The sequence below is a fragment of the Triplophysa dalaica genome, chromosome 7, assembly GCF_015846415.1.
Source record: "Triplophysa dalaica isolate WHDGS20190420 chromosome 7, ASM1584641v1, whole genome shotgun sequence".
Lineage (NCBI taxonomy): Eukaryota > Metazoa > Chordata > Actinopteri > Cypriniformes > Nemacheilidae > Triplophysa > Triplophysa dalaica.
The window spans coordinates 19538533-19682711 of NC_079548.1; the positions used below are offsets into that span (position 1 = coordinate 19538533).

General features: G+C 38.8%; 1 protein-coding gene across 2 annotated transcripts; it reads left to right on the forward strand.

The window, feature by feature from the left end:
* The first annotated feature begins 22598 nt into the window (after positions 1 to 22598).
* On the forward strand, positions 22599 to 91860 carry olfm2a (olfactomedin 2a). 2 transcript variants are annotated; one of them, XM_056752042.1, is made up of 6 exons: positions 22599 to 23046; positions 74511 to 74660; positions 81457 to 81612; positions 82993 to 83212; positions 84697 to 84803; positions 90896 to 91860. In XM_056752042.1, exons 1-6 carry the CDS (start codon positions 22990 to 22992, stop codon positions 91568 to 91570), a joined length of 1365 nt encoding a protein of 454 aa, XP_056608020.1. In that variant the 5' UTR covers positions 22599 to 22989; the 3' UTR covers positions 91571 to 91860. The 2 variants fall into 2 exon arrangements, with proteins under 2 accessions (XP_056608020.1, XP_056608019.1); XM_056752041.1 differs by lacking the exon at positions 22599 to 23046 and adding an exon at positions 58782 to 59210.
* Positions 91861 to 144179: the final 52319 nt, after the last annotated feature.

The following is a 144179-nucleotide window of genomic DNA, read 5'->3' on the forward strand; positions in this document are numbered from 1 at the left end:
GCGTAAATCTGATGAGAGATGTTTGAGATCATATCGAAACAGTTCTTGGCCACCATTGACTACTAGGATAAAGACAATGGCCGTCAAAAGAGCTCCAGAAGTCTTTGCTGTCCTATATTCTTCAAAATATCTTCTTTTGTATTCAACAGAACAACGAAATTTACAAGGGAATGTTTCCTACTGGGGAATTGTTTGGTTACAAGCATTTGTCCAAATATCTTTCTCTGTATTCAACAAAACAAAGACATTAATACAGAATTGGGGCGAGTAAATGGTGACAGAATTTTCATTATTGGGTGAACATTCAGTGTAAAGAGATCCCATGTGTCATTTTTCTTTTGTATAGATTTATACAATTTAAACCCCTGATTAAACATGGTAACGCTTGATAGAGATGTGTTGGAAGGCCTGAGAATTGTAATTTTGTTAAAGATTAATGACAGTTACTTAATGCAACTAAAATAAAAACTAAATGTATAAAGAAATCATCTAGTGAACACGAAGTTGAAAATAAAATAAACATTCAAACATTAGACATTCAAAGCTATCATAACCCCGGTTTCTCTCTTTCAGCCTGACGTTGATTCTAATCTGCCTAAACTTTTCATTATAGCACACAGTGAGAAATGAACGAATTAAACAGATATTCAGATTAAAGCGAGAGAGAGAGAGAGAGAGAGAGTGGAGTGTTAGAAGCATCATCTGTGGTCTAAGAAAGCCCACAGAACTTGAACGTCATCTCCCAGAACTACAGGCTCCTGTGTCACCATCAATAATAGAAGACATGATATGTTTCTTCCACACATTTGTGTAAAGGCCTATAAAGATTTCTGACACTGAGGAGCAATGCCTATTTATATTCACAGCTACTGTTGCTGCTGTGGAGGGTCTCAACCCATCTGTCCGAATGCCATTAACATGCTATCGCACAAGCTATTTCCATACTTGAAACAAGAGAGAGAACACAAACACATGTGTTTCCTTTCGGCTGCTACACTATCATCTTTATCCTGTGTTCTTTGGAGAAGAGAAATGATTTCTCTGACTTAGTGCCATCTGAAGTGATTATCAATAAAGCAAACATTGACCGAGTAGAACAGAGGAAGTAAGGTATAGATGGAATTAGCTCGAGGACATCGACGCTAGCAGTGACAGTGTCAGATTATTATCTCTGAGATGAGAAGACCCGAGCGCTTGTCTGTCTATCTGAGTTCTAACGGCGCGCCGTCTGTGTGTCATTTTCACTTACTGTGGTCTTCACGAAGTCTGCACTTTCCTCTCTGAAGGACAACATCGCCTACACGATATAGGAGATTATATCATCACTCCAATTACAAAAAGACATGTTAAGAAGTTTATTTTATATTTATATAAAGACGGTTTCATCCAGACTGTTACAGTACCACCGGGGTTAATATGAAATAAAGTTTATATATTTTGTGACCATTTTTGTGTAATACACTACCGTTTAAACGTTTTTAGACACTTTAATGAAATGTTAATCATTGTATTAAAAAGGTTTTTTATGCTCAAATGTCTGAAATTAATTTTATAGACAAAAAATATAATTGTGCAAATATGCACTTTTTTCATCATAAACTAATACGTTTTTTTTGTATAAAAATGACTTTGAAATGGATGATTTGGACAAAAAAATTAAAAAAAAGCAGTCAGTATAAGCACAGAATAGATGGGAACTCTTTGGGAAAATGGCAAGAGAATATTTCTGCAAATTGTAGGCAAGATGTAACTACATTCTAGATGTTAATATAGTTTTTTTATTTTGTTTCAATGGAAACATACTCTTCATAGTTCCCTTTGTGCTTTTTTACAGTTTTGATGAGCTGACTATAAGTCAGCAATTAAGTGTCCAAAATCGTTTGACCGGAAGTGTATGTGCAGCACTGGTGTGGTGCTATGAGGATGTGGGAGAACAAGACCAACTGTTATAAATTCTCAATGTGACTTTGTGTAACAGTCACACTATGTGCTTGTGAAAATGAATAACTACATTTTTATCAAAATATTATGAAAATATTTGGTTTGAGCAGATCCTGTCACAGGTGCTGTGCGTGGAAAGAAATAGCTGTCAAACGTGCTGTATTCCAGGCATTTTCACAGGATCACAGTGGCACTCTCTTCTGCTCGCCCCTCTCATTTAAAATGAATTGTGTAGTGTGTAACTTTTTCCCAGCAGCTCCACATGATTTACTTTTCCGCCACCCTCGCTTCAGCTGCTGCCTGTCTGCGCCATAAAAATATAAACATTTTACTCTTGGAAAAAAGGCTCTGTCTGCCAGAAGATAAAAAATAAAGGTGGAGGATCAGATCACAAAAAAAGTCTCCGTCTGCCTGAAAATGAAAAATAAAGGTGGAGGATCAGATCGCTAAAAATCTCACCAATGCACAGTATTCATTAACTAATATACAGCTGCTGCTGTGTACACTTAGAGGGATAATTCATCCCAAAATAAAACGCTCATCAGTTGTTCCCCCTCGTGCTGTTCAAAACCTGTATATGACTCTTTCTTCTGTGAAGAAACACAAAAGAAGATATTTTGAGAAATGTCCTAGGGGTCAATGGGAACCAGTGTTGTTTGGTTGCCATCGTTCTTCAAAATATGCAATCGTAAATAAGTGGGGTGTCGTATGAGCCAATTTCAGCTTCCTACACTGTTTGAAGAAGATCTCATCCTATGGTTTTAGTAACTATTTTGGTGGAAACTATGGTTTCCATGATACTGTATTATATGTATTCTTCATCCCCTTTGTAATAAAAAGACAAACTGACAGCTTTAAAATATTTAGCGATTGTGAATATATCAATAATGGAGGCTTTATCCAGGACCGTGGACAGCACACTTAGTGTCTGAAAATTTGCTGCTCAAAAAAAAATGGCTTCCGACAACCCTGACTTTTGCCTACGTATATTTAATCAGAAGTCAAATATACGTCACAGATACATCGAAAAGCCATTTTATCATGCGTTCAAAAACGTTTCTTTCACCTCACGGTAGCTACCTCCCAATTTACCTCCATCTCACATCAAACCCAATAATTTAGCCCAGAACGAATGCCTACACGGACGGATCTCTATCAGAAAGAATCAGACACGGTAGCTTTTCAAGAGAACATCGACACTCCCCATAAATCATTAAATGCCAAGAAAGAGCAAGAGCGAGAGAAAGAGAGAGGCTTTGTGGTTTGAGCTTGTCTTTGTGAAGCTGGTCTACCTCTGATCTTCAGGGGAGAATTTAAACCACCCACACTCCTCCCTTTGATTTTCATTTACATGCAGTAAGTCATTTAATCAGAGAGATCTGCTGCGTACGGCTCTGCAGACAGAATGTGCTGTGACACAGGACGCAAATTAACTAAAAGCTGTGTTTTCTGTCGTGACCAGAAAAGACTCGGAGCTCAACAACATGTTGATGTCGGGTCTACTGATCACAGTAATTGTGATGTCAACAGCAAAGGTCCAACATGTATAACTACGCCTCACTAAGAAATACAATTAAGCCGCTACTACACAAAGTTGCCCTGAGGCTAAACTCATTATTTGATATATTGGAATTTTATCAGAGAACTGAAATCTTCTTTAAGTTTTAGGTTTATACCGTGAAAGAAAAAATCATGTTTCCCAAAAGTAATTACTTCAATTGGAGATTTAAATAGTTTCTTTATGAGTTTCAGGCCAACATTTGTCAGTGAAGGAGATATCTAAGCTGGTGTATAACTGACTAGTGGAACAGATAGTGGCCATTAACTGCTGGAGTCTGGCTAGAGAGTATATAATAGAAGAGCAAGCAGTAATGTAATTTATGGGATGATTTTCTTTAAGGCCTTTAGAGGCACTGGCTTAAATGACTACAGTAATGCATCATTATTACCAGGCAGCGGTGAGCAGTGGATTGATTCCAAAATCTAATTTTACCCAACGTTGGGAAAATAATGAACACTGAAAAATCTACTTTTATTTAGTTCAGTTAGTGTAAAAATAACGGGGACGGATGATGTTACTGACTGGTCTTGCTGAACAGATCAAAAGAGACGGATAAGTTAGTTTTGGTGAAACATGCTCAACCGAAGGATTGAGAGGTCCACTGTATGATAAAATGTGCATTTAATTTTGAATTGATTTGTATTTTTTTATATATCAATTAAACATACATCTGATAAAAGTGGTGATTAATTACCACATTTATTTTGGGTAACAACTACATCATTTAACATTTCAGTACAAAGTATGGTTACCATGGTAACTGTTTGTGAGCAAAGATTGTATTCTAAAGAGATCTGGATAATTATTTTAAATATGTTTTTCACTTTCATATCATCATACACGTGGGCACACTGAACCTTTCTACCATATGATTCCTTCCAGGTAACAAATTACATATTTTTATAATAAGAGATGCGCCGACATCATTAGCCGATTATTCAGAGTAACATATGCATTGTAAAAAACCTGTAATTATACGTAATTTTCCATGTTTTTTTATAAATATGGGCAAAGACGTAAATTATAGAGAAAAGCTGCACATTTACAACAAAATAAATAACACATTTAAATAAAAAAGCATAACAAAACGATGAATATAGTATATTAATTAGTAATAGATTAAAATAGTAATTTTGCCCCACCTGCCAGAAATTTTCAATCATTCTACAGGATTTTTTGTTTAGTTCAATTTTGAAAATATAATCAGTTAAAATGGGGAAAAGTGTGTAATTTCAGAGGATTTTTTTCCATTTCTGGCGCCCCAACTGCCAAATTCCATTATATCCGGGATATTTTTTAAGTGTGCCGATACCAATACAGATTATGAAGATTAAATTAATATTTCTTTCAATTAAATCTTTCTGAATGTTATTCATTCATATAATGACTATTAGTATTAAACATCAAACTGGTGAATTTTTTTAACACTTCCTATATTCACAGCACAAATCCATTACATTTTCCTGTCTTCTTTTGACTGACAGGATATAATCAACCCTGATCATTGGCTGTTTATAAACTAACAGTCGATGGCAGAGTGTGAAAAATTCCTTTTATCGACCGATAACAATTAATGGCCGAAATATCAATGCTTCTCTATTTATAATACTAACACTGTGTACATTACATATACTAGATACAACACAGTATTCTAAGTACTAACTTATTTTCATTCATCATTATTGAACAATCGAATCCATAAAAAATATGCATTTTTATCACTGGCGCAAGGAATGCCCAAATGGATTTGTGTCTAACATTATAGTCTGAAAGCAACCATAACACCTGATGGCACCTTTTGCACATTTTGTAAAAAAGTTCAAATCCAGTTAATCAGAATCCATGCTAACAGATGTGCACAATACATAATTGTTCTGAGTATAACTGTGACCTAAATCACTGCTGAGAAAGCATGACAGACCACATTGTCTTTATTCTTCTATGCATAGCTCTTTATTCTGTCTTTAAAGCATGTCTCTGTGTCTCCACGAGGTGCATTGATTTTGAAGCAACTTATTTAAATCTTGACAGAGTGTCAAAAGCTGCCAGGCAAACACTGTTCAATTCATTCAACAATGCTGCAGCAAATTACACTGCACTGTTACCATACAGATTCATATAAAACCAAAGGGTATTTGGAATAACATGGGAATAAAGCAAAAAAAATAAAACTACAGACTGTGTTCCTTTAATAGGCTACTGGTTTCATTTGATGATTCAAGTCGAACAATTAATTGCCGTTATGCTTTTAAGTAGAACACTGTGTGCATACTAACCCAATTAGAGGTGTTTGTGACTTTAAATAAAGCAGCTCTCTATGTTTTATTTAATATGGCTGCACATCAGTCACACTAACACACACGCATACACACTTGTTGTCCTGTGGGGTCGAGACTCAGACGCATATGGCCCCTCATGGACATCAGAAAAATTGCTTTACTGGAGTCTCCAGAGCTTGTGTGATTCTGAAGATGAAAGCGCAGGGCTGCTAAGAGCTATGTTAGATGCAACACTGGGTTTTATCAGTGTCAGCGCTAGCGTGTCGGGCGTCTGAAACATTGTGTTGTTTATTAGAGGGTGATTAAAATTCTGACCCAATTATTCATTATACAGAAGAGTACTAAAGGAACGCATCATACACAAGAAAAAGACGTTTAAACTGTCCTGTACCATTGAGATGAAGAACCAACAGTGTGAAGAAAAGTGTTCGAAGGTGTGGATGACGAAATGATGATATAACATGATGATATAACATGCTTTCCTGTGGCTCAGTGGTTAGAGCATGGCACTAGAGATGCCAGGGTCATGGGTTCGATCCCAGGGGAGTGCCCAGATACAAATGTATACAAAAATCTAATGATGTATAATACAAATGTATAATACAATGCAATGTAAGTCTCTCGTCTGCCAAATGCATAAATGTAAATGTAAACATAGCAACTGTATTTGAGTGTGTATACTACAAGGACTGGGTTGTGTGTTATGTCTCTTTAAAAAAATAAAATTATTAGAAAAAAATATGTCCAGTATGTGCCAGTTAGCATCGGTGTGTCAGAAAAACAGTTGTTAAGACAAGGATTTGTTGTAAGCAAGCCTAAGATAAAGCTAGTTGTAACAACAAGGATTTGAAGTTTTGCAAAATTTATGAACATTTGTATTTTTAAAAAGCACTAAAACATCTTCAGTGATTAAACGCTGCATGTCGCACAAGTCACAACTCGCATGAAACAAATTAGCTGATGCCAATGTAGTTATAAGCTGCAATTATGTTTAATAATTGCATAAAAAATACATTTTCATTACTTTTTATTACAGTGTCATAATTTATTTTACCCTGTATATAATAGATGATTCTTCTTTCGAATCATACAATGTTATGAACTAATTGGCTTCCTAACTCTACTCTAGTCTACTCTATGGTGGGTGTTCTGGCACAATATGGCATTGGTGGTGACTGATGTAAAAGCGCTTTGAGTACCCAGAAAAGTGCTATATAAATGTAATGAATTATTAGTATTATGATCATTAATTGACCAAAAATGAGGTAACTTTAAAAGCAGCACAATTTTGCTGCCTACAGTCTTCACACACGTAAAGTGACAGTTCACCCAAAAATTTAATTTTGTCATCACTTACTCATCCTCAAGTTATTCCAAGTCTGTATAAATGTCTTTGTTTTGATAAACACATAGAAATAAATTTGGAATAATGCTTGTAACCGAACAGTTCTGAACTGAACTCTTCACTGTAGTGGAGTAGGCGGGGCGAGACCGTGGTTCGAGACCGGTGAGTAATTGTGGCCAAGAACTGTTTGTTACAAGCATTCTTCCAAATATCTTTCTCCGAGTTCATCAGAACGAAGAAAACACCTACTTAGTGTGAGTAAATGAAGACAGGATTTTCATATTTGGGTGAACTGTGAAAGGATTAAAGACTGCTCAATAGGTTGGAGAATCGAGTCTACTTCTATAAAAACCTTTGCCCATTTGGATAATGTTGAATTTTCAATCCCCCAGGTGCAAAACAGGGTCCTGTGAAGACTATTTAAATGTGAGACAGTAACGGGGTACTTTCTACTATAGTGTGTGTGTGTGTGTTGCTTGAGTGCACCAGTAATAAGAGCCAAGAGGTTTCATGCGGTACAGCTCTGAGTGAGAGGTATGACAGCCAGGTCTCATGAATAGTGATGCTAGACAGCTGCTCATTAACTAGAAGCCTGTCAGCCGACAGACTGGAACTGCCAACACGCATACACACGTACGGTCACAAACAACACACACACATCTGTTCATCTCGCTAACCTGTGACATCCTCAGAGATGGATCCAGGCTGGCTTTGACTCTGAACTGACCCAGGACTGAGATCGGCAATGGTTACGTTCCAAGCAATCTGCACCTTTCCAACCTCGTAGCATTAATGCTCAGTCTGGAGATAAATTCTTGACAAATCCGTATTCGTTTTTTTACGCCCAAGCCCACACCTTAGACCACAGTCAACCTCTGCTCCTAGAGGGCCACCGTCGGGATTTTATCTCTCAAACATTAAATTGAGCAATTGAGATGTGAGAATCTGACATTGAAATTGAAAATCACCGGCAGGTGTGTTGGAGTAGAAATGAAACTAAGCTATTCCGACCATTACAGCAACGCACAGCTACTCGGGCATGTAGAAGTAACCATTAAGTCCTTGCATAAACGGTGCTGACAGAAACCTCCCATTGTTGGTTTATCGACGGAGACATCCAGAGTATAACTACAGCTCAGTTTGATTCTTAATAAAGCACGGAGCTCATTGGAAACAGCACAGGATGAGCCGCCAGCATTCATAGTGCTAGAAATTTGTGTACTTCAGTAGTCTGCATTGTGAGATTCTTTTAACAAAGGGATTGACTTCATTTAAAGCATCTGTTTTTTCATCAGAAAGAAATTGCTTGTCTGATCATCAAAAAACGCGTCTGGTTGAGGGATTTATTTGCTAAATGTGAAATAAAATCAAAAGGGAAGAGGCAGAGCAAAGACGCATAAGAAAAAGCATAAGATTGAATTTTGAGAAGTCGTCACTGAAAGGCCATGTATGTTATTAAGTGGCATCTAGTGGTGAGGTTGCAAATTGCAACCAACGGCTCACTTCTACCTCTCCCCTTCAAAGCACTAAAGTGGCTGACACAGGATTAAGATGTCATCACGTTATTTCACTTCTTTGCTTCTTTTCTTTCGTGTATGCAGGGTCGGCGCCAAGGGGAGTCACTTGCAGTTCCTGCCCTCCCCACAGGGTTGTTGTGCCCCCCACATGACACAGTTTTAAATTCATGGAATAGCTACTGAAAATAATGAATACAAACATTTAAAGAATTTAAAAACAAAGGGGAAATGAAAATGGTAGCCTAGCCTAAGAGTTTACTTGGTCAAAAAAGATGAATCTAGTCTGGTTGTTGTGATGATGGGTCATTACCAGTGGCGGCTGCTGATCTTTTAAAGAGGGGAAGCTCATTTTCGGCCTAAATCATAAAAATTGTCCATTTATTTATATGTAAATTCTGCCCTACGTTCCTTTTCAAGAAAATGCTCTGTAACCCTGTCGTACCAACTAGGCGTCTTTTCCAGTGACTTGACCAGTCTCCTCTCAATGGCCAGCAGAGCTAGGCTGCTTAAACGGCCTTGGCCCATTGTGTTACGGGTGTAGGACTTGAGCCGCTTTAAACAGGAGAAGCTCTTGTTTAAGCTCTTGTTGTCTTTCGACTACACATGCAAAATCCGCGATGGGACTGAGTTGGAAATGGAGACACAGAGTGTGATACGCGTTATAATCTGAAGACCACGCCCACGCCCACACAACCGTCTCTTTGCATTGCGAGAAGCTGCCGCCTCCTTGTCATTTATGATTTATAACAAAAAAAAAAAATGTCTAAAAGCTGATATGTGACAATGTATATAGCAAACAAGCTAAAAAAAAAACAAGAAATACGTTTTTATAAGCTGTCGACCCCAAAAAATGAGCGTTTTAGGACATAAAAGTGGATTAAAAAGAGATGACAGCTGCTCCAATCATCACGCAGACGCTCGGAGTCCGGGCCAGCCCACTCCTCCATTCATCCCAGAGACGCTGAGCGTCCGTGGGCGGGACATAATCACAGCATTATCCAATGACCGTCTTGTTTCTAAGCACTGAAAAAAACTGTTTAAAGCAGCCCCATTGAAGTCAATGGACGCTGGGCTTCAACAGAGTAATGCACTGTACGCTACGGGAATGAATGAGAAGGAAATCGAGTCAGCCGACCTAAGTAGCTGATTCTGAACGAAATGGTTTTCGTTCGAGATGAACGTGTTTAACACATTTTTAGTCAATAAAATGTTAACATAATAGTACATATATTTGACCATTCATTTTTTTGACAATAATAGGGGAAGCTGAGCTTCCCTTGCAGTCTTAAAGAGATCGCGTCTGGTCATTACGCAGCGTAGTAATGTTTCTATACGTGTGGAGGGAAGCCACTAGCAATTTGCAAAGTTACAGAAGCTCGATGCTTCACAAATGGAAGGATCAGTTAGTTCATCATTGGAAAAGGAAAATTTACAACCAAATGGAAGGACACAGTTTTAAGGAGGTTTATTGTTTGCATGCTGCGCCTTCAGCTTTTTTAAAAGGAACGTGTGTTTCATTAACTTTAAGCAAGCCTTGGTGCGAGGGAGCATTACAGTATATCACAGCATAAGTTATATTGTCAACCTGTTGTTTTTGTTGTGACTGTGTGTGGTAATATTGTTTCATTTGTGTTATTCATGTTCACTTGTACGGAAAATAGCATCCTGCACAAGTTGTAAGTGTGCCCTTGCACAGATTTTTTTGTGTTAATGATACTTATTGTGTGCCCTCCAACTGGGAGCAACTTGCCCTCCTGTTTGTCGTGGTCTGGCGCCGACTCCGAGTGTAATTAGATAGAAATAACTCATTCTAAGAAAATAAAAACATAACGCTTAATTATGTAAGGTCTTTATACACTACATAAATATAATATAAATGTATATTATATTGCATTTCACCTTGTGCTACTTGAAACATTTAAGGTTGCTTAACTAACCACCTGCTGAAAATGCGTCTTTATTTATTCAATTTTCTTCACAAGCACACTTGCTTTTCATATGAATTGTTTTTTTATAAATAGATTTAAAAACTAACGTTGGCATTTCGTGCCCAGCACAATAAATGTTGCACTTTTTCTACCAATAGAATGCAGGCAGTGAACTGTGTTATTCATCAAACAAAGGAAAAGAGCATCATTACTGTCTTATGTCAAACTCGCTTGAATTCGAGCGCTTTTAGTATTTTTCCTGGTAAAGCGATTCATTACAGATGCTGCATACTGTATGCTTCCTCCGAAACAAAGCACTCACACCTGCATGTAAGATGAGGATATGCTCCTTCAATACCTTTCAGCACAAATGTAGGGTGTGTATTTCACCTGATTTACATTAATAAATCACACACTGAACGCAAAAAAACAACTATTAGCAGTCACTATTTATTCCCAGTAAAGTAAGTCCATTGTATGGAATTGATCAAGAAAAATATGCATAATTTCTTCAATTATAACACTTTCAATGCATAAAAACTTCTCTCTTCCTTAACCCTTTATTGGTGTCCATTTTGCACTAATTTATGTTTCATTCTCTCTCTCTCTCACACACAAACACGGATGCTCAAAGAATGGTTTCTCAGATTGATTGAGTCACGGACAGGAAAGAGAGGCGAATGGTCCCTTTGACCGGACCCTTGCTGTCAAATGAGATATGAATGTCAGCAGAATAATTGAGGAAGGTGTTTTATATGTAGAAGACAGAGAGGAATGAAGTGGAATTGAATCTCGGAGAAAATGAGAAGGGGAGCGAATCTCAGGGGACAGGCTCACAAAAGCTCTGCCATGTTTGAAGAAAATACAGGATAATTAGAGTGGTCAGTACCTTCCTCAGACTGGAACACTTCTCACACTCTCATCCTCAAACACAAACACACACATGCAATTACACAGTTGAAGATTCAACACACACACACACACACACCATGACAAACATAAATCAACTGGCTTTTGAAGCTCCCATGAGCGCTTACTGAGACAGTCCACTGTGAATACATATTACTTTGAGGAGCAGCCAGAAGGTCTCGCACCAAAAAAAGAAATCACTTCAGAGCCTTCACATCTCGTTTTGACTTTCTCTTCAAGAGTGCCAATTTTAGCCAATTTTGCTAAAACAGGAGAGCTCACGCACACCTCTCCCCTCCCCTAGTTCAGCTGTTGTGAGAGCTAAAATAGTCTCGTATAGTTCTTCCATCAAAATTGGAGGATGCTGTCGAGAGGAAAGAGAGAGACCAGCACCTGCACTCTCTCTAGTACGAGAGAAAACGTTCTCTCTTCAGATCGCCTATTGATCCCAACACCGGTCCCCATCGGCCTGTCCACATGACAGCAGCTAGTCTCCATGACAACAACAGCATTTCAGATGCATATTCTTGAGGGGTTTTATTTGTGAGAATAATACCCCACCTTTTTAGCATATGCCCACTCTGGAGGATTACAATATCTTGCACAAATAAGCCCAAATTTATGGAGATTTATGGACGTGTTCTTCTCAGAATAATTATTTATCCATCTATTACGCAGCATCTGATCAGTCGACTGTGAAAATGTACGGCTTACTTTGAAAAATAAAGGTTCTTTGCAGGACCCAAACCGGATTTTTTGGAGTTGCTGATGTGGCTATATGGATATCTAAAGCTCTCGATGTTACATTATATTTTCATCAGAACAGCGCACTGGAAGAGAAGTGAAGCTCTCTTGCCAGGGTGATTCAAGGAGATTGTAATATTGTAGATTAGAAATAAATTTTGTGCTTGGAGTGTGGAAGGTCTTTTATTGATTTTGGTTCACTTAAAGGTGGACAATGCAGAATTTTAAACCGCAAACTCTTCTTAAAATCGACTAGAATTGTGTGATGGTGTTTGTGTCTACAGAAGCTTCACAAGCATCACAATATAAAACTATTCTGAAACCTTTCTTTTTTTCAGGAGAGTTGACCTTTACTGAACAGAGGGACAGTGCGAGTGGAAATAAATCCTGCGGTCTTCCATCATTACCCCTCCCAAACTCTCTTGGCCTAAATCCCTCTCTATCGATTATCCTGGGAGAGTTCAGGTAAGAGAAAATAAATAAGAAGTCAGTGGCCATGAACGTTCCTCTCACTCACAATCACATGAGCAGCAAAAGAATCATTTTCCTCCTCTAACAGCCTCCTGCTGCTCTGAGCATTAACAACACAAAACTTAACCTTGAAGAAGCTCCCATCACCACAGACAGATGTTGCACGGCAAGCTCTCGGCTGGATTAGCCGTTCCTTCAACCCCACACGCCGTTCAGCAGTCAGACCTTGAGCGCGGGGTTGATCAGCAGTCGCAGGACCACACGCCAAACCAGACGCAGGGTAAGTAACGTCTGATAGCTCGCCGCGCTGCGAGCAGTGAACCGACGCGCTCGCTTCTTCCATCTTTCTCTGGCTGATTTTTCAAACCCATATCTGTATCAGAAACAGCAAACTGAAAAGGCAAATTGCTTTGTCACACCCAGACATGCTTGAGTACACTGAATAATTGCACTGCAGCTCTGGAAAGAGCTGTTTTCCTTTTATCTAATGAAGCCCTTAAGGGACAGGGAGGGAGGCGTGTTTGTGAACAAGAATATAGTGGTGTCTGAGGCCATCGCTGAGGCTTCTGGGTCCCCTGAATATGTATAGCTTCATCCCTTATCAGCTCAATGTAAGTCAGGGACAGTTCTTCAGATTTTGTTCTTCAACGTATGCAAGCAACTTAAGTTTGACTAAATGTATTTTAATTAACAAGCTTTAAAAAAACAAACCTAATATTTCTTAAATGTAAGCTTCATTGGTGACATTGCAGTGTTTTAATTTTAATTTGACTAACAAGTTTTTGTGCTTTTGATGGATGGTCGACGACAACTTTTATTGAATTTTCACACTTCATTCTAAAAATGCTGGATTATGTCAAACAAGTGTTGGGTCAACAATGGGCAAACCCAACAATTGGTTTAAATAACCCAGAAAATATTCATCTATAATCCAACGGCTACACTCAAAAATGTAACAGTACTGCAGAGGTGCCTGCAGACTGACACATCACACAGGTAAGCTTCAGACTGTTTTTAATCATATATTTGTAATTCAATTATTTATTGTAATTGTTAATTTATTAACAATTCTTAATTATAATGATCAATTATTAATAGTATTTTATGGTAAGATCATTTATGCAAATCTAATTTAACAATTATTTAGGATATTAATTAGTTAAAATGTTAAGCGTGTACATTTAAACATAATGTATCAGATGAAGTTGTATACATCATTTTTTTTACTGGTTCAGAATATTTTCATGCACAGTTTCGTAATGTTTCCTAAGCACAATGTGGTACAACATGTATTCAGGTTTATTTCTTAATATTTCAGAGTTGTGAGTTTGTGTTGGGAGTGAAGGTTTTCTTCAGCTAAGAAGTCTGATGTGTGTGGTGTTTCAAAAAGGTTATTTATTCAATTATTTTGAAGTTGATACCCTTCCTACAACAACGTTATAGTAATTAACTGTTTGGAAATGGAAGTTGTGTGTGTTCTTATAGCACATGTACTTGGCTCTGTTTCAGGCGAATCCAGAGATAATGAAATAGTCTCCAATGAAACAGTTTTTTCACAGGAGTGGCAGTTCATGTAGGATCCCAATAGTTCCCGGAAGTTACTAGTAAAGCATGGAGCTGTGGCTGAACAGACCAACTGAGCTAAACTTATAACTAAAGACGTAAGCCATTTAATGAATAAAAGAATGTGAGAAATAAAGCATTTAAAGGTAAAACATAACTTCCTGGAACTTTCTGAAAGCTCCATGAATCAGGTGACGGGTGAAAATTTTGAACTTGCGTTGGTGCAACTCTCTCTCTCAATGGCTCTGGGCAAATGCACAGCTAGGGCCAGTTGCTTTAACTGCTTAGACTAGTCTAACAAGTTAGTCATCTGATTTTTTCTTTAAGACTGGTCAACACTTCTTTAAGTCAGAACCAATAAAAGGTAGATTGGTCAAATTAAAGTCTAAAATGTAAGATTTATGAGTCAGTTTATTTTTGTCTCTATGTCTCATCGTCAGGCTCCTGAAAACACCTGACTGATATACACAGCTCTGGTTTGGCCTAATACTTAATGATGATGAACACAGCTATAGCCAGCCAATGGTGGGAATCTGTGATCATTGCCTGCAGGATTGAGCCCCATGATACAACACACTGCTAGATCCTACTTCTATTTTGTTTTCTAGAAATAAATAAATATATTGACACAATTATATTTTTGTCCACACAAGTTATTTCAAACATTAAAACACCTTCAGATTAAAAGATTCTTAAAAGCAACATTTTTGTCAAGTGATCCCAAACTTTTGACGGGCAGTGTAAGTGTGAATAAATAAGAAATAAAACCATGAATATTTCATTGTTAGAAATATTAGAGGAGTGGTAAAAGCTGTCTCTACCTAATTTAGTCATTATCAAATAATTTACCCCAAAATCCCTACAGTACACTCCAAAAAATGATGGATTATTTTGAAACCCACCACTGGGTTAAAAAGGGACAAACCCAACTGTTGGGTTATAAATGAACATATGCTAAGTTAAACCCAAGATGCTAGGTTTGTTAACCCATCGTTGGGTCATATAAAAAAATTAATTAATTTATCCCAGTGGTTGGATTTGTCCCTTTATGAGCCAATGATGATCTGAAAATAACCCAGCATTGTATAAAATGAGTGGAATTTTTATTTAAAGGTAAACCCTTCTTTTAAATAGCCAGTTTCTGCTAATATATTGTAGGCGTGTCCAAAATCATGTGCCTTTGAACAGAGCGATTGGAGTATGACAACAAAGTATCGCAAGAGGGTTTCAAACCAAAAAATGTCATAAGTCGACTCGTCTGTGTAGGTCAGCATGAAGCTAAGCACACCTACTGAAAAAACTCTTACTGTTTGAAAAAACTAATTTCTTAAAGAAAATAATTTGGCCTACATAAAAAAATATTTTTCCCTCAGATAAAATACAATTTGTGTAATATTTTTTGTGACATACTTGATTATTATACACTTAAGAATTTCCCTTGAAATTACAGTATTACTGGCAGCAGTTTGACCGTAATTGACTATAGATTTACATTTATGTAATTTACTGGTAAAAATTTGATCAAAGATAAACATCATTAAACATTAACAAGTTTTTTTCCTTACAGAAAAAAACTATAAAATAATGCAAAGCATTTTGGGAACAAAATTAGAAAAAAATTAAAAAAAAAATTTATAGTTTTTTTTCGGTAAGGATAAAGACTTGTTAATGTTTAATATTCATTTATCTGGGAACAAAATGTTAACAGTAAATTAGATAAATATACAGTACGTTACTGGAAACTAGCTGCATAACTACAGCAAAAATGTTTACAGTGTAGTATTGCTTTACTGGCATTGGCGTAAGCCCTACCTCGACCTGTGGACCCCTAGAATCATTCTCACCGATCATCCCATGAATTGTATTCTAGATGTCTGTGTATACAGAACTTTTTGGAGGATGAGAGAGCTACACACTCATTATGCTCGTCTCCGCAGCGTTGTATTGTAATAAGTAGATTGCACGGATCTACATTTGGCCTGGTCTGCATCCAGGTGCAGGTGGAGAAAAACATCAGTTCAATAAAGCCAGAGGGAATAAAAGACAGCAGTGGTCCTCAGACAGCAGGCCATAAGAAATGCTGACGCTTCACTCCACACACGGATACCTGCAGGGGTGCTGAGAGAAAAAAGGACGAGCAAGAGAGAGAGAGAGATGGGGCCAAAGCCAAGAATTCTATCAGACCTCTGTGGCTTCTTGGCCTGAGGTTACTGTCAGGTGACTGTATTCACACTTAAATACAGAGAGGACTGATTAAAAGAGAAAAATAGAATTGAGAGTGACAGTCAGAGGAATTGGATGTCTGGAAAAAAAGGTGAGGGTGAGACACATAAGAAATAGCAAGGAAGAGAGTATTTACACTTGGTCACTATGTGTTTTTTACTGATCAGACAGCTGCTGTATATCTAATCATGAGTAGACAAAGTGTAAATGCTTTACAAGACACATCCGAGACTGATCACACAAACAGCAGCAGGTGATGGATTGAGACGCATATGAGACACGACAGAGCCAAGAGCCAGGCACACAAATGTACACCTGACAAGTACATTAGCATGTGGAAGTCTGGGAGCCCTGCAATCCACAGGTGAGAAAACATGCACTCATGGTTGACACTCAAACGCCCAACACTTTTTGTGGTTAAAAGTAAATAAATAATTACTGTACATAAACTTAGTGTTGAAATCTGTCTCTTTCCCTAACCACAATTCACAGCTGTGGGCTTTTAATAAAAATATATAATTTTCAGTCATTTTTAAGATGGCAATAGAGAAGCTAAGTTTACAGTTTACAATGAACTCCTAAAACTCTTGGGTCCAAGATTGCATCATCACATCTATAAATTGTGCACAAAACTAGAAAACTTTGAAGCTTAGAATCTCAGCTTTCTTCCCAGTCCCATTAATTTAGCATTTATGTTACTTAAAAAACATAATGAATTCGTCTTCCCAAAACCAACCCCTCCCTCCTGTGAATACCACTGAATAATATTCAATTTCATAGACCGATAGATTCATACATCAAACAAAAGCGGTTTCTCTCTAGAATATGACTGTATATTTCACAGATTAACACTTAAGAGTAAAATTAAATAAAATAATTGTTAAACTGTTCAAAAAAATCTGAAATTACAATGTGTAGGTAAAATTAGTGTTTTTGTTTGATTCTGTGAACTACCAACAATATTTCTCCCAAATTTCAAATAAAAACAATTTCAATTTGCATTTATTGCAGAAAATGGAAAACTGGAGGAAGAGGTCAAAATATAATAAAAAGATGCTCTGTTCTTTTTCAGACCTCAAATACGGCAAAGAAAACAAGTATATATTAACTTCTAAGCAATACAACAGTCATAATTGAATGTGTATTTAGGAAAAGTTCAAAAGTATTTTTTTATGTGAAAACCTTGATTTTATCACAGTTTTCGCGTGTCTTGTGACTGTCATGTTGTCAGTCTTTCACATTGCTGTTGGATGACTTTATGTCTCCTGAGGTTTGATATTGTTGAAATTCAACAGACACTGGACTGGAAATGACACAACGGAGCACAATTTTCACAATACATGGTAATGCTTTGTATCATGTGTCACGATACACATAACACCTCTATTAAACTGCATTAAATGACAGTGTAAATATGCTCAGGGAGAAAGCGGAAAGTGACTGTGAAGGACTGTATGACATATCATTTGTTGCTCCCTAACTCTTTGTAAGTCGCTTTGGATAAAAGCGTCTGATACATGACTATATGTAAATGTAAATGTAAGGAAACCCGCCATCAGAATGGAGTGCTGTCATGTACGCCAGTAGGGGAATTGCATCATGACTGTATAATAACTTCTCCCATTATCTCGGGTAAGCGGAACGCAGGAATTGTGGGAAGTGCGGCTTGGTTCTGGGCTGATTCTAGGCAAGTTTGCGGATCGCGCCGTCGGGTTTGAAGCCATTGTTTTGCCGCAGAACTGTAATTAAACCTTCAGTGACAGTTTGGTGTATTTAACTTCATAATGAGGCAGAGCGTGTGCGGAGTTCAGTGCTCTGCGACTAAGCTCCTGTAATCGCTACTATCTGCCTAATTATGTAAAACCGTTCTTTTATATCCCCCAGCCCCTTTTCTCTCTGCGTCTCCTTGTACACGCAGACACAGACGCAGTGGGAACAGCCACGGAAAACACAAATCGTTCGAAATGACCTCTAAGGTCATGAGCTTCGGTAAAGCTGAACGGAAAGCAGGAAATTTCTGTCTGTCATTTTCTGTCTGCCTTCCAACACATTCCTGCAATATCATAATCTGTAGTGTGTGCCGAGGCCTCTACCCTTGGATTACAAATGGTGTTGCCATACCAACCCTAATAGCCCTTTACGGAATCAATTGTAATATTTGCATGAACAATTCTCTCCCTCTAATAAAAAACCAAAGAAAAGCATGTCATTTCACAGCACGATGCCCTTTACGAGCGTACACCTCCAAATGGGTAGCAATGTTACAGCACATTTGATAAATGAGAAGTCGGTCACCGTGAGAAAAGCCATCAGAAGTTCAGCAGTCTTAAGGTGACTTCGTATTTAGATTGTGGGCCGACTGCAACAAAAAAAGACCTTCAGCCGATTTTGTCATCGGAGACTGTTGTTGGAAACACAGAAAGCTTGTTTTGAAATGATAATTTATGGAAAAACATGAGATGTCTTCTGTTTCAATGGAGCAGAAAAACAAGAGAGAAGGAATCGTCGACAGCAAATAACTGCAGGTTTCGGTTGGCAGCGAAAACAGAAAGTTATGCGTTTTTCTTGTATGCCATTATCCTTCGTTTTGCATCCAATTAAATATGAATACAGACTATCGGGCAGAAGCCAATATTCCATCTCTGCGTTGAATAAGTGTGTGCTTGTCAACTTTGGAAATGTCATGTCTGCGTTTTAGATTGAAGTGCTGCGATTTTACTGATGGATGTGATTAAAAGAGTCTCGTGGAGGCCACGGTATGAATGACTTTTCTTTAACAATCAATCAGCCAGCAGAAGCGGTTCACGGGCAGCTGAATTCAGGTCTGAACACACAACAAGCCTTATCTAAGTGAAGATATGCGTTGTTTGCCAATCTAAGTTCATGGACTTATACAAACAACGCATCAGTGCACCGCATCACAACACTTCACTCTGTAAACTCGCTTCGCCCTTGCCCCGGTTGCCATGGTTATGGGCAGGTACTAAATGTGCAACTACCCAAGGGAGGGTGTGAAATGTTTGATTCTGTCTGCCGCTGGCCAACGAGCAATCTGCTTCTCACACCTTCCCCTACTGGGACGGTAATGGACATTGCTATGGCAACAAGCCACTCCTTACCTCCTGGCCCATAGGAGGGCAGAATGATGTGTCCAGAGCTGGGATTACTATTGCCCGAGTAAGTATCTCAATCAGTCAGTACTGTAGCTCACAGATGAGAGGAATGACCAATCTTCTCAATGTCTGCGAGAATGGGACATTGAGACGGAAATAATCATGAACTGTGCTGGACCGATGCTGCTCTCCTTTCAAAGTCTGATGTCGGGAATTACTATTTGATAACTTGAGCTTCTCACCATGCACTGTAGCGTTCTGTTTTCTGATACTTGGGAAACTATATTTAAGGAAATGAAATTGCAGCGCAAGCATTTCCTTAACAGATTCATCAAGCAGGTTTAATTAATGTAATGTAAAAACGCAACTGTGTACATCTCCCTGGTGGCACCATCCACCTGCATCTCTGTGCTGTTAGATTACTTGCTGTAACTTTACATCACACTTTCCAAGCCGGAAGTCCGAATTTAAAAGTGCTGTGTTATCTTTTGCAGGATCTATTGACAGATATGCAATACAGAACTAATTGTTCGGCGGTGTACAAAGAGCTTACATAATCAAGCAATATTTTTTTATTTTCTTAGAATCAGCTATTTCTATCTACATACACAGCGGGTCCCCTTGCATGGAATTCGCCATGTTGTTTCTACAGTGGCCCTAAAAGGACAAACTGCTCTACAGAGTAGGTTTCGTAAATACAGGGTCTCATTCAGCAAATAAGCAAAAACGTGATGACATCTTAGTTCTGTGTCACCCTCTGTATTGAAATTTTGACATTTCAAGTTCAATTGAATAACTTTACCTTTGCTGAAAGACAGGTTTTGAAGGGCTTATGCAAACTTGCGTAAAAGAAGAAATGTGATGTTTAAGCTGCTCTCAGGCAGGACACACATGAGGGGAACACAACAGCTTAGACATTTGAGACTCCAATGGTTCCCATCTACCGTATCGGGACAGTCCACAAAATCAATGCACAGTCTTCGAAGTAAACAGGCATTGATCTGTTCCTGTTTCCACTGTTCAGCTCCCCCTTCCAAAAACTACTTTACCTTCTATAGGAGAACAACAAACACTTTACTGCATTTGAATGATTTCAAGAAGAATTTACATTTGAAGGCCCAAAAATTATAGAATTAAAATGATAACAACGATGTAATATTCGAATTGTATGTGCAAGCACCACACACAGACACTAAACCCTTAGACCCTCTGTCCTGCAACAATTGGCCACCTTTAAGAAGACAGGAAAAGTACAAACACTTCAGCTCCATGTTCTTTTAAGTGTGCAGCCAAGTGTGCAATGAAAGAACAAGAGCAAGAGAGAGAGAGAGAGAGAGAGAGAGACTAAATTTGTGATTAAGTTCAATGCCTGAGTAAAGACAAAACTTTTCTGACTCTTTCTCTCTGTATGTGTGTGTGAACTGTTGCGTTCCCATGCATATTTAAGAATGCAGATAGATTTAGCGAATTCATTTATATTATGCGATATGCACCAATGAAAGTTGCAATTGAAAAACAAGAAATTAGGTCCAAAAATAAAGCTTCAATGTAACATGGACATTTTCTCCCAGTGTAACAACATGCCCTTATCTTTTAAACAGTCTGAATACTTATTTTTTCATTGCAGTTTAATCTCTGCGGTACAATTACACACCCATACACAGATGTCCTATTAGAACAAGAAATAATATTAAAAAATCTAAAATCAAACCTATAACATCCTTCAACCATAAGAACAATCAAAACGTAGGCCTGCTAGGTCAAACAAGGACATATTTCATAATATTTCTTTCATAAATTACAGTACAGCACTGAGAGGTGCATGTGCAGGAGGTTGATTCAGTGGTATTTGTTTATTAATGCACATTTTTATTGCTTGCAGTCAACAAAAAAATCCACCCTGTCAAAACTCAGGAAGACCAGAGACTTACCACACACTCCACAAACTGTTTCTGTTTCTCCTCCTCCCTGCCGTATACCTCTCAGCAGTTTTTATTCTCATCTATTTATATATGATTCTGCAAAATGATCCAACTGAAGCTTTGTTGCAAGGACTGCTTACTCACAAACATACAAACACTGGCCCAACTGTGTGAGTTTGTTTGGCCAACAATTTTGTGTTAAAACACCAATTATTTTTGTAATTATGATGAAAGATGAAAAATGACTGTCAAAGCTTAGTAAAAAAAGTTCACCCAAATATAATCTTTCTATAATAACTGATTCATTCTTGCGTCGTTGTGTTTTTGAAGCAACCTTTTTCGGCTGTTTTTCAAACAATAATAGTTTGTAGCGAGCCTGTCTGTTGTGCACCAAAAACTCTATAAAAGTAGTCAGTTTTTATTGCAAGTCTTCTGAGAGCTTTGACTGAAACCCACTTATCCGCAAGAAACTTCCCCTCCACCAAAACCAAGGTTTTGATGTCAAAATCCAATTGATTCCTACAACTGTCCCACCAGTTAGAATACTTGAAGCAGTATTTCAGAGCAGCAGGAACAATTGTCTTTGACAAAACTCTCTAAATTCAGTCTGTTCCTCACACAAAGCTATCCAATGGCCTCAGAAGTCTTAGAACATCATATGGGCTCTTGGTTAATAAATGTCGGAATTTCTGAACTGTTCCAAACATTGACGTTATTCGTTGTAAAACGTCATTTGATCTTGATAAACTGCTGTATATGTTGTTAAATATTATAGGGACACCAGCAACTCTCAGAACTGTCAGCAATGCACTTTCACCTCCAAAGATCCTTTAATATTCTGCTGAAAATCTAGTCCAATCATCAAGCTGCCTGTATCATAATGTCACATCTTTCCGGGTACACGCGCGTCTTTTATCCCCGTCTCAAAAATCTATTGTTTGTGAAACAGACCAGGCTGTCAATACAAAGCCTCTGTTTCTTCACCCTTCTCTCTCTCTCTCTCTCTCTCTCACTCTCTCTCTCTCTCTCTCTCACACACACACACTCCAGGCTGCGTCTTGAGTGGGGCAGTTCTTTGGAACCCACTCCCAGCACGTCAATGTGCGCAGCTCCCAGCGCTAAAGCAGCGCGAGCGCATTTAGTCACTCTGCAACTCGGGCTCTAGTCAGTGGACCCCAGAAGACCCCGCTGAGAGGGGAACCGCGCCGGAGCTGACCTCTTGGTGGCGGTCACACGCGAGAAACAGGAGACTGATCACCAAACACGAGGCACAGTGGGTAATCTGCCTCCGTGAGCGGAATAAAGCTCGGCGCGTGCCGCTCGGTGATGTGGATCGTCGCGCGCGCTCGACAGAACGTTGACGGAATCCTGCGCGGACCGTGAGCGAGAACAGGCGAGCACACGCCGGGGGTTTCACAACGAAAGTGTCCGGTGAGAGGGAAGTGCCATCAAAACGCTGTCATCTCGAGAGGAATGCATCTCTTCAGTGCCATGTTTCTTCTACTGATGTTATCTGCTCTGCCCTGCAAGGTAAGATGCCCGCCTGACACGCGAAATACAGCGGTGTTCATTAAAACTTGTGCTGTAAATACACGCGGTGTTGCCGCTGGCATACACGGAGGCGAATTGTCTGTAGCTTTCCCGCTTTCTTTGATTTGCAGTTTCTAAACAAGTGCTGTGCAGTCTAATGAGCCCATTGGAGGTTAATGGCTGAATCGTTGTTGGTTTGACTAATTCTCAAATAAGCGTCTCAGCATGCAGGGGAGGCTTTCTGTGGAAACCGTGGCTCGCACTGCGAACTCGATTTTCTGGGGTAACCGCTCGAGGACAGAAAAGTTGGAAGATAAATGACAAATCCTCAGCAGTGGAATTACGCTTCTCCACATTGCACAACAAGACTCGATACACAGTTCGTGTTGTTTGAGATGCATTCATATAAGAGCTATTTTTTGAGAAATAAGTTGCGACTGTTTTTGTGAATTGAAGTAAAAACACATTGACTAACCCAGAAACGCTGTAATAATGCGTTGTACATCAAATCTATCATAGGCTTGATCGCACTGTACACCAGAGGTTATTTTCGTTCAGTTGCTTACGTGGACATGTTAGCTTCTGACAATCAACTGTTGACGATGAATATGTAAAAACGGGTGAAAGGCGCGTGTACTTAAGAGCAGAAATGAATGGTCCATTCAGGACCTTGGACAGCGCTTGGCCAATCAGAAACTGTCTTTGCGGCAGCCCTGAAGTTGCACAGACATTTACTACATTTCTTTTATATGCCACGTCATTATACAGGTTTTTTTTGTCATATAACTAATCAGTTGGGCAATTCCAGCGTTATGGATGAGGCATTTTCTGTCAAAACTTAAAATATACATTCTCAGAGAATGTATTTATAACCAATAAATTGAATCATCTTGAATCATATTTTACTAAACCCTCGCTGATAGAGTCCAGACATCAGAAAAGTATCAGTCCATGCACAATATTTCGGTTTTAAAAGAGGGAAAAAGTTATACGTTAAGGACACAAGCTTTTGTAGGATTTTGTCAATTAAAATGTACAAACTTGAAGCAATAATACCCAACAAATGGACCATCGATGTCTCTTTATAGGACATCTTTTTTTTCATAATTTTAATCTTCTTGTGCCCATTTATGGATGTGACAATTCACTTTCCTGATGATGGAAAACGATGCTTAAAAAATAAATCCTTTAAGAACTTCACATGGGTATTTAAACCACCAAAATTTGGCATCTGACCAATCAATATTGTGAAAACCTTTGGTAAAAACTTGTTTTTTCTATCTTAACGTTGACATTTTCATGGAATTGCCAGTTTCCAATTAGCTTTGTCATGCTATAAAGAACATGGTATTAAATAAGTTCATCTCACCCTTAGTAAAGTTTTACCTTAGCAGTACTTGTCGTACTTTTCACCAAATATCGAAAAGTATGGTTATCTTGGTAATTATTTGTCAATATATTCTTAATTCACATAAACAAATTGAAGGAGCGTTTAGCCTCATGCTATAGAGTATAACTACCACATTGTTTTAATAACATATTATTATGTGAAGAATCAATTTAAATAAATCCAACAGAGATTTAGATTCCCACAACGTGGCATAATTGGAGAGCGGTGACGATGCATATGTATAGCAACCTCTGTGCTCTATTTAACAGTACTGTGTATTAAACAGACTGCACCTGATTTTAATATAAGAGGAAATAATGTGTCACTTTGTGTGTGTTTGCAAATTTGGCTGCTGATCCAACATACATTAGGATATGAGAACGCTAGGCGTTGGACTAGTGTGAATGGAGGTATTACAGTCTCTTCACCACAAAATGCCCATAATTGGCCCTAGGGGACCATTTGTCGTAAGTGTTTGTGTTAAATATTAAATAGTGAAGAGAAAAAAATGGCACCGCGCATCTCCCTGATGTAGGAATGTAGACATTAAAAATGGATGAATTCTTTTGGTGTGTCTCCATCCCGATAGGAATCCTCCACATGAGATGCAAAAGAACATCCACTAGCACACACTCTCAAACACACAAACTTATCAGCCACACTCACAGTCCTACATACATACACACTGGCTTTGAGCAAGACAACATGAAATATGCAACATACTTTAATGAGACTGATATTAGTTCGCTCACGACGTGGGTTTGTTAAGTACCCACAATGGCTTGGGGTCATGACAGGCAGTGATACAGACTGGTGCCTTTTGGACCTTGGCAATAACCTTTGTGTTGGGGTTACCCCACTACTACATTTGGCATGCTTAAGTAGCTCTCACTGAGATGTGTGTAAGTCCGTGCAGTTGTGTACAGTATATATGCATTTAGATTTTTGGAGTTTCTTAAATGCAGTCAAGCTAATCCAGTTCTATTTAGGTTTTAAAACTAGATAAAAACTTGGTTTTAATTATGCTCTGGGAAAATGTGAAGATTAAAGCAGAAGGCAGATTAGCAACAATAACAGTTTAACAAATTAAAAGCTCATTTTGTTCTCTCTGCGGTGACTCAACAACCATTAAAAAGATACCGCACACAAGCTTTTATTGCTACATTGGATATTATAACTGACATGTTTGGTGTTCTTTAACTCGGTGTAAAGCAGTATATTATTATTTATAGCACAGTGTGGGAAACATGTTCTGTCTGCACAACCGAAGCATCGACTGATGTTTTAAACCAGTTTTTGTTAGGTATTATTAGACATCTATTAGTGAATATTATTACTGCTGGCTCAAAGTGACGATCTAGTGCTTTTAGGATTAGTGCTGGGTGTTAGCATATGGATCCTGTCCTTCTTCAAAATACAACCCCAAACCTTGTTTGTACAAGCAACATATTGCGCTCTATAGTAATGTTTCATATTTCCATTATCCTCTACTTGGCGTTTTGTGTCATCATAATGACTTTTTACATCCACTACAGATTAAAATGCGGGTTCATTTAAATTTACTGTGTGAACCATTTTTCCAATATTTATCTGACATAATTTGGTTTTACATTGATGTGTTTGGCCAATGTTTTGGATAAGCAAGGTACAGTATATCTGCTGCATTGTCAAAAAGTGATAAATCAGCATTATTTTGGCCAATATTGACATTTATAATACAATGAATATGTTTATTTAATATGATTTCTTAATGACTTATTGAGTTAAATAAATAACTAGTTTTTTATACTGTATTTAACGGAATAAGGAAAGAAAACATATATATTATTTCATATTTCATCTGTTTTTAAAAATCATGATTTTATTGCAGATTATTGTGTCAGAAAGCTGTACTTTATGAGTTATTATTACTTAATTAAAACAACCCGACTTCCGTGTGATTTATATTGCAATGCACAGTAAAAAAATATTTATTTGTTTGTTTGTTTTTTAATTGCCAAAACAGAAATTTAAACTTGATTATGTTTAATTGCACGGCCTAAACTTGAAGGCTAGTATATGTGTTCCCTGGGATCAACCCGTGGGTTTTTGTGCTTGGCTTATAACCTGCTGTTGGTAGAGGCTCTAGGTCATATTTAAGGGAAGTGACAAACGACCTATACTGTCATATATGGGTTAAAGGAAATCAGTACAGAAGGAACTACGCTTCATATAGAGACTCTACACAAAATTTTGTAACAAAGTGACAGAAATTGGCATGCATTCTGAATATGTGCTACAGTATAATTGGACATTAAAAATGATGACAGTATTAAGTGTCAATACTACAGCCACACGATGACAGCCATTAGCTACAAATCATCTTGCAATAAACGTCATCAAGCGTAATTAGGCAGTGTGTTCGAGGCAAACATGTGAGCTCAGATATCCAGCTCAAGGGGACCACTGGATGTGTCTGATCATTGCTTGCTTTAATACCATCACAACACTGTCAAGAGTGAGATGAACATCTCTTTTCAGTTGGAAGACGGTGTGCTTTCATTTGAAACCATCCATCAATTAAATAATGTTTTCTTTATTTCAAAAAAGCGCTACTAGACTGTAGTAGAGGCTCGGTGGCCGGCCCCTTCAGATCTTCAGATGTGAAACTACATCACTTGATTGTGAAGTTAGCATGTGGAATGAAGGGGTTGTCTGTTTACCGAGTATTTAGCCCCGTCATACCAAACCCTCTGTGGGGGGCGGGCGCTAATTGGTTGTGACAGCGAGACAAACCCTTATAAAGTCGATCAAATTCTGTTTGAGGTCTCTGTTTTTTCCTCGTCTCATAAATACACCAGAGCCGCGCATCAAAGGCGAACGATTGCGATTGTTTAATAAGAACGCCTAAACGTGGAAGCCTTTGAGAAATAGAAGTGCCTCATGCGGCGGAGGGACCTGAAGTAATGCGCTTTAGTATTTCAGACCTGCCGCTCGCAAGAAAGTCTCTGTTGTACTTTGAAATTCACTTAAATGCAGTCATTTAATAATCAGCTCAATGGAAACTGGCTGCCGCAGTCCCAAGATTATATTAAGAGCGAAATATGAGATAAAAGGAATAATTTCAGTTAAGCTGCAGTCAGACGCAATTTCTTCTCTTCCTGTAATAGAGATTAGTCATACAGGGTCAAGCGAAGCTTCCATTGATTATATAAATAGGTGTCATTCACGTTTTTTTCTTTTAAAGCTGCCAGAACCCATTGGGCTGGTGAAACGGTGTCCATCCAATCAGGAGAATAAGACGGATTTGGTCAGGACACGATGGAAAGCAGCTGCCCTGAAAGCACCGCTACTACCGTTCCACGCCCATCCTGAAGAAAGCTTTACAATTAAAGCACATTATTCGTTCAGTCCAAGTAAATCCGTCTTGGCCACCAGCTAAAAGCGCTATTATAGACCCATTTGACCAGAAGTGCGATAATGTGCGAGGACCTATTAGGGCTCCTGTTTCTACAGTTAGCTTGGCAATGAAAATGGCCTCATAGTGGATTCTGGCCGTTGAGAGACTAATAAATATCATGAGCGGCGACGTGCTTTTGGACGGCGGTCGAAGTGAGGCAGCGACGCGTGCGCGGCTGAGATCAAGGGCACAGGGAGGCAGGTCGGACAGGATGTGCTCTGCCAGCCATCGGTCCAACTTCCAAATGGGGAATTAGACAAATGAAAAAGCTCAGGACCAGTGGCATAAATCTCACGGAGGACTGCGTATCAGCGGCCGCAGTAGACCCGTTGCTGTCGAGCAGTCCTCGCTAATGCACCGTGACCTTCTCTTCAGCCTGTGCACGTGTTTATTTATGCATGCGAGCGAGCGTCACAGACGTGCAACAAGGACTCTGGCGGGTGGACATGGAAAACAGCGTCAGTTTTTTGTAAAGCAGGCATGCGTGTTGGCGTCCGCTCTTAATGATGCTATAGTTCACGTCATAATCTCGGAGGCTGCGCGTGAGGCGTGCTAACAAGCAATGAGAAATGAATGAGCCTCTTCCCTTTGCCCACCTTCAAGTGTTCCTATTAACATTCAATTGTGCTGCATTACAATCAGGGAGCGTGCACAGACGCATGGCCAGATGAGGAGATTGAAAAGCTCAGCCTACGCTGAGAGAGGTGGCTGATTGAGACCCGCTGATGAGACCGTATTGTGTGGGGCACGGCGGAGGGGTCGAGCGTGGGCAGAATGCACATACGTGCGCATCTACATGTTTGTGCGTCTGGACTTAACAGCCAAGGTGTGAGCAGGGAAGCTACCGTTTGTGTTGTCTGTGAGAAAGATAAACAAGAAAAGTGTGAGATTGGAATCGTCTTGGTTGTCGCCCTCTCATGACACCTTTTCGATTGCCTGCTGCTTTTAATATTTTATCCATGTAAGAGGATTCTGAGGAGTATGCACACAAAAATGCAGTCCACATTGGAGCGCATTCAGTCAGAAATTGGGCTATAGTTTGTAGAAATCCATTCATTAAAGTGATAGTTCACCCACAAATTCTGTCATCATTTATTCGCCCTCCGATTGTTCCAAACCTGTAAACATGTATTTGTTCTGCTAAGCACAAGGAAAGATTGAGATAAAATAGAATAAGAGTCACCAAACATATCTCATCCCCCATTGACTCACATTATTTATTTTCCCTAATAAGGCAGTTAATGGGGGATGAGATCTGTTTGGTTACTGACATTCTTTCAAGTATCTTTCTTTGTGTTCAATCCATCTGATAAATATTTTTAATAAATATCAGAATTTCCTGCATTGTATAGACCGCTTCATCGGACGCGCACGTGCCTGACCCCAGTTAACTTCTGGTTTGTGTTTGGCTAATGTCTAATAATATAACTATTTATATATTTTCTAATTTATGTAACTATTAATTTGTATGGTTATTTATCTGTAAAATAATTGTATAATGTAAACGATTTGTTGAATTTTGTTGCAAGCTCATTTACTTAAACAATTTGTTGAATGGGTCTTGTTTTTGGTCGCAATAAAACAAACCGTATTGTACATTGACATCTAGCTGTTGAGCTTGGTATCACAGTCTCAATTCAAAATATTGGAAAGACAAGTTTAGCCAACTAAAGCTTGTGGCATACTTAGTTTTTTAAGGTGAACGCACAGCCTTGAAAAGTATACTGCTTTTGACTCATACTTACACACACTGGTTTTGACGCATGCGCGTCACGACATGTTACAATATCTCTCCGGCACTACAGGGGTCAGGTTTTCTTAAACTATCTTGAATCGATGCTCCCAGAAAACCGTTGCCACATGGTGGTTACTGCAAGAAATGGAATGCGCATACGCTACGCTTTGTACGCGAGGTAACAATATTCCTGAGGTGCGTGTACTGTTGAAACGACGAATTGTGTCAAATTATTTTGTATCCATCCGTGCTAATGACTATCTGTGAACGAACTTCTCTCCTTCCCGACTTGTTTGGTGTGCAACGTGTTCGCATGTACTCTCTTCCCGATGAGCTCCATGTGTGTGCGCGAGGCTTCAGCCTCTCGTATTTAAATGTCACTTGCATTTAAAATCAAAGAAGCGTTCGTAATACAGCAACACATTGTGGAGAAAGGGCAAACAGCATATAGCCGCTCTTTAATGTAGACGCACAGTATTGTGATTTTGTCCGATGATGTTGCATTTATAAATCAGGATTTTAGCAGCAGTTAAAGTGACTGCTGGTGACATCCTGTTGTAAAATACAGTGTAATGTGACATATAAGAGAGTAGAAGAAAAACAGATATCAAGTGCTAACACTAACACAACGTGATGACGTCACAAATATGCTAATTAGTGTGTGACGTCACCAGCGCCACAAGTCTGTCAAAATCCTATGGGAAACACTGGACGACCATTTCATCAACATTCATAAACAAAAACAATATTCTTAATGGAAATTAATTGTTAATTTTATCAGTAACCTTTGTTATAAATAATATGTTTTTTTATTTATATATATATATATCGTCGCTGTCTTTCTGAAACCTCGGATGACCAAATTCGCAGTTTTTCAGGAAATGGAAAAAACGCTTGAAAAAATGATTTAAAACCGTGTTGACGAGCACTTTTCAGTTCTTTTTATTGGCTAGATATTTGCAAAACCCAGTGACAGACATAAAGGGTGACTGATAATAATGATTTATGACAAAAAAATTAAATCACCAAAAAATATGGAGATACAAGGTTTTTAAGGGCAGCAGAGATACTGTTTTTTAATGGAATTTCTTCCTTGATTTATGGTACTCATTTATTGTAGATCTGCCTTGTAAAAGTGAAAAAGGCACTCAGGCTAAAAAAAGTAAAAAAATGACAAACCACACAAAACACTTCTGAGTCAAATGCTTAGACATCACTGCTGGATGTCTTTCCACTATGGTTGTAGCAATAATCCAGCGTGTACAGAGAATTTGGTTGAAATGGTGGAAATGGCCCTCTGGGCAGTGGTGGGTCAGATATGTCCCAAGGACTGTACAAGAAAAACCTTCTTTATTCTTTAGGGCTTTGCTGATGTTTTTATCTAAAAGCGTGTTTGTCCTGGCATGACACTGCTGCGCTGCACAGGGGATCAGTAGCCTACACCGACCACACCAGGTGTTCTGCCCGAGCTCCTATGAGCCTCTAGGTGCCGTAGTGATTTCAGAGTGGTAGTTGTGCGTGTTCCACTGTCTCATGGCTTAATGGAACACCAGGCCACATATCCTTAAAGGCCATGACAGCTAGAGTGAAAGGTCTGTTTGCATGTCTTCTCCACTCATCCGAAGTGTGCGGGCTGTTACATCAGAAGAGCACAACTCAATCTAATCCAACACATCAGTCACGTTCCTCCAACAGCCAAATAAAAAAGCCACAGAGACCGCGTCGTATTTTCGCTCCATGAGGAAAAAACTCAGCACGGTCGGGTTGACATTATTAAATTACGTTTAGTACAGCTGGTACATGAAATTCTGCTTTTGGTTCTGCTGAATCTGTCCTGTCGCCCAAGCGGCACATTAACAGAGCGTCCTGTTCGAGCGCTGTCTCATGTCTTTCTCTCTCTGGTCTCTCTCTTTGTGTTGGGTTGTGGCTCAGTCTGATTGGTGGCGTGAATATCAGCTCTGCGCTGAAGGCTGCCTGGCTCCCTCAGCTCCGGGATGTGACTCTAAATGAAAGTGACATTTCCCTGACAGCAACGAGAGCAGCCCGTAAGAGGCATGTCCTCCTCTGCTCTGGCCTACAAATACTGTACAACCACACACACCACCTCAGCAGCAGATCTGACCTAATAAACACATGCGTTGGAACGGCTAACGAGACCACGCGTGTCGTGAATGACCACAACAGCCGGGAGCAGGGTCACCTGGGGCCAACCAGAACTCACGATGCGTACGACTGGCGGGAGTCAACAACGTGAGGGCGGGTCTAACCGCTGGTGGGACTGGGTGGCCGCCTTGTCTTTCTCTGAAACTGGTGTGTTGTAGTAACTACATCCTATACGGTTTCCTGCGCGACCTTGCTTTCCACCAGCGAATGAATCTTTTATGAGCTCTGCTATGTAGGTATTCGGTGTAGAAGATTGGAATATAAATATGGCAGTTGCGCAGAGCCTAGAGCCTTTGCCTGTAATTTTAAACTTGTTATGCGTGAACGCCGGGAACTGGGTTGGTACAGTACGTATCGCCTGGCTACACATGCATGTATATGCATGGCCTAACATATGCATACATCATTTGCTTTACGAAAAACCACGACGGCTTATCATTGCGGAAGGAATGCAAGATCTGCTTCACGGCGGTATCCACGCAACAGTCTCTTCTTAAAATAAAGCGATCTGCTTATCAATTTGGTAACAGAACAATGCACGCTCCAATTTGCTCTCAAAACTCTTAGCAACTAGGCATGGCCGTGCTAAATATATTGACAGCGTGTTTTAAAGCTACAGTCTCTTTGGTGTCTCATCTGTGTCACTCTGCATTATGTTATGTACTCCAAATAAATGTGACCATCTGTTCAAAATGAATTAAGCTGTGATTCTCCTCGATGTATAGAGCCAATTGATGTCATATGAAACACGCTGTGAAGGTTCTCAAATGAAGAGTAAATTATGAGCGCATCTTTATGAGTTTCACGGCTTTACAAGCTTTGACAAACACAGTTTTGTTGTGTATTTTCTATTGAAACAGGAAGCATGGAAGGAGAAGGGACTTGTTATCATTATAAGACACTTCAGGCTTTGTTTGTCAGTCCAGGTTGCTATTTTCTCTTGTGAGATCTGGCAACCCTGGATTTGCCCTTTTTAAAATAGCCTAAAGCCTTTTGTTTGCTACGGTGCCATAAATCCAAGATTTGTCAAGTTTGTTTGTCTTAAGCTTATAGACAAGAATTAAATGACACAGAGTTTCTGGTCTTCAATGGAGATCTCCGGTATGTTTCATTTAAGTAACTTGGCCTCCGATGTTTAGGAAAAACTAACAAAACAGTTATTATAAAACGGTCAGTTCTGGTTATAAATACCCCGATTTAAAGCGGCTGACCGCATTACATAGCCTAAATATAATTATATTTACTTTATTGTATTAAACCTTGCTACGCATATGGAATAACCGTTTTAGAAAAGCAATAAGCCCAGCGAAGCAGTGGTTACAGTGCTTTTTTTAACAGCTAAGACCGTGTTCACACTTGACTTCTTTTTTGACAAGAAAAAGTTGACAAAGATGCTTTTTTAGTAAAAAAACAGCTTCCCCATTTGGTTACAAAAAGCAGCCGAACCTTGACTTCGGAGGCAGCATCTGTGCACAAAGGCAGCCCAGAAAAACAGATTGATAGCGTTTCGGAAGTCTATTTGAATAAAAAAAAAAGGGCGTCTTTGCAATAACCAATCACATATTTATAAACAACAATACTAATTTCTCGCAAGAAATGCTATCAGAAGTTGTTGGAAGTGAAAATTTAACTTTTATTTATACAAAACTATGCTCCAACGGCCCTTCGGAAACAACATGTTTACCTGTGAAAAAGGAGCTTGATGTTAGAGGTGCTCCGATTGATCGGTCGCCGATCATAATCGGCCGATAATCACTTTGGGAAGTATGATCGGCGGTCTCTAAAAGGCCGATCCAGAAAAGCCGATCAGATGACGCAAATTGACGAGACATTTATTTTACGTGATATGAAAATGGCTTCACAGGTCTGGCAATTCTAAAAGGTGTGTGAAATAGACAATGCATTATCAATCTGATGCGTGTGCACTATGTGAATTCCACGATGCGAGAAGCACCCAAAACATTTTTACACCAACAACCTCTTTAGACGTTTGATGGTTAGTCACGTAAAGGAGTGCGAGTAGTTTTCAAAGTTAGCCTCACTCAGAGTGAGCGGGCAGTTCAGCAGCTCGAGCGCAACTCAGATGCAGAGATCGCGTCAACCGAAGATTCATTTGTTCTACCAGTGATAGAAAAATCTGAAGTCAATCGTCATTTTGACGGACTACAATAAAGGCGATTTGTAAATCCCCTTTTTATCATTTCGTGTCATTAGAACGTGATCGTGAAGAACGTGATTCTGAGCGGAAGGAGGTAGACTATCGCGAAGGGACGTGTGTTTCTATTCATGATCTTACTCTCAAATGTCTATTCAGTTTTGCTAAACGCGCATGTGGTCAACAGAGACTCGAGATGCATATTTGCATCCATCACTCCTCGCATACACACAGGCGTGCTGTGGTGCCGTCTTTACAGAGTTTTTACTTCATAAAATAGAGTTCTTTTTGTATCAATAATAGCTTTCAGTGAGTGGAAAAATTTCTCTGCGTTTTCTCTGTTCAGTGAAGCAGCACATATATGTGAAGCCGGACGTAAGAAGTCTTATTGGTACATTTTTGGAAAATAAGATTTTTACATAATTTATACATAAAGCTGAATAATTAAGCTTTCTATTGATGTATAAGTTGTCATGATATGATCATATCTGGCGGAGATATACCCGTTTACAACTCTGGAATCTGAGGGTGCAAAATATTGAGAAAATTGCCTTTGAAGTTGTTAATAAAAGGCCCTGTTAATGGCCATCCACTCACAAAAAGTAAAGTTTTGATATATTTAGTATATTGAATTTACAAAATATCTTAATGGAACATGAGAAAATTCGATCATTTTGACCCACACAATGTATTTTCGACTATAACTAAAATATTCCCGTGCTCCTAAAGACTGGTTTCGTGATCCAGGGTCACATATGACCAAACCACAGCTTTCTTGTGAGTACAAAACACCTTTTACAGGCACCTGTCATTGTTATTGTATGGACATAAGAACAAAAACATTTGCTTGTAATTAGATTATTATGTTATGTCCGACAACAGAAACATTTAAAATAAATGAAAAGTCTAAGTCTAGCGCAACCTCTCCTCAGCTGTCAGTAATGGAGACATTTTTTAAAGCATCAACCCTACTGCAAGGACAGTAAGAAGCATAAAGAAATATCAGATTATCAGATAAAATAATGTAATAAATTTGCTTTGATCATGGCCACTTTATATTGTGGAAGACAAAGGGTTTCTGGGACTCATGTCACATGCTGCTATGTTTTATGAAAATATGTGGTAACACTTTCCTTGAAGCATGTATGTTTAATTTATTGTAAAAGTAGTTTTCAAGCAGTGTAATGCACATTTTAATGCATTGTAATGTCTAATAGATAATTGTTATTACAGTTAATACATTATAACACTAAGCAATTCATTGTAACACGACACATTTTAAATTGGTTATAATTCTTTACAACTACATATAATGAATTACAACACACATTATGAATATTAATAATGCATTTTACCCTTTAATAACTCTTTATAATGCATTATACATAAATGCTTCAAGGAAAGTGTTACCAAATATGTAACTTACTAATATTCATTAGTTAATTCATGACACTTTCTCTTTTGGTACTCAGAAAGCTTCAAATAGTTCCTATAATCGGTGATCGGTATCGGTATCGGCCAATACAGCTTTCAGTGATCGAGGATCGGTGATCGGCTAAAAAAACCCTGATCGGAGCACCCCTACTTGATGTGGTTGTTTTCTTCAGAAAAGTTGAACTTTTCAACCTCAAAAGACGCTCTGAGCTGCAGAAAAAGACACCGGTACTGCTGCTTAAAAAAGCGCTTTTTTGAAAACACGATTTACTCCATAGGATTATAATGTAAAACAGATGCTAAAGACACAAAAAAGAAGTCAAGTCTGAACACAGCTTTATGGGGTTTTAGGCACGACGCCCTTAGCTGTTATAAAATGCACTGTAAACCACTGCTTCTTGGGGCTTGTTGCTTTATTACCATAGAAGTATTAAACTTCAAAAATACCATGGATATTAGGGTCCAGAAATCTGGTTTTGGAAGTTCATAATGTAATTTCAGTTTGAAAGATATTGTCATCTTGACCAATGCATGCACAAATATTTGACGCTCTTTAGATCTCATCTGACACCTCAGAACAGATCCCTGTGTGTTTATCCCTAGTGTCTTAAAAATCCATGAAGAAATACTCAACCAAACATCTCTCTAAACTTTATTTAATCTAAGTGCAGACTTTAAGAAGCAATTGAGACATTAAAGACATCTTTAGAGGCTTAGACTTCCAACCCCCTTCTCTCTTTGTACCCAATGCTTTCACTCGCTTTTGATTTCCATCTCTTTTTAGTCCAACCCCCCTCCCTGCATCTTTTTTTTAAAGGATATTTTCCTTTCCTACACCCTCAGGTGTGACAATGCAGCATCACCTGCAAAAAGATAACTGTCAAAAAAACAGCAATACAGAGAGAGAGAGCGATAGAGAGAGATTCAAATAGAGCCGAGGTAAAACGAGATATGCAAACAGGGAGGGAGAGATAGAGAGAGAAGACCCTTTCATCGACATGTTTGTTCTGCCGTAAGACAGACAGCTAAAGAGATACGCTGGCCACTCTGGGTGCCGGAGCTGTCTCGGATGCTTAGACACGTCTCTCTTTCTCTGTCGCTCTGTGGCAGTGCTTAAAAGAGGTTCAGAAGTGGAAGGAGCCACACAACAGTAGCTACACCTGAACCAAGACCTGTATTGGGGGAATAAAAACAAAGAGTTTCACTGACAGAGCTCATTTGATATTCTCAAAGAGTACAAGTCACTCCTGTCTGCACACGGCAGCACAACCTGCTCGCTCTGATAGCCTCTCCTGGGACTGACATGAGGCACATGGGATCTACATGTATGTTTCGAGATCTGCTGATGCCAGCACACATGAGCGACACGTCAGATGAACACGCTTAACCACAAGTAATTTTAAGACCTCATAGGGCTTTTTGCACAGTGTTAAAAAGTACAAAAGGCCAGTTACCTTGTGTCAAAGGAATAGTCTACACAAAAATATTAATTGTGTCCTCACTTTCTGTTGTTGTTATATAGAAAAAGCATTTGGTTGCATTTTAGTGGCTCGAACATTGTAATTTAAAGGGATAGTTCACGCAAATATGAACATTTAACACCATTTACTCACCGTCATGTAAATTCATGCCTGTATGACTTTCTTCCGCAGAACACAGAAGATTGAAGAATGTTGGTAACAGAGCAACAGCTTTACCCATTCACTTGCATTGGTTTTGTGTCCAAACAGTAGAAGTGAATGGGTACCGCTGTTGCTTAATATTTCTCCACATATATCCCTTTGTGTTGTGCAGAGAAGAGAAAGTCATGCAGGTCTTGAAATGACAAGAGTGTGAGAAGATGTTGAGAGAATATCATACAATTGTATTCTAACATTCTTGTCTAATCGGTTAATGGTTATAGGGATGCAACAACGACAATCAATATAAAAATGATGATTGTTTGAGTCTAAAAAGACATTTTTTAATAAAATGAGTTTCTTTCTGCGGCCTCGAAAGAGCCTAGTGATGTCTGGCTTCACTTTGATAAACGTGACAAAAAGTGCAAGATGTGCTGTGCCAAGCTGGCATACAAATCTACAACAAGTTTGATTCGTTGTCCTTTAACATAGAAACCATTAAGAACAAGAACTTTGTCGCGTCTCATCGCGCCTCTGCTCTGCAAGCCCCACGTGAGCGTGAAGCTCAACATCCATATGAAATGCTCGCTTAATATTGGAACATAAAATTTAAGGTGAGACCACTACTATCTGACGAGCATAAGAGACTTACCGTCAGACATTGACAGACAAAAATGCAACAAGGTATATAGTGCTTCACCTCACGCTGATATTTTGATTAAATATTTACACTATTTTCAAAAACACTGAAGCTGGATTTTTTATTTAATAGTGTTGATTTAAATATTTACTCAATCTTGACATTGTTTTATCAATTTGATCAGTTTTATCAAATGATTATCGATTACCAAATGTTGGTGGCCGGTCAGCAAACAATGTACAATGAGCATCCCTAGTGTCTTTTTAGAAATGCTTTTTGAACTGTGGTACATGACTTGTAAAACGATGTTTTGAATGAATCCGCAAGCTGTTTAACATCAGACAACAAATCATAAACTGCCTCAGTGCTTGCCTCATTAAATATTTTTGAGCTACAGGCGCCCAAACTTTCACGCTGCGTTTAGTTTCAGTGTCGATTCAAACTGAGATAGCAAACGTGTAACCAGTGATGAAGAGAGTATACATTTTTGTGTTTACAATGATGTGTTCAGAAGACTCAAAGCTACAGTTTCCTAGAAAAAAAAACAGATGAATCATCATTTACAAACAGGTAGTCACACAAGTGTGTGGTTAATAAAATGATTTGTAAAAACAGAACAAAACAAAAAAAAAGAAACTAAGACAAAAACTCAAGGCCAATAACTTTGAAAGATTTCATCACAAAAAAGTATTGTACACTCTACCTTATGCCTTGTAAACTTTCTCCTTGTGTGTCATTACTTCTGGAAGATACGCAAAACAGTAAATCAGATTAGATTTTGCCAGACTGTGAAAGTACTGTTTTGTGACCATTGGGTGGTTGTGATGCCTGAGATTATGGTTTTGCCGGGCTTTGCCATAAACTAAAGGCTGCTGGCTATTTGACTAAAAACGCGGGACACACTCCTTAATCTGCCTTGTTACAAATTCTTTCCTCAAAGCAATAAATCACCAAAAAATGAAAACTCTTTCATCATTTACTCTCTCTCTTGTCATTCCAAACATGTATAACTTTCTTTCTTCTGCAGAACACAAAGTAGGTATTTTGAAGAACATTGGTAACCAAACAACTTCTGTTCCACAGAAGAAAGAGTCGGGTACCGATTTTTAATGACATGAAGGTACATAAATGATGGCAGAATTTTTAATTTGGAGTGAACTTTCCCTTTTAAAGCCAATACGTCAACATAGGACAAAAATGTGCTCGTAAAACCAATAAATATGTGTGAACTGTTGCCAGAGAGCCATCTCTCCATTAAAGCAATGAGTCAGTTTTGTTACTCATGCTGGGAAATATATGCTATTTTAGGCATGCTGGGAAATAAATGTTGTTTTATGGCAAAAATATTCAGATATTTACATATATGTTGAGGCAGGCAGAGGAGAGTGCACCATGACACAAGAATGATACATGTGCATTTCACAAGCATTCTAAAATGAAATGCATCAAAATTCAAGATCAGATCAATGCTAAACTCATTGATAGTTGGTTTGCCACTGTGTGGGCCCTTGTATAAATGACCCATTTGTATTTGTGATAGGTTTTACTGTCTTTTCTTGCGATAGCAGACAGTAATGAATGATGAATGTCCAGGCCGCTCGTTCACTCTCATTTCTTCTACAGTAATCGTCCTCTCCCTCACGTTTGCATCGTTTGGTTTCTTTGCACAAACTCTCTTCAGAATGCAAAACACTGTTTCGCCTAAAATATCATGGCTCAAACTGTTTGTGCATAGAACCAAATGCAGCTCTCCAGGTACAGATCATGACTTGACAGACTTGTTTTTGTAAAGTTGTCTCTTACAGTTTATGGTACATTTTGAAAAGGCACATTTTGGAAATAAATGAACAACTATTTAATAACTACCGTTCTTATTTCTGGGTACAAACGGAGTCATATACTAAGTTATAAATCGTGGAGAAAAAATATTTATGAACGAAATGATTTCTTTAAATCACATCACTAGCCGGGTTTCCATCCAGAGTTGCAATTTTAGCTTATGCGCAAAACTGAAATATTGCATAAAACATTTTCGAATAAGCACCGTTTCCATCCAACTAGTCAACCGTCACTTCCTAGTAAACTACCACTAAATATCAGTAAGAAAAGTAAGAGAAGACACTAAATATATTGACTTTCATATAGAATAATCCTTGTGCAAGCATACGATAACGAAACACAATAAATGCGCTGCTTTTGTGGATGCCTGCTGTTCGGGTTGTTCACAGTCTTGACAGTTCTGAGAGAGGCAATTACAGAAATACTTGACAACTTTGCACAGGCATTTAAGAATGACTGTAACAACATTTCTGATGCTGTGTAACAAGATCAGTACTCTGGTTAGTAAGGTTACGCCGTCTCATAGTGCAATTACGTGACTTTTTGGAGGAATTCATTCAGCAAATGCGTTTCCTTTTTCGCAAAAATGAAAAACCACATCAAGCGAGCGTAAAACTTTTTTGCGAATTAAGGGATTTTAATTCGAAATTTGCCATTTCCATCACTAGTTTCTGATGCAATACTTCCAAATGCGAGTAAAACCAGAGTGCTGGGAACCCGCTTATTGAAGACAATACTGTACCTCTGTATCTCAATTACATTTTAACTTGTGTTCATCAGTGCATATAATATTGTTTTTATTTGCATTTATTTTCTAAAATGAAAAACCTCAGAAACAGGTCAAAATAACAGAACAGATGTGTTGTATTTTTCAGACATCAAATACTGCAAAGAAAACAAGCTTATATTTATTTTTAAGCAATTCCAACAGTAATATTTGTGCTTGTATTTAGAAAAAGTGTAAAATATTTTTATGTGATAATCTTGATTCTCTACGTGTCTTGTCATGCTGTCAGTCTTTCACATTGCTGCTGGATTACTTTTTCATTCCTGAGGTTTGATTTTGTTGAAAATAACCGGACGCTGGACTGGAAAAGACTCATAAACATCTAGAAATGCTGATCGAATGAAAATTTGGAAGTCTCACTTAATTTTTCCCGAGGCTATAACTTAAGTTGACTTAATTCTCATCCTTAAAGCAATAAAGGAACGTCATCCTTAAGAAATCATCATACAATCTGTCAAGTGTCGTTTAGTCACACATTTGACTTTTGATGTAAAGTTTACTTCACACAGCAGCTCATTCTGAACACGAACCACCCACATACACAGAACACCAACATGTGACTAACACGTAAAGGCCATCACGGTTCTCCTGTTTCTACTTATTCACCTCATCTTAACGTTTTGTGTTGTATCTCTCTGTTTTACACATGAGCATTGAGCGTTGAGAGAAAATCGTTTAATTTCAGAGATGGGTAGTGGAGCTGTCAGTGAACGGACTGAAGATCTGAATCCATAATCCTTCCGAAGGGATGGACGAAAAAATACTCGGGAATGAGAGGAAGCGAAAGCGAGAAAATGAGAAAGAATGTGCCTTTGGGGTGATTATCTTAGCCACCCTAATGAAGAAAGGAAGAATAATTAGACCCCTATCGCTCCGTTACTTTGATTTCCCCTCCTGAATAGCACTGACACGCCTTACAGATGGAGTTTAATTAGAATGATATTGTTAAATCAATACATGCAGCACAATGCCTCAACAATAAAACGAAAATGTGTCTTCTTACTGTATAAAACACTGTACCTCAGGGGAGAGTAAACAAGAGGAAGAGAGAGAGAGAGAAATCGAGAGATGCTCCGATTTGATGGATGAGGAATTTCTGATGCATGTGACATTTCTCTACGTCACACACAGATTGCCACATCTCGAGTGATTCGACTTCAGATATAATCTAAAGGTGTGAAAATAACAGTGGAGGAGAGCCTGTACTGACACGCAGAGACAAAAGAGGAAATTCGATTTAAAGAAAAACAATATCCACCCCGATATGCCTTTAAGATAGATGATAATGCACGGTCGATGGTTGCAAACAGCACACAAAGCCACAGCGTGCATGACGCCGGAGACCATCCTCACATGCTGCCATCTTAATTCTGAGCTTGTTGCGAGCAAGGACAGATATGTCAGCACTCGGGCGGAGCGGGGAGGGGAGGTGAATTTGTCTGCCGCAGGAGGAGGGCCCCCCGGCCACTGAGACGGCCTCAGAATTCTCCTCTTCATCTCCACACCTCTTTCACAATCTGCGCCGTGCAGCCGTGAGAGAAGAGAATGGAGAAGTGGAGTATGACAGAAACAGAGACGGAGAGCTCCTCGCAGACGGGGAGGAGCCCCTCGCGGGTGACACGCAAGTTTTTCTCGTTAGGTTCGCCGGGGATCGATGGCAGCAGCTGGGCTGATACCTTTGTTTGTCTTCCAGCTTTCTAGAAAGCTTTATTAAAAATGAGTGACAGAACGGAGACTCTACCTAGCTTCATTTCTTTAGTATAACTGTCATTCTCTGCTATTTGGAAGACTAACAGTAAGATTGAGATGTTTGTATCACATGGAGATGTTTGTATTGCTTTCATCCTCATGAAGTGCCAGTTTCACAATTAAAGTGTTGGCACCAAAGGCCCTTTTCAGACAGATATACTTATTAAAGAAAATGATGGTAAGCTCACCCTCATGTCATTCTTTACATTTGTATTTACATTTAGCAGATGCTTTTATCCAAAGCATCTTACAAATGAGGGTAACAATGGAAGCAACTGGAACAAAATAAGGACAAAAAAAGTGCAATGAAAAGGAAACTGGTCTGGTCTCATATAGCCTACCACAGTATGCAGAAGTTTTATTTTATTTTATTTTAAAAGAGTAGAAAAGCGCTAGAAGTCAGAAAAGATCAGTCAGGTGTTGACGGAAGAGATGTGTTTTCAGACGATTCTTAAAGATGGCTACAGAATCTGCTGATCTTGTAACAGCGGGCACATCATTCCATAAATCTGGAACCGATCCCGAGAAGATTCCACTTTAAGGTTCTTACTTTAAGCTTGGCCTATTACTACATTTACCTCATTCATTTATTTACATAGTGTTATTTTGCCAAGCCATTAAAATACTCTATATTCATTAGGGACGCACAATAGAATATATTATCAGCCATATCGGAACCGGCCGATAAATGGTCATTTTTAATGTTATCAGTATCGGCCTGGTTTTATTATTTTTTATTTATTCAATATTTTTGCATATATTAAAGCTGATAAATAGCAGTAAGTGTGTAGACATTTATGAATCCGTAAAGTTTAAGAGCAAAAGCATGTTGTTTGACTAGTGCAATGCTTGGTACATGATTAAAAAGAACTTTATTTAGATACTATATATCGGCAAATATTATTATCGGCTACCAACGAGTTATCATTACTGGCCAAAATGTACATATCGCCGCATCCCTAATGTTAATGTAGATACTAGTCATTAACCTTATACTTATAACACAACTATACAAATTTTAATAACTACATTTTAATGTGGAAGAAAATATTTAGCTAAACTTTACGTTAAATTATGTCTTTGTTTTATCTATTTAATTTTTTTTTTCAAAAATATTCAGGCTTTTTTAGCAGATATTCTGCACACCACCTGTTAAAAATACCTTCCTTAGGGATGATTAACATGCTTTCTCTGCTTTATCATCCCGTAATCGTGCAGCATTCTGAAAAGTTTAATTTTTTTCATATCGCTGCGACGCTGACCCGCCTCAAAAATACGGATAGTCACACCGCATGTGCATCCTGACCACGTCGCTTCCTATTTGCGCACGCCTGCCAAATGTCTACATTTAAAATAAGGAACTTGTGTGCGCAAAAGACGCAAAATGTGAATTGCCCCTTAAATCAATGTTTAAAGCTGCTATGTTATGAAGCACACTAAACAAGACGTACAAGTGAACATAAATGTGTTAAAATGGCTTAGTTTCATTGTCTTTGCTCAGTTACAGTAAAACTCATTGCAATGTGAAGCGTTTAACCATGATACGCTTACAAGGATAGCATAAATGGGATCTTCACATTGAGAGCATAAAGGCTAAGGAAATTCAATCACTTCAAGGTCGATTTAAACACCTTTACAACTCAAAAAAGCATATACACACAAAGAATTAACATAACAGAAGAAATGGAAAGAGCTTTACAAGTTAAAGAGCTTAACTTGTACTAAACCCTGAACATTTCTTTAATATTGTCAGACCACACATACAGTATTCAGTACAATCTGCCACACTGTGATTCACTGGAAATTACAATAATTTTAGCAGCTTTTGAATGGTTAATAAATCTAAGAGTGTACAAAATGTAAATGGCATGCTGGTTTGACCGAGGTTGGCTTGTGTGAATTAGGACATCTGAGTGGGCGGACATTTGGTAAAATGACAACTAAGGGTGCATTCACACTTTTTTGAAAACATGGTTTACTATATAGGATTATAATGTGACAGATGCTGGCAGCTTCAAAAAAGATGGCAAGTGTGAATATATTTTAATTCTGCAATAGACAACTGGGATTTCGGGTATTCTCCACCTCAAAAACAGAAATAAAAGTCTAGAACTGCACTCAAAGTTGGAAATGGGACCTCTGAACTTGCTGTAGATCGATCAACCCCGACCTTAGGGAGACGTGTCTTTTGATTACACCAAATTGTATTCATAAATTCAAATAATAAATAGGCTAGGACATTTAAACTAGGATGTGCCCAACTCCGACTTCCTCTGAAATGCATCATATTTAGAATGTGTACTGTACCTTTCTCGTTCTTGCAAGTCTATATACTCGCTTATACAAAACTAAAGTCCTACCCCCTGTCCAGCAGAGATCCAAAAGTAGCCCAGAGGAATAGTAAGATAGAAAGCCCAGAAATACTTGCAATTACTATAATTGAACCTGGTAGTGTGATAAAGTGGAATCCTTCGCAATAAATTACAGAAACCGGAGAGTAACATTGTTCTAGATTACCCTAATTCTCTTTATAAGAATAACACAGTTAATACATGTACCCCGTCACTGCCTCTCGCCTCCACAACACTTAATATTACCATAGAATGTGAGAGGGGCTGAAAACAGACATCTCTTAATGAGGGAAAATAAAATGAATTGTTAAGTATTAATAAAGGGAAATTTCACTTTAGGGAGGGATCATTTCACATTCCCAGTGCTATCCTGAATGGATTAGTAATATGATAGCATGCGTAAGAAGCAAAACCAGGATCTCATTGTTATGGGCCACGGATCTACAGCCAATGTATAGCTCTAACACACAGAATACAATGAAAGGCCACAGGAATATTTGCCTTCCATTCAAGAAATATGAAATTGCTGCTCACAACCCCTCAACTCATAAATACGTGAATGGCAGTAAAATTAAGGGTTACCCAAAGCCCAAAGTAGTGGCATGTGATCAATCCTGGGGTTTTAAGATGGTTTTGGGTGTGCAATATGTCACATAAATGTCCCATTATATGGGCAATTCACCCTACAATATTTCCATTCAGTTCCCCCTCAGGTTAGATTGAAAGCATCAGAATAAGTGTGGTACAAAATCCACAAAACACTAAATGTAAGGTCTCTACAGCATATCAAGGATTATGGGATTTATTCAAATATACAGACAATGGTCAAAAAAAAAGCAAACATTGACTAAAATTGTATCAGTTGATCTCTCTTAAATTTTGTAATATTTCAAAGCCGTTCTCCTGTGCCTTGACTCAGTAAGCATTGCTTATTTGGTGTTTAATTTTTTTACCAATAACTTCCCTAAACTGAGATTCAATCTACAAACCAAGTACAACTCCTGCGTGGTGGGCGCCCCCAAAAAATCTTATTCTTGACATGAAATAATAGGACGTTTATTTTGTAGTAAATTTTTGGTGATCACAGTATCCTTTGTCGTCGTTGTTGTTGTTATCCAATCGTAATGGAGAATAGCTACAAATCTCCTGGAACATAATAATCTTTGCATTCTTTGCTAAATTAGTAAGATAAAGTATCTCCAAAACGGTGTTCGAGTGTCACAGATGTGGCTATGCTCTGAAGTTTTTTTAACCATTCCTGTACCCATGCAAGTGGCAATCGAGATGTAGTTATCTAAATTGAAACTAATTTAAACTTGTCTGGGAAGTGAAATGAGCCAGAGAGACTTTCCTGCCATCCTCAGCATTTAAAGGCTCTAGATGGACATTGCAAGACGAAAAATGCCAAGAGAAAGAGATGTTTTAGACATGGTTAGATGCTTTATAGCGTACATTGTCGTGAACTCGCTGTATTCTTTTTGTGACGGATTTTAAATTAGCTGAAGTTCCTCTTAATATATTTAATATACGTAGTCTGTAGCCTACACAACTCAAGAATAAGAAAGTGGTTAAATGTCGGCAACAAACTTGTGTGTCAGGAGAAACGGTGAAACCCTATCTCATCAGCAATTGCTTTCTCGAATCGTTTTGTGAAGCATTAAAGCTTTTTATCTTTCAAAGACGATGTACCTAGTGGCGTTTAAAATATATCTTCTTATGTTGCTGATATTGAATATACTTAAAATCTTTAAGTTTAGGTTTCATGGGCATAAATACATAACGAGAACCTAGTGAGCTGTACCATGTCAAGTTGGATGTGCATCAAGTGAATTTTACTGATTTAATTATATAGTAAACAGGCCCCGCCTCCACTCTTGTGGGACATGCCCATGGCTGTTAGGTAGACCACCATCCAGAACAACCTGCTAGTCAACTAGCATGCTCACAAGCAAATGAAACGCACAGACACAAAGTCCTTGAGCAAGAGAGGACAAACAAAAATCCTGCATGTCACGCTTTGATGACCGCGCCATCTATCCTCTCCATTACAATAAAATTCAGCCCCCTTGTTTCGCCAGCTCATTTACCCCCTGAACTCCCTCCTCCATTCATTTATTTGTTCAATCATGAAACGGATCAATGGGCTCTACACACAATTACTGAAAGCCTCCAGTGGGACATGGACCAAGAGTTCTACAGTAGTAGTGGGATCAGTTTTACAAGTGAAGTGAAGGAAGAAACATGCTCGGCTTCTAAACCCTCAGTTATCAACGTTATATTTTTTTCAATGCCTAAACTTAATGCATTTCAATTTCTCATTACTCACTGTAGTTTTCTGTCCAACGCAACACGCTTGTCAAACTGTAACCGGAAATTATTTCCCAGAAAAGAAAGCCATAAATAGTTCTCTAAATGCCAAACTAAACACACAAATCTGTTTAAACACCGCAGCCTCTGGACACATTATTCATTTTGAAGTTATAGAAGTTTCCTCTACACTGCACTAAAAGCCTTGAATGCAGAATTACCCCCCCCCAAAGAATAATTCCCATTAAGTTGTTTTTTTCTGGGGATGTGTTCTGATTTATACATGCGTAGCTGTTGGAGTAATTATAGCGGTCCCCTCATTAAATTATATACAGTGCACATGCACATCCATAACCTGCGGAGAAGCTGCGTCTGGAAAACACGTTTGCTTGAAAAACGCTTTCTGCATTGACCCTTATTTTTACACACCACCACAGGCTGTTCGGTCTCTAAATGGCCATATGCCCACTCACAGCAGCGTAATACAAACAAAAACTGGTAAATTGCTTGGATTTGTCTTTAGTTTCTTTAGTGCTGCTTTAATGAACACTCTACAATGAATATGCTGGTTCCAATACGGTCATTCTGTGCCAAACTCTCACTAGCTTTAAGCCGTAAGAAGCAAAAAACATGTACCTTATTCTCTTCTACAACACACGATAGTGGCAATTTACATCTGGTTGCTATAATATCGAGTTCTTTCTAAGCATTTGGGAGCATAAGGAGCTTCACGGTGTGAGGAGAAAACGCTTTGAAATGAGAAATGTCCCTCGTGATGTCATCATGTTTTACACTGTTTTTCATCTAACGACTGCTTGAGTCTCTGTCCCATTTTTCAAATGTATTCCCACTCATCCTGACATACTTAAACAGAACATATGGACCCCTGTATTTTTTCTCTTCCCCTATATAGCAGTATGCCTAGAAAATGCTATTTACCTGTGATCAAAAAGTATTATGTTGGATCACATAAGGTGTCATTTCTGAAGATATATACCCAGCTGCAGTCAAACCGTTGTTGCATTATGAGATACTGAACTGTATGACGTGACTTTATTAATCGCCGAGAGGCAATTGACATTAGGGACACAAAATGCTTTAGTGACACAGAAAATAGACAACGTGAACCACATATATTCACTTGTCATCATAATGACATTTTATATTCAAGTAGGTAAGGTACTTGGAATGATGATCGTCGTCTCACTGGATACAGATGAACAGCCTCCAGCGTAAAATTTGTGGAATTGTAGTGATTGGTAGGGCACCTAATGCCATGCAGATGCGTTCGCGGCGACATAAATTCGACCTGGGGGGAAATGATGTGGCTAAAAATGCAGTAGGTCTTTGCGACTGCCTGTTTCTAGTAATATGAGAGATTGCTTTGGAGGTCACACTGGTGATTTTGGCGCCGTTCTTGGCTCTGATATAATATGGAAGCAGTTCCTGGCAGAAATGGAAAGGAACCGAGGTACAAAGGGGAAACAAACAATGCTGTTTGCAAATGAACTGAGGAAAGTTACCGAGCATGAACTGTGGATATGAAGCGAGCGCTTGCCAAAATAAAAAAACATTTAGAAAGATAAACCTGCAGAAACTTCACGATTAAATAGATAAGAGTGGCAAGATAGTCAGTGAGATAATGAGGCTTGTCTTTGTGTGGAAATGATGCTGGAGGTTTTTCACGCTTTGGTCCAGCGAGGGCTGTAATTTATAGCGTAGCTGTTCAGCAAAGTTATTTTTGCTGCATACACCATCTGATCCCGGGCCTTTGTGGATTTAAGCTGCTTACACATCTGAAGGTTCAGCCTGAATTTAAAAGCGTTGTGATATTTTATTGCTGCTACCTCACATGCTTTCTAGCATTCATGGACCTGTACATTGTAGGTTGCTGAAAGTGTCTGCTGAGGGTGCAAGCATCTTAAAGTGATAGTTCACCCAAAAGTGAGAATTATTTAATTATTTAGTGACCCTCATTCTGTTCCAAACCCGTATGACTTTGTCCTGCAGAAAACAAAAGAAGGTATTTTGAAGAACGTTGGTAACCAAACAACACTGACCCACATTGACTTCCATCGTATGGAAACAAAATCCCTGCTCATTGCTTGAAATATCTTGTGTTCAGGTTTTTGGGTTTTAGGCGACATATTAAATTATGACAATTTGTATCTTTGAAGGAACCACCCCAACACTTTTAGGATTCATTTTAGGGTGAAGCGACAAAAAACAATCTATGCCCACAATGCCATTTCCATCTCATTGCAGATGTAGCTTATGAATATTTCTATGGTTATGCCTATAATTGATTGATATTTGAAGGCCAAACAGACTTTTCAGTATAAGTTTGTCAAACCAAGTGCAGTTGGTGAAAAAATGCTTCTGGGGATGATGGGGGAGGTCAGCCCTCTTATAGCAGGTGTGAAAGAATTGAGTTCACTGGTCAGAAAGGAATCGAGTTGAACTCCCTTAGGTGTCACATGACTTCTATGGGTGAGTTTGTTCACAGCAGCCATGGTTTTGATTACATTTAGTTGCCCTGAAGTTAGCCTGCCGTGTTTCTGATCTATCTTGATTATGTGACTTATATAGGCCTGGTGTTTTTTCCATGATACATGGTTTCACAGGAGCAAGAGTTTTTGTTTCATTCTTTCTTTTTTGAGAGTATCAGTTTCTCTGTCGCCCATGGTGTATTATTGGGGTGCACAGTGATTTTTTTGGAGAGAATGACAGAATCAACACATGGCTTGATGTATTTCAAGACAATGACAACCTGTTAATAGAAGTAAGAGCATTCGTCATAAAAACAGGTCCCAGGTGCAGTGGAAAGAGCTTTAAAAAAGCTTTCAGTACTTGAGGTGGTTTTTGATTTGACTGTTCTCTCGTCTTTCTCTAAATGCTTTACGGCCGGGGTGTAAACATTGACAACCAGGACGACTTTATCATAGGTTGAGCCAATGAGAACAGTTCGAATTTGAATTGATTTCTAAAAGCCTGTTTTAATAAATTCGCTTAATTACCCAGAAATGGTCCTAACGAGGCATTATACATGATACATATTATTATCAAATATGTTTATCAAATAACTATAAATTAAATGTTTACTAGAGTTATTAGTATGAGCAGTGTGTATTATTGTCTGCATTATTTCTGCCACTAGTCAAGATCACAACTTCACTTTTTTTTGTCTTAGTATTTAGGGATGGACACGAGTACTTGGACGCGACAGCGATGATAAAACGGATGATCGTTTGGGTCTATAAATGCAATTTTCTAATAAAATTATTTTCTCTCAGTTGGATTGGTTATGCTGGCATTTTGTGACAAACTTGACGAAAATATATTCAAGTGTAAAATGTGTAGCGCCAAGCTGCGTACAAAATATACAAATCTACTAAAAGTTTGATTCGTTATTATCTTACACACCGCATGCGCAATGCAACGTGGCAAAAGCAAAAAGATCTTTTCATAGTTTTACCAACATCAATTTTCATATCAGTGTTGTAATTCAAATATTTTCATTGTCACCATGTGGTAAACGCCCCGTCCCCAATTAATCGAGTACTTGTACTCGAAATGAAATATGATCAAAAATGCCAATTAGTATACATCCAGATGTATTTGTGTAAAACTGTACACAAAAGTGAAACTAAAGCAATGTAGGTATTTACTGTATAGATGTTTCATCTAGGGCTGCAACAACTAATCGATAAAATCGATAATAATCGATAATGAAATTCTTGAATTTCATTATCGATTCGTTGGTCTGTGACGTCACTTGCGAGCTGCGCAGTTATATATCAAGCAAATCTATTTCCCTTTCAAAATTACCGTTTAAGTGTCTCCCCGTGCAGCATTAGCTGCGCAGTTTTAAAGTCAGACATGTCTCTCCATGCAGCGTGAGGTGCGCAGTTTTAAAATCAGACGTGTTTTGCATGCATCTTTTCAAGCTTTAAAGTTTAAAGGGGAGAGATGTAAATTACATAATAAAATATTATATTAGTAAAATCCAATTTGTGGTTTTTGCACTTTGCAAGGTAAATAATAGGCTTAATACCCCATTTATTTTTTCTGTTTACAGTACTTCACTACATTTGAATGACAAATATCACACTTTTCTTGGCACAAAAAAAGTATAATTCCTTGGCTGACCCTCCCCTCGCTCCCACCTTTGGGAGACCATTGTCAGTTGCTTCTAATATGACACATCTGAAACAACTCACCAGGTGTGTTAATTATGGAGACATTCACAACATTTTGGGAGAAGGCAAATGAGTTCAGTTGTGTATATTTTCTCATCTCTGATTTAGTTATTATAAGCAAAATATGTATATACATTTTTATCCAACTAATCGAATATCAACATAATCGTTAGTTGAAGCCCTAGTTTCATCGGACACACACTCATGCCAGAAGTTTAATTACGGTCTGTGTTTGTTGATCGGTCTGGCTAGTGGCTAACATTATTTTATTTAATGTGTATTAACTTATAATAATATTTCTTCATATAATAATTAAACAATTAAATTAAATAAACAATTTTGTTGAATTAAATTGTATATTAATTTTATTAAATTAACAATTTGTTGAATAAGTTGTGTAACTGTCTCATTTAAGTTAAGCCAAGTAACTATTCTTCTACAATGGCTAGACATACATTTAGCTCCAGTATGTCATATTGGGTTAGAACAACTTAAAGGTCATTTTTGGGTTCAATTAAAATGTCCACATACAAGTCAAGACATATGCAAAGCATCCACAACAAATCAAAGGTCAGCTAGACGCTGAAAAAAATCAAGTGCAATACAACGTTTTGCACCATTTAAGAAAATGCAAACCGGATCAATCCTCTAGTTGCACATTTACATTTCTCAAACCCACATCATCACCATCATCATCAAGCACACTGACATTTCCACCACCCACACCCTTTCCATCAAAGCAGCGTCCATACAGCAAAGAGCACAGATGCTGCACGTCATCCAATGAGTCATTTAAACAGACCTAACAATGACCTGTCTTACTAGTCTGTTACTTTTCTGGATGACTATTTAACTCATAAAAACATCTAGACTTGCCTTAGCAGTATTCTCAAAGGAGCAGTGACACCTAATTGCTCGGTTTTAATAAAAAATCTTCTTCGCCAGGTCTAGCAGCAAGCAGAACAATAACTTATTCGAAACACCCTCACAGATCTTCGTCGTTTAATTATTTCTGACATCTCTGCCTACCTCTACCTCAGGAAAATGCTTGCGGAAGACAAATCTGTTGTGAAGGCCCTGAGGATCAGCACAATTCCATCTGAACAAATCCTGATCTTTGGTTTAAGAAAAGATACATCCATTGACTGTGAACGCTCTCATTTATTGCTTTTTCGGCTTGTTTTTATTACAAAACACTTCATTAAAGCTAAACTGAACTGTTGAAAACATGCATTTACACAAACACAATACTTAAATACTCAGGATTCTCAGAAACCTTTTAGAAACTTAGCGACTGCTGTTTACTGATAGCAATCTTCTGTGTTCCATTAGCGACATATTCTTGGTTAATGCTGAAACAGAAGCAGTTCATTGAAAAGCACATAAAAATGACTTTGACCCCACTGGGTCATAACACTTATTCAGAGTCTTCCTAGCACATGTGCCATGTGTTACACAGCATTGGATATAGCTCTTCAGTGCTTTGTCCTTGGTGGGTATATAGTTTAACAATATAACCAAAGTGTACAAGCATGTACGTAAAGATTCAAAACGAACAACTTGTGAAGCCTGTGGGTAGGTAAAAGAGGAAGATTGACACCACAAACCACAGGTTTACTTTACTAATGTTGTTTCTCATTATTTATTATTTGCAGTCTGGGGTAATTTCTGGAAGCGCTTCTATTTTGCATAATGCATTGTTTTGCATTTGGCATGCAACATTTTTCATAACAATTGATATTATCATCATAACTAGAGTGAAAGGTTCAGATTTTTCATTTTTCAAAATGAAAGCTTTGGGTATTTCTGGGTTTAAATGGAGAAATCACAGATTTGCGTTTGCCTATGTGCTCCTGAGAGTATCAGTTTCTTTATTTTATTTAGGTTAAAAAATTTGGTAACACTTTACTTAAAGCCTCTATGTAAACTGCATTATAAAGAGTTATTAAAGGTAAAATGCATTATAATTCTTCATAATGTGTGTTGTAATGTATTATATGTAGTTGTAATGAATTATAACCAATTTAAATGTTTAGTGTAACAATGATTTGCTAAGTGTTATAATGTATTAACTGTAATAAAAATGATTAATAAGACATTACAATGCATTAAAAGGTGCATTATAATGCTTTAAATCTACTACATTTTTATAAGTCCAATTTAAACAATCTAAGTAACTTTGCAACTACGTGACAACTTACTCTCATTGGCATTTTAGTAGACTATTTTGTTGGGCTTAATGGAATAAAATGGCATGTAGTTGCAAAGTTTTTATAGGTAGTAGGACATCTATTTGGGGACCATAAGAAGGGTTTTTGAAGAGCTACATTTACTAATATTTGTTTGTTTGTACATTTGAAACACAGAATTGACTATTCCAAAGTCTATGATTAGTTACTACACCAGACATTTTAATATCGACAATTGTTTCCATGAGCCTGGAAAGCCTTAAGACAGAAAATAATAATTGTCCATTGAAAAAATAGCTCTATTTTTAGATAATTTAAGGCATTTACCAAAGACATTGTCAAGACCGAACCCCAAACTAGCCGGATGGGCGTTCAGACAGCACACATCACCTTGCAGGGTTGCCCCAATTAACAGTCCCCTCGCCCATGCTTAAGACGCCCAATTTTCCATCAGCAATTAGTCAAATTACAAGAACGGAAGAGATTTTTTCCCGTTCCCAGCACGGAACGAATGTACGGTTAGTTCAGATCATTGGGAAGGGTCAGCGTGTCGAGTCTGTGTTCGCGTTGAATGTTATTCGCGGAATTAATCTCTGTGGCTGTGGGTGTAATTGGGTCATTGAGGCGCGGAGAATGCGAACGGTGATCATTGTAATCGGTTGTGAGATGAATGTGCGCGGCATCATTAACTCAATGGGAGGCAAGGCTGTCGTCTTCTCACCTAGAGAGACAGTAAGGGATTTGGCTGGCACGCTAGAGCTCCGGTTTAAAGATCTCATTTTCTCCATGTCTACTGACTCATCGTGACATACAGCAGGACCAGTTGCAAATAGAACAGAGCGGCACAATGCTGTAGCCACTGCTCTCTATCCCTGCACAACAGCAGTGTTGAACTGTATTGGCAGAGGATGTGAGGAAAGTAAACTGCTCCGCTGCTGGGTTCTGCTTGAAATGCAGCGTGCATGTGTGAGTTTGGGTACGTGCGCTTTGAAAATGCAGTCCAGATGTCAGAAGTAATTTCTGCTGTAAATTGTGTTTTTTTTGCGGTATGTCTACTGTTTTCCGGATATTTAAATTAGGCATGCCTTAAATTTTTGATCACTTTCTACATTTGCGAACATTTGTGTGGAATACAGCTTCCAGCAATGCGTTCAACTTGATTTTCCATGTCCATAGTAAAAAAAACAGAGGTAATAGTAAAGCTTCAATGTGGTCCGTTTCATTGTGCACCAGGACTGCCGTTACCTTCCGGTCTGTATTTGTTTATCAGTGTGGCAAGTGTTTGATAATACAACTATTCATATTTTATTTAATTTGTGTTTATATTCATTTATATTATTATTTGATTTCATAATAATTGTTTTAAAAAACTATTTTATTTAATTTTGTTGTGTGTTTATTTATTTTATAAAACAATTTGTTGAATGCGTTGTGTATCTTTGTGGCATTTAAAGAAACCGAATGGTACATTGATATCTAGCGGTTGAACTTGGTATCGCAGTCTAAAGGCAAGTAAAGGTTCTTCTCCACTTCATTGCTTGTTATCAGATATAATCTACAGGCACTCTATTATTTGAGGAAGTTTAGTTCCATCCACGAACGCGCGTATGCGCAGTAACATTTGTTTATGTTGTTGCTTTATAACAATCTATACAAAAAAGCACATGTTGTCAATGTACTTTTACAGTGTTTTTTTTAAATATAGATATGCACCGATATATTGGCCAATAAACCTTATTGGGCGATAAGAGCTATTTTTCAAAGGCTATCAATCAATAGTTTAAAAACAGCCAATAATCAGGGCTGATATATCTTGTCAATCAAAAAATGAAATTTATGTGTGCTCCGTATATAGAAAATGTTTAGAAACATTGACAGTTTGATGTTCAATATAAACAGTCATTACATGAATTAATAAGATTCAGAAAGTTAAGAAATGTGGATTTAATCTTCAGAATCAGTATCAGCCGATATCACTGAATAATCGGCAATCGGAAATTTAGTATCGGTACATCTCTAGTTTCCATCCTTTCTGGGGATCCTCAGATGTGCTCACCATACATTTTTAGTCGATCAGCAATTTTACAGAAATAATTTGGAAACAGAAAAAGCAACAGAGCATACAGGTTCATTTTTAGCTTATAGTCACATCACTCATAAAATACATTTACAAAAGCTACCCCACAGCATCAAAACTCCAAACCTCTGGAACCAAAGTGCTTCATCTCACATAACAGCCTGTTCCCCACTGAGCAGCAGCTGAATAATGCTGCCAGTTTAGACATATTTATCATGAGAAAGGTAACATGAGCATAAAACAGGGAGACAGGTCAAAGCAGCTAATGGCATCCGTCATCCCTCACGCGCCACTGTCACTGCAGGTTAGCAGCACATGAGTAAATGCGTAACCAGCCTGCATCACAGCTCTAATGTTTCTCAGAACACATAAAGGGAGTGGATGTGTTCAGGGTGTCGTTACGCAGCAGGACCCAGCGCCGGCAGTGGCGGGTTGCATTATTTAGCGTGGTTTGTGCAGGAGTTAAGTGCTGGCAGTAAGAACCGAGACGACCGTTTGTTGTTCAGGGTGGTCGCTGTGTGGCACAGGCTCTCGGGGACCCCTGTTGTTCAAATCCCAAATGACCAAAGCGCTTTCTATCCGTACTTATCTGTATGCAACAGCTGCAGTATAAACCTGACCGACATTTATATGAGCTATGTATGTGTCAACATGAAATGTTGCGTGATGCTATGAAAATGGGTTTATTCAGGGCTTGTTGGTTTAGAAAACAACGGCTTTTGTATGCGCAGTTTGCAAACTGACAGAACGCTGAATATTTAATGTGATATTTGACAAACGCTGCGTGCAAGAGCAGGTGATGTAAAACGCTTAGAAGGCAGCGTATGTGGCCTTGGATGTCTCGCGTTTAAAGAAGCGTCCAGCAGGTGCATTTATTATGGTACAGGTTCTTGAATAGTTTAGGAGTGTCCTTGGAAAAGGTTTTGGGTACGTTTAGGAACCACGCTAGATCTTTACTGCCATCTGCAGGTGAACACAGGCGTTGCGCTTTGCAGCTAAGGTTAATTTAAACAGTGTGAACTGATTAAAAATGCCCTTTAAACCAGGATCCCTGAAGGCAAAGACTACAATGTTATTTTGAGTAGATGTGTACCACAGAGTACCTTTGCAAAGGAACGTGTGTATGTCTGCACACATCTGCTTGCATTGCTTGCCTGTGTATGTGCGTGTCGGTGTTAGCGTGCAAGAATATGAGTAAGATCATTAATGAGGACGTGAATGTCTCGGACAGAAATAGCAGAATGAGAGGCCCGGAGGGCAGGAGGAGAGAAATTGCAGTGGCAAGCCGGCTGCAGCATGTAAGACATTAGCCACGAACCTCCATATTCAGTCCCAGTCTAATCAAAATCATGATTTGGATTTGTCGGAATGCGTCTGTTATTATTTTGATTATTTTACCCCATCAATCACAACATCTTTATATGTGCTGCAGTATTGACATAGCACTACAGCAGGTTGCTAATTGTTGGACAGCAGCACCATCTAGTGGTCATCTGTAGAAATGACCTGCCAAGCGGCTTAGAACAGATCAAGCTACTTTAAAATGCAAAACCTCATTACCACAAACAATCATTTTAAAATGTATTCAATACCTAGAAGGACTTTTGTGTTTTACTTACATGATTAAAGAACGCGAAGTCCTCCGATTCCAAAATCAATTCTCAGTCTCCATTTAATGAGTCTATCTAAAGAAGGCCTGTTGTGCCAGTGAGGATACTGATAAGTGCTAAATACATTTAACAGTCTGGAGACTCAAATTATTCCATTTCCAAAGGTGCTTCAGATGAACTGTTAGCATCTCTGTATTGTTTAAAATCTGTTTTCACACACCCTGGTGAAAACAGTGTGAAAATACATGAATCAGATGGATGATAATGACTCATTTGCTTCAAAAGCAACAACAGAGAGATACAATAATCAGGGTCCTTCAAATTAATGAGTGTTGTGCTTTTTCGCCTCTATGATTTATTGTGTAGATGATATGTTATATGTGTTACTTTTTAAGTCATTTATTTGAGGTTTGTTTGATTTTTTAAACTAAATTACATGATTCTTTTTTTAAAATATGTTTTTTTTACTTTTTTATATATAAATTATATTTTAGGTTGTTTCTCACACTTCGCTTTCATTCTGGCCTCTGGAAAAAAACGGTTTGATCAACGATCTCAGATTGATCTTTTGACAATCTATTTTAGTGTTTGCATTTTATTGTGTTGTAATTGTGCTAATTTCTGTGGTTAAACAGCGCTAGATAAAAAAAATATTTTCAAAGCCTAAAACGCTAGCCCATCTATAAAACAGATAGTCCTACACCAAGGAATCAACATAGTTGTTTAGAACTATGCTCAAAATAGGAACTTTCATTATATTTAGCATTATTATACCATACCATTACATTACCGTAAAATAGATGTTTGCCTGTTACAGTCTGAAGATTGTAAACCCTACTATATACTCTGTTTTTGATGTCAACCAATTTGCATATTTATAAAATAAATTCCTTGAAATTCCAGAGGAATTAAAATATAGTGGCTCAGGTGATTGGCTTGAAAACAGCTACCTAGAGAACAGTTTGTGTACCTCCTGACGGATCTAAGCCAGCTGAGGACTACAATGGATTTCCAGATGTTAATATACAAAAAACAGCCATGTTGAAAGAGCCGAGCTATGCTGCTTACACTTTTTGTGGTAACCAATTTAAAAATGGCATTAATGGAAGAAAAGTATTTTAAAATACAAGTACTGGGATATTTTAACAGAGTTGCATTACTCGCATACAAACACATGATGGCAGTGTTGTGCTGGATCAGGAAGATTAAGGTGACATGCATCAGGCGATCTGAGACCTCAAAGGGTCTGGGACAGATGTCACTTTTGATCAATCGTTATGGTAGCTATGACAATCTCAAATCACTTTCAGCCTGTCTAAACACTGAGTGAAAACACCAGTTGTGAGCTAAAGAACCTGTGCAGACACAACAGGACTGCTTATTTACAAACAAAAAAACTTAAAATGACACAGTTCTCCCATATTCTGTTGCTGGAGATGCGAAACGTCTTCCACTCGATTCATCTCTTTAATAATGTGACTTATATCGCTTCGGGGTGAAGATGATGGGAAAGAGAGAAAGTGGCCTGCATGGCTGAGCTGCTGATGGACTGCAGTCAGCTCTGGTTAGTGCCGAGCACCAGTCCTGTGCTTGTCTGCATTCAGATTTCCCATTATGTTTTGATTAAGGAAGTGTCACATGCACATGGGATTGATGAGCTGTCGGGGAAGCTGCCGACTGGAACGCCTCATCGTCTTCCTCATTAAACACTCCGGGAGCACAGCTCTTCTTCCTCACGCACACATAAACAAACACGCACACATGGAGAGAGAGAGAGATCCCAATTTAGCCGCCTCTGTGCAGTTGTGAGGAAAGACAGACCCTTCAAACAGCTACTGCTTCAAACAGCCGATTGTTCCACGAAGATCTGGGATTCAGTGTCTACCCTTCCTCTGATTTTTTTGTGCTTGCCAGAGAGAAGTGGCACGGGGGAGCCAGAGGAGAGGAAGACGAAGGAATGGATGTGGAACGAGACTGGAGAGAGGCAGGGGCGGGGAGGAGGAAGAGCGAGAAATAAAGAGAGAGATAGAGCGGCAGCCAATGCGCAGGGCTGCATCTTGAAAGAGCAAGTGGAGAGAGAGAGCGAGGGAGGGTGAACATTGCCAGTTGCTCCCAGGCTGAAGAAAAGTGTGCGCGTCGTGCACTGCTGTGATGCCGTTGGATCCGAGCAGCTGGCGGGTGTGAGCCGGTTTTGAGATTCCCAGTGTGCACGTGCGGCCGTTCGCTGGAGGAGGAGGGCGCATCAGGTCCGTGTCCGTTCTCGCGTGCTGCATCTGGTCCCCGGTGCAAGGGAGTGTGGGGGGGCACTAGGGCCAGGCGGTCGGCCGGGGGGACGACATGAGCGTTCCGCTCCTGAAGATTGGCGCGGTGCTCAGCACCATGGCCATGGTCACTAACTGGATGTCCCAGACGTTGCCCTCACTGGTGGGACTCAACGGAACCACCATCTCCCGCGCAGGCACCTCGGAAAGGATCGTCAGCGTGCGTAACCCTTCACTTTCTTCCCTTCTCATTTAATCTGTCTGTTTGTCTTGCTGCATGCGTGTTTGTTTTTCTGAATGAGCTAGGAGCTCAGTGTTTAAGAGCAGTTGCAGGCAGGATTTTCAGGCCAGCAAATTGAATGGGTGTCTGGCTGCAGGGGACGCTTGCAGAGGAATTGATGGCTGCTGTGGTTGAGTGATTCTCAGTAGGAGATGATAGACGGGGAAGTTTCACCCAGCGAGATTCATAGCTCTAGTGAGGATATCCTCAGCTTGGCAAGCAGAGCAGAAGAAGAGTTAAGAGCCTTAAGACTGATGCTCAGGTCAGGAGCGAGGCGGAGAGGTAAGATTGTGTCTTTGAGGCAGTGAGGTGGTGACTCGTCTGACTGATGTTACAGAGAAATGCAGGGACTTTAATAACTCTCTTCTGAGGATTTCTCCTTCACACCCCCTCAGACCTTTTTTAAATCAACTCCACTGAACCTCTTGGTTGGAACCGTGCACTTTGTCTCTGTCCGTAACAGAATTAAAGAAGTGTCTTGTGGGAGAAAGGCCCAGTCTCTGGCACGATCAAGTTACCAACGATCAAATTGTAATATATATTTGTATAAAGATGAATGAGGATGATTTAAGCAAAACCCTGGAGCTGCAAACATTGTAAAACGCTAAATGGATGTTAAATGTGTGCTGGCTTCAATTTCAGCCTCTCAGTTCTGCCAGTGTGTGAATCATTTCACTTTCAAGCACCAGCGTATGTTGTGTTTTTGATGGTGATCGCTGGCCGAAATAAAGGCTTCTTATAACTAACTAGACCTTCTTGGTCAACCAGCATTGAGTTGTTGGTTAACAGCAAGTCTGGCTAAGATCTGCACCAAAGCAAAAGAACAGCGTAAACAATCACCTCTTCTAAAGGTCTTGTGTGTGTGAGCGCACTGTGTGTATTATGTGAGCGTTACTCAAAGATGGAACCAGGTGCGAGTAGGTGGAAGGGGGTGGATGGGGGGATGCGTTTTCAGTCAATTTTCTGGATCATTTATGTTGAGAGATTGCCTGGGGTCTCGGCTGTGTAGTATATGAGCATCTGCCCCTAAATGAGAGCTCTGCTCGGCACAGCTTATGGCCAGGGCCGACACTCCATCTGGATGAAGGAGGAGACGCTGTAGGGGTCGGTCTGGAAGCCCTCACTAACGTCCATCTGTCTAGAAGAGACGTCTTCAGAAACTGTCTATCACAGCTTTCTGTAACACATTCACACTCGCTTTCAAAGACTGTTACTACTCCGCACCACAGGGTAGAAGCTTTATGGATTTACTCCACACCTCTCTACAATACAAGCTGCTTTCCTGCAGAGCAGTTTGAACCTCTCTACAGTCAATTCCAACAACACCCGTAAAAAGTTTGCTTTTATCCACCCATGTGATAATTAACACCCAATGGTCACGCCACCGGATAGCCCGCTTTAGGAATGTGCAAAAATCGACTAGTCAGTGTGCTGTCTGAAGATGCCTGGTTTAATAAGGTTAGTTTGATGTTAACAGCATTTACAAAAAACATGAGGGTCTGCAATGGAATGAATTAGTCTTAGGATTCTAATACAGTTTTTATAAAGTGTTGGCATACCATAAACACACAGCCTGTGCAGGGTGTGTAAATTCAGCGACACATAGGCCAAAGTGTATCTGATTGTTGCATGACTTTCTTGTTCTAAAGATATACAAAACTCGTTTTTTAAGGAAGTATATAAAGAAACCTGTGTTCAAAACTTTCTCCTTAACGTGATCTACAGTGGTAAGCTTATATAATGATAATATATTGAGCTTTCAGGAGCTTTAAGGTACACATTTTTATGCTACAGTGGGTTCATTACGTAATACATTTTAACATCTTGTACAAAATTGTCATTACATTATAAAAATTATTGCATTACGAGCACACAATTTTATTTCATTGAGAAAATTATTATATTAGACATTTTTTTGCATTAATAACATTATATTTATTACATTATGTGGTGTTATTACATTATAAGCTGTTACAATATATTTTGACTTCGAACTATGTAATATAACCCAAAATTTTAGGTTTCTCACAGAGCAGGCGAACGTTACAGATTGCCTCACTTAGCTAATATGCTAAATACAAAATAATAGTAGAATTTTACCCAAACATAACCACCAAAGGTTTACCTTGTCTTTTTGGTTAGACAGCATGGGGGGGACCTGTTGAAATTGGATAACACTGTATATTAACAAGCTGCAAATGTAAAAATGTATTTCTTAGAAAATGTTGCAAAATTGTTCTTGACATTTATATATCTAGCTGAAGTGGTACCCACTATAGCTAGTTGGCATGAACCAAAACCCACTGTCTTTCTGGAACTCCCACGTCTCTCATTTGAAAACCAGTCACTTTAAAACATCGCCTCACTTTACCTAAAGGAAAAACCAAGGGGAAATTAGCATACTGTAGATAAAGACAATCATCTTTAATCTATCCTCGAGTGAGGACTTGGTTTTTAAATTTAAGTGATATAACACAGATGTTACTCTCATACTTGGGAAAGATGTATTCTTTCTAATAAGTGTGAAGCCATCCAAAGCATTCTGACTTTAAGAGACTCAAATTCTAATATCGAAAGCTACTTTGCTCTCAGTCAGAAAGATATCTGAATTCCACCGTCTTGAGATGAAGTGATGATGGTGTGAAATGAGCTGCAGAGTGAAGGTGTGGTTCATGAACAGAGTGACTGATGGATTTGTAGCGAGGCAGGAGGGATGTCCTCTCTTCTCATCAAAGCAACCCATCATGATGCTGTGGGACCCACGTGACCGTCCGCCGTCGTGTCCGTCCTTGCACATGCTAACCGTGCCATTTTCCATCATCTCTGACTCACAATTACACCACGCCTCACTTGCTCGTTTTGCCCTTTTGAGCTCAGTTGCTAATTCATGTGAACTAATCACAAGTAAAAATCATTGCTGTGCTAAAATGTGAAGCATGTCATTCCTGCGTCATTGGCCGCACCCAGTGGAACTGACCCATCGCAAGCATTTTGATTGACAGGTGATCTGACCAATCATTACGGATTTTGTCTGACAAACAAACCAGTCAAACAAGCATGGCGTAGTAGAGCTTTGGTGATAAAAAATTGCTTTTTAAATATTGTAATAGTAAACCGAGAGATATATACCAATCTTTAATGGACGTTCACACTTTAACCATAAACTACAATGAAGTTATACATTTTAAATGAAGGAGAATAATGTAGTTCACATCACCACATACCAAGGTCTACAGAAACAAGATATTGGATTTGACGATATTGTTGGAATCATTTGTGTACGAATTACAGACTGAAGCATTTGGGAAGTGGTGTTTTAAGGTGGAATGTATTACTTATTGATACATTACTTTCATGTATGAGCAAGCCGGAGCGATATGCTTTGCGTCCCTGTAATGTGATGAACACACTTCAGCCTTGCAGTGACATTTTTAGGGAAAGACAATGAAGTCGTAAAGCAACAGCTGTACTGTGTTTGTTGGATATAAAATAAATAAAGATTAAGACATTCATGAACAGTTTTTCTTTTCTATAATGAACTTATATTCAAAACTTTTGATTTCACAAAGAAGAATCAGGACCGACCAAAACTCTGCCCGAAGTTACTCTCTCTCTAAAGTTTTCATTACAACAAATTTCGGAGTAAATATAAACACTTACTTAACCACACTTAGGTTAGCTTTACATCCATTTGTGTGACAGAGTTAGCCGATTTTAGAATTACCTTAACGTTATCTTCTGCTGGTGTGGAGGCAAATATAGGTATATTTATTGTTACAGTTATCTCAAATCCTGAATGTATCCCTCGAATACAAATTGCTGTCCTTTCTATCTGAAATCAGCGTGTCATTATTAAATAATTCACTATTTCCCCAGGGAGTGCACACATTTACACTGGGAGCACATGGTTGATACCGAAAGCTTGTCAGACATAGCAACAGAAACGAAGGCGGGCGGGGTTTTGCGAAGGGTTAATTGCAAAAATAAGAATGGTGCCACAAACAGGTTTCCTGAGGCATACTGAAAGCAGAGCCCCAGTGTTTTTTCACTTTTCAGGAAGTTGACATACCATTGACATTCTTAAAGCATGACCTGCTTACATGAAAATTAGAATGGTAAAGTATTTGAACATTAAAGAAACCAAAAAATCTCACCATTAAAATTCTATTAATTTATTCATGCTTGTAGATCTCAATATGAGCCTTTCTGTTAATGCAAATAATACAGAAAAATAATACATATCATAGTTCCTTACAGTTGGGACTTTTCATTGATAATTGCCTGATGTTCTTCAAATGAGACCAGACACAATTTAAGGTGATTATAGTTTTAACGAAAACAACTATAGCTGTATTTTTTCAGTTAAAGTACACTTATTGTTCAATATATCAGGGATATATATAGTGATTTTCATGTTTGCATTAATAAAGATACATCGCTTTACAGTACAATAAAATGTATTGTTTTTTTAATTCATTTTTGTTCACTGTATGTGTTAAAGTTACAGTCTAACAGATTTTTACTGTACAACACTATGAATAGTTTAAATATAAGATATTAACATTGCTACATGTGTGGCTGCCTATTGTATATACAAAGTGTTGCATTGCTTCAAAGAGCAAGTTTACAGAAACTCAAAACCTTAAATGCTTTAAAAATGTTGATTCAGAGGCAACGCTCATTCGCTGCAAATTATGAAAACATACGAGAGGCGCAAGAAATATAAAGCCACATTACTTTTATAAAACGGTTATTCCACATGCTTAGCCAGGTTTAATAAATTAATGTAAATAAAATGATATTTAGGCTTTGTGCTGCCATTATATATAGGGGTATTTTATAACGGCTTAGAACTCCTCTCAGCCAATCAGAATCAAGGACCAGATCAGACCATTTTATAATTGATATTAAGCATCCCTCTCAGGGCCCTATCTTGCACCCAGCGCAATTGACTTTGTACACCGACGCATGTGTCATTCCTATTTTGCACCCGCGCAGAGCGCGCTTTTCCCTCCACAGAAGCACGTCGCTAAACTAGTGAATGAACTTGCGCTCCCTGGGCGGTTCAGCGCAAAAAAGGAGGCGTGTTCCGGCGCAAACAATCCCTGGTGCTATTTTGCTGTTCCATTAAACAATTGCGCCACTGACCAGAAAAAACCTAGTCTAAAGTCAGTGGCGCGTTGCGCGTTGTTCATAATGCTATTTTAAGGGCGCATGCTTGACCATAATGTAAAGCGTGCACAACGCGCATACACTTTGCTCATGTAATCTACACAGATGTAACAGTTATTTTTGCAAATCATAAATTGTTACACTAAAAAAATATTAACACATGAGATGACGGAATTCATTGTGGTGTGCCACGAAGATGTGAAAAAATAGGCATAAATCTAGCTTACAAATTATTCATGCTAATTGTAGTAATTAAGGATCAGACCTTTTTGTCCAATAGTGGCAAGACATATATGTATATAAGGACATCTGACAAATTGGTTTGTCCATCAAGAACCAGGAAAAAAATTCGACTGAAAAACTGAAAAAACTGAAAGACTGAAAAAAAAGACTGTGAAATCACCTTTACCATAATGTAAGTACATTAAAAACCTTAGTCTTCAACTTACCAGTTGAGTTGAGCGTGCTCATATTTTTGCGCCTGGTAAATACGCCATAATAATAGCAATCCATAATGGAACTTGCGCACCTGCTTTTAAAGGGAATGTTGGATGACGCTCTGATTGGTTTATTTCACGTTAGGCCCAAACCACACCTATGAATAATGAAGCTACTTCAGACCAACCCATTTTAGATTTGCGCCGGGCGCAAGAGCCATTTATCCCGCCGGGAAAATAGCAACAGCGCCGAGACCCGCCCACAAAGTTACTTGCGCTTCGCGCTTTGACACTTGCGCTTCAGATCGTTAAAATAGGGCCCTCAGTGTCTCATCACCTAAATCTTACATCCTGGAAACCTGATAAGTAATAACGTGGAAGAAACAACACTCTGCTAGACTGTAGTGAATGGGCAATGTGGAGATTTGGACAGATTTTTTAGGAGCATTTCAGATCTGCTAGTTATAAAAGCTTTAAAACAGCTCTGAACAGCTGCTGCTGCCCAACAGGGATCTCTGAATTTGAGAAAGAGAGAGTTTTAGCCACTTTGGCTGCTGTGACCAAACACAAAAAATAACACACAGATGGTGATGTTGCCTACAGCTTCAGATTATTACTGTTCACTTTCTCTGGACTGTTCCACCTCACAAGGTACAAAAAAAACACATTTGATGGACAATATGTTGATGATTTCACCTCAGTGCAGAAGCTGATTTTTGCAAACCTGCAATCAATATTCACTCTTATTTTCTCAGCATTAAACAAATTGAAATCACTTTAAGTGCAAACTGAAACACAGTCAAGAGTGATATCAATATTGCTGTAGATAACCAGACCGAGATGAATCGCAGACTGCAAGAATGTCACCAGTCCTTCGAATCTTTAGATCTTAAGAAAAACGAGTCAAGCTAGATGTACTTTAAACTTCTCTCTCCGGCTGGTAACCTTATTTTTCAACACTGACAAATTATATCTTTGATTTTCAGTCAAAAGCAGGACACTTCTTAAATTCACATTTAGAAACTCACTAAATGAAGGAGAGCAACAGGATAATATGCTCTTTTGAGTACCATGCACTTAAGAGGGAACCTTTGGTCTGTTTACGCAAACTAACAGTGGTTTTACTCAATTACACTTAACAGTGTCTTTCTAACAAATGTGAAAAAGTGCATTATAATTCACTTAAGTGATAGTTCACCCAAAATGAAAATTCATCATTTACTCTTGTCATTTCTAACCTGTTTGACTTTCTTCTGCAGAACACAAAAGAAGATACTTTGAAGAATGTTGTTAATTGGCACCCATTCACTTGCATTGGTTTTGTGTCCATACAATAGACATGAAAGGGGGCCAGTTCTGATCTGTCACAAACTTTCTTCAAAATATCTTCTTTTGTGTTCTGTTTCACAAAGGTTTGAAATGACAGAAGGCTGAGTAAATGATGACAGAATTTGCATTTTTGGTCGAACTATTGCTGTAAATGTACTTGAAGTTTGTACTTAATATACAAAAAAATATTCTAGGACTTCAATATGCTATTTTGAGACACCATGAATAATATACCAAAAAATTTGTATTGTCGAAGTACAAAATTAATGTGTGACAATAGTGCTTTGAGTGAGCTTAAATAGTGTGCTATTATAATAAAGTGTGCACTTTCGACGTGGATATGCCCATTTTTCTTTATACTCACTGTCAAAATATAAAATGGTTTGATATATCTGAAAATGTAGAATAATATGGAATAATACGATGTCAACATATTATAATATATAAAATAATACATAAGGAATATTAAATATGATAATACATCCCGTTTCTTATACAGTATATTAAAAGTCCTTGGTTCTAAATAATATGTTAAGTTGACATTATATTTTCCAATACATTACTCTGTATTTTTGTTTTGTAACGACTTTTTAATTGCAAAAGGGCCATGAAGTATTTAAGCAGAATACTACCATCATATAGATTTTCTTAATAGATTTGTATTGTTCATCTGGCATTCTGATTTTGTGTTTTACTAGGTTTAATGGCAATATAGAATGAAATGATTTTTATTGTACATCGTCGTTCATGTAACTGCGACGTTCGGAAGATTTTAATGATCATTTCCATCAACATCTGTGCGTTTACATCGATGCTGAAACAATAGTGCCATTTCTGAGCATTATGGCATGATGTTATGACAGAAGCAGTTCTCGGGCACATGGCAGAAGATCACATTTGCGTTTCGAGCAGAGACAGATGCCATTGTTGAGCTTCAGGGTTATATCATGCAATCACAAAGTTAACAGAAAGCATTATGTTGATGAAAACGAAAGAGAGCGAAAGAAAGAAACAATGCAAGAGTTGAAGCACAGGGTCGAGAAAATGAAAACACACCAAAAACATTTAGGGAGAAAATAGGGCAGATTTCAATCTCCTTGTTACTGTGGAAACTTGGGTCACAAATAAAGGAAAATAACTCGTGGCCACCTCCCACGCTCTTTACATGAAAGTTGCAATAGACTTTCTGTCACGTCCATGAAATGGAGCCAACAGATTTATGATCTCATTTACGTCCAGTTTAGCGTTGGGCTCAAGGATCGGTCTAATGAAACCCGCCCTGGGTTCAATCCAGTAGATACCTCAGGGACCGCGTGAGCCACTGTAGTTGGTTAATCCCTTCCGATGTGTATTAATACCAGTGATGGTGTCTGTGAGAGAGGGGATGTGACCCTGACTTTCTCTTCTCAAAGCCGTTGAGCTGCCTATTGATCGGTTTTCGTTTTCCAAATTGGACGTCGATACCCCGGGCAGTTTCTCTTCGGGAGGGAGCTTGTGACGGTCTCCAGTTGGGTCAGGGCTACAGATCAGACTGCGGGATCGAGGCTGTTAAAGGTCGAGCGGTGTGTGGGGTTGACGGTGGGATGTAATGGAGCTGGTGTCAGGCTTTGGCAGCCGTTCGGCTGAGTAAGAAACTGCCACTTCGAGTCAGAAATTAGACCTCGGCATCTTCCCCCTCAGCAGTTCTCGGTTTTCACTCATAACTGTCGATCTCTCGCTCACGTACACATACTGTCTGCAGATTCTTGTTATATACTGCACTCAAACTGGCTTCTGCCTTTGGTCTCTTGCTTTCAGTGTGTTCGTATTTGTGCCTTTAATATGACGTGTGTGTGTTGAGTAAGTGTCGACCTGTGGAACATGCATTTACACCAATTATTCTTCTGCGGCACCATTTAGCCCATGATGTCATTCTCTATTCAGTGAGCTGGGCTCCATTGATTTCTGATCTCCCATCAGCCCCTGCTTATAGATGCTACGGTTATCTTTGTAATAGCTTTGAGCTCAACAACAATTTCGATTCTCACACCGTGTGCTAACCTGGCACAGCATAATCATTTGAGTAACAAGTAATCTTTCTGTGCACATTGAAAATGTAAAACTACTGGTCTTTTTATACGTTGCACCAATGAGATTGGATTACGCCACTGAGATTTGACATCAAAAGATGTATGCTTTGCAAAATGTGAAAACCCAATTAAAGTAATTTTTGGGTGATTCACTGTTTTCTACATAAAATCATTCTTCGTTATATAAAGAACATTCAGTGACAACATAGTATTGATATCTTTAATATTGACTGAGTAAGCTCATGTCAAAAATTGAAATCGTAGTGAAAATAATGGTTGAGATCAAACTTTCATGCTCATTATCTCAGAAGTGGATTTTTAATTTGATTGAAAATGGGACCCAGTCTGTGAAAATTTGTATAGTATTTTTTCTTGTTTTGCAATACAAATATCTTTACATTCTTAAATTAATACAATTACTTGAAATGCAAAAATGGCTATAAATAAAAATAATAAAACTGAGTAAAAAACCTCCCTTTCTTCCACTTTAGAAAAATGAAACCAAAACTTCCCGTGTATGACCGCTGACATTGTGCCAATAATGACAGGCTGCACATTGTAGGCATGAGATGGAGCCGAGGTATCAAGGTCCCGCCCATATTCCCTGATGACAAAGTGCAAACCGTACAAACCATACCACGCCCCCTCTTTTATTACATCTTATAACAAACTAAAACCTAACTTATTAGGAAAACAAACACTTGAACATGTATCAGTGTGACTAACCAAAATAACACCATCTTTGGCAAAAATGTATTTGAAGTCTAATTGCATTTCTATGCTGTACATCAGGAGTGTCATTAGGGGAATGAGCCCCAAAAGATGTCAGTAAAAGTGTTCTCATTACCCTGCCCTGTACGGATCACTTAGGGGCTGTTCATTTTCGCGACTCTTGCATGCGCAAGTTCATTATTTTAAATGTTGCGGCATCCAAGTCGTGCGACATGCTCTTGTTTTTCAGACGTGTCAATGCTGAAAATCTATTTACTCTTTCGGTGAGCTAGGTCTCTGCAGACTTATTACTAGTCGTATAGCACTGTATGGGAGAAAAGGAGGATTTTTGCAGTAATATATCAGCGATATGACGGATCATCTTTACATTGCTGAGCACTTTGTTAAGTCAAAAATAACCCAATAGTAGTGTAGACCTGAAATTAATCTGCAGATTCTGCCGTTGCAAAAGCTCACTGGCGCCATCTTGTGCAACTACTGATCCCACGACAGTTCAAGCTCCAGAGCATATTGAAAAGACGAGAAAGCGGCGCGGGTTGCGTTTTTCACACCTATGTTTATTCTGACAATTGGATGTCCAATTCACCTGGTTAGGAAACTTTGTTTTTTATGTGCCACAGTAGAGGATCATTTGTTAATTGAAGCCATTATGTTTACTGCTTATTGCCATCCACACAGCACCTTGTGGACCCTCCATTCTTAAAAGACTACAAAAAAGCTGCGCATTAATATATCGACTAACTGTTGTGATTTAAGCAGAGTTACTTGTTTCTTTGGAGGGTGTTAACGGCAAATTAAAAAACACATGAACATAATCAGGCTGGCGTTCACAGATGACAGCTTAACCATCACTAATTAAACGCTGCTTCATTTTAACCGGCCGTGTGTGTTCATAAATAACTGGCCTATTCTGTAACATACACCCACATACGGTCACTGAATTTGACATAGACACGTGTGAGTAATGTGCACCGTGTGTGTTTGTGTGTGCCCCCTGTTCTCCGCACTGCCATTAGCGGTAGATGAGCGGAAATAACGGCAGAATGAATTGGTAGGTGGTAATGATTCCAGTGGTGATTCTAATCAGTCTTAAATTAAAACCCAACATTTATGCAACATTAATGAACAGAGAGAGTAGTTATGTGAAAGCGCAGCTCACGGTTGCCCCCTCGGCTCATATCTCCCACCCGTCGGATGGGCGCACGTGTCGTGCCAATGTTTGACATGTGAAGTGCATGTACCGCGAGGATGATTGATGCGACAGTTTTATCCGGATGAAAGACTGCAGGCAGCAGATCGGCGTATAGATTGAGTCGCACTTCGACGCTAACCACATCTGACATTCTCAGACACCAAGCCGCAGGTCCACCAAGATGGGAATGAGACTGTTGACGAAGGTTACTGCGTTAATACACTCAGCACGGATTGAAGAGTCAAGCAAGTGAGAAAATAAAAGAACATTTCTTTAAGCTAAAGCAAGATATGCTGGGGCTGGTCTCCGATCAGGTCTGGGGGTCAGCGGAGCGGACCGCCAGCACGTGCCATCTCGAAATCAGACATGTGCTTACCGATCACATGGGTCAGGCTGGATTTCTGTTTTGGCTCACCTGTAACATGTTTGGACAAATTCCTGACCGAGCTGTTCGTGTGCCAATGACAAAAAGCTAATGCAGCACAGGACTTGCTAGACCTGACAGGTGCTGAATGCCAGAGCGGGCAGGAAAATAGCACGGCACTCACAAAGGCCATTTATAACAGAATGTGGCATTCTTATGCAAATGAATATGTACTGTACAAGCGGGAGTTGAACAGAAGGAAAGAGGCTAATGACAAACCTTATCCAATTTCAGTATGAATCCCCGATGGACTGTGTGTGTCTCTGTCTCTCATGCCTTTAGGCTCAGCAAAGCACCTTCACTGGCGTGAGTTGCAAGAAATTTTGTTTGGCAGTTGTGTTCATTTTTTAAATAATTTTCCTGTAGCTCAGTGGTTAGAGCAAGGCGCTAGCAACGCCAAGGTCATAGGATCAATCCCAGAGATTGCACATACTACATAATATAAATGTATGTCTTCTGATAGTCGAATCGCATAACTTTGCTTGCTATATGTGGTGATTTTGGTTATTACGTTAATATTTTATGTATCATGCAGCACAAAGTTCAATCTAAGTAAAGAAACCACGTGCATTTACGGACAAAGATTTACTTCATAATTATATGCCCAGACATTCAGTGAGTGACAAATGTTTGGAAACGCTGTACACAATCATTTGCGAGTCATCTGCGGCTGCATGCAGAACGTGCTGATTCTCTTTACCGGTCTCACAGCACAGAAGACGCGAAGAGACGCAATCCTGCGTTGGGTCATAGCCAGACCTCGCACTCATATGCGCCAGGGTTTCAACTCCATTTGTTACTTTGCGTGATTTGGGCTAATTGTTTGCACTTAAAGCCATTGGAGGATTCTTATTTAAAATCATGGATGAACAACAATGAACAATGGCCTACCTATCAACACTATCAATGCAAAATCAAATCAAAGTTATCGGTACATTTACCTCAGTAAATTTATACAGTAGATTGGGTTAGATTATAATGTTATGCCAGGACCCTATAATTTAGTTTAGCAAATCCAGATAAAACATTATTTCCTGACGATAAATTGTTTGATTTATCCAACCATTCTTTTTGTGTTCATTCGCTATTTGCCTCTGTCCACTCACCTTATTGCACAGTCATGCTCTCCACGTTTTGCTGTGTTTGCTTTGTGCAAAAGACTAGCTATACAAATAAATAGCAAAACTAATCTGCCACATCTTGGAAAAGTCAGCAGGCATAGGACACTTACATTGTTTGGTTTTAGAAAAAACGATGTGATTGTTTTTTGTCTCTTCATTGCCTTTATGTGGTGGTTATGCAGTCCAGAAAAATCACCATCTCAGTCATTGACGATGGCATTTGATCACTATGGTTACCGCTACGACAGGCACAATTGAGGCAGCTAACAGCTCCTCATAGCACCCCAGAGGCCAGATCAGGAGCCGTAGCAAACCAGCAGGAAAGCACAAAGATTGTAAACTTCATAGGCCGACCCGATTCTTAAGCAGTGATTGCAAAATAATTAAGGAGCGGCAGGCCAGTCAAAACATAAATGATATGTTTCCTGGGGCAGTGCGTGCCAGTCTGCTACGCCACTGACCATATATCCAAAAGTGCATTATCCCCATCGACTGGTAGTCGAATCAGGCTCCTCCTGTTGAAGCATTGAATCTCCGACCATTCTGGTCTATACCCATTTGACATTGATATTGTTCTTCTGTATCTTTATAGTTTTTGTTGCAGAGTGGACCCCATTTTTAAAATGTTCTCTTACAGTTCTCATTATGAACAGGCCTTTACTTTGTTTTACCTGAATTCTAATGCAACATATAGAAACCCATCTCAGAATACTTCAGGACGAGCTTAGTAAAAAATTAAATACATGAGGAGACTGATGATTGTTGTGCAACTTCAATTCACAATATCACTACGGACTATTAAAAGCATGCTATTTCTGTTCAACATGTGCCATGTCATTTTTTTCTTATTAGAGCATCACATTGTCATTTTTATATCAATAAATGATGAGCCCTGTCCCTTACGTGCTGCATGTAGGCACCATTTGTACAGTGATCTGTGTTGCTGTCTATGTAGAGCGCTCAAAATCAGACACTAATAAGCTTGCATTTCAATAATAATCTACAAGGTAGGCTTACTGTATTCTAGAATAGAACTAAAAGGAATGAACCGAAGGAAACAAAGAAAGTAAATAGAGGGGAGAGAATTAATGATTGAAATAGACGAAGGAAGATATATTAATTGCCGCCTGTGACTCCAGTCCCAAACTGTAAAAACACGAGCATCACAAGCATCATTACACCGTTAAAAATGAATTGCAGCTCCAAAACAAACATGTCACCACGTCTTCGGCGAGATCAAAAACATGCATGTGACTTTAAACAAGACAAAGATTTGAACAAAAGACAAAGACCCCAGAGATGAGAGGTCTTGATAGGAGTCGGTTGGCAAGGGAGCAAAAAGCACCGAGTCACTGCCATTAGGAGATAAACGGAATGAAATAAAAATAAAATAAAATAAAATAAAAAAATCATACAAGATGTTTATTCGATGAAAGCACAATAATGTGCTTCCACATGAAAAATTGCAATAAAGTAGAATAATAGTCAATTAGAGCCAACTAAATGAATCTTGAGTGTAATAATCAGTATTTTATCAATGTAGAATTTATCTGCATTTCTGAATCCCCTTTTATTGCCTCTGTACCTAAATTTACTAATCGACTCCTTTTGATTTTGCAAAATGACATCTTGCCAGGCTAATAAAGCCTTATTGAGTGGAATCGCAGCAATTGCGACTAAATTGAATGGCTGGGAGAGATTGTCCTGGGACAACCAGAGCAAATAAGACAGCTAGAGGTCCAAAGGAGAATGATGGGTGGGCAAGGACCACAATCAGAAGAAGAAGAGAAGCGATCTGGAGGAAGGAAAGGGTAAAGGAGACAGAGATGGAGAGAGTGGCAGGGATTGGCAGGATGTGACAGAGTGCTCATGGGTGGCTGCTGCTTTACTCTCCAATCACATAGTCTCCCCGTCCACTCGCTCATTTAATCTGATGGAAGTGAGTAACAGACAGAAGGAGGGAACGAGAGTGAAGAAGGGAAGGTTATAGCAGAAGGAGACATTTTATTGCCACTCCCCTTTCTCGTAAACGCTATCTGTCCTTAATGACATTGTCAATGGTTCCTTTACGTTATAACTTTTAGTCTTTGCTCTTCTCTTGAATACAAAGTTTTATCGGTATAGGAAAGGTGACTGCTCCCCACAAAAGCTAAATGCTGTATTAAAAGTAATAAAGCAACAAAAATCACAACACAACAATAAACAAAACAAGACTGAAAACAAAACAACAAAAACAAAAAGGGGAAAACACAATATAATAGCTCTGTATAAAAAAATGTAGAGTCCTAACAATGAAAAGCAAACCGGATTTGTATATACTTATGACCATGAGTGCCACATTTTTTAAATGTCTTCACAAATATTGATCATAAATGCTCCTAAATTGTCCATAGAATGTTTTGCATCAAATCTAATCATGTCAACAGGTTTCAATGAGGGTCGGTTTTTGGAGTACGGTCCAGCAAATACCATTATTTCAGTCCAAAATCCATTCGGCTAACATTAGCTTGAAAGGTCTGTGTGTGTGTTTGTGCGCGAGCCTGAACATTGATTCTGATTAATACATGAGACATCCATCACCTAACTCCACCCCCAGTAAAAAAGCCGCTTTATCGATCCGAAGTGGCTCTATTTCCTCCAACTGTCTAAGCTGATCAAAACCTCCTCTCCTCACAAATGCCACATTCCATCTTGCTCATTCTTTTGCTCTGTCGGTGCATCTCCAGCTCTCTTTTCTTATCCCTCAATCTCTTCCTCTGTGCAGGCACTGTACCCGAGCCCGGAGGAGGGCTGGCAGATCTACAGCTCGGCACAGGACGCAGATGGGAAATGCCTTTGCACTGTTGTGGCTCCAGCACAGAACATGTGTAATCGAGACCCACGCAGTCGACAGCTCCGCCAACTTATGGAAAAGGTGACAGCCGTCCTTCATGCATCACAAATGAGTCACACGCTTGTAATGTGTTTCTAAGCAAATCCTGAACAAATGAAGAGTTCGGTTCCAAAATGAGATGACGCCATTTTAAAAAAAAAACATGTCTTCGCTTCCGTCAAATGTCGTGCTGCCTCAGACTCTCTGCAAAAATGATGTTGGGTGTCTTCATAAGAAATGCTGCTTGCATTTAACAGACTGCGCTGAAAAGAGTTGCAGAACAAGAGCTAGCTTGACTACATGGCTGTTTGTTTTGCATCGAAATATGTTTAATTTTTTTAATTAACATGACGTACATCATTGTAATGTCTGTGCAGTTGGATCCTTGAATCAGCGTACACTTTACACAGCGAGTTCGCCAGTATGAACTCACATTCCGTTCAGAACGACTCGCACACCAATGACTCATTTGAACAGATTCATTTAAACTATTGAACTTTTTAGTCACTGACAAATTTAAGAGATCATTGAATTATTAAACGTGAACCACAGAGAATGCAAGATGTCATATTTTATAATTTAATAAGACTGGTTAATTCAGTCAGCTATTGTGGGCTGAAAATTTCGTTGAAATAGATAAATTAGCTTTATTTGATTTATTTGGTTGAATAAAACGTTTTGTATAACTTAATAATTGTCATTTTCATCTAATTTTATAAGAACTTCTAATATGTCATAAAATACTCATTCGCTGCCAGCCTCTTTAAAAAACAGTTGCACCCAATTTTAATGTCTCACAGTAAATTTTCTGTAAAGAATTTATGAAAAAACAATATGTCAAATGAAAGAACAGAGTCTCAGCTTTCAAACAAAAGAAAACGTATTCTTTTATCTTCATTTGTTTGTTTTTTATAACTCCGTAGATGTGGGTAGGTTTCTTCAAAAATGCAGCATTTTATTAAACAGCTGAGATAATTAAAAAATTTTGTCAAAGATTCCGCCCAGATTACACTCAGAACAATCATTAAAAACCGATAAAACATATACGTTATAGGTTCTGGGATTCTGTACTTTTTCCCAAAGGTGTGTAATAGCGCCACCTGCTGTAAAACAGTACAAACACTGATTGCCGTAAAAACTCGTCTTTGGCGGGGAAGCGTTTTTTTAAAATAACGAGATAACTCGTCAATGGCGGTGAAAGAGTTAAAGGTACGGTCGGCATTCGTGTGTGTGTACAAGATCAGGATGGCACCACCTCCGCCTCAGAACCTGGAAAAACCCTGTGTTATGTTTTTATTGTGTTAGTTAGCTGTATTTTGTGTCGTTATGGCTTAAATCAAAACAAACCAACTGCAGTTTGATTGATAGTAGTTGGAATGCACAAGAAAGAAACATGACTTTTTGAAAATAAGTGAGTCATCTCATTTTGGAATCAAACTCTTCAAATATAGTTTCGGGGATGTTGCATAGACATGGCACAAACAGCTCCAAACATTACGTAATTCTGTTCCTCATAATAGAAAGTAAGTGAAAGCACATGATGCAAACAATCGCCTAAAAGAAGATGTGTCCTAAATACGTGAAATTAGAGAATTTGAGAATGTTTTCGTTCCCATTAGACTAAGAATAGGCCAATTTAAGACATTTAAAAATAACAATGCTTACTAAATCTGAAAATGGAGCACTCAATGCACACCACCTTATTAAAAGACAGAGGTCTGAACACAGAAACCCGGTTCAATATGGCAACAGATAGCGTCATCTGTGCAGCTGCGGGAGGAAGAGGGGGGTCTGCAGACTTGAGGGGGGTCTTGAAGAGGAGAGATTATGTAAATGTAACATTAAACTTGATGCACCCCATACTGACCCGGTGAAGAAAAGAAAGATAAACAAGGAAAGAGGAGAGGAACGAATGAGCCCTGCTCAATAAGGTGGCTTTCACACTTGCAATTTAGTTCAGAATGCAGCACGGTTCATATGATAAATCACACATTTGAAAGCTTGTGCACTGAGGTACCGAACCCGAGAGTACCTCAAGGAGGTGGTCTGAGTGCGGATGCATTTAAACTGTGGTGCGGTTTGCATGAATATGATGCAACACGAACCCGAGTGCGCACTTGTTCAGGAAGTAAAGTAACGTGATAAAAATGTGTTTTTCGCAGATTGTGTTCGCAGAGGCTATTAAGCAGATCCAATTCACTCAAATTATTCAGACTTTGCAGTTTGGCAAATGAAATAGAAAGATAAAATTCTTGGAAAGGGCCTCTTTTGTTAAAGGAATACTCGGATGAGCACTTTCAACAAGTTAGTATGATTTATTAGGGTCTTCATGTCTGGAACATATTTTGCTAAAAACACTCAATGGCTGTGTAAACAAAACTCGTTTTGGTGCATGTCTCTTTAAATGATAATGAGTCACAGCGCACCCCACCCCCCTTCTGTCTGGCGTGTCAACACAACACACCTGTAGAACTGCAATGGTTTAGCTTAATGAAGTTTCCTGAACTCCTCTCCGGTTAGTTTTGTTTAAAACGTCTCAAATCATTTGTTCGGAGGCTAAAAAATCTGTCACAGCCACAGAATGTGCACCTGCAGATCTCAGCGTAATTACGTGGATTTTAGTGCTACTCATAGACAAGTTATACACACAAAACATGAGAGCATAACTAGTATGCTGTGACAGATTTTTCAGCCGAAGGACAAATGATTTGAGACATGTAAAACGAAACCGTGCTCGCCCCTTTTCATTAGCAAAACAAACAGCTTGCCGCAGCTGCACATATTAACGCACATAATGTATTAACATACATAAGGCTAACCTCCAAGTGCCAAATAACATAAATATAGAGTAAGTTTAACACTGGCTTTGAATTTTCTATTTAGTTTGTGACTTACTTCGCTATCATAAGCTAATGTTATCCTCCTATATATACGGTACATGTACGTCAATTCAGACTGTTGATACATATTACTCACATCGGCAGCTTTGTCTCATTCAGTTGGTCTCAATCCCTCTTGAAAAACAATTTTGAATCTGATCCTGCTTGTCCCGGGTTGATAAAGCACTACGGCTTGAAGTGATTTGCGCAAACAAGCAGATTTCTACTTATGGTTTCTAAGGGATTTCCACTTAAAATAAAATAAATACACTCCTGTCTCTTCTGAAACTTTAGCCACGGCGTCGAGTACACCACTGTCCCTTGTGAAAACAACAATGGCGGCAGTGCCATTGGTGGAAGTATGTAGATTAAGGGGCGATAATATTATAATAGCATCCTGCTTTTGCGTCACAACAGGAGCGAAATCTGAACAGCTAGATTTCTCACATGCTTGCAGAGAAAGGCTCATCAAAACAAACTTAATGGGTCTTGTTTTTCATGTTGCTAGATGCATCGGGGACCCCATTATAGCACTTAAACACATTTTTTTGGGGATTTTCATCCGATGACTCCTTTAAACAAGTAGCTTGTCCGTGTGTGTGTCTATGTTGATGTGTGTAAATATGTGTGCATATTGTGTTTGTGGAGCGGGGTATGTGGTTATGTCTGTCTTTTGTGTTTTCACCTTTTTCTTGTTATCACAAGTATATGACTTTAATTGTTTTGCTTATAGTCAATATGTCTCATGTACAGTTGCGTTGTAACGATGGAAATTGTAAAAAGCACTATATAAATAAAGTTGAGTTGAGAGTAGCTGACACTAAAAATGTTGAGAAGTTAGAATTGGTATTTTGGTTACATGCGATAACTTGTCTTGAAGTTGAGCACACATTTAATTCAATTAGAATGATGAAGCTGCACAAAAAAAAATAATGGAGGTACAAGTAAGTGTGAGACAAGAGGTTAATGGAAGTTTAAACCTATATCAAGCAGAGACAGAGAGAGGAAGATTCACTACAGCGAGAGACAGTTGGATATTGACTTCACAGATCTATCAGAGTATTGGCATGGAAAGACTTTTAGGAGGATCTCAGCCAGTTTCCGTTTTCTCTTCTTTAATCCTTCAGTCTTCTACCTCACCAGCCCCTCCGTGGTTTTGTATACAACAGCCCATTTATATCACGCTTGTTGATTTATAAAGAGCTGGAATCACACAACAATGCAAAGCACCTGTTTGATTCGCTAATGTGGACGGTTAACGGAGGTATTGAAGAAGAGACAGGAATAGATTGACATTGAAACTGGTTGAAGAGGGATGTTGAAGAACGCAAATTTGAGATGCTGAACGTATGCTTCAGTCAGAGTGAATCAATGAGACTCATTTATACGGAGCTCACAATCAACCTACTTTTCAAAAACTGTCCCAAAACCTCTTCCACAAACTAAGTTCTGTTTGACCTGGTCTTACTCTTTAACAGACATGTCCGCACAAAATAGCAAGTATCCTTGTAAATGTAGTCCATTTTGTAAGATTCGTGCATTAGCTCTTAAAGGGACAACAGCATAAAAAACATGCTGTTTCTATAACGTATAAAGTACAATAAAGGGCAAAAGCAAAAGATCACTCACTGGTTCTGATTGATCTGCAGTGTGGTAAAGTACTTAAGTATTTTTACTTATACTCAAGTACATGAAGATTACTTTGTTTTATTTTGGAAAAAATGACTGCGCTGTTTTTTTCTACCTTTAATACATTACTTAAGTACATTTAAAAAAATTATATTTGAAATGAAGTGGAGTTAAAAATAAAAGTAAAAAGTGTGATAAATGCTTTAGAATGTAGTGAAGTATTTGTTTCAAAGTAACAACACTGAAAAAAACTGATGTACTGTACTTGAAAGTGAAAACATTTAAAGCAACACTTTGTAGTTTCTTTGACATTAAAATAATGTCTCTAAAAAGGATTTCAGTGGTAGAACAACTCTTTACTGGACGAACTCTACTCCTGAGCAGCCTCATAGTGGCTACAAGCACACTCCGTAAGTTCTGTGATTGGGTCGGTATACAAAGCCCCGCCCATACCCTGCCTGCGGAATAGTGCAAAATAGTTTCCACACAACGTTTCTGCATTCGCCGGTTTCAACCGCTGCCCATGGGGAAGCTTATACGGCAACATTATTTACAATACCGGTAATAGACAATTGCGCTCATCAACCGCATGGGGAAGCCGTGAGCAAAAGTTCAATAGTGTAGCTTTAAGTACTGTAAACGGTTCCATCTTAGCAACATAAATAAACATTACTTCTCATGCGCGCTTTTGTGACACATTCACAAACAATAGAGTGCCTGTTCATTATTTATGATAACAATCAAAAGAAACTGCGTATAACGGTTACTTCACTAAACTTGTCTCTCCAATATTTTGAATTTAGATTGCGATACTAAGCTCAACCCTCAGTTGTCAATATACCATGCGGTTTCTTGAGCTACAGGACCCATTCAGCAATTGTGTTAATACTAAATTGAACATAAAACAAAATACAATAAATTGTTAATTTAATACAATAATTATACAGTAAAATAACAATACAAATTAGTATGAACATAAATTTAAATAAATTGTAAATAGTTATATTATTGGACACTAGCCAAACACAAACCCGAAGTTAACTGTGTCAGGCACGCACGTGTCCTATGAAAAGTTTATATAGCACTGAACAGAAAACTACTGACAGAACCAACATGAAACACCAAAAATGTACCGTTTATTTAATTATGTATGTTTATTTTATTGCTGTTATTTGGGTTATAATTTGTTTTTATTATATTGCTGACAGTTTACTCGTCTTTGACTATTTTTTTTTAATTCAAGAGTTAAGCTGATAGTTTTACGGCGTCAACCTAATTTATCGAGATATAGTTTTTAAGTTTTTGAATCCTTCGTATTGAGCCCTGACTCCTCTCACCAGACACAAACTCAAAGGGAAAGTTCACCAAAAAATGTTAACTCCCCTTGATCTGAACCTTTTAGTTCTGTGAAACACAAATTAAGGTATTTTGAATGTGGAAAACCACATAGCTTTGGGACACTATCGACTACCATTCTTTTCCTACTATGGTAGTCATTGAATGCCCCAGAACTGTTGGTTACAACATAATTGTTTTTAGCAGAATGACAAACTTTTTTACAGGTTTTTAATAACATGAGGGAGAGTAAATAATGACAGAATTTTCATTATTGGGTAAACTATCCCTTTTCAAATTCTACAATAAACGCTGTTAAGACCTAAACATCTGCGTCAGAGACTCACTAAAGAACAAGACAACCATTTAGACGGTAAAAAATGTGTGTTGGCCCTGCCAACAACGATGAATCACAAATGCTCTTACCTAATAACACCTAGACTAATGAGAACACCTGGGTCAGTCTCTATCCCTCTATAAGCGAGATGTGTTCGGAATGAAACTACCACCACCCAGGCTCTCCTATGAACTTGTTAGCGACATGCAAGACAAACAATAACTGAATGCTCAGTGAATTTGTGATCCCACCTAACCCTTGCCCGCATTCAAACATCCACAATCTAAGCGTGACGATGGAGTCCGACAGCTATGCAGATCAGCTCATTAGACACGACCCCTCATGTGTATCAGCCTAAACATGGACGTGAGCAGAATACCAGCATATAGACTGTGTCCTCATCCAACAGAAGGGAAAGTGTGTAAATGTGCGTGTGTGGGGCCTTTGGGAATATGTGGGAGTATGTAGGAGCTGGCAAGGTGTATGTGTTTCGCTCAAATAGTCACGCTTCATTCGCTCGTGCCTCCATGTGGGCGAGATGCTCGGCAGGAGGTCTGAACATCTAGGAACGCTGATTTGAACCACAACAAATTAAAAGTGCCACATTGTCATGCCCTCAGAAAACATGCCCTGATCGAGTTTGACTTTATTTTTACAGGTTCAGAACATAACGCAATCCATGGAGGTGCTAGATCTCAGGACGTACAGAGACCTGCAGTATGTACGAGATACAGAGAACCTCATGAAAACGGTGGATGGCAGACTGAAGACGACCTCGGAAAATCCACGCAGCATCAACCCCAAGAGCTTTCAGGTACAGAAGCACAGCTTAACTATAAAGAACTGCCTCAAAGCAACAGGCGTATGAGGTTTGACCTTTCACCTCACGAACGCTATTTGAAACGCACGCCACATACAAAAGACGTTCACCTGTGATTTTAGTGTCAAATTGGGACGAACCAAAGATCCTCATAGCGAATTCTACATCATTACATTATTTATACCCGGGAACCCTAGAGCAAGGATGCTGTTGCTTCAGTAATGAGTGTGTACCAAAGGTTCTGCTTTCTGTTGTTTTTAGCTACAAAACTGCTCTCCCTGAGGCTAATGTGAATTATTGAATTATTTGGAGCTATTTATCTCTCAAACATGACGCCGTGTTTGTGCAGCCATACGTCTGAGAAGTTTAACCAGTCACCGCCAATACGTAGAGCACTTAATAGCAAAGTGTGCTTTGAGATTAATAACATGTAGTCGTCTGCCAAGCAGAAAAAAGGGAAGCCGCAGATGCTCTTCATCTCTGGAGGTATCACTCTCAGTCTGTATACTTACCCATCATCCTCCCTGCACGTCTGCGGTCTGATTCATCCTCCCAAACGCTGCATAGAAAATGATTCCGAAATGTTCCGTTCTTCATCTATCGATACAATTTCAAAGCACCTAATCCGTTTTATTTTTCTCTGCTGGTGCTGTGAAAAGTTTGTGAGATGCGTCGATGTTAAAAGCACTATTTCAAAGGGCGGTAGTCTCAAAGCCGGGCTTTATTGCGCCGAGGCTGCTGATGAATGCGGAGAGCTCAAAGTCGCCCGTGGCAGGGCGGGAGATTAACGAGACCAAATTTTTGTGTCTCGGAACAGGAAAATTAGATTTATGATGTGGCGCCATGGGGCTGAGAGCAGTTCCATCACCAGATTTACGATAAACCTTAACAAGGAGGAAACAGCCCCTCCTGTGGTGTGCATGCTTTATGGATACGCCTGCTGTTCGGACCACCTTATTGATATACCTCAGCCCACCCCGGGCCTGACACCCCTACTGGCCGGCGTAACGGATTGGCCTGGGTGAGCTGAGATGCGAGTTTCAGCTTCTGTTCATTGCGAAGTGGAGATGTGACAGTTCTCTGATGGGTCGCCACTCTGGACGGGCAATAGATTGTGAGCGGTAGCAGATGCGATTTGATCAATAATCAGTTAGGCACCAGCTAGACATGAGATGTAGTTCCAATGTGAAGATGTATGGGAGCGCAGCGAGAGAGATCGGTCACGCGGGTTGGATGCAGGACGGTCTGGCTACTGGAAACGAAACGCATTCACACGTTAGCTTTTCAGTGTTTACACTTCTAATTTAGGAAACCCTTTTAGATGGAAGATTAACTATTTTCTTTCTTTTCTTCCCGTCCCACTTGCCTTCTCAGGAACTGAAGGACAAGGTTACTCAGCTGCTCCCCCTGCTGCCAGTGCTGGAGCAGTACAAGACGGATGCGAGAATGATCCTGCGGCTGAGGGAGGAGGTGAGGAATCTGTCCCTGGTGCTCATGGCCATTCAGGAGGAAATGGGAGCCTATGACTATGAAGAGCTCAGACAGAGAGTGCTGCTGCTGGAAACTCGCCTTCACTCCTGCATGCAGAAACTTGGTAAGAGGTTTCATTTATCAAGTGTGAAGGTGTGTAAAGGTCATGGGTTCAGTTTCCAGTAAAAACACATTAATGGTTTACTCATATATTGTATGTTGAGAAGGCTTGAAAATAGGTGGATATTTGGTTGTTTTCAAATATCAGCATTGGCTGTTAGAGTTGGCAACTTAAATATAACTCCTAAATATATAACTGAAATATTTCTGTCCCTGGACCTTCCAAAAATGGTAACACTATACAATAAGGTTGTATTAGTTAGTAAATGCATTAGCATGAGCAAACAATGAGAATTATAGTTTTTCCAGCATGTTGCATATACATTTGTGTTAGCGTTAATGTCACAACTAGAGATGCACTGATATATCGGGCAATGATCGGTATCGATTGAAAGTAAGGAACATCATTTACTCACCCTCAAGTTGTTCCAAATCTGTTTAAGTTTCTTTGTTCTGATGAACTCAAAAGAAGACATTTTGAGAATGTAGGACAGCAAACAGTTCTGCAGCACTTTTGACAACCATTGTCGTTTTTCCTCCTATGTATTGTCATTGTTTGTTCATGTTAGCTAGTGTATTAACTAATGATAAAAATATCGTAAAGTGTTAAAAAAAACTCTTCATTTCATAGATTTTTCAAAGATGCTTACTTATCTTTATTTTTATAGTTTTGCATGAAAGTAAAATTAAGTGATTTTGGATAGTATTCAGTTCAACAAAGGATTAAAATAAATCTTTGTTAACAATTTAATGTACAGTACACCATGTACAATTTACTATGCGATTGACCCTTACTCGATATATACGCTTCCATTATACACTGGCATTATATTGGCCATCTATCCAATCTGCTCTTTGTATAACCCATATTGGTCGACCCCTATCTCACATTGATAAAATGCTCTCATTATACTGCAAGTTGCTTTGGATAAAAGCATCAGCTTAATACCTAATTTAATAACCAGGAATATGCTGCAACAAACCAACATTACTGCCAACCAGGAAATGACCCATTCCAAAAAAAAATCAGAAATTTGACCTATTGAATTTCTAGCGCAAGACTCCTTTGGCATGTTTCTTAGCCACTGCAGTAATTCACATTTAAGTGGAAAACGCAAAAGTAAACTAGATGATGTTAGATGGTTGCAGTCACCACGTTAGACTCAATTAAATCCAAATGTGCTTGCTTTCTAATTAAATAAGCCATTTCGGTCCAACGTTAAAAGCCAGCTAGACTCATACCGTGTTTGGAAAACCCAAAGTTCAACCGGTTTAAAGAGTGACTGCCTTTCATATGCGTGAAGAACCAAACACGAGTTCCTGCAAAGGTGAAACCGATGACTTTACAAGAAAATTCAAAACGATGATTTCACAGATAGTCCTTCTGCACCGTTTCACTTTCTGCAATTTATGCTGACGGGTTCATCAGAGCTCCGTTGAGCCGTGTTGAAGACCTCCATTAAACACACCTTTGTGTTTTATTACCAGGTTGTGGAAAGCTAACCGGCGTCAGTAACCCCATCACTATCCGTGCCTCAGGGTCAAGGTTCGGCTCCTGGATGACTGACACAATGATCCCCAGCTCTGATAATAGGGTAAGAACGGACGCCCCACAACACTATATCACTCCATCACTGTCACAGCGATGATGAGCTGCCTCTCCCTGGAGACACACGCACACATAACGTGACTGACTCAGTGTTTTGGTACAGTGATGCTGCCCCTCAGCATTCAGAGAGTCGAGTCACTGATAAATGGTTCCTTCCCCATATTACCTTCCTCCCTTCTGTCATGCTCACACTCTTTTGCTCCATCACTGCATCCTTTCCTTAAATCTTACTTTGCCTGTCAGAGGCACAGCCCTCATATTAATCACTACAACAGGGGGTCGGATATTAACAACTTGTTTATGCGGCTATGTCACCAATCACTGCCAGTAATTACAGAGCTCTACAGGCACTTGACAGTCTTGGTGATGAAGACTTTCCAGCTAAGCTCCAGCTCAGCCCGGCTGAGAGACCAGTGAGACCAGCTTAAACCATCCAAAGCTGGTTTAGCAGTATTAACGGTTTAATTTCTTATTGGACTATTTTTTTCACCAAGAAAAACAAACAATTCGTGACTTGAAATGAATAATAAAGCAAGCCCGAATAAATGGAAACCCAGATTCCAGGGTTAGACCTCGGAACATTTCTAGAATTCTACGCAAACTGTGACAACACTGAATGTTCCAGTGGGGTAACTTTGTTTTGAAAAGTGGTGGGGACAAAAACAATAAATACTTTGATAAATATTCCAAACAAGTTATTACAGAAACAATTTAATAAAGTGGGCGGTCCGTCCATTGCCTGCTTCGCTTTTTGACTCCAGCTATCACAGTATGTGGTTCCCAACCTGTCTTTTGCGGAGCATTACACTTAAAAAGCAGTTTTTTCCTTTGACTAAAAATATCACTTGTTCTTTGGTTTACACGTTTTTTGTGGACACTGGATGCACAAGCAAGCGCACGAACATGGATGATGCACGCACAAGCACTTTCTGGAGTCACGGCTCTTTGTCTTCCGCAAAAATAAGTTGAGCGTGAGCAAATCACGAATTTTAGATTTTAAGTGACCCTTAATTATACACTTTCGGCAAGCTTTTCTTAATTTTTTATTTCTTAAATTCTAAACATGTCCCACCTGTCCAACCCGCAAATTAGGGCCTATGGAATATACTAAAAGATAACATAGTTTTGGTTTATTTTTGTTGTGGTAATATTTGTGTTATTTTTTTGATCGTACAGCTGTTTACTATTATTAACTCATTCCCCGCCAGCCTTTTAAAAAAAAAGTTGCCAGCCTACACCAGCGTTTTTTAAATTTTTCACCCAACTTTAATGGCTCACAGTAAAAAAAAAGTCTCAGCTTTTAAACAACCATTAGAAATCATATTCTTCTATCTTTATTTGTTCGTTTTTTATCACTCTGTAGATGTGGGTAGGTTTCTTCAAAAATGCATCACTTTGACAAAAAAACGTTAATTATCTCAGCTGTTTAATCAAAGATTCCGCCCAGATTACACTCAGAAAAATTATTAAAAACCACTAAAACATATGTTCTAGGTTCTGGGATTCTGTACTTTTTCCCAAAGGTGTGTTATAGCGCCACCTGCTGTACAACAGTACAAACACTGATTGCTGTAATAACTCGTCTTTGGCGGGGACCCTTTTTTTTATGACGAGATAACTCGTCAATGGCAGTGAAAGAGTAAACAAGAAATGTGACCCTAAACTTTTGACGGGTACAGTCCCTGTCTGTGAAATCCAGGCTTAAATCTCAAAATTGAATTATGAGATGAGGACCTGATTTCACAGACACCGCTTATTTTAAGCCTACTATGCATCAGTTGAATTAAGATATTAATGTCTCTTTTAAATTTACATTTAGTCATTCAGCAGACGCTTTTATCCAAAGCGATTTAGAAAGAGTTTAGGGAGCAATAAGCGATATGTCATACAGGAGCAATAACACAATAGATGCCAATACAAAGTTAGTGTTTTCAACAAAAGCTAGACCACTACCTGTTGAGAGAAAGGAAAGGTTAGTTTATTTATTTATTTAAAAAAAATCATTCGTCTGTCAAGTATTCACAGAAGAGATGAGTTTTAAGTTGATAGGACCGAGTTAGTAAGAATGTTTCACCAGGAAGGATTTGTGAATGAGAATGAGCGGGAAAGCGATTTACTGCCCTCATGGGAAGGCAATACAAGACGCCGCTGGTTTGCTGAACGCAGGGATCTTGATGTGGTGTTGGAGTGTATGAGTGTGTGAAAGTATGCCAGTGCAGATCCAGTGATAGTCCTGTAGGCAAGTATTAGTGACATGAATCTGATACGGGCTTCAACCGGTAGCCAGTGGAGAGAGATGAAAAGGGGTGTCACATGAGCCCTTTTGGGCTGATGGAAGATGAGGCGTGCTGCTGGGTTCTGAACCAGCTGGAGCGGTTTGATAGCGTTTTACAGGAAGACCAGGAAGGAGAGCATTGCAGTAGTCCAACCTGGAGATCACCAGGGCCTGGACAAGGAGTTGTGCCACAAGCTCAGTGAGATAGGGTCTAACCTTTCTAATGTTGATTAAGGCATATCCGGATAAACGCGTTGTCATTGTGATGTGATCATTGAAAGACAGCTGTTCATCAGATATGAGGTTACTGGCTGTTTTGGTTAAGTGATAGTGGTATTGCCAAGTTGGATGGTGAGATCGTGTTGCAGCGTGGGGTGCGCCAGAAACACGAGTAGTTCCGTCTTGGCAGGGTTCAGCTGGAGGTGATGCTCTTTCATCCACGTTGAGATGTCTTTTATAAAAATGCCTTAGAAGAATACATTACTGGTGTGCATCTCAAGACAACTCAATGTCAATGATATATTTTAAGATATTTCTGGCAAGTAATATTCAGTTAAGACAGGGAAACATTCATTCAGTCTGTGACTAGCCTTAAGCCTTATCTTTGAAACTGGGCCTAAAAGTCATCAATGACAAAAACAGCTGTTTATCTCAAAATCTATGCTACAATCTATCATGCACAGAAATTGATTTTGACACAGTTTAATTATTATGCACAGAACCCAACATTGATTTTAATCATCGACGTAGTCTTATCTCAATATTGAACATATGAAGTATTTTCACGCAATGTTTTTTACATTATGGAGGGTGATATCATGCAAAAAAATATTAAAATCACAATGTTTTGTATATATATAATAAAACATATATATATATAAAATATAAACTATAATATCATATATCTATTCACCTATACATTATCTTACCTATAAGAGCTTACAGAATCCCTGGGGAGCACACATACTGATAAAATGTCAAAAATCTTGAAATGCGTGTTAGTTTGGGTAAAAGCGTCTGCCAAATCCATGTAAATATTGTTGCTGTCAGACTGATTTTTATTTTTTCATAAATCATTACTATTGGTCACCCTATCTGTGATTTTTGGAAATATTTATCCGATAAAAAGTATTTTTGACAACAGTGTTTAATTACTGAAAAAAATATATTTTTGTTAATTTCCTGGAGATACAATAAAGTCAGTCTGACAGCAACAATATATGTAAAAATATGGATATAAATTAGATTTTAGTGTTTCTTGCTTGTACACTCCAAACATATATAGTCATTACAGTGTACTATACGAATTTGCACATTACATGTAATATCAATAACCAATCGAGTATATTGACAAAAATACACTATAGCAATTGAGTAAACAAACATATCAATCATGCAGACGGTCAGTCGGCAGATTTCCTTTGGAGTCACACACATGCATGCAGAAAGAGCCATTCAGACAGAGCTTCCACATAGGCCGATATGAGGCGACCGCAATGTGACCAAGGCTCGACTCTGGGCTCTACAGGGACCTATTTAGCCGACAAAGGAAATGCTATACTTAATGTTCCAATTATCCTGCCTGTCCATAAGTCACCTGCTCGCCTCCACTCCAGTCGAAATGCAGCCCCACAGAAGCCTAAAAATAAAACCATTCAGTGCATCTCTCTGTGGAACGAGAAATGGGGGGAAGAGGCAGTGAAACTGCAGAAGGGAGGGAGAGAGGGAGGAGGCAAAATATAGCATAGGCGCGTTAAATCCTCCGAAGGCCTTCATTATACGGCAGCGAGAACATAATAACCATCCTAAATAAGCTAGTGTCTGAGGTTTCATTAGGATTAGTTCATAAAGACAGGGTGTCGCACAGCTCTGTAAAGATATGGGTGTCGCATGGATGTCACAGACATGATAGATACTCCAGTTACGTGAGAGAGGAGGCGAGAGATGGAAAGCTGCTAACCGGATTGATTTCCTGTGAATGTGGAGTGGGAAAGGGCAGGGAACGTTTGCTGAAGCCGAGTGCAAAGCACATGCAGCTTCTCCTCTTCCACACAGAGAGGAGATCAATAGATCTGACACACACACACACGCTGTGCACGGGGAGAGTCACCGCTGGCTACACAGGAAGAAAGGCTCAGCTGTCACTCTGTCAGGAGATGGCGTATCGTTTGATGTAGTGTACTATTATCGCTCTATATGCTCTCACTTTCATTGCTATTTCTTCATTCTGATGGTGCATCATTCATTTCTATCCATCATGCATTTTACATCTAGGTCATACGTGCTTTACAGGGTAGTTTAATATCCAAGTAATGTAGTCTTAATATGTTCGATAAAATATTAAAATCACAATTTCTGAAGATGAATCTATATTCTTTTACTGTCATCACAGAGTCGCACAGGGATGAATATTTAATGATTTCACTTCTTTGGTTTGAACTGGTGTTGGTGCCAAGTCCATGAAAAGCAGAACATTTGGGTATTTTTTTATTCTCATTTTATTTGAGAAATTGAAGTTTCTTTATCTTTTAGAAACTGTGTCTCCAGTTCTTCCTCAAGGAAGTGACATTTTTGGTCGGACAGCAGCAAAAAACAAGCACAAATATGTGACCCTGTCTGTGAATACCCTGCTAAAAACATTTTTTGTAATTTACTCTTTTCTATAGAAAATCATTTTATGTAATGTGAATAAAAACATTCTTTAAAATACCTTCTTTTGTGTTTTGCAGAAGAAAGTAAGTTGTATAAGTTTAAATTGACGAGAGTGAATAAATGATGACCAAAGTTTTATTTTTGGGTAAACTATCACTGTGATATCTTCAATATTGTCAAAAGGCCATGGCAAAGATTGAAGTCAACGTTTAGGAAGCCAACATTTTTGTTCCTGTTGTTAAATAAAGCATAGTGACAATAAATGCATTTTATATTATAGTACTATAAATATATTTTTGAGTTCTCTCTATTAATCCATCATAATATCACTGTCCTTCCGAAACCTCTGATGTCCAAATTCACGTTTTTTCAGGAAATCGAAAAACATTGTGCTTTTAAAATGTTTAAATATTGTGTTGTCAAAGTCGACAAGCACTTTTTACTACTTTTTGTTGGTTAGATGTTTATAAAACCCAATGACAAACATAAAAGGTGACTAATAATAATGATTTATAGCAAAAAATAAACATCACGAAATATGGAGATACGCAATTTCAGAATGACAACAGTGATCAATTCTACTGCATAATTTACAACAGCAAACACACATTACCTGTTTCCATCATAATATAGTTAGATTGTATAATTAGATTAGACAACTTTACCCTGAATTTCACATTAGCAACAAACGATCTAAAATGTCTCATGTTCAGGTTGACTCTCAGGTAAAATACATCTTAATGCCTCACTGAACAATGGCTCTCTTTCGTCCTTTATTTCCATCCTGTAAGCAATCTTGTTAATTTTCTCACCATTATTGTGAACAACCATGCTTCAATTAATAAGGATTAAGTGCCTAATTGAGAATCCTTCTCTTCCTTAAGAATCCCGTCCATGCATTTCACAAAACAGATTCCAACCTCAAAGTTACTGCAAGAGAAAAATCTACTATAGAGCTGTGAATTTTTACTTGCTCATTTGCTGATTTTGAAAGAACAGAACGATAGATGTGTTAAATGTATAAATGCATGTTAAAAGGAACTGTAGGCATATACGTTACATTTAATTACATTATTTCTAAAATATTTTGCATCAGAATCGTAATGCATCTTAAAAATGACCCATCTCTGTTTTTACGCTCCGTGTCTCAGGTATGGTCAATGGACGGATACTTCAAGGGTCGTCGGGTTCTGGAGTACCGCACGATGAATGACTTCATGAAGGGCCAGAACTTCGTGCAGCATCTCCTGCCCCACCCATGGGCCGGCACCGGTCACGTGGTCTACAACGGCTCGCTCTACTACAACAAATACCAGAGTAACATCCTCATCAAATATCACTTCAGATCGCGAAGCGTCCTGGTGCAGCGCAGCCTCAGCGGCGCAGGCTACAACAACACCTTCCCCTATTCCTGGGGTGGATCGTCCGACATCGACCTCATGGCCGACGAGAATGGTCTGTGGGCCGTCTACACCACCATTCCAAACGCGGGTAACATCGTCATCAGCCGTCTGGAGCCGCAGAGCCTGGAAGTTCTACAGACGTGGGACACGGGCTTTCCCAAACGCAGTGCCGGCGAGTCGTTCATGATCTGCGGCACGCTCTACGTCACCAACTCCCACCTCGCTGGTGCTAAGATCTACTTTGCGTATTACACCAACACCTCAACCTACGAGTACACGGACATTCCCTTCCATAACCAATACTCCCACATCTCCATGATGGACTACAACCCCCGTGAAAGAGTGCTGTACACTTGGAACAACGGACATCAAGTCCTCTACAACGTCACATTGTTCCAGGTCATCAAAACTGCAGAGGACTAGGTTGCGTGGACCTCGAAAATCCATTTGCTCGCACACAAACGAACACACATACACACACAAAAGCCCACACAAACACACACATTTAAAGTGGAGGAGGACGTGACTAAAGCTTAGACTTTTTTACTGCATTCCAAAATTCATAGAGTGCTATTATTAATCTATTGTTCTGAGGAGACCGACATTGGTACAGATATGTGGACCGAGCCTTCATTTTCTTTCCTGTGATGATTCAGCATGAGTACTTTCTTTTTATTTGTGGAAAAAAAGAAGTAAATAAACATCTAACTTTATCTTTTCTCAGAGTTTTGCTTTCATTTCAAAGGCCGGTGGTGACTGACAGCGGTGTTGTGTGGAGATCTTTTGTCAATGTTTGTTGGTTGAAACATGTTTAGCGAAGCCCTTCTCTTTATTCCAGCGGTAAGCAAACTCGAGCCGACTGATCTCGGAAGTAAGTACAAGCTCCCGTTTGGAGTCAGCCATCCTGCGGAGAGATGTCAGTTAGACGGAGCTCAGTGCCATGAAGGGCAGAAAGGTGAGGTTTCAGCGGAGGAGAGATGGAGGATGAATAAAAACATAATAGCATTCAGTCGGACAGATGAGGCCCCGGGGTACGGCGATGCCTCCTGATGTTGTTTTTGCTGTTTGTTTGCGCTTGCCAAGTTACAATCTGTTTTGATTTTTCACCTTTTCAGCACGCCGCGCTTTACCATGTGAATATATGAAATTAGAGGCCTGTCCAATCACCTGCTAGATGTGTTTTTTATATCTCATTTGAAATAGCAGCAGGTTGAACGTGTGTATATGAATACTGAACTGTACAATTGTTGTTACACAATATTTGGTAAAAAATTGCTAAGTTAAGGTCAGAAGTATAATTAAGTGAAACTAATTAAGTAAAATTTAAAAATAAATTGTTTAGTAATGCTTGGACGTCTGGTGTCAATTAAGAGACAACTAATACATGACTGAGCCCATTTCATGTGAAGCAACTTGGTCTGGCTATGCGCTGGGAAATAATAAGGGTTGAGCGGGCTAAAAATACAGTTCTTTGGATAAGAATCTTTAAAAAAAAAATCAGACCCGAGCACAATCTTTTTTGTGAAATGGTTACATTGTACTGAAAGCTTTGCCAAGAGGTTGTTTTTAAAAGGAGGGAGCAGAGCATATATCAGACTCAATATAATAGAAGGTTGAAATGGTCAAACTAAATTACTGAAACTAAAGCACAAGCATCAAATGAATTTCCTGAACTAAATGATCACCATATTTTGGTGCGACTAACATCTCAGGGGAATAAAAATACATAAAAATCGATACATGTTATAAAACCTATAAAGAAATATAAAGTTGTTGCTTTCCCACATCGTTTCAAACCTGTGAGACTTTTCAGTCTAACACAAAAAGATTAACTTCTAAAATTATTATAAATACACTGGCATCTCATGCAATTCCAATTCCTAATGCTAAGATATCAAAACCGTTGCTAGTCAGTAAAGTGATAGTTGATCCAAAAAAGAAAAATTCTGTCATCATCATCTTGTCATTTCCAACCTGTATGACTTTCTTTCTTCTGCAGAACAAAAAATAAGATATTTTGAAGAATGCTGGTAACCGTACAACGACGCTACCCATTGACTTTGTATGGAGACAAAATCACTGCAAGTCAATTTGGTTTGGTTAACATCATTGAAAATATGTAATGGCAGCTAATACTGGCCATGAACCATTTGGTTACAAGCATTCTTCCGAATACCTTTCTCTGTGTTTATCAGAAGAAACAAAAACAATTATTCAGATTTGGAACACATCGAGGGTGAGCAAATGATGACAGAATTTTCATTTTTGGGCGAACTGTTCTTCAAGCTTGTAAACTTTATTGTCCAAATGCAGTACTGTATACTGCAGTCCAAAGGCAGAGTGCAGTAACTACACATTTGGTCAAAATTGGGGCTTTGTGACATCTGCTCTGTCTTGTGAAAAAGTCTCCTGGTTCAATCTTATCCCGTTTCTGAGTAACGAAAGTTTAAATTGCAGTAACTATAAAATCCAAGCTAATACCAAGGCAAACCACAGTTAGTGAAGTTCCTCCATTCTGGTTTTGTTTCCCCAGCTTTGACACCGCAGATACTGCGGTCTGCCTTGGTAGCCGTATCACTCATACAGAACCAGCCAGCCAACCAGCTAGCCTACCATGGCACAATCCCGCGGTCAAATGATGGTTCAACTCTTGTTAAAACGCAAATATCCAAAGACGTATAAGGCAGATCTTAAAATACTAACTCCTAGTAAGGCAAATGACAGCTGTATAAAAAAGCAACATTCACTAGCCAGCCGCTAGCAAATTAAACAGACATTAGCCTACCTTCTCCATTGAATGCAATATCCACTATGACACTCGTAATGATAATCAGATTTATAATTGCGTTGCAGTTTGTCGATTCGTACATCTTTTGGGTAGATAATCCTATTGTAGTGACAAGAGTTACCCCCTTAAAAGTTTGCTGGCTCTGGTAAAGTTATTGTTATGTGCAATTACCTAACAAAAGCTGCACCTCCTCAGCAAAGTGACAATCCGTCATGCACCCGTCATCAACAGAAGTAGCGGTCAATCCACCTTTCTTCTTCTTGTTTAATGAAGAATAGCTTCTCAGGAGCATTATTGCCACCTACTGCAGGCTACTGGATGTCTAATTAGACTTACATAGGCGATGAGTCTGAATTTTTAAATCAATCCGCAATTTGCAAACCACATTAGATCACATGATTGAGACAGAATAAATCAGCCGTAATTGCCAACTCAATAACACGATGGATGCAACCGCTTTTATGATTATAGATTTCATTTCATAATCAGTAAATATAACAGAAATGATTTGTTTAATTATTGTCCTGTCATATTTGTTTAATAATAATTATCTGCTTTTCAACTGTCAGAGTACATCTTGCCATCAGTACATCAGTACATCAGTACATCAGATTTTGGGATTTCACAGACAGCTATGAATGAGAATGAGAAAAACTTTGTGGTTAAAGTAGCATTACGATAAAATGACTTCTAATCTTGAAGCTTACTTTTGAGCAATTTAACATTCCCAATGAGCAAACATCAATTAAATTATTAAAGTTATTTAAAACAATCAACATGTAGTAAGAAAAACAAGAAGAAAGCTGGATGAACACATTTAGTTTGTATATACTGCACTTTGCTTCTGCAATAGTGTTTTAGTTGCATATGGTCATCCAAAGGAAGAGTATCTGCATGTTGAGGCTCAAATGTCACATCAGTGGTCATGGTTTTATCTATAAAAATTCTTCCTAATAAGGCATTACATAAATGCATTACCACTTTTCTACCCACAACACGTTTGACTGGCTGGTGTAACAACTTTAAAGGCATTTTTCTCAGTTTCAATGTTTGCGTAGTTACTGCACTTGAGCTTTGTAGGGCAGTATAGTGTAAGTGCAGTTATCAGATACAGGTCACTTGTAAAAGATGATGTAAGCTGGTCATCATTAAACTGGATATAGCAAACAAATGTCACTGTATTCTTAGGTTTCTAAAGCCATGCAATAGCTTTGTGTTGTAAAATGTAAACGTCTTGGCACACCCACACCAGCATCTTGACATTGGTTTAAGCACTACTTGACACGTTAAAGAGAGAAGGATTGATTTCCGTTTTGTGAATGAAGAAGATCATTTCAAATAAAACAGGTTAATCCAGTTTACAAAAGCAGCCATTGGTGAATCACACTGCTCAGGTTCTTCACATAATAAAGTCTCAAGTAGTCCATCTAAAATAGGCCTACTTAATATTGCATTTTGCTTTTGTTTGCATTAAAAGCTTCTTAGTCCCATTCTCTAAAAGATCGCAAAATTATTCAGTTTCTCCTCGTGTTTCACTGAAGAATGTCACGCGGGTTTGGAACGACACATGATGACACACTTTAAATGAACTATTCCTTTAAAAGGCTCAACAAAGATGCAGTTAGTACAGTCAACCCCTAAATAAAGTCAGACAGAGGGGAAGGAGAGAACAATGCAAGTTCAGCAGTCTCCACAAGAATTTACAGATGCCACTGTCTCCTTTCAGGTCCTCCTATGCGAGTTCTGCAGACTCCTGCTGCAAAGCCTCGCACAAGCCTCACGGATACGTTCCAATAATGAGCACATAAATGAAAAATAATCTGATATGTGTCAGACCTCTAAAGCTGGCAGAGAGCCCAAGATAATCGTTTCATTTGTAAACATACAGGGAATTAGAGCTTTGATGCAATGAGGGAACTAAAAATAGAGCTCGTGCTGAGAATGCACCAATGTTCCAAAGCCAAGCAGAAGAAATCTCAAGTAAGCTCCACCTCAAACTCTGAGAATTTCTCCTTGACGCACATACACACGGCCCTGTGAATCTTGATTGCAGGTGGAACAACATTAACTCAGTCACATCTCTTATTTGAGTGTCTCAAATCAGCAGGCATCCCTGCTGAATAAAACATGAGTCTAACAGGCTCCATTGCATCGTCTCACTGCGATTCATGCAGACTGGCGCGCTGGAAAACAGAAAACTTTCAATGACAAAAGCAAAGCTGTCTGTTAGCATCCCGCATGGATGTCTTTATAGGGGACGGAGAGGATGTGATGGAGAGAGAGCGATGGCCTGTTTGTTGACGCGTGTGTGTTTGTGCGGGCTTCTCTGTGGCGAGGCTGTGCACACCCCAGCATGCACTGCAGTTTAATTAAGACTTACAGCCCATACGGTGAGCATGACAGCTGTTTCATACACAGCCAATTAAAATAGCCACAAGTCCTGCCTTCCACAGTAGTGCAACACCATATATTACTTTAAAATGACCATCTCTCTGTGATTCACACCTTCTCATCTCTTGTGAGGCACACAAGGGTTAATACTTATGAGACGTGCGAGTAAAAATTCAATTTGGTGTGTAGATAAAATACAGTTACTGTAAAATAAGATAAAAGGAAATATTTGGGCAATTGCAATATACTGTATACTAGCCTATAATATAAGCAGTTTCCAAATTAAGAGTTACACTGTGTCATGTGACATTTAAAAATAACCGTTGCTATTGTAAAATACATTGTAGCTTGTTACGTATCACCATTGTGGCCGGTGTGGACAAAAAACCCTTGATAACATGAAAAAGATACATTTTGTAATTTTATCTCCTATTCATGCATTATGTATGCCAATATTACATCCAGAGTAACGGATTACATGGAATCTGAATTACGTAATCAGATTCCAAAAATGAAGTACTTGTAATTAGAGTAAACAACATTTTAAAAAACTCGTAATCAGTTTTTTTTTTATGGATTATATGGTTACTTATTATTCAAAAAATGACAGTAAGTTGCTTACAGTTCAGTGATTTTCGCTAATTTTTTTTCTAAATGTTTAATAATAAACGTCATTCTTGCCTCTCCTAAAGGATTTAGACATTGCCAGGTGCTCTCTTATATATTAATGAAATTCAACATTGTTTACAAGGCATCTGAAACCGTTCACCTGCGCACAATTTTAATATCCTTTGCGATTTACAGATTTCACATCTACATTGTGTATGCAGGTTTTATGTGCATACGTTCGTTTGACAAATCACTTAAAATCAAATTTAATTTTTTCTAGCCAACATTATACAATTATATTTATACAACAATAACAAATCCACAAACACCCAGCACCCTCTTCCTCCACTGACTGAACCATCATTGCTCATCATTTCATAGAAACAATTAAAACTATGTAAATATTATGTAATATGCTGCACACGAGGGAAACAAAATCGCTTTTCTGAAGGGATCTGCTCCTGAATGTATTTAAAGAGTACATGACTAGGGATTTTTAAGGTCCAACTTTGATTTATGGAGTGTCCAAAAACAAGTTTATGCACATAGAAGGTGTAAAAACACAATTATTTCCTTACATAAGGCAGTTATTCTTACATTACTTCTTGACCTTCTCTGAAATGATTCTTTCCGTGATTTATCTGTCTAATCCCCTCCTTTCCTCTAGTCTAGTCTGATGTGATTGGTCTAGCGTAAATGAGGCTCATGAGGTACAGTCTTTGGGGGAGATGAGTGATGTTTTCGCGGGCAGTCATAGCAAAACGTAGGCGGGACTCACTGTAAAAAATGCCTGTGAAATTAACAGTGAAATCCTGTTGTTTTCACACAAAAAACCTGTTATCAGAAAGTGTTCGTAATAAATACGGAGAAACACTGTAAATTTGTCTGTATGCTAATGCCGAAATTCTGTAGTTTTCACAGAGAAAATACGGAAAACATTGTCAAATTCTCTGGGAAATGAACAGTGGAATTCCAAAGTTTTCACAAGGAGTTTTTTTTCAACTCCACAAACACTTTTATCACCTTCACTTACAGACACCACTGTCACTTTATTTCTGTTGCACGTCTACAAAAGTTCTAATTGAAAATTAACACAAGTTTACATGTCGATGGTTTTGTTGAGTCACCATTATGGTAATGAGTGTTTGCTTTAGTTGTGGTCTTGACCCTTTGCTTTCCATGTGAAGAAGTCTTTGCCCAGTTTTGATATCTGTATGGGGAAACAGACACCGAAACAGCAGGGTAAAAAGTTCAGAAAAGCTAACGCATTAACTTCTTTAGATTGGAGAGGAAGTACATGTTTGAGAGTTTAAGTAGTGCTTCAATGTTATTTGTTGTCCACATCTATGATATTTTATGGGATATAATAATATACTGAATATCTTCAACGGCAAATCTGATACATGATAAATGTTCTAGCAGACATCAAGAATATAACAGTTTGTCTCAACAATGGTGACAACAGAAAAAAACACTTAAGATAAACGCAATGCATTCTGGGTATCATCAAAGCACAAAACTCATCAATGACTCCCAGCATGCATTGCGGCTGTAAGCTTTTCATTTGTTAGTCACCACTGTTGAGATTCATACTCTAATTCTTGATGTATGAGTCAAAGACAAAATGCAAGCTTTTTAACGGTTCAAAAACTTTTTAGATTGATTGTTGCATGAAATGTGAATTTTAAAAATACAATAAGTAATTAAACAACATCCCAGATAAAGAGTAAATACCTTAGTAAATACCTAATCACACTTTCATTTGATTTGCTACAAAAGTATGTTTTATATAAAACAATGTCATAGCAGCACAAAGAAAACTGGAAACTTATGTATGACGGCTGAAAGATGGCAACTAAAGCAAACCCTGATCACAAAAACGGTGACTTTAAATACACCAATAAAGCATCAAGTCATGGCTGTTATGCTGCAGTCCCTGTGAAGCAGAAGTGATGATCGTCTTCAGTATTCTGACGTATTTACAAGATGAATAGTGGGTGTGGCTCATGTTTTCCACTGTGAATTGATCGGATGAATAAAAACAGGATGTTCCCGTAATTTTACGGTAGTTTACTGGCAACCACAGCTGCCGGTATTTTTCATAAAAACTACGGAATTTGTATTTTCTCTTTTCTTTTCTGATATTAAATGTTTTGTGGGTCACCACTAAGTTGAAGAGTGGAGTCTGTGTTTAACTCACGGTCAGGCAAAGATATTCTGATGTCATGCTTGCATGTTGCTTTGTTTAAAAGTGACTTTAATAATGAATTACAAAGAAATAAATTAAGTAAATGATATGTTTTCACTTTTATGCATTTGGACCAAGTTTTCATTCTCTATAAAGAAATATTGTTAATATAAAAGACTCAAATGTATTAAGTTCGTACACAGTTTGAAGTTTGTGCCCTGAAGTTTTAAACTGCAAAGCTGTTTACATTCTTTTCCTGTATTTTTCACAGAATTTTACTGGCAACCACAGCTGCCGTAAAAATTACGGAACATTTTTTACAGTGTATGTAGTGACGTAAAGCTTTGGCGGTTCACGAATCGGACAAGGGACGACTCGTTTGTGTGATTCAGAGTCAACTCCCTTTTTTCCAAGCCAATAACTTTGTTATTCATTCACCTTCGGATTTAAAACTTGGCCGACTGCTTACTTTCAAATACAGCAACATTACACACTGCATGAAATGTCATTTTCATGATTTCATGTTAGGTACTCTTTAAAATAATGAAATGCGAAATTGCAATTGATCTAGGTTACTTGTAGTGTCTGTTGTAGATGCTGTTCAGGCGACGGGCACGAATGGCCAAACACATCCGTATAGCTTAGCAAATGCTTACATAGAAAAACAATGGAAAAGTTGCGCCACCCCCGTGGAATGGAAAAACGTGTTCGCTGTAGCAAATGATTATATGATTAGAATTTGTGATCAACACTTGGCAGGCACTTAGAGGGGTGGGGGCACACTGGGGTGGACAAGTGCCCCCATGGTCCAGCCCTGTATACACCACTGAGGGCCCTATTTTAACGTTTTAAGCGCATTATCTAAAGTGCACTGCGCAGGTGCACTAAGGGCCTGTCTAAATCCACTTTTGATAGTTTAACGACGGGAAAACTGTCATCGAGCCCAGGCGCATGGTCTAAATGGGTTGTCCTGATTCTCTTAATGAGTAAGGGGTGTTTTCTGGCTGTAACGTGCAGCCACGACAGATTGCTATTTACATGGCGGAATTTGCAAGAGCAAAGACTTGACGTTTTTTTCCCCGTGTCGACGATGTAGAGTCGACAGAGTTTTCCAAGCTAATAACTTTGTTATTCATTCACCTTCTGATTTACAATACAGTATATTGTTATTAATTAAAAATATATAGTATATTAATAAATTTGTTAAGATTGAACACATTGAAGATGGACATTTATGTACTGTAGATATTTGTGTTCACTAGTAATCACACTAAAACCATTGTAAGCACTAGCTGAGCTACAGGAACAGGAGTGTATTCTGTGAAATACAGTGTTATGACAGCTAGGAAAAATTTATGACCAGAACATTTTCTAATTTCACTTACTATGAAATAAAGTTCATTTTGAACCCAGTGCACATCCTCATCTAAGGTCAATACTCTCCTCTGCCCCCCCCCAGATAATTTATCAGCCCCACACTTTATTTTATTTTAGGTGTTCACTTACTACTGAAACACATTACTTCAGTAACAACTGCTCCTTCCCCATTCGCTTTCGCCTCTTTACTCAATAAAGCTGAAGTATTGAGTGGCAATTATGCAACACCGACAAACCATCCAAAGAAGTTAACTCAATCTTTCTCTATCGCCTAGCAACAGAACAAGAAGCAATCCAGACAAATTAATTCCGGCTCTCTCCAAACTTTAGACAGCTGTTCCCACCTAAAAGGAAACGGTGTAAAGAGGACAGACAGAACGGAAGCGGTAGGAAGAAGTTTTAGTTCCTTTCATCGCGTCCCGCGAGACTCCACTTGGTAACTGGTCCTGTAATTGTATTTTTTTACTGTCATTGATTGGCACTCCAAGCTCTAATTTTATCACTTGCTGATTTGTTAAAGACAATAAAGCAGAAATATGATGCTGTGAAACCACAGGTCGTTTGTCTTCATAACCCTTCTGTCTGGACATGGTTCAATTCACAGAGACAATAAAGCTTTTTAATAACATAAGGTTGCTGCAAAATCCGATTTGACGTCATTGTAACGTCATAAAATCGATGCAGCAGGAGTACAAGGGTGTACGGTCATGAAGCTGTGCAGGTGGTTGTATGGTTTCTGGGTCATTACAGAACAGACCCAACAGGCAGAGTACAAGTGTAGCAGGTGGAACAAAGATACCCAGCAGTAAAGAAAAAGAAACTGCCATATTGTCCCTGATGTAGTTATCGGGTAAGAACGGTGTAGCTACAGTGTAGACATCCAGCTGTAATAGGAATCCAACTGCTCAGCCAAGCTGCAAAGTCAATGTTGTTAAAGGAGAACCAGGGCCTGAGCTTCACAAATGGAATATCCATAATCCTCCCGCGGCCATCTCAGACAGCATTACCTCTATTTCTCCCTCACACGCTCAGATTCTAGTCTGAGCAACAGCTGTATTATATTTGTGAGCGGACTACATACTGTCAACGATTGAATTTCCCATGCTCTCCTCTCGCTGTTTGTCTCTCAGTGGGAAATCTGTTTTCTGATGCACTGCCTGTTTTCTTACAGAAACCCTCAAGTGTGCCATCTGTGCTCGTGTTGCTGTGGGAGTGTGCGTAGGTGTAGCCCGGACACAACGGCACAAACTAACCTCCGCAAACCACCGTACAAAACTACATTTCTAGCTCTTAACTAGGAAAAATTGTGTGTCCTTGCCGGGGTAAAACCGGCTAACATTTTGAGGGGATTCTGTGGAATGGATATGAAGTCAATTCAGGTTCTTAATATTTTTTCCTCTTCTCATTGTGAATAATTCATTAGGGCACCTTTGTATTATATTTTTAGTTCGTCTTTGTTATCTTCTATCAAAATGTAATAACTTACTACGCTAAAGAAGAAATGACTCATCACAAAGCTCTCTTATCTTTCAACACGTCATCGCCAACCACATGTCATTTTAAATCAGGCCTCGACATAAAGGACTGCCCGATGGCCCGGGGCCAGCATGGGAGATCCTTGGGCCAGTTGAGAGAACTAGCACTTGCCCAATCGGGCCAGTGATTTATCGTCATGGGAAATTATAATTTGTACGTTTTTAAAGCAGGCGTAAAACACAGGGTTTCTGCCAATCTCATATTAACATTGTAAAGAAGTCAGAATGGATGACACACCGTTGCACGTCATCTTTAAGACTTGCCCGTTTCAATATTTCCAAGAAGATGCAAAAGAGGACTTGATTTGGTTCTCACGTGCTTTTTGAGATATGTGCGCCGCCGGAATGCCGCGTCAGACAAAGCGCATAATACTGAATTGAGTACTCTTTCATGTCTTCTCCTAATCAGACACATCGACACAAAATTATGCCAAAATCCCAATATGACCAATTATCCTTAAAAAAGTTACCAATTTTGTCTTATAGGAACAAAGCACATGTGGAAACATGACACATGTGTAACATTATATTAGATCCGTGCATCTCTTGAAGAGGCAGCAGCATAATAGACGTCTCAGTTTTGTTCATCAAACGACAAAGAACGAAGATAAAAACATACACTGCCCTTCAATGTTTAAATTTTAACTTTAGTAAGGTTAAATCAATATTACATGGAATACAGTGAAGACTATAAAGTATATCTGATAAATACTATTATTACACCAACCTAAAACACCTGGGCACATATTCTTAAAGCTTCTAAGAATCCTCTAAGAAAGCTCTTAATTTAGCTCAAAAACTTCTACATAGGAGTGTTAGCTTAAACACGATTCAGTATCAATCTGAGAGCAACTTTGAGCTAGGAAAAGACAAAAACTTTTTTCTTCATGAGGAGGCGGGGCTGACCCCGTTGCTATGTATGACACAGTCTTTTGAAGACTGTGATTGGTTGGTTGGCCAAGAAAAAAAAGGGCAGTGTTAAGTATGGGTTCGTTGGTTTCACATTTTTGTTTTGTTTTACCATACTAAAAAATCGTTGCCTGCTAGCCTCCTTAATCGTTGAAAGGCCTGGACGGCCTTAAATCGACTAAATCTAAATGATCATATTTGGACACTGAATCAAAAAACAAACAAGCAAAAATGTCTGCCTTGTTTCTCCATATTTAAAACTCTGTGCAAAACACCTGGGAGTCTATCTGGATAGTGCTTCGAAGTCCGACTGTTAGCTCTGTGGTCAAATCTAGTTTCTTTCATCTAAGAGCACTGCCAAAGGTGAAGTCTTTTCTGTCCTTCAAGAACTTTGAGAGGGCTATTCATGCTCTTATTACCTCAAGGCTTGACTATTGCAACACACTTTATATAGGAATAAGCCAAGGATCACTCAATAGATTTCAGATGGTTCAAAATGCAGCGGGCAGACTTCTGACTGGTGTTAAAAATACGAACACACTGACGTTGATATCTTTACTCTGGTTGCCGGTGTTTAAATTCATTTTAATGGTTTATAAAGCTCTGAATGGCTGGCAGCTTCTTACCTGTCTGATCTTTTGGTGGAATGTTACCCAGCAAAGTGCCTGAGATCATCACATCCAGGATTATTAGTGGTACCAAGAACAAAACAAAACGTAAAGGAGACCGGACATTTGCAGTAGACGCGCCAAACTGTGGAATAGCCTGCCAGTTAGTATTGGACTGCCAGAACTGTAGGTCATTTTAAATCCAAGTCATATCTATTTGAAATAGCTTATAACACATGACTAAAACCATGCTGTATTAATAAAGATACGCTATATTTGATATACCATTGAGTGATTTGCTTTATCTTAATTTAGTTGTTAATTTGTCTGAATGTATTGATTATTGTACAGAACAGTGGTCAACAACTGTTGATTTTAATAGTGCTTTATAAATAAAGGGACATTGACATTTACATACTCACGCAAACACATGCACTATATATATATATATGTGTGTACGTGTGTATATACATAGATTTTTCCATGCAGTTAATATCAGCGTATTTGATAGAAAATGAAAAGTTACACATGAAGTTTCTGCAAGTGCTGTAATTGTTTGTGTGATCAGATTGTGAGCGTTGTGACAGAACCAAATCATTTCTGCTTTATAGTTGCATTTCTCCAGTTGCCAAATATGTTAATATGATTACTTCTATTTCTGGTGTAGTCTCTCTACAGGGATCTGTCACAATCCTGAACCGTGCACGATCTTATGTGTTGTGTCTTATTAACTATAATATAACTTATTCAATTTAATATAGTGCTTTAACATTTTGCATTGCATCAAAGGAGCTTTACAAGAAACCAAAAATCAAGAAAAACGAAAGTTGAACACACACACACAAAAAACAATACAAATATAAATAATGAAATAAACCTTGAAAGTAATAATGGAAATTGTCATGCATTTCAATACATTCCTTCTAACTTTCATGTTTTGTCCATTTTCTCTGCTGCTAAAGAAACTCTTTAGTCTCTTAAAAGTCCTCCTCGCAACTCCAAAACTTTTTTCTTTACTAGGATCTTTTCTGTAATTTTTAGGGGAAACGCCCACATTTCTACAAATTTTCTACAAATTTTGTCACTAGGAGCAACATTTTGCGCTAAGATTTTTCATGAATACTGGTCCTGGAATGCATCGTTTATTTGCATGTTTGCTTTATTACATTTATCTAGTGCACATACTTTGATTACTTACCGATTAGTTATCTTCAAAACTATTAGATATTTTGAGTTATAGGCTAATAGTTTTTATGGTATCATACCCTTATTTATTAAGATTACAAAAGGTAAAAACAACAAACAAATAACTAGATATTATTTAATACTTTTTTGTGGAGGGGCAATTTTGGCAGGGCCAGTAAAAATTGGAATCACTTGCCAGACCTGGCCAGTACAAAAAATCCTTAGCAATGAGCCCTGTAAATTGACTTGTTCCTGATGAACGAAATAAATTAATTAGATTTTTCTGTTTCAAAGAGTCAAAGCAGATAAAGCACAAATAAAAGTGTTTTTGCTCCTTTGACTTCAAACATGGTAAACTGTATTAAAGTGAAGAAAAATGTGGTAAACTGTAGGACAGGTCAGATTAAATTGACAGTTAAAATTGTCCCAACCTCAGATCGAAACACATCATATATAAAAGAGATTGTTTAAAAATGATTTAATATTTTACTTTAAAATGACCTGCACGAATAAATCATTTATAATAAACGCTGCAATATTCCATTTCATGGTGACTTTAAAGAAGGGATGCACTGGTATCGGGCCCAATGCCAAGCTCATGTACTCGTACTTTTATAGATACACCGGTACCAAAGACTGATAGCTCATATGACATACCGGACAGAAATTTGTGAAAGTTTTGTGAATTTGTGAAGACATGGTTGATGCATTCGAATGGGAAAGGCTTTCCCCAAACTTTTGGGACCAGTAACCGTGCTTAAAATTGAGCCACGTCCCATCAGCTCAAGCTTCTGGCGAAAGATCTGGAGATATAGAACAAATGGCCTTGGAGAGAACGCTCTGTGTTTCAGTTTGACGGAGCGGTTCTCTCTGCCGAGAATTCGGAGCGGTCACGGTTCATTCGAAACAGAGTCTTCTCTCTCACACCAGATAAATGAGAGACCTGCTGGAGAGCAGATTAGAAAAAAGACAGTCTGGACGACTGCAGCCACAGGCAGAGATGAGGGACGAAGAAAGAGAAAAGCAAAGATAATGTTTAGAAGAAACACAACAACTAATTTGTGAATTCGGACAGACGTGAGATGGACTGACCTCTGGGACCGGCGCAAAAACTGCAAATGCATACAGTATTCCTTTTGCGTTTCTGCTGTTTAAATGTGAGCTGACTGAAAACAGATTCTCTCTCCAGCGTCACATAAATCTTTATTATGTCTATGGACTCAAAGTGTCAATTCGCCGCACTATACATAATACATCAGAACGTACGTTCAAAGACAAGAGCATCTGCAGATTTATAAGTGCTAGTTGGAATTTAAAGTACTGTATACAGAATCTACATGATGTTGTTGGTATGCAGAGATGCAGAGGATTGTGCTTACATTGCATTGCAGTGTCTTCCCATGTTGTTTCACCAGTGCATCATGAGATAGATTGCCCTGAACAAACAAACCGCTACGGGAAACGAAAAGGTAATAAGTAACCCCACCACCTCCAACCCTCCACGAAACACTTCATGCGCTCGCATTCATTAATATGGAAATTGGGGCGAGGCCACAATCACAATGGCGTACTGATCTTGTTATTAAATTAATTTCCTCTAAACAAGCTGCTGGCGCTGTCGAGCTAGTCAATGTTATGCCTCTTGTTTGTGCATTTCAATGAGCCCATATCAATTTTGCATTCATCACAGCTAGCCGGTGTCACCAGGAGAGACCAGGAGAGTCGGCACTGCGGCGTCTAGCCTGTCAACGCAACGTATGCACGCTAGCAGTCATCTCTCCTGCGTGGGGCATGCCAACGACGGGTCACGCAGGACCCCCGGGGTCCCGTTTCAGGTCTCTGAATCACGCAGGGATTCCACTCACGTTCCCCTTTCGCCCACTCTCAGAGAGCTATTTTCCAGACTTCACTGAGAGATGGTGTAGGTCTGTCTGCGAGAGCTCATTTCCCGGGCTTTTCACTGTCGGCAGAGTGATAAAAGGGTTTCGGGACACAATGATGAGAAAGATCAAACAATATTTAAAGCAACACGTCTACTCGTGGGAATCTGGTGCCGTTTGTCTCCATGCTGAAAATTACAGCATGCCTGATCACTAGCATTTGTTGTGTTATGGATGTTAGGAGTCTCAGATTGAGAAGGCACACCCCCAATGTCCATCTGATGCATCTAGCGGATGGAAAACGAATGCTCTTGGGCAGGATCTAATTTGATTGGCTCGCATCCGGTTGCACAGGTTTACATCAGAACTCAATCAGAATCAAAGTTAAGAGAATTTTTCAATGAGTGCCTTGAGAAGGAAGTAATTACTAGATTTACCAAAGTCAGATTAGTGGGATCATATCTTGGAATAATACTCAAGGGGGATTTACAAAGAATGAGTTAAGACTGCAAAGTATTCTTTACTTTCACCTGCTAATAATTTACTAAATGAATTTTGCTATTAAAACACACCCTAGGGTTACACAATCTACCTACGTTACGGTACCATTGCAATGCTAAAGTTGAAAAATACTATAAGTACCATAAGTAATGTTCCAGAGGAATGAAGCAAGCAATAACATTTGCTGTGAAGAAGGACAGGAGCAAGAGTTTACCAACACCACCACACTGGCAAGAGTGATTGATGTTATGCAGTTCAACAAACCAGATGCTACTATTTTTGTTTTAACTAGTTAATTAGTTTAACTAGTTTTAAATAGAGCTGAACAATTGCGTTTTTCTGAATAAAGTGATTCGTTCCTAAATGAATATGTGTTTTGAACGATTCAAAGGAGTCGAAGACTCATTGAGTCGTTCATAAAGACACGTGCTTTGCTCTTGAATAAATCAACTGTTTTGAGCGAATTGGTTAAATGATTCTGTGACTCAGTAAAAAAATGCCACAACCTTTTTGTCTTTTAAAAGGAACTGAAACATTTCAATTTTTAAATCAATGCTGTATGAATACATTTTGTCGTACATTGAGTTAGCTCCTGCGTGAAACATTTTATAGTATACTTTTATATTCCCCATGGTAAATAGTAGTAAAATTCATAAACACCACAGTGTTTTTGAGTCTTACAATAGTAAACATTAAGTTTAATAAAGACATCCCCTGTAAACATTATTGTACATTAGTAGCCTATTAGTCATTTTAGTCTTGTTTATTTGACTCTGCACCCCTTTGTCTTCAGGTGACCTTGGACAGTCGCTGCTGGTTTGGGTCGGCTGAAGCACCGTTTGCAATCGTTAGAGCAATTACTACTAAAACAGAAGCCACAGGGAGCAATTACACACTCAATGTTTACTCTCGGATGCTGGGGCCAACGGGCATGAGGGAGGGAATGAGGCAGAGCGGTGGATGTCCAGTGAAAGGACAATGAAAGAACACAAGTAATAGGGCAGAGAAGGACAGATAGGGAGAATAAAGAGAAACATTTGACTTGAGGACAGAGATTCGGTGTTGTAAGCCATGTCAGCAATTCTTGAACTTCCTCTAGACTTAACCAATAAATGAGACACGCCCCCTCTCTAAAACCACACCTCAAATAACATGCATGTGGATAGATGCTTGACGACTGCGGTATTCAGAGACAGAACATCATCTCAATGTCATATGAAAGAAAATTGAATCTAATGCATTGTGAACACAAAATTGATTGACAGGCCACAACATTTTCTGATTGACCAACCAGGAGTAAAATGTCATGTGGAAACAGATAATAGCAACAATTTTTGTGTGCAGTCCTGTAAAACTAAATACAGCACCTTTGGGAAAGAATCTGATGTTTGAGGGGATTTAAGAAATGGGCAGACAAAGCCAGTCCAACATTCAATAAAGCACCCAGCTTCAAGGTTATAGTTGGTACTGAGGTTACTTCTGTCTCAAATAAAATCTTTCAGGAATGGATTTCAAACAGACATTCTCTATGTCGGCTCCTATCTGTCAGCACAGGTGCTAACCGAACTGAGCTCTAGGCTGTTCTTAGAACAGTTTAAAGAGGCAGAGGTGTAGGAGGTCAGCTCTCTCGCCAGTGACAAAGAGAGACGTACGGTCCCTCAATCTCATCTCGGAAAGGACACAAGACTCTCGTCTCCAATCACAGGTTTTAAATCCGTCTCTCAATTCTGACCTTTCATCTGCCGTGCTGAAGGAGAGGAAGAGGTGGAGACTGGTGGGGGGATTAGCAACAGCCGTCGCAATCTTCATTTCCAGTTCCAGCGATTTAGAGGGCATTTACACAAACAGTTTAAAACAAAAACCGAAAACTTTTATGTGTTTTGGCAGTTCATTTACACAACAACAGCATTTTGGGGGGCTCAAAGTGCATGTTTTTGAAAACCACAGCATTATTGTTTCGGTGTAAACTCGCCGGCGTTTTCCAAAAATGATGACATCATACGCATGCTTATGCTTTATGTTTGTGGCGCGTGACATACTTATTAGTGGTGCTTGCAAAGAAAGCATCACTATTGCTAACCTTGCATCCTACTTCTTGTTCCGCCAAAACTTCAGAGCGTAACTCATCCCCACAGCTTTTGTTGGAGAACCATGGATGAGGGATCAAATCGACGGCTTATTGAGGAATTGTGTGAAATGAATTTCTTAAAGTGGGCATAACACACAGGGTTTCTGCAAATCTCATATTAATCTTGAGTACATAATGGAGTAGTATTGCATACTTCGTATAGTTTTATGTTATTAAATAAAAAAACATTTCTAAATTATAACCAAACACAGACCGGAAGTTAACTTTAGGCCAGGCATGCGTGTCAGAGGAACCCATCTATAGGACAATACAGCACAAAGCAATTGAATGACAAACTAATTCAAGTGTTTCTACAAATGTGTTTTTCCTTTTATTTGCATAGATTTATATGTAAAGTTTTCATGTTACAACGGATATTTTAGTTTACATTTTGCAATTTCGATGTGTTTCTCTCAAACACCATTCACACAGACCACTGATCTCATAAAATTGGCATAAAATGTCCAGTATGCCATCTTTTGAACGCAAACCCATCCCAGATTGTTTCGAAAAGTGATTCAGTAAAGAGAACATAGTATGTTTCTGGGACTGATCCCGTTAATGTTAATGTGTGAACAAAAGGTAGAAACAATAACATAAAAGGCGTGTACTGATGACACGCATCTATAATAAATAATAAATAATTTGGCTATGAAAACAAACAGTGCTGCGCTGCTGAGAAGGCCGTCTGTTTCTGTGCAGACACCTGCTCGACTTTCACCCGAACATTTACATGGAGATTGTTTATTGTTTTTGTTGAGAAGAGCAATGTCAATATTTATATTGTTTATTTTGTAAATAATATAAACACATTGATCATTAACCGACCTAAGGGTTTATTATATCGTGCCTTTTGTGTTGCAATAAAGGAAGGCAGTAATAATAACAAATTGCAGGCACCTCAAAATACCGCAAGGAAATATCCTTCACTGTAACCAACCCAATTTTCAGACTAAAAATATGCACATAACACTACATTGCAGTATTTTACGTCACGTGTCTTTACAGTATCTTTATGGGATGTGTCTTAACGCACACACAGATTCCAGAAAACCACTGGCGCTGTGAATGAACAAAATCCCGGGACAAATTCCTGGACAAATTTTCAGTGTATTTTCCGGGATCTCTTTATGAAATTAATTGATTATTTGCTTATTATTATGTTGCTATACAAGTTCAACATTATAGTTATACATAAATGATTTCTATTTATTGCTAATAAACTTTCTAGCTTTAGTTTTGGTTAAGTTAGATTTATTTTCAGTTGATTATTGTATTGCCTCAGCAATAAACTGATATAAGTTTAATGGTTTCTGAGTAACATTTAAGCCAATATTTAATTTAATTTTAATGAACAGAAATGTTTGTAAATATAGCAACGCTCCAGATGGGCACCTAAACTTCGAAGAACAACATCCAAATCAACATTTTCGATGTTATTTGCATTATTCATTCGCTTTTTATGGAACTCAGCGTTGCTCTGGACACCTCCAGATCGGGTGGGCGGATGGAAGGATGAAGAAATATGTGGACGGAGAGTGAAATTTGCCTGCCAGGGGACTCCAGGGAGGAGAAGGAGGATTTGGTGGAACTAAGACTAATTCTGGAGGGCAGAGACCCTTAGTGGCCATACATCAGCCTGGAACAAAAATAAAAGATTTAGCGTTCTGTCCTACTTACTATCAAACACCCTGGCTTTCCCTTGTTATTTTAACAGCTCCCGGTTCAATTTTTAATGCTGGCATATGGCCATGCTAAAACCGCATCATGCCCCCCCATCCCCATGTTTCCCATCATCACCTCACAGAAATTCTCATCAATCTAAGAAAAATCTGATAAAAAGGATTTGGGGGGAATTAGCGTGTGTTGCAGTGTGACAGTAGCAAAGGCACATTGCATGCTGCGAAGGTCAAAACATCAAAAAGGTGTTGCTATGTATTGCAGTATTTGTAGTTGTGGTCACTCAACTGGCAACAGCCATGCCAAGGTCATTTGTTTGATTTTTAAAGACCGGGTGACACACTCAGTATATTAATCTTGAGTACCTATACAGTGCATACGTCATATCTTCGAAGAGTTTAAAGTTTGATTAAAATTTATTAAATAGAGATACAGCTGTGCGATTATTTCCGGAAAAACTGGAGCTGATGGAGGTGGGACTAGGGCTGTCACGATTATGAAATTTGGCTGACGATTAATTGTCTGTTTTAGAGCTTTGATTTAATTTACATGTTTGATTCAGCTTTGAAACGACCATATTGTTCTGAAAAGAAGAGTGTTTTTTTCTTGAAAATACATCGGAAAAAATTGGGTCATGAAATATTTAAGATTTTGTCTTTTACCTGTCAATAATACAACCACCAAATACTTGTAAAGTAAGCGAATTGATCAGGAGTCAATTGAAGCTACCATTTCAAAAGCTATCAGTCACAGAAATGCTTCTAGTCTGTTTTTTTCTCACTTGCAAGACTACAATAAAATTTTACTTCTATATTAATGGAAATTTTGGTGGGCTGGTTTTCAAACTGACACCTTAAATAATATTAAATTGTACTGCAGGTTATATTTATGGTATATGCTTTAGTTTTTTGAAGTGATGGTGTTGTGGTGGTACATTTTACCAGTATTACCATGCTATAGCTACAATATAAACAGTAAAATGTGCAAAATGCAGGCACTACAGCTCCCCCTAGTATAGAGATGTGCAACAATCTTTCAGATTTTAATAATCATCGCAATGAGGTCAAAGAACCAAGGTGAGACGATTATTTAATAATCGTGACAGCTCTAGGTGGGACTAGTGGGGAGAGTGGGATGGAACTACAGCAGGAGCAAGCAACACATCATCACATCATCCCTTCGTGTTTTGTACATTATACACGTACACGCAGATTGCTGACAAAACACAGATGTATGATCAAGTTTCACTTACTGCGTGCAGTAAATGTCAGTCATCTTTTAGCGCTAGGACCACACCCTCTATCAGATTCTAACGGTCTGCAACGTCAGTCAAACAAATATAAGCTTCCAGAAATTAGTAACATAATCGGCACTTCTGAAAGGGATAGCTGGTTACCTAAAAACAAATCTGTATCATCCAGCGGCATATGTTTCTACACAGCGTGCCATTCACATTTACATCTTGCCCAAATAATGCATGTCACTGTAACCTTTAAGTTACACAAACAGTGGCACGTATCAGTATATTTACAAGTTGCTTAACCGCAAGATCTCCATCGTCTCTCGTCTGGCAACCTGAACACAACTGCATATTGGAATCTTAACCCCAGCCGCAATGTTAACTCTGAAAAAATTTATCGCGTTCGACCTATACAATTAGCACAGCAATTTGAAAATATAACAGAAAATATCATAGAGATCGTTTGGGTGACGGTAACATGCTCACTCTTCCCATCTCCCTGCTTGCGCATAGAGCTAAGTATCATGCAAACACTGGAATAACTTCATCTGCAAGCACAGGTATCACCTACACAAGACTTTATCACTATCGAGGTAAACTTGCAACAAATATTTTAACCTTTGCAAACAGACCATGTGCGTTCACTGAGGTGACATTTATCAAACCACACCATGCGAAACTAAACCTCTTCGCATACCTTCCAGTAATATGGGCACTCGGGCAGTCCCTGGCCAGAAGCGAACAAGTCCCCAGACTTTTCATTATCAGATTCCTGCTACACAAGACAACATTCAACCACAACATGTCCAGATCAAACCCCTGCTCCTGCCGTCACGAGCCTTCAATTGTCAGGTTGCACCAGCAGGCCATCGACAAGCCCGGGCCGGGCCCCAGACCCTGCCGCTGCAAGCACCTGACTGGTTCTCCACCCAGCTGAGCCCATCACCTCAACCTGCTCCAAACCGGCATCCCAGCAGACCACTTTTCCGGTCACTCCTTCTTCATAAGTGCGGCAACCAAAGCCGCCCAAAAAGGCCTCTCTAAGTCTCAAATCCAAGCAATTGGCCGCTGGTCATCGGAATCTTTCAAGTGCTACATCCGGTCAGATCGCTTCCTCATCTGGGAAGCCCATTGAACCCACATTTCCCGAAACATCTAAAAAACCTGCACGGGTTCGAACCTCCACCACCTCAGCAGTCATTTCCCCAGCAGGAGACTTCACCCCTGCAGCAACCGCCTTAGCAATCACAAGTGCTTTTATCACAAGACCTGTCACTCCAGACTGCCTCCGCAGTGCTCACAATTCAGCCGTAGAAACCAGAATCACCACAGCGACCGCCTCGGCAGAGGCCCGTGCTTCCATCGCAAGCATAGAAACCAGCATCGCCGCAGCGACCGCCTCAATAGAGGCCCGTGCTTTCATCCCAAACGTAGAAGCCAGCACCGCAGCAGCGACCGCCTCGAAAGAGGCCCGCGCTTCCATCTCAAGCGCAGAAGTTCCATCTCAACAAGGAAAGCCAGCTTCACCGCATCGACCTCCTTGATAGAGGCCCGTTCTGGTAAGTGGGTCTCGCTCGTTGGTTGACTCTTTCGCCTTCGCATTACTTTTGGTCAATAAAATGATTAGGATCCCTTTGACGACACAGGGATCCAGAATTAGAAAAATTAGCAAAACAAAGTTGAGTCCTTTGGGAGTGCATCAAGCACAGAAATACTACATCATACGTCCAACTCGTTTTTTAACAAGTTGACCATGTTAAGCATGACAAGCCAGCACGTTTAACAGTGTAAAGAATCAGAACACACAAACTGATTAAATACACTGTGACTGTACAATAAGTCACTGTGGATAAACGTGTCTGTCAAATCCATGAGCTGATAAGACATTCTCCCCAGCTGTTTGTGGTGAAGGCTGTTATTCTGAGGTCTGGGACTCACACAGACACATGGCACAAATTGCAACAAGAAAAATTCGGATAGATTTGACAACGTAATTAAATTCAACATGAACCCATTTTATGTTCACAACGTGACAATACCCGAGTGAAACGGGATATTCAATTTCGTCCATCAGACTGGATTGAAGAAATCATCATTAAATAGAGATCAGAAACGGATCAGACGTGCATGCATGTTTGAGGGGATTCGGAGCATCTCTCCTGAAACACCTTGACTGTGAACGTGAAATAAAATGGCCTTAACACCACATATTTTGACATTTTATTTTGACCCACTTAAAAATAACTAAGAATAATTGATTAACTATAAATTGATTCATTGGTAAAAAAAACATTGATTAAATCTGAGGGTAAAAAGGACAAAAGGAAAATCTGACACGGCCTATGTAAGTTTAAACTAAAGTTTTATCTGACAACCATCCTTAGTATCATTGTCTATTAAGTCCGTTTGAGCACTGACATTTACAGCATTGTCCAGTTTGTTGAATTGACCTGGTTTGTAATATTTACAAAGCATATTTTTAATTCTGTGTCCGACCTTATTAACTTTTGTTGCCATATTTGTGGGTTGTGTGCTGACCATTGAAAAATATAAAGGCTATAAGGTCAGACTGTGAACGTGATACCCTCCCAATCTAAATGAGACGGTACAGCCACACTTAATCACAGTAGGATAGCAACATTTTTTAAGTTTTAATCAGCAAAAATAAGCGTTCATTATGGGAGAATGTTTCTTGATGGTATGCCAGATTCTCCCTTAAGAGTCATTTCCACATATCCCGCTGTTTCATACACTTCATATTCAAATGTGTTATTTGCTATAATTGCTGTAATCTTCTTAACATTAAGCCAGCATTAAATTACTGCATGACATATTGGCAGAATTATTTGAACTTTTATTTATTTATTTTTACATACCAGGTGATGGCAGTCATTTCAGAGATGTTGTGCTTTTTCTCATTCATTAAAATACAGGAAGAGAAAATAAAGGGTATAGAAACAAAGAAAAGAACCAGAAGAGAAAAGTAAAGAAAAAAATAAAGCCGTGGGAAAATCAGTTTTTCTCTTTTTAAAATTAACTTTATAAAATGGTCAGTTCTGGTCCTTGATTCTGAATGGCTTAGCCGGCTGTAAGCCATTATAAAATACCCTGATTTATAATGGCTGACCGCATTACATAGCCTAAATATCATTTTATTTCCTTTTTTATGTAACTTTTTAAATATTTTTTTATTCTGTAAACTAATAACGATTTTCTTCTAAAATTTCAAATAAAAGCATTGTTTCAATCTACTTTTATTTGCAGATAATGAAAACTGAGAAAACTGGTGAAAAGCTGTTACAACAGTAATACGCACATGTATTAAGAAAAAGTTATTATTTTTATGTTATTACACAGATTTTTTTTCATGCAGTCAGTCTTTTATTTTGCTGTTGGATGACTTTGTCACTCCTGAAGTTTGGACACTGGACTGAAATGGCCACAACACTTCTAGAAATCCTGGTTTATTGAAAAATTAAAGTCTCTTAGTTTTCCATGGCTATAGAATAGAAATGCCAAAATAAGAGAAATGCAAAACAAGGAGAAGAGATATGTTTGTCTCTTAAAATCCAATACCATTCTAGTTTGCATTGTGTACTTTGTGATTTCTCTGTAAGTGCAATTACAAATAGTATTTCTCAGTTTATTGTTGATATATGAAGAGTGAAAATTGAGCATTTGCTTTTGTGTTTTTGGCAGAGAAGAGAAAAAAACCATTTGTGCCAATGAAAGCAGAATAAAGTGGAGGCAAATGTTAAAATCAAAGCCGAGAGTGAGAGTGAGAGAGAGAGAGAGAGAGAGAGAGAGAGAGAGTGAGTGAGTGAGTGAGTGAGTGAGAGAGAGAGAGAGAGAGAGAGAGAGAGAGAGCATGGTGGCAAACTAAATTGAATGGGGGGGGAACGGATGGCACAAGTCTGAAGAGGAAGTGATGAGAGGCCCACAGGAGAAGAGCGCCTGATGAAATGATTGCAGGATAGTGAAAACACAAGGAAAAAATGGAGGAGATGAATGCTAGAAACAGGAGTTTGTGGCGACGGATTGCTCTGTAATCATCACAACCCTCATTTCCCTCTATTCACTGCTAATATTGTTTCCCACAGCAGCGTCACACACAGCACGAAAAACCCTCAGAGTAAAAATTCAGACCTGATTATCTCTTGTGCAGTGTTTATTGTTGTAGAAAAACAAAAAACACAACGCTGTTTAAACCTCAGCCTTTTCTTTCCTTAGCAGCATTAGCCTGATAAAGAGAGATGGCACACAAAACCCAGCTGAAGAGTGGAAGGAACCAGGCGGCCTGACGTTTCTATGGAGATTTCAAACTTCATCATTCAGCCACCATTGCGGGATCAGACGCAGCCGCAAAAGGTCATCATTTATTATATCTCTCATCAGCCTGGTGTGTGTGCATAGAGTTCACGAATGTGTGGAGCGGCGTGAGAGCGAATCAGAGCATTCACAGTAATATTTATTGGCTATGAATTGTGTTTACTGTGAATGGCCAGTTATATGGCTCGACTGCTTCAAGTAGAAAAACAGACAGTAGTGGATGGAAGGCAGGTGAGAATGGGAAGAAAGAGAACAAGCGTCAATGATGTCACTCATACACTGGTGCTTCATTAGTCAGACTGCAATACTGAAAGTCAGCCGTGAGATTTCATACAGGTTTTCTTTCGATTTCCTCATTTTCTTCCTTTTTAATATCCTGCCATTTTTTTAACCTGTGATTACTTCTGTGGCCTTAGTACGGCTCAAGACTTTACACTGGACATCCATCTCTTTTGGTACAGATTGTATAACCAAATAACAAAAAAATAGGTACTTGTAATTAAATACATGTAATCAGATTACAATTACTTTTGTAACACTTTATAATATAAGGTTGTGTTTGTTAACACTTATTAGTGCATTACCAAACATGAACTAACAATGCACTTCAACATTTACTTATCTTCGTTCGTGTTAATTCAGCATTTACAAATACATTATGAAAATCTAAATCTGATGATTATAATCAAATTACGGGTGAAAATTATAAAATTACTGGTGAAAATCGAATTACTGGTGAAAATAATAAAATTACCAAACATAAACTACAATCCACTTCGTCAGTACGAGTACTACTACATTGATGAAATTCTACTAGAGTACAAGTAAAGTTACCAGTCAAAAAATCAATTCAAGTAAAAGTAAAAAGTAACTTGTTTAAAATTTACTCAAAGTAAAAGTTACTTAGTTACTCTTTAAAAGCGGGAGGGAGTCCACCCTTTTTTGTGCATCACCAGCAATAATTCATAGTGCCTAATTTTAAATACATATAAATCTCAAAAAATATATATATCATGAAATAGGTCAATATTTTGTGTCACTCATTTCAGAAAGTGAAACCCATATAATATATAGATTCATTACACAGAGTGAAATATTTCAAGCCTTTATTTCTTGAAATTTTGATGATTATGGTTTACAGATCATGAAAACCCCAAATTCGGTGTCTCTGTAGATTAGAATATTACATAAGATCAATAAAAATGATATTTTAATCAGAAATGTCAGGCTTCTGGAAAGTATGTTCATTTCTATGCGCTCAATATTTGGTTGGGCCTCCTTATGCATGAAATACTGCATCAATATGGCGTGGCATAGATGCGATCAGCCTGTGGTACTGCTTGGGTGTAAGTGAAGCCCAGGTTGCTTTGATAGCAGCCTTCAGGTCATCTGCATTGTTGGGTCTGGTGTCTCTCATCATAGATTCTCTCTGGGGTTCAGGTCAGGCGGGTTTGCTGGCCAATCATGCACAATACCACCATGGTCATTGAACCAGTTTTTGGTACCTTTGGCACTGTGGGCAGGTAATAACGATTTTTTGCCTTAATTTGCAGAAATATTACCGTTGTAACCGGATAGTTACCATGGTAACATGTGTGCCGTTGATCGCAGTTAACAAGAACGAAACATGAATCCTAAGAGTTGAATCTGTTTGATACGTATCTGCTGTTTTTGGTCAAAAACTGGTTAAGTCAGGAAATTTTAAGTAAAACACAAACAGAGACGCTGTGTTTTGTTTATGTTCACAGCGGGATCTCGCGGTGTTGCCATGTTTACATATTTTTAAGAGCTTCACATTCGTTGTTTAGTCTATTCATATGAACATTACATTTATATTTAGGCATTTGGCAGACGCTTTTATCCAAAGCGACTTACATTGCTTTATCCTATACATTTTACATAGGTATTTGCAATCCCCTGGGATCAAACCCACAACCTTTCATTGTTAAAGCAATGCTCTTACCACTGAGCTACAGGAAAGCTGCAGATACATTATACATTATATAGTTAGTAAAGTGAACAGTTGCGCATGTGTTTTTTTAATCATACTAAATTTGGCCATTTGCAGGTTTATTTTGGGCTTGTCATTGTTTGCTGTTCTTTTCAACAATATGATCTGGCAACACAGTCATTTTTACGGCAGGGCTGCGAAGCTTTTTAAAATGCTTGGAATAGCATGTACATTTTTATATAACTATCTTGACCCGCACCTGCACATTTAAATATGTCATTAAAGCAGAAGTTGTTCAGTCCGGTTCCATTCACACTGCGTGAATGTGGTGCAGATACATTAGTCAACCGTGCGTTTACAAAATATTATACCAATTACTTGCGAAAATAATCCAATTACTTGCGAAAATTATCCAATTACTTGCGAAAATTATCCAATTACTTGCGAAAATTATCCAATTACTTGCGAAAATTATCCAATTACTTGCGAAAATTATCCAATTACTTGCGAAAATTATCCAATTACTTGCGAAAATTATCCAATTACTTGCGAATATTATCCAATTACTGGCGAAATTTATCCAATTACTGGTGAAAATTATCCAATTACTGGCGAAAATTATCAAATTACTGGCGAAAATTATCAAATTACTGGCGAAAATTATCAAAAATTTTACCCATCTAATAAAAATTGCTCTGCAAACATCAATAACAGCTTTAACTGGATAATAAACATGGTATAAATGGGATAATCCATGGCTAGCTGTGCACAATATCACAGTGCTCTGGAATACTTCATTCTGATCGGCCAATCTTGACATTAGCAACCATTCAAACTAATAACACGTGGTAAACTTACTTCACAAATGCTGAAAAACGATATAACTTCTATAAGATTAATGTTAAATAATACATTTACTTACGTTAACGAATACAACCTTACTGTAAAGTTTTATCCGTTAATTGTATGTTTTTTAGGGCAACAGCAATAAATTAGTTTGGAATATACTAAGACCTACTGTGCCTCTACATTTTCAGAGAGCTGTGAGTCTGAGGCAGAAATAAATTCAATAGACTTTCATGTGATTTCAGAAGAAAAGGGGGAAGGGAAACAGACAGACAAGATCCCAGCCTACTAACATAGTGGAGTTACTCACAAAGTGTTCTTGTTCCTCATTTCACCACAGTACAAAAATAACTACATACAAGACACAAGATACTACTTTACAACGCAGTCCTCGGTTTTAAAATACATGGTCTTGAACCCACCACAAAACAGCGAGTCTAGTTAAAATTATCCTACTGTTTTTATTAGAAAACTGTTGTTTTAATTTTGATGTTAAATGAAAGGGATGTTAAAAAAAAAAAAAAAAGACTAATTTGTCATTCTCCTTGATAAATATAAAGTATGGCTGTCACAATGTTCCATATTCATCATACGACTATCGTGACCAGAAGAATTAACAATAATGATATCAGCATAATATCAATGAAGAAGAGAGAGGTTGTATCGATTGTGGCTCTTAAAGGTACAGATCATCAAAAAAGTTATTAATTTACTCTCTGGTTATTCCAAATCTGTATAAATTGCTTTGTTCTAATGAACAAAGAAAAATATTTCAAAGATATTGCTTGTAACCAAACCGGTTATGGTCACAATTGACTATCATAGGAAAAATTACAATTGTAGTCAAAAGTGCCCTAGAAGCCTTTTTTCCCAAATTCTTCCAAATATCTTCTTTTGTGTTCAAAAGAACTATTATAAAATATCAAATTACTAGTTATCAATATCACGGTTATTGTCAGTATATTGGTATACTGCAAAACCCTAATGTGAAGTGAGCACAATAGTAGTATCATAATGAAATTAACACCCAAGAGTGTCAGCAAAACTGATGAAAGACCACCTGGCATTCAAGCACTTTTACAGTAAAAGTTGTAGTGGCCCCCTTCTCTCTTGTTTTTACATATATAGGAAAGCATTTCTTGTGTAAATCCATAAGGTTGAAGAATTCTCATGAACAAGAGCAATGTTGACAGCATGATTTTACTGTAAAATAGCATGCAAGAACAAATGCCATCCTAGGGTCCTAACAGACCACCGCAATCTCCCTCAAGAGCACATCTCGAAACTTTCCTGCACGGTCTGAAGCACTGGGACGCCTTCACGGCAACAAAAACACCAGCGCAAACGGTTTATTGGCGATCGCTCGCCTCAAGTCGTATTGTCGGGAGCTACAAAGACATGAAAGAAGTCAGAGAGGCAGAAATAAGAATGGAGGCATCTGTTAGCTGCAGATGAGTGAAAGATTGAGGTCGTCCTCCTCCAGATCCTCATTAAGTATTGAGGCTCCAAATCGGAGTCTCCAAACCCTGGCGCTCCACGCGGTGTCAAATCTCTGATCGCTATCTCCAGCTGCAGGGTGAGAAGAGGAGCACAGGGACCCAAGCGGCTCAGAAGCTCAATGTTTCTGTCAGACTGCGGCACAAAGAGCCTGTGAGTGACTCAACAATCCCAGACTCTCACGCACACTTACGTTCCATTTCGTTTCATGTTATACATTGAAATCACACCTTCAGGCGCTCCTTTCTTGGGATTCAACTGCACTAGACTTTGACAAATGAAATGAAATGTTTCTCAGATGCAGTCAGTACCGAACTCACCCTCACTGTACATCAATGAATTATGACTGTCTTCTTCACAAATATATTGCGATTTCCATGAGGCTTGATATTATTTTTGGCATACTATGGTAGTTTATGTATTTCAATGGTACTATAGGTCCTGCTGTCTGCTTCCAATGATTCTTTATAGTAAAATTTCATATTTGGGTCAGCAACGTATAAGGATTTTTGACATGCCAATTTTAAAATACAAATAAATAATAATATTTATTGCAGTTATTCAAACATTAAGAATGTGGTGAACAAATAAATCGAGCTTAAAGTGGCCCTGCAATGGTGTTTCATGCATTCTGATTTCTTTACGATGTTAAAGGTGTTGTCTTCTCATGCTTAACATGGTCAACGAGTTGGGTGTATTACGTAGTATTTCTGTGCCCGATACACTCCCCCAGCAATCGTACAGGTTTCGGCAAATGTTTTCGAACATATAAAACCGTTTTGTAACAACTTCTCTTAGTCCCTTATTGGACAATTCTCCCGGAAAAGCATGCCACAGGAGAGCATGAGAAGGAGCATGAGCAGACGTCACTTTCACTTGTGTGCAGGCGAGAGGGCGAGAGAGAGAGAGAGAGAGAGAGAGAGCATATGTTCGTGAAGTTTAGGTGTTTGTTTGTTCAGTGCATTTGGGTGATGAATGTTATATAAACTGTGGATATAACGCTGGATTTGGAGATCGTTTGAAACTGATATATGGAGCCGTCCCAGCGCTAAAACATGCCGGACATGAACCACATGCGGTGAGTGAAGTCTGTTTTTTTGTTGACAATGTGTGCGCACGTGCTTCGGTTCAACCTACCCCACCCCCCCACACGTGCCGTATGATTTCGGAAACAATCATAAAGCTTTTATAAATGTGATCAAACTAAATACTCTTCGAAGATACGAAGTATGCAATACTATTCTATAGGTACTAGAGGTGGGCGATATATATCGTCTGCGATAATATCGAGTTTGTTGTGTAAACGATGTGCAAATTCTCATTATCGAGTATTTAAATTACTCTGAAAAAACACGCATTAAAATGCCACACATTCAGAGGCTGCAGCAGGGCGTCACGTGATTGCTGTTCTGCGCATACACGTCGTCATCTCTCTCACAGGCATGGTAAGCGAATGGCCGCCCGCAAGTTGAACACCGGCGCTGTGCCGAAATCTGTGACCCATCGAAATCTGTGACTAGAGAGCCGTTTCGTAATTATTCACGCGAGAACGTGCCTGGCGCACGTGAACGCGAGCGCGGAAGGGGAGTTTCTTAACTGTTTACCTGACCGCCCACTCCACGATGACGTCATGTTGCCTCGCGCTCTTGTGTTTGTGTAGCTTATGCGCGAAGCCGACTTCTGGAGAAACAGAAGCGGCGACTGAATGCTGCACAACAAGCTCTTTCATTTAAAAGACAAGACCCGAGTACATTCTGTATTATCATGACGGTTTTTGTCTTGGCTCATAATTTGAAATAAATCTACATGTGAACAGTGAGCAGTTTGCCTATAATGTTCTATAAAGTTTCAGAATCTGTCCATGCCAGTGTGTGCTTTAATAATAGTGACTATAGTTTATTTGTCTGTAAATTGTGGACCTTGTTTACTTTGATGTCATTTGTTAACAAATGTATATTATATTATTTAAGATAATCTGATTTGGAAGTGCACCTTTTGGGCAGATTTTCCTTTTTATTTTTGTGCAATCTTTGTACTGGGCAGTACTTGAAGTTAGGTATTTGTTCAATAAGGCCATAGGTGGTAAGGCAATAAGGCCCTAAGGACACATGGTTGTGTGCAATATGTTACAGATCAGAGTACTTTATTTACAGATGCTATTTGTTCATTATTATTATTATTTCATCTTGCTTGTATGCTGCACAATTTACATTACAGCAGAGGTGTACAACTGAATGTTTACTCAGAGTTTGATGTTCTTACACTAGTTCAATTAGTATTTTGTATGTCTTTGAATTGTTTTTACTTCAATACTTACATGTTAAAGAAAATAAATAAGCAATGTTTTCATTTTACACTGTGCCCATTATTATCATCAGTGATGAATTAACTCTTTTTTTTTAATCTATTTAAATTGCCTTTTTAAATCACATTTTTAATGGATATCGTGTAATTATCGTTATCGTTAAAATCACCAAAAATATCGAGATATAATTTTTTGTCCATATCGCCCACCCTAATAGGTACTCAAGATTAATAAGAGATTGGCAGAAAGGCCTGTGTGTTATGCCCGCTTTAACATTATAAATTATTTGATTTAGTGTTTTTCATCTATGAATAGGCCAAAGCCTTAAAAATGTCATGTGGTGAAACCGTGATTTATCTTGAAAAAATAGTTAATCATGTCAAGGAAATGAATGAATTTGATCAAATCTTTAGTATTTAAGGTGAATAGAAAAAGTATTTACATTTCTTTAAATTTTGGAAAGGCATCATATTTTTATTCTGTCTTTTTATATAAACAAAATAAACATATTTTTCCTGAAAACACAATTATTGATATTATTGGTCGCAGCACATGGTCATTATACGTCACTTACCCATAAAGCTTCACCTTTTATAACCATATGCAGTATTGGCGTCTTAAATAGGAGATTTGATTTACAGTATAACCATCCACCTCATAAACCCTGCCAATCTAATGATGGTTTGGTCGTAAACAACTCTTGTAAGTGAACGAATTGTTCTCATAAGTCATATGTCGTTCTTTTGTAAAGCACTTTGCAATGGCTCACAGTAGCCAGAAGGAGGGTTTCATTGATTGAACTTACTGAACTACCAGGATGGTCATTTAGGCCTGAAATGAGCGAACGGAGAAGCACTGGACAAAATGAATGATAATCTACTGACGAACAATAGACTGAACAGATCAACCAGGCCCATATGAGGTTTATAAATACTGTCTGGTATGTGGAGATGTCACGCTGACTTATGTCAAAATACTCATAACAGTGAGGAGGCGGAAATTTTCAGAGCCATGTGGGATAATGGAAAATGACCTGAAACACTGTACCCAAAAATGAAATTTCTCTCATAATTTACTCCAGATGTACAGTATATGACCAGATGTAAAAAGTGCTTAAATCAAATATAGCTTCATGTTGATGACTTCAAGACCCATTGGTCAATTTCTTAAAATGACCTGTATAACTACTCACAAGACACAGCCACCAATTTTGTTAAGTAAGCTCAAGATATTTATTGTTTTCTCAAAAACAACTATCGTTTCGCTTATTTAGATAGGGCTTATTTATAAACTCTTTGCAGAAGTTTAGATTACTTTTATGATGTCTGTACGAAGACATATTTTCACTACACTTTATGCCTCATGTATTGTCTGTATTCAAACATTTAAATCTTGAATTTGGGATATATAACCGAGACATTCCCAAATATGTCCTTTGTTACTTCTCATATTACGTAGTCTTGATCTGAAAAGTCTTTAAACTAAAAATAGTCGACACCGGTTTTTAGGGATTGATGTTGTGGTATCTCAATTGCATCCACTTAATTAGCATAACAACCATGAATACCAGAGCTCAATATACTGTACAAAGTGGGAATGAACAGACTTAACAGCTCTTTTTTGTGTGTGTAAACACCCACTCCTGTCAACTTTCAAAGCGAGGTGCTTGACATCTCAAACAAGCCTAATGACTAACTGAAAGAGAGAATATGTAGTCTGTTTAGTTCTCTGTGTGAGTCTGTCCTTCTCATAACAAGCGGAGACATGGGAGTGAAAGCACAGCGATAAAAGTGACAGGTTTTATAGTTAGGCGAATAGCATAATGTTCAATTTATAAATCTGTAGAAATGACTGATGACCGTGCACAAATAAAACGACATTAATTGCGAGAAGCTAATTGGAAATGCATTGCTTTGCTGCACAGTGTAACAAAATGGAGGCAGCGTTTTCCCAGCAGTGTTAATGGTAGTAATTGTAACTCATAATTCATTTATTTAGGCTATAGTTGACTTTTTATAGCTTACAAAAATCCAAACCAGGAGAAGGAAAATGCATACCCAGTAAGAATGTTTTGTAAAATTATTAAAAAAATTACAACCTCTTATTTATTTTATAATGTTATAACTTAACTATCATAACTTGAACTATAACTGTTTGAGTGATTAAAACTCCTTATTTAGCTTGTAGACAGAGCAGATGGATCCAGCAACATCTTCAAGGGTTCAACTTTAAAACAAATGTATTCACTTTCAAGGACAGAAAACATATATAGGTTATCAATATTCCTCTTTTGTCAACTTTTAAACAGAATTGTTTTTCCATGGTGGGTCATAGGGGCCATTAAGCCTCCACATTAAGGGGTCTATCAACCCAAATACTACCCAAATAATGATTTCATCGTTTTAAGGAAAACTTAAAACTTAATGCCTGAGGCAAGCAGTTCATTCTCATTGCAAACTGAACAGAGCACCGAAGCACCCTGGCCAAACCCGAGTCTATCAGCATCAATTCCTCTTCACAACACCCTTGAGTAACCTTCCAACACGCATCTACTGTCTCACCACCGCAGCCTCGTCACATGACAAACCCTTAACGTCCACCTGCCGTGTGCTGCTCAACTAAGAAGAAGCATGGGGTTTGTATCATAGTTCACGCGGTAGTAAGCTCGAGTTATTACTCAAACACAAACCGTAGGAATGCAGGCGCTGACTCAATACTCTGTACTTCAGAACAACACAAACACCTCCCCTGCAGCTTCCTGTCAGGAAGAACATCTCGTTCATTCGACCTGCTCGGGGTCAGTACCACTCGGGGTCAGTACCACTCGGGCGTACCGTGCAAATACAGAATGCTAAATATTTTGATTATGAAATCAGTTCTTGCTTTGATTCCTCTGGTTCGCAGTATGAAACACGTAGCCCATCCTCTAAGCTTTGCACGCACACACCTCTCATAACACGCCACGCGTCGGGTGATAGCAGGCAGGTGTGCTACGTTCCACGCTGCCTCCAAGGAACCGGCATATATAATTAACCTCCCAGCTGGCCTCCTGCCTCTCCCAACACGCACACACACCAGACATATGCTCCGTAATTACCATGCACATTTCCGTGACTACCGAAAACACTAGATTGTACTGTAGATGGGGGCAATCGCTCCACACGCATTTAAATATGCATTAATTACTATGTGTGCCAGCTTCTGCAGTAAGATGCCAAGGTGCGCGTGGTACGCACCACATTCATGGAATAAAGTTTGCTTTGTAAATGCCACAGTAGTCGCTTGCATACTAATAAGATAAGTAGAACGCAGAACCCCAGAAACCCTAATGTTTTTATGCTCTCCATTTGCATACCAGCCCTCTCTCATCTTCACAAGGTTTTATTGATGATACTCATTTATATTTGTGGGAAAACTAGGTCTACTGCAGCGCGCAATGCAGGTAGCCTAATTAAACGGCTTTATAAAATATGGATGTTGGTCTTATACTTATTCCCCTTCTGTATCATATGGTAATGCGATTAAATTGAATGAGGAGAGCGAAAAGTCTTCAATAAAGAAACAGTGGGACGAGACGAACGCTTTTGCAAGCAGAAACCGGGCTTGAGTGGAGGGAGTGTATCGCAGGAATTATTGGCTGAAACGAATATTATCTTTTGTTTTAGATGTAATGCAATGTTAATACATGATTTAAAGGAACAATGTTGGGTTTTTAGGAGGATCTATTGACAGAAATGCAATATAATAAAAAAACGATTTCTTCAGAGATGTATAAAGACCGTACATAATGAAGCGTTATGTTTCTAATACTTTAGAATAAGCTGTTTAAATCTACATACAGAGCGGCCCTACATACTCTCCCCTGTGGTAAAGTGGTGAAACGGATCGCGGATGATCCGTTATCCGTAAGGATCGTGCTCTATGGTTCGGACCCATGTAACCCGCGGATTAAATGCAAGTTTATTCACCATTGAGTAGGAGCCTAAAACGTGCTCTCTCTACAGTTTTAGCGCCAACGCGCTCTCGGTATCTCTCCAGTATCTGGACGAGTAAAATATTAAAGCGGTTCCAGAAGAACAATGATGCTCAAAACTGCTCGGTCACAGTCACACAGCTAATATTACAACAACAACAACATATTTGGGTTCTAACAAACAGAAAAAAACAACGTTACTCACATACTTATCCGAATCAAAGTAACCTTTGCGGTGCATCCAGTGTGGACAATATTTGAAATTAAAATGGTTTCTAACGTATTTCTAATGTCTTTTGTCATGTCGCGTAGCGTCTGGTGTAGACACTGTGTTAGTACCGCTGGTCTTAACACCTCTCTGCTGGAAAGTCTTTATAAAACTAATGCAGGTCCTAGCTCCTGCCTGACTTTTATCCTTCTTATTATACTTAAGATCCACAAACCATTTATTCTATGTAATAAATAAGTCATTGCTCTTTCTACAGTTTTTTTAATGCCTACATGACCTCTTCCCTGCATCAACATGAGAACGACTCTTTTTGTACTGTGGTGGCCACCGTCGAGTTTGGACTGAGCGATTCGTTGCAAATCTGTATTACAGCGCTAGTAGCCGCTGTAAATCAAAAACTGCACCTTTAAGGTTAAAAAACTTTGTATTTTCCACATACCGTGCATGTTTGTATCTCCTCTTTGCACCGCCTCTCTGAATCACACAGATTTTTTACCAGGCTCATCGCTCTGAAAAGCAAGGTGTGCTACGATTGGCCTGTTAACCAGTGCGTAGTGATTGGTCGAATACTGCAAGCATGTGACAGAAATGTAACACTTCTTACCAAATATGGAACATCAGGTTCCCAAGCAATTGTACTGACAGGTACACCAACCTTACTTGCGTATACATTTGGGCGGTCTCAGGCAAATTATACCATGAACTGATGTAGATTTGTGGGGGTTTGGTTACACCAGGCATTTCAGGCAGGTCTGGGTGAGCATTCGCTTTTAGATAGAATGCACCTTCGGTTTGACAATTTCATTTTGCAATTTTAAATGTCTCATACATGCATGAGCAACTTATAACACACCAAAGACACAGAAAAACACGTAATTCACGCCATATGACCCCTTTAAAGGAGTTCGGGGTTGTCCTGAGTGCCTGGAGTAACTGATTTTCCATTTTCATTAACATCTGTCAATCCTTTTGGATTTCTGACATTTTCCACAAGTTCAAATCAATCTACGCTGAATTTTATCTGGCCTTTAAAAGGCCAGTCACACCAAGGACAAAAACAATAAAGGGATTAGCAGTGTCCACATAACAATAGAGAGGAAAGATATCTTTGGGATCACTTTAAGATTATTGTCACAAAAGAAAAATGTATCATTTAGACCCATATGATGTTTTGTTGGCTATTGCCACAAATACACGTGCAACTTATAAAGGTTTTGTACTCCAAGGTCACATATCATTAATTTGGATGTTCGTTTTCAAAAAATGTTAAAGACTAAATTACTACTTCATAGTGATGCCTGTGAGGACAAAGGTCATCTGACGGATGAATATTATGTTTTTTCAGATCTCAATTCTCGTGAACTGTAAAGACAGCTCTAAAATGCACCACTCTAGGGCTGATTATGTAGGATCATGGCCAAAATAACTCCCAGAAACAATATTACTGACTGTGACAATAAAAAAATTGTAAAATTAACAGAATATCAAAAATCACGGTGAATAATATTACGATTATGGTCAATACCCCTATTCCACACCTGTGTCAAGTCCCACAGGAAACAAAAAGATGACACTGACCCATGCTAGAAATGGATTATTAAAAAAATATTCAAACACTGAGAGAGGTATAAACAAATATCACTTTAAAAAGTTCCCAAGAGCCAAATTGATAACTATGAGTAGCAATAATTTCATTTGCAAATGTATGATGCTTCATTTCTGTTTCTCGTCTTGGACGAGAGAACCAAAAACATTTGGCATCAAATTATTCGTTATGCCAATAATGCCGATTTGAATTTTAACGTTAGTCAGTGGACATGGGCGGCGAGGGAACAGGGCGGCGGACGAGTCAAGAATGCTGTGGGCTATGGTTGGTAAGTACAATCAGTCACAGATGAGAGTCATTTGTCTCAGTCTGAGAGGCACTCATTCAATTATTCCCTAACTGTTTACTCTGGGAACAGAGACATGCAGGCAGGAGTATTGATTCGTTTATTTTTACACCACACCATTAAACAGCAATACGAGAGCAAAATAAGATTGAATTAAGGCTTCTCACTTCCACCGATACAGCAGACGAATTTAAGGTTGCGCTTACAGCCGCTGGCTCGCCCACTCCTTTTCCACATCTGCGCGTCTACACGCCGGCCACAAGAAATAGCAGCAAATCGTTTCTCACAAATTGCTGACTCATGTAAATAGATAAGGCCCAATTACACAGCAGGAGTACATGGGAATCTGCTGCTAATTGAACTGCTATTTCAAACTAATTTGCTATTTTAAAGATTTTTTTGTCCATCTTAAAAACTCCTGCGAACGTCAGCGCCGAACTGAGGGGAGAGAAACCGGCATATGGACAAGTAGCTTTTACTGAACCAAATTAAGTTCTCGATCATGTTGGCAACAGCTCGGGCTCCCAGCAGTGTTTGCTTACGGTTTGCGCCTTTGCATTACTAACAAAACTTTTCCATGACATTGACTCAACAGCTAAGAGGTCCCCTATCGTATGTGATGTGTGTCCTGTGAGCCATGTGGCCCGCGGTCGGGATAATTATTCAGTCCGGCGACAGAACGGGGCTATAAACCCAATTTGCCGGAAAATGGAAAATCGAGATGGACATTCAAATGGAGGGTAGTAAAGCAGATGGGTTATGATGGGATTTGGAGTTTAGCATTGAGGAAAAACAACAGCAGCCAAAACGACAGATCTGGGATGCAAGTGTAACAGTAACAGATCCACGGGGGAATAGTTGTAGTTTTCTCTCACCATTTAAGCTATAAAAACCAAACCAGTTCTGTTATATGATATCTAACTGTGAACATTGACCATTCAGAGGGGTTTTTAATCTCAGCATATCAAACATTCTTATGCTGTATATTCTTATTGCACTATACATGCAAGACAAAATATAACATTTTCAGTAATAGTCTCATTTAGAGACTCATTCAGTAGCAGTAGCAGGCATTTGCTTGGCTTTTACATAAAAAACAACATTTTATACCTTTGGAGAAATACTGTAATAAGACCAGTGAAATGATCCATCCAGCAGTAGAATTGAATCATGTTTTATGGGGGGTCTCAACCATAAAATTAAGATTTTTTACCCCACCCCCCAAAAACCTTATTTTTGAATATGTAAAACGATTGAGTATTTTTACCTCGTATAAGGGGTCCGTATAGCCTTATCGGGGGTCCCGGAACCCCCAGCCCCCCACACCCCAATCCGAGCACTGGATCCATCTTCTTAAGTCACCAGTCAAACTGATTACTTCCATACTAACACAGTGTAAAGTAAAAGGCAAATTCATGCTTCCTGCTTAATAAATCCAACTTGAAAATTAAGCTCAGCTAGCAAACCGAAATTACAGTCATTTAAAGGAGGAAAGTATTCTGTGGAATGTGACAAAACCTTAATATAATACTAACATCCACAGCGTAAAAGGAAAAGGCCGTTTCACAGATGCTACGTGATAAATCGGACCACCGCTGTGCGAGACAGCCAGCACACACAGACCCGAAGACATTACTGTCAGTTAAAAAAGAATGTAATCTGTGGAATGTGACTAAATTTTAATATAAAACTCATTTCTGCCCGCAGTCCGAGTATTGGGATACAGAGAAGAAGATTTCCGAGGAAGTTTGCAGACATTAAAAGCCAGCTTTGGTGAACGGAGTTATAATTCACATCACTGCAGATGCGCCGCAGACACTCGCCCGCTGAGAGGCATTTCCACCCGATGCAGTTCACCCTCTGTTACAGCCTCATTTATGGGTTTCCTTCTTAGGTGAAACCTGTGGGCAAGCTGGGCAGTGCTGAGGGACGGCCTGTCCACACCTACCAGCCACTATATAAACCGACTGTCTTCTGGGATGAGGAACCACAGTAGCTTGCTTTCTAATGTGAACGGAGTGAATAATGTTTTTTTATAGGTGGCTACGATGTCATGGTGCTTTAAACATGTGGGAAAAATCACCCACAGATTATTAGTTCATGACTGTGAAGAGAACAGTCATCTCAACGTCACTGGTTTAAAAGATGCTGTGTGAAATATTTACGAGTAGAAATGCAATTTAATATATATAACTATGTATTCAGAAGTGTATAAAGACCTTTAATATTGAGGCATTATGTTTTATTATCTCTAATATGAGATACATACATACACTGTGGGTCCCCTTACAGGTAAATCACCATGTTGTTTCTACAGTAGCCAGAAACAGGCAAACTGCAAACTGAGTTTCGTAAATACATGCCCACCGACGGCCGTGACCAGGGGAGGACTGGTCATCTGGAGTACCGGAACTTTTCCCGGTGGGCCCCTAATGGATGCTTGGGCTGGACAGACGGACGTATTATAAATGCGAATGCACGCAACACGAAGGCATTAGCGAGTCAGACACGTATGCATGTAACACTATGACATGTAACATACATCCCCGTCAACAGAAATTGTGGAGGGCCGATGTGGGCCGAAGAATCCAGGGCCGATTTTGCTTTCAAGTCCACCCCTTTCACCCACTATAGTGCTTCAAAAGGGAGGAGTGGAGTGAGCTTTTGGTTGGAATTCGCAACCTCACCACTAAAATTTAGGAGGTGGTCCATATTTGTCATTAGACTCAAATGAATGTAGCACAGCAAAAGTGAATAGCAGCATTGTTTAACCACAAGCCAAATGTTTCTACATATAAATAAAAAACCTGGCATGGTTCACTTTGAACGGAGCTAAAAAAGAAACCAATAAGAGATCAATTAATTTAATTATTTTGCAGTTAAATAATCATTCCTATTTTGTAACTATATAATGGAGAATAAATAAAATAGCAATAGTATGTCTTTGTTTGCATTCTACTGTAGGTGCAGCGACACACATTACTTTGTGATCTGATGGACTTGACCTGCACTCTATGCAGCTATTTTCATTCTTTGCCTATTATTGGCTTCAAGCATGTGAAGAGACATTAATTCCCGTACAGGTAGTTTATCCTATTTCGACAGTGCAGACAGACAGAACAGGGGGGAGATAGTGAGGTTGGTGAAGTTAAGCCAGAGTGCTGCTCAATAAAAGTTATGCACTGTATCAAAATTCATTTTCAGTACGAGTGTTCCCGTAGCTCGACAAGTAATGCATGCTTGCAACGTCAAGCTCATGGGTTTGATTCCTAAGGTGTTTCTATTCTGAAATGCGATTCTGAAAGAAATAAGAAAATGTATGTTTATTAAACTGGTAATGTGCTAAAGTTGTACACATCAGAGCCCTATGTGGTGCTGATACATAGCAAACAGGATTAAACTAATGGTGTTTGTTGCTTTTTCCATTTTTATTCCTCAAATTAGAGTATTGAACTTGTTTTTGCATTCAGTGCCTCTGGTAAACAGCTGATATGCAACAAAGGTACACTGCAGCATTTATTGTAGAGCCATAGTTTGCTTTTGGTTCAGGCCGGCTGATCATAGTAACAGTGAGAATCTAATCTCGTTGTCTAGGAAAGGGGTTTTCAAACTGGGGTCCTGGGCCCGCCAGGGGGACCTCCAGAAGGTTGCAAGGGGTCCCCCAGAAATTTAGCAAAAAAACGATAAAAGTCCAGTGTTTATTAGTGTTTTTGCTAGTTTCCAGAATTGTTTATATTTGAATCTTTCTAGTGAGTTTATCTGACTACAGTTTAATTTTTAAGACTTTAAATTGTTGCCAACTATTTAGATTTAGAAACAAGTTGTTGTCTTTTTAATATCCTATTAACTATTTATTTAATAAACTTTAAACGTGTCTTTAAACATAAAAAATATAGTGTGATATATATTTTAGAAAAGGGGGTCCCTCACAAAAGGTGAATCATATTTGGGGGTCCTTGGCATCATAAAATTTGAAAACCCCTGGTCTATGAGACACAATTGAGATATTAAGGAGATCTCATTTATGATTTTCATTGCTTTGGGAAGCATTCCTTCCAATAGGGACCATTCATTGAAATGTCACTTCTACTACCATAAAATAGTGCAAATTCAGCTTCCTTGAAGAGCTGCCATCACATCTGCCACATCTAGTTTTATTCTTTTTCTATCTACAGCTCAAAAATTTAATATAAAGGAGAAAAGAACGAACAGACATTTTCATATAATGGTTAGTAATTTCCTGACCGCTCTGCACTAGTCTGTCCTCTCTCAGTCCCAAGGGCACAAGAGCAGACTGAACTGCAGATTTCAATCATACTGTGTGTGTGTGTGCGGTGAATGAGATGGGTAAAGAGATATAGGAGAAAGAGAATAGAGTGCTTGAGGTAAAGCGCTGTGCTGACAAAACAGACATGAAGAAATGAGGGAATTGTTAGATATGATATGAATATAACAGTCAGAGCTGACAGGTGGGTGATGTATGTCTGGTTTAACCACAGTAATTGGTAATGACATTTACTGTAATTTAAAGTTTTTTTTGTGTAATTAACAGTGTCATGATTATTAAGGGCAGATTTTTGGACAGCCGCAGTGATGACCATGGTTTGACCAATTAAAGAAATCAGAAAAGCGGTTTTCAGAGTCTAGTTTTGGATTATGGTGTTTGGTTCAACATGCCAAAGCATTGTGTCGAATGAGACGACCAAAAGATGCAAGATGCCAAGCTGTTTCGTCAATTAAAATAGTTCTAATCAATGCAAAACTGTTGCGTTTCTTTGAAAAAAGAATCTGTGTTTTGAATTATTTTGAGTAAGTCAATGAGTCAAAGACACTTGCTTCATTCTTGAATCAATAGCTGTGTCCGGATTCACCCATGTATGCTGTATAGTGCACTATATCTGGTGTCCACCATTTTGTAGTCTAGTGTTGTCCAAATTCTGAGTGAACAACTCATTCCCCACATACGTTCACTATTATACTTATTTCCAAAGTTGCTGAGAGTTTATTCAAGAGCATTTAGCAGTTTGAAAAAAGCTATTGTCAAACACAAACTGATGCGGTGTCTGAAACCGCTCCCTCGTTCACTATTCCTTATATAGCGAATGCCATTTGAGCCCACTTCATAGGGTAGAAGTTAATGAAAATGAGTCCATAATTGCTGACACTGACGAATATGGCCTCTGTCTGAAAGAAAAGTCACAGACCTTCGTCATAACGATTAGCATATATTACACCTTTGTGGTTTTGTAGGTTGTTTTATAATCTCTTTAAATGCTTCATTTTTTTATTTATTAAATGGCTTTAGTCTTTAAATGGAAGTTAACCTCAGCTGGTCTGCTTAGTTGCAGCTCCATGTGTTACTAGTAACTTCCGGGAACTATTGAGAGCCTCCATGAACCGCCAGTGCTGTAAAAAAACTGTTCCATTGGAGCCAACGGAGTTGACGCGACTCTCTCAATCTCTTCCGTTTTATGGTGACTTTAATAAAATTATTTTATATATTTAAAACACTACAGTTTACCACATTCATTTAATCTGCTTATTGATTATCGTAGAAAATAACTGTCAACAAGAACAAACATAAGCGTGTATAATAAAACATTCATTCGTGATTAACAGTCAGTGTCCTCTAGCTGAATCTAATCAAGCGACTGTCTCATGGGAAATAGTGAGTGAAATGTACACTCAAAATCATAGAGCATTGTGGGTGAAAAAAGAGTTAACGAGTTTAGGAAATTAAGTAGTTCACTCAGGTTTCGGACTATAGGAGATAGGGAGCCTATCTCCTATAGACACAAGTCACACAACCTGAAACTAACATCATCACTAACTACGACCTGTCAAAATAGAAGTCCTGCTGACCCGAACACTACGATGAAAAAAAAACTCTAGTGTACTGTTGTATAACTTTATCAAATTGTAAGTTTCTTGTAGTAAATTGACTAAATTTATAATACTGTGTTTATTACAGTATAATACAGTCTACAGAAAAAAACTGTTTACTGTTTTTAGTTGGTTCAACTTGAAAATGATTGCCTAAAGTAAAGTGATTCAACATTAAAATATTAGTTAACTCAATGAATTTCTACTTTGTGCCACAGCTGGTATAGTTTCGTAAGACATGCTTTCATGACAACCATATCTGCTACAGAAAACAAAGAAACAGCTCCGACAAAACGAAAAATCTCCGCACAAATTTACTCACCCTCGTGTCAATCTAAACCTGTACTATTTTCTTTTTCTCCGTCGAACACAAGAGGAGACGTTCGACAGAATGTTGACTCATTGCCATGCAAACGGAGACCCAAGACTGTCAAGATGTCCCCCACAGCACTGTCAAGAAACGGCACATGCACAGAATGTCTCTTATTCTGCCCAGGCTGAGTGGGACTGTAGAGACAAACAGAGGCCTAGACGTAAAGACATCTTCTTTGCCAAACATCTTCATGAAATCCCACATGGAAGTTATGTCAAGATTAAAGATCATTGTGCAATGCTTAAAAACTGCACCATCAACACTCAACAGCAGAGACAACACCAAGAGAGTGGAAAAAAAACATCATCCACAATCCCCATAAATCCAGCGGGAGGTGAAACTTGAATGACTTTAAACACACAAGTCTACATTATGCATTTAACACATCTTCAGCAGACGTGTGAGGGGAAAGTCAGAACAGCTTTGATGTGATCTAAACTACTGTATCCCCAGACGAACTGAAGGCTGAATCTTGAGAAAGATTTTCTGTTTAAATAAAATACTTGAAATGCAATATCAACTACTAGGAAAAAGAGAAAAACAGCCACTACACTGCAAAATAATGATGTACTTGATGAGCATTTTTGTCTTGTTTTCCATTCAAATGAATACATCCTATTCTTTTGCGTATTTCTGTTTGTCCGTCGGTTTGATTTGATTCCTTTAGAGATTTGATTTATCTTTTATATGAAAATTGTTTGTAAGGCTGTGTCTATATGTTTATGGATATTGGAAAACGGTCTTAAAACAAGATCAATTTACTCGAGAAATAAAGTGATGTGAGATACAAGAATGGTTTTCAGAGAATACATTTTGGATTAAGCTCATTTTTCTAACTCCATTAACAAATAGTTTTGGTCTAAAGGGGGAAAAACATGAACTTTATTCAAGACAGTCGCTCAAAAGAACTTTTAATATCTTAAATATGCAGAAAGTGAAGAGTATACCCACCCGTAAGAGAATGGTGTAGAAAGTAGGTGTGTCTCTGTCTATGTGAAAGCTCTTGATCAATTAGCGTATGTGTAATCACTTTGATCAATGTTTGTACGCGTGTATGGGCTTGTGCGTTTGAGAGCGTGCTCCTGCATGCATCTTTGGTCTCCGCACCCCCTCCGCTCAATATGTGATGGACCTTATTGGAAAGGCAAGCCGACACCCATGTTTAATTTCACTGGAATAACAGAAAATTGAACTCTCCGGGAGGACGGCGGAGCAATGGGCTTTTCATCAAGGCCACTATAAGATTTATAATGCCGCTGTTCATGCAAACAACACGCGTCATGTCAAACTTGCTGATAGGAACTCAAACAGTAAACAGCCTTAGCAAACAAGGACGTGAGGGCGTCACGATCACTGAGACGTGTGAGAGGTGACCTTTCCACCACCTAGAAGAGCACTGAACAAAAGCCTAGAGCGATTACTCTGTGCAACAGACATAAAACCATTAGGGCATAATAATGTGTCCGAGCTCCCCGTGCATCACATCCAGCTTCCCAGGGTGTAGCATACGTGTGCTGAAAGGGGTCACTGCTGATCCCAGGTCTGTAATGAGGCAAAAAAACATCACCTACGCAGTGTAGCTAATGATGGGCTCACACTGATCCGGCTTCCGCTACTAATCGTGTTTCAGGCTGCCGAGCGCAGCGCCTGATCCTCGCTCCCCTACTAACAACAACAAAAACAGGCGAGCAGGGAAAAAAATACCCCCACAAACTATTTTCAAAAACTCTGAGCAAAGATGAAAGTGCTTGGCTTCCTGATGCAAATCCTAAGATGATGAATATTTATGCACATTTAGATATAACGGAGCATGTAGTGAAACCCGCGCGCCTCCCTCAACCTCGCCAGCTGAGGGCCAAAACATCAGGCAGAAACTATGCAGATTTAAAAAAATACAGTTCAGACTGCCGTCAGAGAGCCATGGGAGTCATGCATTTGTTTAAACCTGTGTCAATAGTGCTTCTTATGAACCCCCTAAAGGAAAAAATAAGAATATAATACAGAAAACAACTTTTGGGGTTTTTGGTTTGGCATTTCTCAACAAACAATGGCTGCCACACAAAATTACAGCCGGTTCTTTCACCTTTCAGCCAGAGATGGATAATTCTGCTACTAATTTCAAAATACAGGAGTTGGTGACATAATAATGGAGCTGTTTAACACAGTCGGTTTAAAAAGGGCAAGGCTGACTCAGACCTGCTGTTTCATTTTGGACATAGAGAGTGAGTAATGGAGCAATGGGTAGGATACATGCTGTGATCTATAAAAATATCGTAAAGGGATAAAGTGAGCCAGAACAATGTGAACTGAACCTTTTAGTTCTGCTGCAGTCTTAATCATTAAGTACTATTTAAACGTTTTCTTGTTCTAGAGCCAGGCAGACTCGTTTCTTTTGTTTTCGTAAAAGCACTAAACCTGACCAAATGTTAAGCATGCTGTTCTCTTCACTTTTCTACTTTGCGTCTTAATATAACATACTGTAACCAACACTACCTAGTCAAGTAGATGTACTTCCTAGACTGTGACACTTTGCACTGCATGATTGAGGTCATGGTGATCGGAACGCAATTTTTTGCGTTTCCATAGTGAACGGTACCAAAATAGCGAACTGTACTTTGCCACTTTTTTGGGACCCTTTCTTAAGGGTACCTAGCACAGTAGTACCAATAGCACCAGAACCGAATGGGTGGAGCTAGTCTCACTGCAAGGGCTCGGAAAATTTGCTAAACTAGTGAAAGAGTTGCAACTAATGCTGCCTTCACGTGCTCTCGGATATTGATCTTTCCCACTTCAACCCAGAAATAATTTATGTAACGGTGCTCTTTTAATGTTAGCAGATGCTTGAAATGCTTTAATGCCACTAAATCATTAGTAACATTATTGTTAAATGTTATAAAATCCAGACGTCACTTCCTGGTTGAAGTGGGAATTAGTGAATTTCCGAGAGCATGTGAAGGCAGTATTTGCAGCAATGGCTGCTCAAATTGGGAATCAATGGGAACCAGTGCGTCATAGAGACGATGTAGCCATGATGAGGAGGATTTTGTCGTAGCGGTGTGTCCTATACAAAAATTTATATAGGGGAAACACAACTAACCATACAATATTTGTATCTCATCCACATCACACCGGTGCAAAAACACTGGCTTTACATCATAGTGGCCTTTTTATGAACAAAATGCTAGAACCAAAAAAATATAGATCAAAGCCAACAATAAAAAAATCCCAATATCGGCCAAAATATCGGCCACATCATTGTACCAGTGCATCACTACAAAAATGTATCTAAAAGTGGACCAAGGCCCAATTTGTCAGGGGTTTTCAGGGATCCACTTGTTTGTCGTGCACCAGGGTTGGGTTCACACTTATTCAAATAAATCACACTCACAGAACAACTGAACCAGTGTTTCAATTGTTTTAATTGAACCAAACGCACAAATGTTAACACGCCGTAAAAGTATCAACTGATAATATGAATTTTATTCAAAACAATTCTAAGACTTTATATTTTAGCCTTTACACAGTCACTCTATGGTTGAGTGCCAAGGTTTTACCGTGTGTATTGAGCTGAAACATAATCCTTGTTTTAGTCTCGTCTGTTGACACGACAGGGAATCAGAATAGGAAAGTATGATTAGTGTAATGTAGAAATTAGATTTTCATAAATACCTCGAATCTAATTTCCATCTGAGGGCCCTGTTTGGAGAGGTGTTTGGACATCTGCCAATGTTTGCTAGAGCACTATGTGCTTAAACTATAATGATTTATAGTACGCAGCCTTATGTAACTAGACTTCACAATGTGAGACCACACAAAGTTGAGAACTACCTAAACATGTTACCCAAGTTTCACCAAATCAAATCTGTTTACCTTCCCAAACCAGCACACCGACCTCCCGGCACTGCGGCAACGTTCTCTTCGTTAAAATGAAATGAAAATGTAAATGTCCCTTTCTGTACGAACAACAAAATACTTCATCTACAGTTCAGTTCCCTGCAGGAGACAAGTGCTGGGCAGCTCTCCATCTCAACACGTGCACAGACCTGAAGCAGAACCACCAACCGCCTCCTTCAAACGGCGCCGGGCACAAACTGTTCGGCAGCGAGCATTTGCTCAGCTGCCATCTGAGACTGTAGTATACAAAGAGTCCTGCGTGTCTTGTCTGGCTGCACAGCAAGAGTCTACAGTACGTCTGTTCATGGCAAATTTATCCCTTCTGCAGCCTTCATAAAGCTCCAACGAAAAAAGACATCTAGTGACAATAAAAACATGTTATGAAAAGTTGCAAAATTGTTCCTGGACTGTGTAATCTAAAAGATTGATACCACCCTCTGCTCTTATTTTGGCTGGGGCTGCTCTCGTCTCGTTGCTTTGGATTTGCCAGAGAGGGATATGTTTACTGCAACAAGAGCAACGGGCTGCGATTACTCAAGATGCACAAGCTGTGTGTGGACACTTGACACACGCATTCCAATCTGCATAGTCACGTGGACACGCAGACAGACGTGTCATTCTGCAGAATCTTTTAAAGAGGAATCGAACCATTTTATTATAGCACGACGATGGGGAGGGTATGGGGAAAGCCATATATTTTAAAATTATGAGCCAAATAACAGGAGAGGCAGAGGTCACATGATCTACACTGGGCCAATTAAAGAGTTTTGAACAGATGGCAAGATCAAGTCTGGGAGGGATGAGAGAGAATCTCTCCTGAGATGGACCGTAGCCTGCGGTCATAAAGGCCCAGACTGGCTAAGGTCCTTAAATGACGTCTGATACTTGATTCCTTCACTGGAGAGTTTCGTTTGATTGGCCGGCGCTGTAAGAATCTGTCTGCCTGAAGGCATAAGACGGAAAAAGATTTAAAACAGAGAAGTACATTAAAAAAAATTGGAATATTTTTTTATGACAGCTAAGCACCTTTTCACCGCACTTTCTCATTACCGTAATGCATGCAATTTACTGTTTGTAATTCTCATTATTCTTTATAGCGATTTACAAAAGATTACTATAATATAATTTATGCTGATTAAAACAGCATAATCTGAAAGTAGGACAACAAATGCCATAAAAAATGATCTAGTATTAAAATTATAAAGTCTTAAGGTTTTCGCTCGTATTAATGTAGATTAATTTAAATTTAAACAGATTATTTTCTCGGTTACTTTAGCAGACAGCAAAACACTGAGACAGGTACACCTTTAGGACCGTTTCATAGATTGATACCTGACACTCATATGTAGCTCTGTGTGGTGACATGTTATTTTTAAATAAGGGGGAAGATATGCTCAAAAGCAGGGCTCTAGACTAACTTTTTGCACTGGTTGCACTGGTGCGCCTTACTTTTTTTCTTAACCCTAATCAGCGACTATATCCACTCTAATTTACGGCCCTAGGCTACTCACCTCTCTCTGTCTGACGTAACTAAAGTTATGGCTGAGATCGACTGAAGCGCTATGATTTTCAGGAACGGAATTTGAAGAAAAACTTGTTTAAAGTTAAGTGATGAAAATAAAAGCACATCAGTCCAGAATCACAAGGAAAAGTCACTTTACAGTGATAAGAGACCTACTCTAATAACAATTAAAAAAAGTGTCTGGACTTTTGATCATCCCTTGTATGTTTTGCAATCGCGGTCTTGCTCGCATGAGCAGCGGACCGGGGATAACTCCCGGTGCTTCAGACTGGGATCCCTCACAACTCAAGAAAACATAGTATAAAAAAACTTTGCATGCCGTAGTTTACACAGGACTGGCAGGGAATCTGCATTGATACTCCTTCATTCTTCATGTTATGTGGTTTACTTTGTGAACTGTCTTTCCCGGGTCCCAGCGTGACATCCGACGGGTTTTCACAGATTGCATCAGATATGTCTAGTCAGTAACAAAGACAGGTGAAAACAAGCCGGTCGCTTCACGAGCATATAACTCTGAAGGGAAACGGGGATTTACCAATTGCCCTCATTGTAATCCCCCAAAATGACGGACGGCCTTCAGATATTTCCGTCACTGGTAAAATAATCCATCAATGATAGAGAATTTTCGTTTAATGGGACCTCTGGTACACACACGTACAGGAATATCTGGACCACGGCCAATCAGAGGGGGGTCCGCCCTTCACTCTGATTGGTTTAGACCACGATATGGGCCTAATGTGTGTCTGTAGTTAAAAAACAGGGAGTCTTTCAGAGTTGCGGAGACTTTTTTTCTCGATCGAACGGCTGGTCGCACCGGTGCGACCTCGGATTATTTTTAGTCGCACCATTGAAAATTAAGGTTGAATTTGCGTCCAAATTGGTCGCACTCTAGAGCCCTGAAAAGGCAAGGCAGGACACAGTGTAAGGTATAAGAGTAAAAAATAAAAAACAGAATTTTAAGTTTCTTTTATGTTTAAGTAAATTTATGTTTCTACATTTTTTATTTCATTACTTCCTGTATGTCCTCTTAGCATGGTATTTAGTATTGATATCAAAATACTTTTCTTAGGTATTGTATCGAAGTCCAAAATTTGGTACCGTGACAGTGACAAAGTCGTCCAACAGCAATGTGAAAGACTGACAGCATGACAAAATGGTGAACTACAAACGAGGTTATCACTTAAAAAAGAACATTTAAACTTTTCCTTAATACACGAACAAAGACTAGTGTTGTTTTACTTAAGTTAATCTAAACTTGTTTTCTTGCAGTATTTGAGGTCTGAACAAATACAGAGCATCTCTTCTGTTATTTGACCCGTTTCTCCAGTTTCACTGTCTGCGAAAAAATGCAAATAGAATTAATTATTTGAGATTTGGGAGAAATATTGTTATAATCATTTTTCCCACATATCTATGAAAAGTAAATTCAGAAGAACTAAAAATATTTTTTTGTTTATATTTTTATGCTTTTGGGCTGCAATATGTTCTTTTCAAGTATCTGTACAACCAAACTATCGCCTGATGTCATCTGCTCCAATGCATTCATTTTGGACTTGTTGCCACCAAAGGAGGCTCTTGTGACTTCAGCATGAGATGAAATATCCTCTTGTGCAGCCTAAATGTCAGTGGTGCACTGCAGTGGGCCACGGTGTACCAAAGGGAGGCAGAGTGCGTAAGAAAAACAGAAAAAAACGTGAGAGAAGATAAGTAAAGGTGATAAATGATGTAATGCCAGAGTTGCTCCCAAACAAAGAGCACTAATTTACACTACAGCTATACTGAGATTACAAATTCACAACTAAATGCATTTAGTCACCTCCATTTATACTCGTAAAAGACACTTTCTTAGTAAAGCCACTTATAATGGAATACACTTGCTCTATTCTAGTCATCCAATTATGAGTGCATTAGTTTGCGAGTGTGCGCGTTATAAATCTACTTTTGATGTTTCCTGGAAGTCCTTGTGCTACAAGGATCTACTCCAATAAACCCTCATTAGCAAAACAACGGAAATGTTAACAAACAACAGAATTAGCACTGGGTTGGAGACATATGTTTGATGCTGGAAATGGAGAGCCAGCTGCTGCCGCAACGCCTGATGGGTAACTGCAGACAAGCCAAAGCCAGCGTGTGCAATCAAGGATGAGATTGACATGATCCGAAACCAGGATGAGCAGATGAGAAATAACAAGTCATTCTAGCCCCTTCTGTCGCTGGTCATGTTATCAGACTGCCAAGTGGATAAGTCTATGCTAGGCATGTGTCAAGAGCCTCTCCACCAGGTGCTGACGTTTCGTATTTGCAAAAATGTATTTTCGTGAGAAAGAAAGAAAAAAGGATGTGAAATTTAAAGGTCCCATTTCCCGCAATTGCATTTTTCAACCTTTAGTTAGTGTGTAATGTTGCTGTTAGAGCATAAACAATACCTGCAAAATGAAAAAGCTCAAAGTTCAGTGCCAAGCGAGAAATTTCCTTTTCAAGGACTACAAAGAACGGTTGGATCTGACTACAGCCCTCTACTTCCCGGGAACATGATGTCCCTATTTCGAGTGCTTTTTTTAACCTTCACCCGAAGGAAAACGCCAAAGATGGGGCGAGGCCTTCCTTTGAGAAGAGGAAGAGCCGCTGGAGTAATAAGAATTCAGCTACACACATTCCAAGATAACAAACGGTCAAATAACAGCTTAAAACTTCTAAGGAGACATCATATGAAAACCCCACTTTTTTTGTGTTTAAATGCTGTAATCGGGACCCGGGTGCATCTAGCAATCCAGAAAACGTGAAAAAAAAGAACCCAGTATGTTTGTTTTGGTGTGCCTTTACCTGCAAGCATGTGAGAAATCGAGCCGTTCAGATTTCGCTCTGGTTGTGATGTCCAAAGCAGACTTTATTATAATGTTACCGCCCCTTATTCTACAAAGTTCCGCCATTGTTGTTTTCATAATGACAGCGGTGTACATGACGCCATGGCTAAAGTTTGTGGACAACATGCAATATAGTCGCTGCACAGAATCCAAACCTAGGTGGAGACAGCAGTGGATTTATTTTATTTTTAGTGGAAATCTCTCAGAAACCATAAGTAAAAACCTGCTTGTTTGCACAAATAACTTCAAGCCAGAGTGCCTATCAACCTGGGACAGCACAAGCAGGATTAGCTTCAAAGTTGTTCCTTAAGAGGGATTGAGATCGACTGAACGAGACAAAACTGCCAATGCGAGTAATATTTATCAACAGTCTGAATTGACATAAATGTACAGTATATATAGGAGGATAACGTTAGCGGATATGATAGCGGAGGGAGCTACGTCAGTCACGGGCT

Excerpts from the sequence above, each read along its gene's own strand:
- olfm2a (XM_056752041.1), top strand. The coding sequence starts at position 59,067 with ATGAGCGTTCCGCTCCTGAAGATTGGCGCGGTGCTCAGCACCATGGCC. Across the intron at positions 74,661-81,456 it reads TCCGCCAACTTATGGAAAAG|GTTCAGAACATAACGCAATC; the intron begins GTGACAGCCGTC and ends TTATTTTTACAG. Across the intron at positions 84,804-90,895 it reads TCCCCAGCTCTGATAATAGG|GTATGGTCAATGGACGGATA; the intron begins GTAAGAACGGAC and ends TCCGTGTCTCAG.